Here is a 134,773-nt window from a genome sequence, read left to right on the forward strand (position 1 = left end):
AGGAGGGAGCTGATTACACAGAGATATTTTCACCATTTGTGAAGCTAACCACAATCAGCTGGTTGGTGCTAACTAGAGTGGGGACATATATGGAACCTTTATTGAGAAGTATTACTGAGACCAGTTGATGTTTCAACTTTCAAAGGCTTGCTAATGTCTTTTTCCACTCGATTACCTTTCTGATATAAACCTTAAATGCAAAAACCCAGGATCTAAAACCAAGATGCTCAACCCTAGACCCAATACCAATGTCGTTTTGGACAAGAACACATTCTACATAAATAAAAATAATTATATAAAAAAATATATTAGTAAAATATCCTATTCCATTTTAAGCAATAAAAAAATGTCAACTAAAAAAAAAGGAAACAATTGGTCCTTGCCGAACAGGGCACAAAAATAAGGGCAGCATACAGTACCTCAATAGAATATCAAAGCATGCCGACAATCCGATCACCAAAGGAAAGGAGAGAATTTGATTACTGCAAAAGAATTTTCCCTTGATCCGTTATTGTACATGTACAATGAATTTTGAGTAACAAACTACCAAGTCGCAGAGTAAACCAACCCAAAAAAACAATACCTTAGGATACGCTTCCCTCTACTCGAATGAAAGAAAATTTCACAACTTATTTGAATGATACACTACTTTTCTAAAATGACAATTGAATGATACACTAAATTACAGGTGAACAAAAAAATTGGAACCCTAGAGAATAATTTTATGTATTGAAATCAGTCTTGTTTGTTGTGTTACTGCTTTCGTTTCTAGCTTCTGCTTCTTTACACATACAATCTGGCATGGGAAATGTATATAGTGACGCACTGGGTTTTTTCAGTTCAACACCTTTTTGGTCACTACGGCGAAGCATGTCTTGCATCTGCCATTTGAAATCTTCCCATCTGCAAAATAAGAAATGTCGATGAACAAACATGTAAAGTTGCTTGTCTAAGCTGCTTTATAGTGAAAAATAAGGCTGTGAATGAACAGATCAACAAGAAGTCATTGGAGGTAAAACAAATTGCATACATGTTTGTTTGTTTATGTGCTTAAACTTCCATTATTTGCCCCTTTTATTATCTGCTAGTGTAATCTTTATACAACTAATTTCTCTTATATAATTTGGAATCGACAACCATAACAAACCCATTACAGTGAATCCTGAGGTTCTCAAAGTTAACAAACATCAAACAGATGACAATGCACATTCCTAGCCTACCACAAAACAAAAAGTTGAACGGTAGAACTGTTTAGATGATTTTTGTATTCTCAATCGAATTTTAATATCTGTAATATGCACAAATTTAAAATGTAGAAAGACAAAAAACTGTTATTAGTTACCACTACCCCCATGTTGTAGCTTACATAAATAAAGAACTGTTACTTATTCAACAGATCAATACAAACGTAACTGGACAGTTCAACCACATTATACCTGATACTGGGATTATCAAACAACAGCGCTAATTTTCTTTTATCAGGGTTGATTGTCTTTGAATGTCCACCAAAGAGATACCGCCTGTGACCCATCAAGAAGTGGGGAAAATTTCCACCCTGAGTGGTGACAAATACTTCACTGTGAAGGCAAACCGTGTAATCAAGAGCAGCCAATCTAGATAAGTGGCCCTACATCAGAAATGTTGGCATTGAAAAGATTAACTTGACCCTAACCCAATGGACCTACTGTAGAGATGGTATAATAAATATATCACTAGTTTCAAGCTAATGCTTGCTTTTGTTCTGTGTGTAATTGGATGGAAAATGCAAATAACATGATTCATGTGGTACCTTAAAAGGAGCAAGTTCTTCTGCAGTAGCCAGTGTGTCTTTCATTTCCAAGCGTGGAAACATCTGTTTAAGAGGAGCCATGTACTTCTCTGCTTTATAAATTATTCCTGCTGCTATGTATACTGAGGTGGTATTATCAAATCCCATTCCCCTGAGCATCATTCCTACCTACAGCATAAGATACTTCATTGGTCAGAATTCAAAAAGAACTGCACACTAATCATAGAATGCAAAAGAGATGACAGAAGGAAAACAGAATCTTTCACAGTAATCAGATTTCATTCATATTGGGTATGCCCCATATTTTTAGCTATAAAACCTATTATAGCTCCCTACTCCCTAAATAAAAAAAATTACAAAAGTAAACTAAAAAAATAAACCTGCAATACATTTTATAATTACTGGAAGCTGCATGACGTATCTACTTCAGTTAATTATTACTACTGTTGTTGTTATACTCCAAAGTAGTTGATTGTAGTAGAAGTAGAAATTATCTGTGAAAGACATCTGAACATTGCGTTATAGGCTTGTTCTGTTTAAGGAATTTAATTTAAAGTGTTTTAAGAACAGTTTACCCATGCAACAGAAAAGAAATTAAGAAATTCAAATCAAAAGAAAGAAAGACAGCTTTATACCTCTAACGGGGTTAAAGGGCATTTCCCATCCACACGATTTGCACCTGGCCTTATTACTCTACCCCTTCTCCTGAATTTTCCTCTCCAACCTCTTTCTCGAGCAATATCCATTTCATGTTTCTCTTCCTCGCCACCATCATATTCACAGCATGAAAACGCAACCATGTCCTTTGATAAAGAGAATAGCATTTAGAACTTAAGGAAAAACAGCTACTGAAGAACTCAGAAACTGTTCATTTAAAAGATGAACAAATATACACCTCTTCAAATCGAAGATGTACTGAAACATATTTTCCCCCGCTGTGGGAGCTGCTTTTAATCATTCGATCAACCATTTTATCTGCAAGAATTCTTATAGAATTTGAGAACCTCAGTGCTTCGAAATTGGCTAAGCATCTAAGCCTTTGCACATTTGAAGGAACTGCATGAGCCAATCTGTTGGAAAAAGGTGCAATGCGCACAGCCCTGCAATATGGATTGAGGGAAACTATATATAGCTGTCACATACAATGTAATGCACGCCCATGTACATATATATATATAGTGAGCTTCAATTGAGGGATCCCTCAAATAAGCTTATTTGAGAGACACCCTTGTAGGGCCCACTCCGTATTGTATTTCACTGATTCAAACCGTCTATTTTGTAGATATTCATTCAAAGATCATCTCTACAAAAAATCACTTGAATCCGATATCATTTGACCACTCAATTGAATTATTGAAATTTTAGTACTTTCTTAAAGCACCGTGTTCATTAATTTTGGACACAATTGGATGTCAAAACGGTTTCCGATTTGTCGAATTTTTTGTAAGGATGATCTATGAATGTAGACTTAAAAAATATCGTTTGGATCGTTGAAAAAAAATTTGTAAGGGACCCTAAAGGGTGTCTCTCAAATTATATATATAACAAATTGTAATTATAAATAAAACTACAGGTAAGATGCATACCCCATTTTCTCCAACTTTGGGAGGACCTTTTGAAGATAGTAAGCTGGACTTGACCAACCTTTCACTCTCAAATTCACAATGTTGCTTATATTATTGTCAAACCGCTCAAGTATATCACCTGGGAGCTCCCTGACCACATTCACGTGATTTCTGAGAGCATGAATGAAGAAATCTTCATCAAATATGTTCCCAAAGTGGCTGCAACAAGTTGAAAATAGAGCGGTCAATACCTTGCATTATCAAAACATGAACTTTTCACTATCATAGTGTCACGCTTTACATAATCTCTCAGTAGTGGCCAGCATTTTCCCTTCAAAGTGGTCAAATTTTGAAGCTTAGGACCCGTTAGACAACCATGCACCAATCAAAATGCTGTGAGATCATATTGTATATTGCATCCAATATATATGCAAACCTTTGCATGAACTATTATCTTGGGTTAGCACTTTTTGATGAAGCCTTGCATCATTACAACTACAACCCAGCTTCATTTAGGGAAAAATGTCTTCCCCTTTCCAGAATCAACAATTATTTTGCAATGGAGCTTTAAGTGCAACTCAACTTCATTTAAACCCTTCATAATAAAAGAATAATGGAGTGATTGATTATATGTGACGGTACCAAAGCAGATTTGCAGAGAAAAGTGTTGATGGATGATGTTGATTGCACTGCCAACTACGGAAGATGGTAGGGAAAGGTCTGGATTTTGGGAAATTGAGAAGGCTAGGAAAATTGATTTGTGGACTTGGATCTAATGAGGATGGAGGTGACTTGGTTTTGGGTATTAAGCTAATGAAGAGGGGAAATCAATCTCAGTTGGTTTTTCTCAGAGCATTTTGTTATTTTAGGGAGACTGGGTAATCAGTATAGGTTTTTATTTTGACATTTTCTTTAGTATCTGATTTGGAAAAGGATAAAAGAAACCCAGCCAGAATACATCATTTAGAGTTTTTTTTTTGGGTCGAATCACATCATTTAGAGTTAAGGTTTTTCTTAAAAATGAAAAAAGAAAACCCAAGAGCCGAGTAACTCATAGGTAAAGTCTTATTGCACCTTTGCGCGAGCACCTGTTAAATTAGGTGTACGCCCTTTTGACTTTTTTCCAGAGCAGAGGTGTTTCTCTGCAACCCTTACCCCACATTCCAAAATGACCCCAAGCCCTAATCCTAACCCGCTTTTCTTATGTTAGTCATGGGCGATGGTACCCCCATAGGTATGGAACTATCAGCAGCGCCCCAGCCAACCTTTTTTATTATGGCAGTACCTCAATGGGCTGGACACTGGCATGGCAGCACGCCTCATGTCTGGGCACTGACATGCTGCCCGGCCAAATTTTTTTATTTCTTAATTACTTTTGTCCTTTTTAGGTAATTTGTAAAACTTTATCGACGGGCGAGAGAGAGAGAGGGGGGGATGATCTTTCTAAATTGTTTTGCAGAGTGTATTTTTTATTCTATTTTATATTTCGGGACAAGAGCAAGGAAGTGGGAAATAAGTGCAGTACAATAACCAAGGACGATGCAAGAGCAATCTAGCAATTAAGTTAGCATAGTTATATTGTGCTGAACCAACTATGGCAAACTATTTAGAAAGATAATAGAATACAAAAGTCACCACATAGATGGTAATGCAGCTGATGGTGATTAAGATCATAATCATAATGGTACAATAAATCAAATAATCACCTTGAGTCTCTCCAAACACTATTTAGATGAAAAATTGGGATCAGAAGAGTTGCATTCAAAAGTCCAGCCACAGCAACTGCATCACATATCTATATTGAAGTTGTGAAGATAAATGTCAGAGGAAAAAAAAAAAAAAAAGCCAAGAGGCACAAGACACGGTTGAGACAACTATTTTAGACGCAAGTGTCCAAATCTAGCCTATTCATAAAATGCACGCACAAACTTTTTGTCCAAGTGTAATTAGGTGGAATAAAATGAGAACACAGTCCCATATATATATTCATGTACGTCTGACTAAAACTATACAAAGAAATTTAGCATGAAAGATTGCCAAACTGTCAATCAAATTGTTATGATTGACAGTCCAGCAACATATCACACCAATAGAAATAGAGCATTATATGCATATAGTTTGTCTCTCCTACGTGACAACAATGTGCAACGCTCCTTTTCGTCATTGATTGAGTGTGCATATATATATATATATATGTATATATCAAGCCTCCTCAAAAAGACAAAAGATTCATAACCAAAAGTACAAAAAGACAGTTCCTGGTGTTTCCAAAAAAACACACTTCATCCACATTAAGGAGTATATTTTCACTTTATAACCAAAAAACAAGAATAAAAGAAAACTTTGAAATGAACACTACAAACTCTGTCACTGATTAATTTCTTTACGCAAAGATCCAAACCACAAACATCAAAATAACAATAAATCAAACAAAGGGCTGATTAAGAAAATGAATTTCAGTAAGATACAATCACACCTACCGATAAGCGCTGCTGGTTCAACCCACCATTCGCTTCAATTATAAATAAACCATTTGACTTTGGTAATGCTGTTCCTATATTCCCTCCAAGTATTAAAAAAACAGAAGTTAGTTATTCATTTAGTTTTAACAACCACATAATTATTCATTCTATTTGCCAATTATCAAATAACACAAATTCAAATTCAAATTCCTGCCACGTTAAGTTAAAGATACACGAGCAAATAGAGCAATCTAAACATAATAAGGAATAACATATCACTTAACGAAAACATGTCATATATCTTTCTACAAAACATTTTTCAATAAGTATTTTTCCACACAACAAGTGAAGATGAAGCATGATATCTTGGTAAACATTTGTGCATGTGTGTGTGTGTGTGTGTGTGTACTGGACAGAGACGGAGTGTTTTTCCTTTTGGAATAAACCATGTTTAGTATTTTCTTATGCACCCTCCAACCCTATCGCTCCACCAGTGTACAGCATGCATGTGGTGATATTCTCTTTATCTGGCATTTGAAACCCATATATATTATAAAGCCTCATCTAAAAATGGTTGAGAGTGTAGTGTGGGGCGCATATTGCCAAGAGAGGCTGCAACACCCACTACATGATGAGTTTGATTAAGCAAAATCTGGTAACCAGTAAAATAAATGCATCCATCCGTCAATTAGGTCATTGTCAGTTAACAGTGATCCTCATATGGAAAACTCAAACCTTCTTTTGGTGTATCTTTGCTAATACAAGGCTTCCAAACTTGATGCACTTTTGAATTCCACACTGTCATCAACTGCACGATTTTCATATCAGTATATAGTCAATTCACATAGTTCACATTGGCTGTAAACATCATTAAGAAATTTTTGCAGAAGTGCATAAGAGCATCCACAGTGGGGGGGTGTAAAGCCACTTTTACATCCCCTTTACACCTCCCGGGGGTGTAAATACACTTTTTGCTCCAATGAGAGGGTGTATTTTCGGGGGTGTAAAGCCACTTTTCTCCATTTTCCCTCACCTTTTTGCAGCTGGGTCCCACCTGCAAGAGATGTAAAAAAAGATGTACAATTGCATCTAAATATACATCTCCAAGGTGGTGATGTAATTATACATTCATATACACCCCCCATTGCGGGTGATTCCGATCACAATGGGTGTATATTTAACATACACCCCCTTATACACCCCCCACTGTGGATGCTCTAAGAAAAGATAGTAACCCCACAGAAGAGGTTACTCTAGAGGGCTAGAGATTGCAGTGATTTCGTATAAAGACAGTAAATTTTTGTATCAAAGGTATTTTGATTTGATGACTGCAGTGTTATTTTTGGCTATGCTGATTAAACTAAGTGTCCTTTATACATACCCAAATCAAGAAATCCTAATACGTAATAGAAAGTGGACTACAATGCATATCAAACTGAACAAATAAGCATGCACATTGATTGGTATAATGCTCAAACTCTAAGAACTTACAAACACACAACAAAAAGCTGTATTTTCAATCGCACAGCCAATCCAATACAAACAAAGTTCGGATAAAACAGAAAAAGCACTTACAAAATTGTGAGTGTGATTGCTCTCAGCCTGCATATAAGGCCAAAGCTTCTGAAAAACCTGAGGGCTCCTATACAAGGAGCCCGGCGGCGACCGCTTACTAACAACAACAACAGCGTTTTTCAAACTAACTACATCGAAGCTCACCGACCCCATATACAACAACATCCCCGAAATGTACAACAATGGCGCGAACAAAAGCACGCCTCGGCGCTTAAAAACGACCGAAATTAGCAAAACCAAAACTTTCTCCACAATGCTCTGCTTGGGGCCTCTGCCGCCGGCGTTCTTGTTCCGGCCGTGGCGGCAGCGTGGGGAGGACGGCGGAGAGCCAGCGGCTCGGGGATTGCCGAGCCGGCTGTAGCCGTGCATTGGAGGAGAGAACTAGGGTTCTAGAAATTTCTAGGGAGAGAGGAGAGTCGAGATCTGATTGTGGGAGAGAGGAGATGAGGAGGAGACATTATGTGATAACATGAGAGAAAGAAAGAGAGAGAGAAAGAGAGAGAGAGGTTTTGGGTGGTTTGGGGGAAAGACAAGATAATAAAGGAGAACGCGTGGGGAGGGCGGCTGTCATGAATCACGGGAACTGGAGATGCCAGCTTTGATGAGAGAGTGGTGTGGGTGTGTGGGTTTGTGGGTGTGTGGGTGTGGTTTCCGGTGGCCCCAGACTGGTAAGATAAAAATATTGTTGTTTTATCAAGTGGAAAGCTTATCTTCACTCAATCAAATTGTACAATTTATTTTAGGGAAAATGTTAGGGAGACCAACTTGGATACCAACTCTCTAATAGAGGTGGAGCCCACCAATACAATGGGTCTCACGCTCTATTAGAGAGTTGGTATCCCAAGTTGGTATCCCAAGTTGATCTCCCTAGCATATGTCAAAAAAAAAAAATGACACAATTTATTTTCAACAAAAAAATAAACACAAGGCAACCTCCTAGCAATTTTATTATCTTCACTCTCTAAGTGGTCAATAGCATTCATCATGTATTCAAAGTCTTATGTTTGATTTTTATTTTCCTCAATTTCACTTGCATTAAAACACAATATATATATATATAGTTAGTCTCTTATCCGGATGTCCGCACGTTATTATTGTGCGGATATTATTGTAAATAAACAAGAAAGTAAGGAGGGGTAATACAAAATACATGGCGTTCTCATGATAATAACGTCCGGATGTCTGTATAGGAGAATTTCTATATATATACAATCCACTTTTATTGAGGGACACCTTTTAGGGCCCCATACAAATATTTTTTCAACTATTGAAACTGTCACATCCCAGAGCTTCCATTGAATCTGAAGCCAGTGAGCTCCCAAAAGGCCTCGTGTTAGATGGAAGTGGGCATGTGCGTATCAGGCACATCACCCCCTCTCCGTTGGTCGATGTAAGATGTTACAGAAACCATCTATTTTGTAAGTTTACATTCATAAATCATCCTTGCAAAAAATTAGACAAATCAGAAACCGCTTCGATATCCAATTGTGTCATACAAAATCAATGAACACGGTGCTTCAAGAAAGTACTAAAATGTCAATAATTCGATTGAGTTGTCAAATGATATCGGATTCAAGTGATTTTTTTGTATAGATGATCTTTGAATAAGTATCTACAAAATAGACGGTTTGCATTAGTGAAATACAATATGGAATGGGCCCTACAAGGGACACACACACTCTCTCTCTCTCAATAAGTTTATATAGATCACGTCCTTGGACACAATAATTGAAATAAAGGAAATCTATTAGTTATTCATCAAAGTTTCATTTATTCAATTACTAGAATTAAACGGTGGTATATAGCTCGAAGACGTAGAACAAAAATTCGTCTATTTGCATCAATATTTCAAGGGGCTGTTTAAGACTTACTCGTACTATTACTCAACATAAAATAAGAGCTTTGGTGTCAGCTCATTAGCATAGAAGAAGACAAAAGAGAGAAGCAAAACATGAAATGTGTTCAATAAACCAAGCACAACATAAATAAAATTTATAAAATAATAGAACTAAAACAAATGGTAAGTGCACATGACTCGCCCAAGACAATATTTTAGTATATGCAGTACATGTCCAATGAGATGGAGATTTGCAAAAGAGAGAATCACGACACGAATGTTGTTTAGGGAACTAATTTGACAGAGTAATAATACACGTGTGAATAAAATATTATATGTGCATTGGGCTACATGACCTATTTATGGATAAGAGATGGGATGCATCAATTGTGATTTCTTCTATGTGGGACTAATGACATTACTTTGTGTGAGGGTAGTGTGTGAGCAAATATTTTCGTCTCCAATCAGAGCATGCCACGTGGAAAAGAAGATTATCCTTTAAATTAATTAATTAAACCATTTATTGGGATAATTGACATTAGGGTACTTTGTGTGAGGGTAGTGTGTGAGCAAATATTTTCGTCTCCAATCAGAGCATGCCACGTGGAAAAGAAGATTATCCTTTAAATTAATTAATTAAACCATTTATTGGGATAATTGATTAATCAGGATAATATCTTAACTATATGGTATTATCTCATAATTAATAAAGATAATACCATTAATTGGGATATTATCTTATAATTAATGAGATAATATCAATAATTTGGTTATTATCTTATCAAAGGGATGATATCTTAATTATCGGGTATTATCTTATAATTAAACGAGATAATTCAGATATTATCCGACTCGATCTCTACGAAACCCTAGCCCCGAGGCTCCTATAAATAGATGACTTCATTCATCATTCAAGGTACTTCGAAACCTACATCTAAAACCCGAGAAAATACCCGAAGCTCTCTCTCTCCCTCTCCACTCTCCACTCTCCATAATTTCTCCACACGGCTCCGGCCACCACACACGGCTCCGGCCACCCGGTTCACACCATACATACAAACTCCGTACCCTTTGCTTAGCTATTGTTTTCCTACAAACACTCGAACTAACTTAGGCATCGGAGGGCCTTTGGCCAACACCCCCCGGGTGTGGTCTATTTACTCCAGTCTTTTTTACAGGAATCGAGAAGGAGAGAGAAGGAAGATCGAAGGTTGAAGGATCTAGAAGCGAATATTCTCCCGCGAGATTATTTGCACAAACATTTGGTGCTTTCATTGAGAGCACGAGTTATACTCAACGCGTGCTCAAGGAATCCGTTCCTCCTATTTTCCAATCCACCGAAGCCTTCCAAACAACCATGGTTGGAAGCATGAAGACGAGGGGCAAGACCGCCGCGATGGCAAAATCCGTGACGGCCCAAAGCTACTCCTTCCACGATCCCGCGGTCGACATGGTGGCACCACCACCTTTAGCCGCCATGAACCCGCAACAAACCACCGCGCCACTTGCTGGACCCGCAGCTGGGACCACCGCGCTAGCCGTCGTCATACCATCTCAAGGCCCCGTGGCCGGATCTGGCCACCGTCATAGCACCGCCGCCGAGCATGGGGGAACCTCTCATCAAGGTGGGCTCACTACCACCGCCGACTTTGGCCCAATCTTGGAGCAACTTCATCCATTCCCTCCATTGCCTCCGCGCCCGACGCATGCTCTCGCTCACACCTCTAATGAAGCCCTAGCCCGTGTGCAATTGGGCTCCACGCACTTCTCTCCTCCCGATCCACGAAGTCAAGTAGACCTCAATCTGAGAGTCGACCAGCTAGCTCAGAAAGTTGACCAACTCATCAACCACATAAGCATGGCTCAAAACCTTGGCCTTGGACAACTGGGTGAAGAGAGAAGGATGGACGGACACGCCGACATGTAGTTCGATGGGTACCGAGCAGGTAGAGCAGGGGTAAGCAGACAAGGAGATGGACAACAACGTGGTCAGCTTGTCGACATGTCGCAAGCATCTGCGAGCCACACTCAGAGCAGACGAAGTCTCCCATCTAGATTGAATCTAAGGGCCAATGTGCGTGAAAGGCTAGGCCCACAACCTGGCATCCGAGCTCGCCTGGGCCCGCAGGGAAACGTTCTGGAAAGGCTAGGCTCCCAGAGAGGTCAACCCGACGGCCATCGCAATGAGGATCGTGAAGAAAGGCGCTCCTCTGCTCACTCACAAAGAAATGTTCACGAAGGGCTAGGCTCTCAGGGAGGTCAACTAGATAACCCTCACAATGAGGACCGTGAAGAAAGGCGCTCCGCTGCTCACTCTCGAAGAACCAATTCTCACCGCCAAGCGGAGAATACCTCGCAAGCGCAGTCTACCAACACGCCGCCAAGGCAGCGCAGCCGAGAAGGTCAACCCTCGCGAACCAACGAGGAAGTCAGTCAGCGTCGTCCAAATCGCCGAGGTCGCCCACGTGACCGACTAACCATGCTTGTGGAAGACGTTGAGAAGCTTGTAAATAACCGACTTCGAGACTTAAAGATTGGCGGAAATTTCGAAGATACACTACGCATGGAAGTAGACCGAGCAAATTCCTCACCTTTCACTGCCGAAATCGAGCAGGCTACTCATCCGAAACGATTCTCAACGCCCTCTTTCACCTGCTTCAAAGGGGATTCCGATCCCGAAATCCATCTGAAGCATTTCAAGAGCCTTATGATTCTCTACAAAGCCGAAGACGCCCTAATGTGCAAGGTGTTTGCAATGACTTTGCGAGGAGCAGCTCAGGACTGGTTCCATACTCTGCCCTCCGGGTCGATCAACAGCTTCAAGGAGCTTGCTTATGTCTTCACCAAAGAGTACACTTCTTATCGGACGATCAAGAAGAACCCTGACCACCTGTACAACCTGCGCAAGAAGCCCAATGAATCTCTTCGAGATTACATCAAGAGATTCAAAGCAGAAAAGGCTAACATCGTAGGATGCGATGACCGAATCGCGTCCACTGCATTCACGAAAGGTCTTCCAGCTGAGCACGACTTATACCGCGAGCTGACTGTCACTCCCAGCCAGACTCTGGCAGAGGTCTTCGCGACTGCGGAACGCTACGCGCTCTGGGATGACGATCGAATCGCCGCGAAGAAGTCCACCGAGCGGGAAGATCAGCCGACCAAGCGAGCAAGCTAAAGAAGCGACAGGTTTAGCAGCAGGGAAAAAGACAAATGTAGGTCGCGCCCACAAGGAGACGCTACGACAAAGGAGAACTACACCAAGTTCTTCATCCCTATACATCAAATTTTAGCCCAAGTAAAGGACAAACCTTGGGTAAAAAGACCGCCACCCTTGAAAGGAGATCCGGATAAGAGGGATACCAGAAAGTATTGTGCCTTCCATGCGACGCACGGGCACAATACGAATAATTGCTTTGCTTGGAAAACGCACCTAGAAGAACTCGTGAGAGAAGATCACTGCACGGAGTTCATCGCGAAGCAGGCCATCCAACGAATCGAGGACCGCGATGCCGCCAAGGAGCCACCTCAAAAAGTCATAAGGATTAACACAATCCTGGCTGATTCCGAGGAGTCTGGGCTGACCAGAAAGGAAAAGAAGAGGAAAATCAAACAGGCCACTGTCATCTCCCAGATCTCCACTAGTCTCCCACCGGCAGAAGACGATCCCGTGATCGGCTTCCAAAAGAAAGATCTAGTCGGCCTCGATCTGCCACACAACGACGCTCTTGTCATTAGCATTCAAATTGCTCAGGCCATGGTCGATCGAATCCATGCAGACGAGGGCAGTGCAGCCAATATCCTACAATTGGCAGTCATCCAGCAGATGGGCTTAGAGACAAAAATTAACAAATCAGCTGGGTCACTAACCGGCTTCAATGGCGCAACAACGGTTACTGTAGGCACGATAGATCTCGACATCTACTCCCCACCTGTAATCAGCTCGCAAACATTCATGGTCATTGATGAAGTCTCGCCCTACAATGGCATTCTGGGCAGACCATGGATCAGCAAAATCAACGCCATCACCTCCGCCATACATCAGAAAATCCGCTACCCTATCCCTGGGGACGGTATCGGTCAGATCAACAGTGATCAGGCAATGGCGAGGAAATGCTCAGCTCAAGGGCTGAAGAGAAGCAAGCAAACACAGTTCCTCCCTGTAAATCAGGCAGATATGAAGGGAGTAGAGCAACTAGAGGAGAAGGCAAATCCCGTTCCTGACAGTCGAGCAGACCAGAAAGGAAAGGGAATAGCTACTCCCCAATAGCAATCAAAGAATCAGGACCAAGTCGAGGAAATCCGTCCGGAGGTCTCTCCTGAAGAAGGATGGAAGCCCGAAGAGAACGTCGAGCTAGTACCCCTTGATCCTGACAAGCCAGAGAGAAAAGCGCGGATCGGCTCGCGCCTAAGCCAGGAGGAAAAGGTAGAGCTTGCAACCTTCCTCCAAAACAACAAAGACATATTCGCATGGTCGCCATCCGACATGCCAGGCATTGATCCCCAGATCATCTGCCATCGCCTACATGTCAACCCAGCAATTAAGCATGTAGCGCAGAAGAGACGCAACTTTGCCCCCGAGCGAGTTGCCATCATTGAAGCCGAGATCGACAAGCTCCTAGCTGCTGGTTTCATTGAAGAAGTCTCCTATGCAGAATGGTTGGCGAACGTTGTTCTAGTAGCAAAGAAAGATAAAGGCCTGTGGAGAGTGTGTGTCGACTACACCGACCTCAATAAGGCGTGCCCTAAAGACAACTTTCCACTGCCACGAATTGATCAGCTCGTTGATTCAACTTCCGGCAATCAACTGCTAAGCTTCATGGACGCCTACTCCGGCTACAATCAAATCATGATGCATGAAGACGACAAAGCAAAGACCTCTTTCATCATCGAAAGAGGTACATACTGCTACAAAGTCATGCCCTTCGGGCTGAAGAACGCCGAAGCAACCTACCAAAGGCTGGTAAACAAAATTTTCAAGGAGCAAATCGGTAAAACTATGGAGGTCTACGTAGACGACATGTTAGTCAAAGCTCCCCAGCGAGCAGACCACATCACAAACCTCGCCGAGGCATTCAGCCTGCTCCGAAAATACAACATGAAGTTGAACCCGAGCAAATACACATTCGGAGTATCGTCTGGCCGATTCCTAGGCTACTTAGTCACCCAAAGAGGAATTGAGGCACATCCGAATCAAATCAAGGCTATACTCAACATGAAGTCACCTGCCACAACAAAGGAGATACAAAGTCTAACGGGTAAAGCAGCGGCTCTCAACCGATTCCTCTCGAGATCTACCGACAAGTGCAGGCCATTCTTCAAAGCCTTGAGGAAAGGACACAAGGACAAGTGGGATGACGAGTGCGAAGTAGCTTTTCAAAACTTGAAAACCTATCTCACTACACCTCCCCTACTCTCAAAACCGATACCAGGCGAAGACTTATACATCTACCTGGCAGTGTCCGACTCAGCCGTCAGCTCAGCTCTCGTCCGAGAAGAGCTGGGGCCACAACATCCGGCATTCTACACTTCAAAAGCTCTCCTCGACGCAGAGACTCGCTATCCGAAAATGGAGAAGCTCATTTTTTCGCTTGTAGTTTCCGCAAGAAAGCTAAGGCCCTACTATCAAGCGCACCGGATAATCGTCATGACGGAATTTCCTTTGAGATCGATCCTTCATAGCCACGACGCCTCTCAACGACTCATGAAATGGGCTATCGAACTCAGTCAATACGACCTCCTCTACCGGCCGAAAACCGCTATAAAAGCTCAGGCTTTAGCAGATTTTGTTGTAGAGTTCACTCCAACAGCCGAAAAAGAGAAGCTGGTCACGAAAGTAAAGGAAAAAGCAGACGATACCTCTCCCATCGATTCAAACCTACCTAACGACATGTGACAGTTACATGTAGATGGAGCGTCAAACCACAAAGGAGCAGGGGCAGGCGTCGTCATAATCACCCCAGATGGAACTTTATTGGAACAAGCCATCACACTAGGCTTTCCTGCTTCAAACAACGAGGCAGAGTATGAGGCATTGCTCGCCGGACTACGCCTAGCAAAAGAACTGTCGATCAAGAGATTGGCCATCTACTCAGACTCCCAGCTGATCACGAATCAAGCCTCAGGCGAGTACATGGCAAAACATCCGAGAATGATCCAGTACCTCGACAAAGTCCAAAGACTTTTGAAGGAATTCCCTACTTTCACCATCCAACAAGTTCCACGGGCGGAGAACACCCATGCAGATGCGCTGGCAAGCCTAGGATCAGCGCTGGACACCCAGTTCAAACGCTCCATCCCGGTAGAACACCTTGACCGGCCAAGCATCGAAGAAATAGAGCTAATCGACTCAATGCAGATCGATGAAGACCCCAGCTGGCAAGACCCCATCATCGACTACTTGGTGAATGGAAATCTTCCAACGGATAAGTCCGAAGCTAGGAAGGTCCAACAGAAAGCCACGAGATACTACTACATGCAAGGCGACAAGCTCATTCGTAGATCATACTCCGGCCCTCATCTCACCTGCATAAAATACCCTCAAACACTTGAGGTCCTCTACAAAATTCACGACGGCGAGTGTGGCAACCACTCTGGGGGCAGGTCACTCGCCCAGAAGGCTCTAAACATAGGCTATTTCTGGCCTACCATGCGCCACGACTCGACCGAGTATGTCAAAAGATGTGATCGTTGCCAACGGTACAAACCGGTTCCTAACCTGCCTGCCGAAGTCTACCATCCGCAGAACAGTCTGTGGCCTTTCATGCAATGGGCCATCGACTTAGTGGGCCCCATGCCAACGACACCAGCTAATAAAGAAATGATGATCGTCGCCACTGATTACTTTACTAAATGGATCGAGGCCGAAGCTCTATCCTCTACTAAAGAAGCTGACGTGGAACGATTCATCTGGAGAAACATCATCTGTCGATTTGGCTACCCACAATCACCAGTTACTGACAATGGCTTACTATTCATCGACAAGCATATGACTGAACCCAGCACATTTCTGAAGAAGAGAAACAAACTACTGCAAATTCCAAAATGTGCCACAACAAAAGACAGTTGCCCATAAGCAGCGTCCTTCGGGAGACGCAGGGCGACAACCAGAAGCGTCCTTCGGGAGACGCAGTCCGCAAAGAAGCGTCCTAAGGGAGACGCAGAGTGCGCCAGGAATTTCCTAAGGGAAGTATCCAGGTTCTTATCCGTTTCCTAAGGGAGGCAGGATAAATCATATAGTTGCCCATAAAAAGCGTCCTAAGGGAGACGCAGGGAGACGACCAGAAGCGTCCTTTGGGAGACGCAGCCCGCAAAGCAGCGTCCTAAGGGAGACGCAGGGTGCGCCAGGAATTTCTTAAAAGGAGGTCTCCATGCTTTCTGCGGGAAATATCCAGGTTCCTATCCGTTTCCTAAGGGAGGCAGGATAGCCAAACAGTTGCCCATAAAAAGCGTCCTAAGGGAGACGCAGGGCGACGACCAGAAGCGTCCTTCAGGAGACGTAGCCCGCAAAGCAGCATCCTAAGGGGGCTGCAGGGTGCGCCAGGAATTTCCTAAGGGAGGTATCCAGGTTCCTATCCATTTCCTAAGGAGGGAAGGATAGTCATACAATTGTCCATAAGTAGCGTCCTAAGGGAGACGCAGGGCAACGATCAGAAGCGTCCTTTGGGAGACGCAGCCCACAAAAAAGCGTCCTAAGGGAGACGCAGGGTGCGCCAGGAATTTCCTAAGGGAGATATCCAAGTTCCTATCCGTTTCCTAAGGGAGGCAGGATAGTCATACAGTTGCCCATAAAAAGAGTCCTAAGGGAGACGCAGGGCAACGACCAGAAGCGTCCTAAGCTTTCTCCGGAAAAATGCAAAATACGCCCGGAATCCCTTAAGAGGGACCCTGGCTTTTGCAAAAATCCTAAGGGGAAATGTACAGCCAAGACACTAGCCGGTTACTCAAGTAGTTCACAAGTCAATATGCAAATTGAAGTTGAAAAAATAATAGCTGAAATTTCCATAGCAAAGTGACCAACCAGCCTAGTTCAAACAAAAAAGAAGATAGGTCAAATAAGACCAGTTGTTCTAAACAAAAAGCAGACTACAAAAGCTGAAAAGAAATAAAAAAGTCTTCATCTACTCCGAAGCGCCGGTAGGGGAACCTTGATCTGCAGCCTCTTCGGCGTCCACCTGATCAGCCACGCTCTCAACAGCTTCACATGCCTGATCTATGACGTCTGCCACTGCCTCATCGGCTGCATCCTCTCCTGCTCCATCGACTACTGCCTCTTCAGCCACCTTCTCTTCAACTACTTCCATGTCCACAGCATTAACCTGCTCATGACAAAGCATCTCAATGTCTTCATCTCCAATGGCAAAGAATGGATCTTTTCTATTTATGCAGTCCATGTAGCCCAGCTTGTACGCATCCACGGTAGCTTCAGACCTGGATTCTTCAGCAGACTCATGATAGGCACAAAATCTAGCCAAAAGCTTGTCATAGCTGTGAGAGATGTCGGCATTCTTGCGCTCAAGATGGAAGTAAGCATCTTTCCGACTAGCCAAGTCAGCAGCAGAAGAGTTAAGCTCGGAATCCTTCTCAGCAAGGGAACTCTTCAGCTCGGATATCATCGCCCTCAAGTCAGACGTCTTCTTCTCATAGCGAGCCTGCTCAGCAGACAGCTTGCAAACTAACTCAGCATTCTTCTTCTCCAACTCACTGAGCTGAGCAGAAGAGGGGGCAACAGCAGACGAATTCCGAATGGTCTCAGCAGCAAAAACAACTCCTTTTTGAAGCAGATGAAGTGTGGCTTCCCTTTGTTTTTCCAAGGAAAGACTTGAAAAGGTACCAAGATCACCAGCTTGACGGATTTGATCAACCAGCCCAGCACAAGCGGATGGACTTGATAGAAAATACGTCTTGAGCAGATCAGACACTCCTGCATCCCCTGCAGGGCTGGACTTGCCCACTTGGGGATCGACTGCGGATGTTGCAGAAGAACCTTTCGCCCGAGCAGATGACTTTCTTGCCTTCTTAGCCTCTGCCAACCTCACTTCCAAAGAAATTGGAAACGACGAATCAACTCCACGCTTGACTGCTCGTGACTCAACAGCAGGATCATGGTGGTTGGATGGATGAGCAGACCTCCCAGATCGACCTCCGCTCTTCGACTGGTGCAAACGACCCGAACTTCGGATATGAACATCTGCATCTCTTTGCCTCTCAACAGGTGAACTAGATCGCGCACGGACTATTTCACGGAGCAGATCACGATCTCCACACTCATCAGCAAGAGGCTTAAGGGGGACATCCTTAATGTTGCGCATACCACCAATCCTCTTGCTATCTGCACCAAAAAGATGTTTGACCCTTGCAGATGATGCTAGAGTAGCTCCTACTCGGGTCTTCTCAGCAGAAGGGAGCTTTGACTTCCTACCATCTTCAGAAGACATGATCAACAGACAACTGCAAGAAGAGAAGAAAATTCTACAAGTTAGAATACCAAAGAAAAGAAAAAAGAGGGCTGGCAGCTACAAAAAAAAAAAAAAAACAGAAAAGAAAAGGGCTAGCAGAAAAGAAAAGGAAGTAGCCCAGCATGAACAGCCCAGCTCCATTGCAGCACGAAAGCCCATGACGCGCAGCCCAGCTCCAGTTCCAGTTTGCCTCCTGGCCCAGTTCGCTGTGAAGCCCAGTGCGCATCCAGCTTGGCCCGTTCGCTCCAGCACGCATGGCCCCTCTGCCTGGCCTCCGGCCCACGTCGCTCTAGGCCTGTGCAGCGCACGAGGCCTCTTGCTCCACGTCAGCGCGCGCCTCGTGGTCCAGCCCAGCGCAAGCTTGTGTCGCGCACAAGGCCCAGCGAACAAGGCCTCTGCTTCGAGCCCAACTCCTCTATGCTCTCTCCTTGAGCCCAGCACTTGCACCAGGCCTTATTGCGTTAGCTCCAACCCATGCTGGACCACAACCTTGCTGCCAAAAATCAGAAAAAATATATATAAAATATATATTTGCTTGCTCGACTTACTTTGTGCAAGGCAACTCCTCTCTTCGACAAGCAGTACAAACTCTCCAAGATCTTTCTCAAGCTAGAAGGTAGAGAAGTTAAGTTTGCGATGTGAGAAAGAGTGAAGAGAAGCCCTGTATTTATACAAGCTGGACAACCCGGGTCAAAAAGGAATCGCAAGCTCATTCCTACTGGGAATCCAACTCCAAGAACAGTCAGAAGCGTACTCTAATTGGGAACCTGATCTGCAAAAGGAGTCCAACTCGCAGAAGAAAGCCCAGATACAGTTGGAGAGTTCGAAAAATAATTTCATCTCCTACATGCCACACAAGCGCCATGCAGAAGCTGGGGGGCATTTGTGGGAGCAAATATTTTCGTCTCCAATCAGAGCATGCCACGTGGAAAAGAAGATTATCCTTTAAATTAATTAATTAAACCATTTATTGGGATAATTGATTAATCAGGATAATATCTTAACTATATGGTATTATCTCATAATTAATAAAGATAATACCATTAATTGGGATATTATCATAATAAAGGGATATTATCTTATAATTAATGAGATAATATCAATAATTTGGTTATTATCTTATCAAAGGGATAATATCTTAATTATCGGGTATTATCTTATAATTAAACGAGATAATTCAGATATTATCCGACTCGATCTCTACGAAACCCTAGCCCCGAGGCTCCTATAAATAGATGACTTCATTCATCATTCAAGGTACTTCGAAACCTACATCTAAAACCCGAGAAAATACCCGAAGCTCTCTCTCTCCCTCTTCACTCTCCACTCTCCATATTTTCTCCACACGGCTCCGGCCACCACACACGGCTCCGGCCACCCGGTTCACACCATACATACAAACTCCGTACCCTTTGCTTAGCTATTGTTTTCCTACAAACACTTGAACTAACTTAGGCATCGGAGGGCCTTTGGCCAACACCCCCCGGGTGTGGTCTATTTACTCCAGTCTTTTTTACAGGAATCGAGAAGGAGAGAGAAGGAAGATCGAAGGTTGAAGGATCTAGAAGCGAATATTCTCCCGCGAGATTATTTGCACAAACAGGTAGCATGCCAAGTGACATGGTGAAGGACAACTTTATTCCTTCTTCATGCTGAAGGTGAACACATTCTCCATTTTCGAAGAAGGGTTTGGTGCGGTTACGTGGTTTGGCAAAGGGCAAACTAAGCGATTCTACGCCTAAAGGGACCTTCAGCATGCGTGACATCATCTTACTGTTCGATTCTTTGTCGATATTTATCAGCCATATGTGGTATAAACAATGTACTTTATAAGATTATGGATCAAGTATATCAAGTTATGGTACCCTATTGTAAAAAACAATGTAACTGTAGTCCTTATTGTAGTACATGTGTTTACTTGGAAAAGGACTCGACTTTACCTCTCCAAGGCCCACATTTTCCAATCTATGATAATATAGATCCTTACAACAATAACTAGACAAATACAATATTATGAATAGGCGTTAATTGACATGTTAATGCAAATGCAACAACTACCTCTAACATTAGGATTTTAAAATGTAAGGAAACTAACCTAAGGATTCTTAGCGTCGCCAGCACCACTTGAGGCGGCATCAGCAACGTTATTGAAGGCGCTAGTTTAGCCCTTGTGTTTCGCGTCAACTGTTGTACCTCTCACGACGTAGATGGAGATGACTGTTACTTGACTCTCACCCTATGTTTTGGCGTCAAATGTCATACCTCTCATGGCGCCCATGGTTGGGGGTCGATTGTGTGTCCCCTAACTTGGGCCACACACAAGGTTGGTATTTCACGTCCTAGGCTAGGCATGCCTCATCCCTATTATTGGTGACACTCAAACACAAGGCATCCCTTGCAGAAGACCCCCCACGGGTAGTGGCAGAGCCAGGGATTTAAGTGAGAGGGAGCACATTTAAAAATTCAAAACTCTTTTCACTTTCTCTATTGTTACTTTTTGTATAAATAATCTAACATTCATTCATAATATCAAAATATGTGCAACTCAAAAGAAATTTAGACATGACAATAAAAGAAAAAACAAAGAAAAAGGGGGGAATTTAAGAATTTAAGAGGAATTTCATAATATTTATATAATATTACTATAACTAAATATCCATACAACAATATTTGATGAGGGACACATGCCCTCCCTGGACATGCATTGGCTCTGCCACTGCCCAAGGGCTCACCCAAGTGGAGATGTTCAAGTGCCTTATGTTGTGTAGATACAACTGCACCAAAATGGATTCAGTTGCATCCTCAACTTGTGATACTCGCAAGTGCACGAACCGTTGGTAGTTTAGCGTATGTAAGTGCGAGGTCGATTCCACAGGGATTGGTGATTGAATGATCCAATTTAGTTTCCCTACACAAAACAGAAATGAAAAAGAAAGGAAAAAAACAAGAAGAAAGAATGTACATTACAAGAAAAATAAATTACAACTAAGAAAACATTAAGGAAACTAAGAGAACTTTGAGGAAGAAAGGAAGTGTTTGAGAACTTTGAGGAGGGAGAAGAAAGTGTTTGGGAACTTTAGAGAATTTTGGAAGAACATGTGTTTGAGAGCTTTGAGGATTTTGGAAGGGAATGTGTTTAAGACATGGGGAATTTGGAAGAGAGTGTTTGAGAACTTGGAGGATTTGGAGAAGAAAGTAGAGAGGTATTTTGAGAGCTTTGTGGATTTTGGAAGAGAGTGTTTGAGAACTTGGAGGATGTTTTTGAACTTGGAGAATTTGAGAACTTAGGGAAGGAAGAGAAATGTGTTTGTGAAGTGTTTGAGACATGGAGACTTTTGGAAGAGAAGGGAAGTAGAGAGATGTTTGAGAACTTTGAGGATTTTGGAAGAACATGTGTTTGAAAGCTTTAGAGAATTTGATGAAGGAAATGGGAGAAGTGTTTGGGAAGTGTTTGGAGAAGAGAGTATTTGAAGAATTTAGAAGAAGAGAAAGGAAAAGTGTTTGATATTTAGTACAAATAAAATTTAATAGACTGATCTTATTACAACAATTGAGAACTACAAAGGGAAACTAAGAGAATTTGAGGGAGAGAAGGGAAGGGAGCTCTAGAGAAGTGCTTGAGAGCTCCCCCCCTTGGGGTGTGTTTACAAGCTTAGAGAACTTCCCTATTTATAGGCCTAGGGGAAGTGAAAATCTGAATTCAATATGGCTAATGCATACAACACTTGTTTTATAAAATCTGAAATGGTTGATGCACTTGTATTAGAAAATCTAAATTGGGTGATGCACTTGTATTAGAAAATCTTGAATTGGTTGATGCACTTCACCAATAGATCCCACCAGCAGCCCTAGTTCATCTTCATGTCACCATGACCAAGCTTCCAACCAGAAATGATAGCTCATACCTAGCTCACCATGACCAAGCATCCAACCAGCACATGCTGAGGTCAGCATGACCAGCAACTTCAAGGGCTTACAACTTGGGCTTCTCTTAATCAAATTAGGACTTTAAGCACTCGAAATTGAAGTTCAGAATGTCTTCTTTCCAGCCATATGTTATTTGGGCCAATCCAAGGTCGGAGGAAGAAGTTAAGGCCGAAACAAATTGCTAACTCATTTTCCGCGCTGATAAGATCCATCCTGAGCATGGTTCTGTGTTTGCTAGGTAACGGACTCCAGATTTATCCAATGGGGCTGAATTTTGGATATGTTATAGTACACACCAATTGGAACAACTTTCATGAAGAATGTGGCCTCATTCGAGCTATGTAGGTTGTTGAAACAAAGCTTGCAATATGACCTACGGAACTGGATTGGCAGGGGGCTGTAGCCAAAATGAGTTTGTCTTTAAGTACTTCTTCCCTTTATCCAAATCAGGCTTTAACATGCATGGATTGCATCATTTCCTATCCAAAGCCATCATTGTTACCTAAAGCTGAAAGATAAACACAAAAAGGATTAAAAGCACAAGTTTAACTCAAAAACATAACCAAATCATAAGCTAGAAGGGTACAAAATGATATGTAAATATGCACCGATCACCTTACCACCCTAATACTCTTTCCTTTGTTTTCTCTTTCATTCTCATGTTTAAATTTCTTTTGAGTTGCATATATTTTGTTATTATGAATGAATGTTAGGTTATTTATACAAAAGCTAAAATAGAGAAAGTGATAAAATTAAGGATTTCTAAAAAATTAGGTTGATTTGTTATAAAAAAAAATAGAGTTTGAATTTTTAAATGTGCCCCGCTCACTTAACCTCTCGGCTCCACTACTGTTGGAGAGAGGGTGTCGCACGGATAGAGGCGACTGAGAGAGAACGACACAAATCTTTTTAAGAAAAAGAAAATTAATTGAGACATTAACAGGGCATTGCTGAAAATGAGTTGGGTATTAAAACACGGGCATCTAAACAAAAATGTGAGTCTTGACATATTGGAATAGCATATTTGGAGAGTACTATTACCTATTTTAGTCAATTTCGCTATTATAATTGCTAACGGGTCATCAGGTCATCAATTGACAGCCATTGGATCAATTCAAAACGAATTCAACGGCCAAATTAGGCTATGTATAATGTATTTTGTACTCTCTTTTTTTATTTGTTGTAATGTATTTAGTACTTGTGAGTACCCAAAAAAAATCGTAGCAGGAAAGACTGTCATTAAGGATATAATTGTCACTAATCAGTCAAACGCAGCTCATTAAGGATATAATTGTCAATTCGCATCCAAATTAAGAGGGTAGAATCGGCAATAGAAAGGTATGAAAACCCTAGACTCGCTTCATTGCCTTTCAGAAACCAGTGGGTCTCAAAGTCCAAACGCCGTTGCTTGTTTCGTTGGTGGGCGAGACTTTCAGAGTTGGTGCATTGGCTATGGATAAAGGTCAAGCAGAAATGGAGGGGCCTATTTTCAGGGACATAAGGCGATATTACTGCAAGTATTGTGGAATCTGCAGGTCCAAAAAGTCTCTGATTGCTTCTCACATCCTCTCCCACCACAAGGTTTACTAATTTTTTCTTAATTTTAATGTTGTATGGTCAATTTATGAATTTTTCTGAATTGGGTCTTTGATTATGAGTGGTATGCTGTTGTGGGTTTATTTGGTTTTGTCTTAGAAACGAAATTTGGAACTTGGGTTGTTTTTAGATTGATTGTTGTAATTTTTATTTATTTTATTTATATATTTTTGGGTGTAGGATGAGATGGAAATGTCTAATGTTGATGAAGATCGAGAAGTTGAGCAGAAAAAATCTAATACTTGCCAAGAGTGTGGTGTCACTTTCAGAAAACCTGCACATCTCAAGCAGCATATGCAAAGTCACTCACTTGAGGTATTGTTTATCGTCCATATTCAAAACAAGCTGAGGCCTTGAACAAAAAAAGGACTGATAAATTGTCTTCTAGCCTGAGATTTCTTGAACTAAGCTTACAGTGTTTTGCTTTTATATGGTTTGGACGAGTTGATTCTTCTTGCTGCTTTTAATTTTGAATTGCTGCCTTTTATTAACTGAGTATAACTCTTCAATGTACTAAAATTGATCTGGCTGCAAGGGAATATTTTATGGAATTGTATGTTATTCTCCCATGAGTTGGCAGTAAAACCGGCAGTAGCTTCTAAAGGAGTAATTGACTTTGATGATGTCAGAGCTTATTAGTTTCACAATTTCGGAATATGCATATATGTACTAGATGAAGTTTTGTAACGTTTGCATCAATTGAATCTATTGAATATATAAGTTTTGCAGGAATCAACATATATGAAATATATACAATGGATAGCGTGAAGCATTGGATCCCACACAAAGAACTCCAAAATGCAAGATGGTTCTGACTTGAATGGACTAGTACCAGGTGGGAGACCTCCTGTGAAGCTCCATCAAGTGAACCTCAATCACGCACTGTTTGGTTTGAGGTTTAAGTGACTGTTCAATTTTATTTTTTAATTTATATTTATTAGTTCATCAATTTATGTAGCTTATTCTTTGCAGAGGCCATACTTGTGTTCAGTAGATGATTGTCATTCCAGCTACAGAAGAAAGGACCACTTGAATCGCCATCTCCTTCAGCACCAAGGGAAACTCTTTAAGTGTCCAATTGAGAACTGCAATCGAGAATTTGGTTTCCAAGGTAACATGACGAGGCATGTCAATGAACTTCATAGTGAGGATTGCCCTTCAACTAATGGTGGGGCTCAGAAGCAGCATGTGTGCAAGGAAATTGGTTGCGGAAAGTTGTTTAGATTTGCTTCGAGGCTGCGGAAGCATGAGGATTCCCATGGTAGCTTTTGTTTTTGAATTCTATTTTTCTTTTTAACTTTTATATTATGTTGTCACAATGCAATGAAAAATGCAGATTGACATATAGATGACACATATTTTCCCCTAACGATGAGAAATATGGCGGTCTAATTCTTGGCAATATGATTTTTGCAACCTTTGATGATATCCTTTACTTCTGCAGTTAAGCTAGACACAGTGGAGGCATTCTGCTCTGAACCAGGTTGTATGAAACACTTTACAAATGAGCAATGCCTTCAGGCCCATGTCCATTCCTGCCACCAACATACTACCTGTGAGATTTGTGGGACCAAGCAACTGAGAAACAACATCAAAAGGCATCTTCTCACGCATGAAGATAAACATTCAATAGAGAGGATTAAATGCGATTATAAGGGTTGTCTTCGTACATTTACAACTGTAAGTTGCTGACCTGAAAACAATAGTTGACCCACATTATTAATTATTTTGGGATGTAAAAATTGTTTAGAATTCTGTGTTAAGATTTGGTTTTACACATGCAGAAGTCCAATCTCGCTAAACATGTGAAAGCTGTACACCTAGAACATAAACCTTTTGTCTGTAGCTTTTCGGGTTGTGGCTTGAGGTTTGCATACAAGCATGTGAGAGATAACCATGAGAAAACTGGATGTCATGTCTATACTCAGGTGACTTTTTGATCTTGGATAATTCAATACCCCTGCATGTTGGATGTTTGCATATTCTTTTTGGATAAGCATCTTTTCAGCCAATATCACAATGTGAACTCATACGGGGGAAATCAATGGCTTTGAATTTCAGGGGGACTTTGAAGAGGCTGATGAGCAATTCCGGTCACGTCCAAGGGGTGGGCGTAAAAGGGAGTGCCCCGACATACCCATGCTGGTTCGGAAAAGGGTGACTCCACCAAATCAATTGGGCCAAGAGTCCGAGTACGTCTCCTGGTTACACTCACAAGAGGACAATGACGAGCAGTGAATGTGAATACGAATATGGATATATATAGGTAGTAGGCGAGTAGCTTGGACATTATTCCACCACTTTTATTGCTGCTTGTGAATGTGAATACAAATACGAATACTGATATATATATAGTAGTAGCTTTTGATAGCTTTTAAATCCGTCACAATTGTGGCTATAATTCGTCCTGTACTGCGTTGTATGCTCTTGTTCCTTTCCACGTTATTTTGAAAAGTGGTTTCTATTGCTCGGTTTTTTAATTTTTTGACTCAAGTAAATATTCTAAACTAGTCAAAATACTGGGACGGGATTTCAGTTCGGGCGATGGGCATTCTGTCCTAACCTATGTTGCACGGATACGGGTACGGCGATATGATACGATACGCTGATACGGCAAATCTCCAAAAAATAGGATATGGGTATGGCACCGATACGGCGATTAAAATAATATATATTTAAAAATAATAATAAAAATAATATATATTTAAAAATAATAATATAAATAGAATAATTGATAATTGATATTTCATCCATAATATGTTCAAAACATTAACAAAACAATTCATAGGCAGCTGTTTCCAAAATATTTTAAAGAATATATTATATACCCAACCCATATAATATAGCATATACGTACCTATTATCTTATTAACAACAATTCCAACTTCAAAAACTACCACACAACAATTTTTAAAATTATATACCCAAACCCAACTAACAAAACAGCAAAGCGGCTTATTAAAAGAAAACAGAAAGAAAACCTTGAGCTGTTGCGTAAGAAACCCCAAATGAATCTGAGATGGAGACGGCTATGGGTGCGACGGCCAGGTGCGACGACGCTGGTGAGTTCTCTTCCTTCTTCCTATTTCCTTCTTCCTCCGTCTTCTGTTTTGTTTGCTGTTTGAATGAGACCCAAAAAAACCTAGCCTCTCGACATAGGCAGAGTGTTTGAACTTCTAAGTTTTAATTTTACCCCAAATATTTAATAACCTTCAAAATCACCCCCAAATTTTCCAATTACTTTCAATTTTACCCCCTGACGTATCGAAAACGTATCGCGACCGTATCGTGACCGTATCGCAAAGTCAGTCCACGATACGCCACGTGGCGTATCAAATACGTATCGGGGGCGTATTGGATACGCGCATACCCCAAAAATCCGGCGTATCGGTGCATCCAAGGTCCTAACCAATATTCTAAACTATAAACTAGGGATGGGGAATTGAATTCGGTGCAAGGTGGCCATTGCTCCGGCAAACTGACTCTTTCCACATTTGCATATTACTTTGTTTGAGTTTACTTCTTACACTTACAAGAAAATAAGGAGTTTTTGTTTTTGTTTTTTGGTAGTATTTAAATTCCCTTGTTTGGTTTTGAAACCCTTAATATTTTGAATTTACCCCTTTAATTTTCTCCCGCAAATATTTCACTTTTACCCTCCATGAATTGAAAAATGAAATACCACATAAGGCCCCAATCCTCAATTGACGCTCACTTTTCCAGCCTCCCTCTAAAGCAGATTCCACCGGTGGCGAGGGGTTGTAGGCAGCTTTGGTGCAAACATCAAAGATTAACTGAGTAATTTTGTTAATGCTTAGGTCAAATGTGTTTCTTTTGTAGAACTCTCAATGAATGTTTAGTACCTTTATTTCCTTCATTTCCTAGCCTGTCCAATCGGTTAAAAAGTTCGACTGAATTCGGATGGATTTGGATTACCTCCAAAATATTTTTTATAGGTTTATTATCACAAAACATCCCTAAGGTTTACGAAACTATCAGATTGCATCCTTAATATTTTTTTGTGTCATTTGTGGTCCTCAAGGTTAGTATATGTGATCACAAATGGTTCTTGTCGTTAGATTCTGTCAAAAACTCCGTTAATTTCCTGACGTGGCATATATATATATATCACAAAACATCCCTGAGGTTCACACATTATCACAAATGGTCCCTGCGAAATTTTTTAAATTTAAAATTCATAAATTTTGATTTTGATTTTTATATTATTTAAAAATATATATTGTATTTTAAATACATATGGCACTATATCTTTGAAGATGCGGACCTGATCAAGGTTGATTGCTAGACTTTTGACAATTGGGACAGTTGAACTGATCTTTGTGGTAACGTTTCTTTGCTTAAATCGAATAAGCTTTTGAATTCATTTTTCCACTTATGGAAGATTAGGTCCAACCGACCGAATCAGCTCCTGTAGCACAGTGTTGTAAACGCTAAGGATTGGTTGCATTGCATATACACACCTTAAGAAAATTCATGGAAACAAAAAACACAAGTTATCATAATAAGTTTTTTATATAATTATAATAAGTGTTTCAAGCATGATAATAAGTTCCAATACCTGGTTTGAACTTTGATTGACTATAATAATAATAATAATAATAATTAGTATCTAGTAATTTATTTGAGGATACTACTTGCCTCCCTACCGGTAAGGAGATACTCCTACTTCTTGTGAATCACAATTTGACACATGTCGCACTCCTATTGGTAGGAATGTAGAAACTCCTACTTATCTGATAAGGAGTGAAGTATTTTCTTTTATTTGAACAGGTGAACACAAGTATCTAGAATTTTTCTAACTTTTATTGGAATTTTGGGGGAGTACAAGGGGCTTATGTTTCTCTTTCATGAGTTGTCCCTGAATATTTGACAAGTCCTCAAATTTTTAAATCAATCAATTGGTCCTTAATAATATTTTGGTCCACACATCGATTTGGCCCCTCTCATCTCATTTCGCCAAAATCTTTGTTAAAATTGGTAATCTGGCCTACTTTAAAGAGATAATTCATCAAAATACAACCTATCAACATCTGACACAAAGTAAAGCTAACGTGTTTTGCTCAACGAGGCTCGCCTTGACGGGCCCCAATTGTGAAACTGTAATTGAAAAAAATATGACCGTATTGAGCACAAACATGAATTTTAGGACTAAATTGAGCTATATTTAAATGATAATACCCCTTTAAAGTTGGTTACACGACACACGTGACTAGTTTGACCCCCACTAATGGCATATATTATTAATAGTTTTAATCATAGCTCATGCTCTTTGTTTTACTCACATTATCCTTTTAATTATTCCAACCCTGTAGAAAAAAAAAAGGTTAATTTATTGTTTCAACCCCTAAAACTCGAGCTCACTCTCACTTAACCATATGGAACTCAAATTTCCTAACTTTACTTCTTTTTAAAAAGGTCTTCGCATGTCCTCTTTGTTAGGTCCTTAAATGAGCAGGACTGTAATATCAATTCGATTTGTTTGTTTTTTTGTTAGACCGTGAGAGCTTGAATGACCATCGACTAATTTTCTCCATGTTGAGCGATTTGCTTCGATTTGTCCTCATCTGAAAATCACCCAAAACACAGTCGGTTACAACCACAGCCCAGAAAACGGGATGGAGTTTTGGCAAGTGGGGTGTTGGTCTACTTAAAGCGCACTAACTGTTAACTATTGATATCATTCTCTCATTGTTATCAGTTAGTGAGCTAGGTGTGAGAGGCACGTGAGTTGTTAGTAAGTATGTGAATTAGTTTGACAGCTGTATTGCACGTGAGTTGTAATTGTGTGAATTAGTTAGACAGCTGTATAAAGTGTAATACTGCTGTAGCTTAAAAGATTAAGAAATACAGAAATCAAGATTGCAATTTCTCTCTATTTCTCTTTTCTTCTTCTTCTTCAGGTACTTCTCTGAATATGTTGGTATCAGCGCCCTCAGTGGTTTAAACATAATCAAACGATCCTATCCTCCTTCTCTTTGGTTTTCTTCCCTTGTTCTCTCTGTTTCTTGAAATGGAGTCATCAACTCCCCCTGAAAAATCCCCATTTGTTTCCCAATCATACAAATGAGGATCCGGATTATCCATATTTTCCTTCATGACTTTGTCCCATTCTAGATGAACCCCTGTCTTCTTCACTCTCACTAAATCAACATCATCAGGCCTTACAAGAATGCAGACTCGCTCCCCGCCTTGCAAACGGAGCACATCGTTTGACAATTGTCCCTGCCAAAGATAATCGTCTTCAGGTTCCTCAGGTTCACCGGAATCGTCTTCAGGTTCTTCAGATTCACCGGAATCGTCTTCAGGTTCACTGGAAGATTTTAAGGAGGCAAATGCTATCTTGGTGTGCAAAGCAGTTTGTTTGGTAAGATTTCTAACGATAATGCCAATAGGACCATCTTGAGAATCTTCAAATTCCTGATAATGCCAATGAGACCACCTTCGCCTGCCTGAAGAGTAAACGAAGCATATAGTCAACCCTTTTAAATCACGACCCATGATTCTTTGAGGAACTTCGAAGAAGACGATATTGTCCACATCATTGACGAATTTGAACCACTCAGGAATATCATAATTTCCATTCAAATAAATTCCACCAAATCCGCAAGAAGTCCATCTCTGCACACCAGAAGCAACACATTCTTTCTTATACATGCATGGATATATCATTACATGGGGCAGTCAGATTGTGTGTGTGTGTGTGTGTGTGAGAGAGAGAGAGAGAGAGACCTGTAGGATGTTGTTCCTAAAATCGGCAGTCAGATTGGTGCAGCCTTCCATATGAATCCTTGTCATGGAGTTTAATGACTTATCCAAGCCTGGAACCTCAGTGAGTTTGAACGAATCACTTAGATACAATTCTCTCATATTCCACATTTTTGAAAAATCTGGAATTGTTTCCAATTTTGGGCAGCAAATTGCTTTCAGAACATGCAAATTGGTTGGTAAATCTGGGATTGCAAGAAGTTCTCTGCATGCATTTAAATACAAGACCTTGAGCTTTGAAAGACCAGCGAGACTTGGTAGGCTACAAAAGTAATTGCTTTGAAGACGCAGATGTTCTAAGGAAATTAGGCTACATAGATCCTTAGGGATTGCATCCTCAGTTAACCCCAACCAGCAGCCTGCAAGACATAATAACTCTATTAAAGAGTTTAAGGCATGTAACGAAAGGGGTAAAAGATGGAATTTCAAAATTCTCACCAGATAGAGATAAAATTCTCAACTTCTTCAATTTTACTATGGAAGATGGAATCTGTCTGATGAATGTCTTATCTGCTTCCAAAATTGTCAATGATACCATGTCCCCTAAGCCATCACCCAGCTCTCGAAAACGTGAACAACCATTCAGTATAAGAGTTTCAATAGACTTGGATTTATAGAAATTCAGTGGGAGATCCTCTAGCATGAAGCAGCCTTGAAGATTTACCAAAGAAAGTCCTCCAAGATACCCGATGGATGAGTGAACCTTAATCAACTCCTTACAACCTTTCAATATCAACTTCTTGAGATTTGGGAATTTTGAAAAGTCTGGTGATTTTGTTATGTGATTATCATATTCGACATGAATGATGTCATCATCATTGACCAGATATGGGCGTCGTTCATACGCACAAAGATGGTAATCAATCATATTTTCGTTCATAAATTTGTCCCATACCAGACTAACACCTGTTTTCTTCACCTTCACCCATTTGTCCACTATTATTTCAATCAAGACTTTATCACCGTCTTGCAATTTGAGCTCGTCATTTGATAACTGCCCCTGCCAAAGATAATAACCTCGGTCATGATCGGTTATGATCTTGGCGTCAAGCTCAGTACCCTCGGTCATATTTTTAACGCGAATGCTAGAGCTAGTCGGGCGATTACCGAAGAGTGAGGTTGAAGTGGGGAATGAGTCTGAAGAGTAAACAAAGGACAAAGTTAACCCTTTCAAATTACGACCAACACTTTGAGGCACAGTGAAATACACAATATCATCGTCATGGACACAGTCGAACCAATCAGGAATATCATATGCACTGAGAAAAATGCCACCATATCCGCAAGAAGTCCATCCCTATACCATGTAGAGCCACATTTCTATAAGAAATACATTCTTATGCATGCATGTGTACATGTGCGTTGTATGTGATAGAAAGAGAAAGATGTATGTGCGTGTTTGAGAGAGAGAGAGAAGGATTGACCTGTAGGATGTTCTTCCTAAAATCGGCAGTCAGATTGACGCAGCCTTCCATATGAATCCTTGTCATGGAGTTTAATGACTTATCCAAGCCTGGAACCTCAGTGAGTTTGAACGAATCACTTAGATACAATTCTCTCATATTCCTCATTTTTGAAAAATCTGGAATTGTTTCCAATTTTGGGCAGCAAATTGCTTTCAGAACATGCAAATTGGTTGGTAAATCTGGGATTGCAAGAAGTTCTCTGCATGCATTTAAACACAAGACCTTGAGCTTTGAAAGACCAGCGAGACTTGGTAGGCTACAAAAGATATTGCGTCCAAGAAGCAGATGTTCTAAAGAACTTAGGCTACATAGATCCTTACGGATTGCATCCACAGTTAACTGCCAGCAGCCTGCAAGACATAATAACTCTATTAAAGAGTTTAAGGCATGTAACGAAAGGGGTAAAAGATGGAATTTCAAAATTCTCACCAGATAGAGATAAAATTCTCAACTTCTTCAATTTTACTATGGAAGATGGAATTTCTCTGATGCGCGTGTTATCTGCTTTCAAAATTGTCAATGATACCATGTCCCCTAAGCCATCTGCCAAGTTTTCAACACTCCAACAACCATTAAGTATAAGAGTTTCAATAGACTTGGATTTATAGAAATTCAGTGGGAGATCCTTTAGCATTCCGCAGCCTTCAAGATCTACCGAAGAAAGTCTTCCAAGATCACCGATGTATGAGTGAACCTTATACAAGCTCTTACAACCTTTCAATATCAACTTCTCGAGATTTGGGAATTTTGAAAAGTCTGGTGATTTTGTCATGTCATCATCATCTTCGACATGAATGATGTCATCATCATTGACCAGATTTTGAGATGGGCGTCGTTCATACGCACAAAGATGGTAATCAATCATATTTTCGTTCATAAATTTGTCCCATACCAGACTAACACCTGTTTTCTTCACCTTCACCCATTTGTCCGCTATTATTTCAATCCAGACTTTATCACCGTCTTGCAATTTGAGCTCGTCATTTGATAACTGTCCCTGCCAAAGATAATAACCCTCCATTGTACAATCGGGTATGATACTGGCGTCAAGCTCAGTACCCTCGGTCATGTTTTTAATGCTAATGCTAATGCAAAAATTGGTGAATGAGTCTGAAGAGTAAGAGTAAACGAATGACAAAGTTAACCCTTTCAAATTACGACCAACACTTTGAGGCACAGTGAAATACACAATATCATCGTCATGGACACAGTCGAACCAATCAGGAATATCATTTCCACTGAGAAAAATGCCACCATATCCGCAAGAAGTCCATCCCTATACCATGTACAGCCAAATTTCTATAAGAAATGCATTCTTATGCATGCATGTGTACATATGCGTTGTATGTGATAGAAAGAGAAAGATGTATGTGTGTGTTTGAGAGAGAGAGAGAGAAGGATTGACCTGTAGGATGTTCTTCCTAAAATCGGCAGTGAGATTAGTGCAGTTTACCATATGAATTATTGTCATGGAGTTTAATGACTTATCCAAGCCTGGAATCTCAGTGAGTTTGAATGAATCCTTTAGATACAATTCTCTTATATTCGACATTTCTGAAAAATCTGGCATTTTTTCCAATGCAATGCAGCCATTTGCTCGTAAGACTTTCAATTTTGTTGGTAAATCTGGAATTGCACGAAGATTTTTGCAGTATTGAAGATTTACCAAAGAAAGTCTTCCCAGATCCCCGATGGATGAGTGAACCTCAGACAAACTCTCACAGTATTGCAATATCAATTCCTCGAGATTTGGGAGTTTTGAAAAGTCTGGTGATTTTGTTAGCTGATAGGAACCACTGAGATCAAGGATTTTCAAATTCTGATGCAACTGTTACACAAAAACAAAATTAGAATGGAAATTAAAATCCAAAAGAAGAAATTAAACCAAAATGAAGAGATGGTGAAGTATAATATATGTATAGAACCAGAAGGAAAGAACCAACAACAACTAGGTTGAGATTATTATACCTTGCAATCCTTCCAAACTATTTTGAGTTTACTATACCGCAGCTCTAAACCAACTAGGTTTGGTTGCATAGGAAAGTCATCTGGTATGGACTCTAAAGGGAATCCCTGCCAGCTCAACCACATTAACTTTTTGGGAAAATCTTTGTACTCTCCAGTGAGCTCTACTCTGCTGAGGTGGAGTAACCTCAGTTTTTTCATGTTGGTAAATGCTTGTGCACTGAATCTAGTCAAACCTTCGACCAAAAAGAATCTAGTCAAACCTGGATCAAAATCTCGAAAATGCAAAACTGAAGCCAAACGCTTCCGGACTCGACCACGATTTCGAAGAGCCAGATGTCGATGCCAAGATGGACCCAACTCTAGAGCAACTCCTTCAATTTCTTCAGTTCCCTGTTAACAAAAGATACCGAGTTAGAAAATCCGTGTATGTATTAACCAAAAGGTATAATTAATAGTATTGGACCATGTTACACCTTATAGTTTGTGTTTGCAATCAAAGCTCATATTTTTTGTTGGTTATGCCTAATTGAGCTTTGATCTTAATGGATATAATATAAGAAATGGCAACGGGGTCTAGCAAAGTGAAAAATAGTATAAACTTGCAAACTAAGGTCTCAAGTTTAAATTCATCTGCCTCCATCTCCATCTCCATCTCTTCCTCAAGTTTTACTTTAATTTAGACTATCGCTGGTAATAAACAAAAAAAATAAAGAAATGGAAAAAGACGTTTTAATTTATTATAGAACACGGGATACATATGCTTCTGTTGCATGATGCATTCTAAAACTTAATTGGGAAAGTACTTACAGATTCATCATTCAATACATCTGTTACGTCTTCACGTTTCCACAATCTACTAAATTTTTCAGGGTGACCGTGGGCATTTTTATGAACGATCTCTCTTCCCATGTCTCGAAGCAAATCATGCATCATCAGCCTGTTTTGCTCACTAACAGTTACAAGGCACCGTTCGATGAGGACTCTGATTCCTATCGTTGCATAAAAGCCACATCCATCTAATATTTGGGTTACATAGTCCTTGTCATCTCCAATAAAGAAACAAGATATATCAAGGAATATCTTTCTCATTCTATCATCAGGTAGCCCATCAAAGCTTATTTTGAGTGTTTTTTGAATATCTCCATCAGGACTTATTTTCAATTTCTCCAAATGGTTTTCCCACTCCGCTGTGGTTCTTTTAATCAGAAAAGACCCTACAACTTCAAGTGCTAGTGGCAAGCCTCGACAGTAACGAATTACAAATTTTGAAAGGTCAAGATATTCTTGATTACGATAACCACTTTCGAAGGCATGCCTACTAAAGAGCTCTAGAGCTTCTTTTTCATCCATTTCTTGAGCCATATATGTGCTATCCACTCCAACTTGCTCTAGCAAATGTTTATTTCTTGTTGTTATAACAATTCTACTTCCATGACCAAACCAATCACGAGCTCCAGCTATTGCTTTTAGTTGCTGTAGATCATCTGCATCGTCAATTATGACAAGTGCTCTTTTGCAGCAAAGTCTTGCTCTTATCATATCGATCCCTTTAGCAACACAATCAACCTTTATGGGGTCCTTGCTTTTCAAGATATCATTTAGAAGTTGTTGTTGCAAACCAACCAGACCATTACTGCGTTGGTTTGCAAATACTTCCCTCACGTCTGCAAGGAAACTCCTACCTTCAAAGATACGTTCAAATTTGTTATAAATGGTTTTGGCAAGCGTTGTTTTTCCAATGCCGCCCATCCCCAAAATACCAATCATGCGAACAACATCCTTAGAACCTGAATTTTCAATATCAATCATGCGAACAACATCGTTCAGCCGAGAAGTAATTCCAACAAGGTGTTCGATGTCTAATTGGTAGTTTCTGTTCACCAAGTTATTAACCACCCTAAGAATTTTCTTGATAAACTCTACTTCATTCCTGGCAATTAAACACAGAAGCAGAACAAACTACAAGGTTAAATTGAATCCCTAACTTAATAATTTAGAATTAAGATATAATTAACAATTAAGATTGGGATTTAACATCAAATGTTAAATGGATCTTACATTATCAAGTAAGAAAGAATGCTTAGTTAAAACCAAACCACACAAACAAACACCAAACTTCAAAGTCAAAAACGTAGTTTGAAAAACAAAAAGGACAGGGAACATATGGTTGTCAAGTAAGGAGATGATAATCCAAGGAACAAGAAATTAGTAATTACCCAGCAGCACTTTTAAGATCTTCCCCACACAAATTTGCAGCTTGAGTGAGAGCATTTCTCCACCGCTGTACCTTTTCTTTCTCATGTTTACCTTCACAGATGCCCGCTTCATGTTTCTCAAATGCTTGTGCAAAGCTACCAGTTTGTTTCCGGACATCTGAAGCATCAACATTATAGAACAATGGAATAACCTGTTGCCCCAATTTGTCTCTACACTCCATGATCTTCACCAGCTCGTCAAGACACCAACTGGAATCGGCATAACTCTTGGAGAAGACAATTATGGAGATCATGGACCCGTCGATTGCCTGCTCCAGTTGGGTTTTTATAAATTCCGCTCTTTTTAGCTCGTTGTCGTCAAGAAAGGTGCGGATTCCGGCATTAGATAATGCGGCGTGGAGGTGGCCTGTGAAGCCCTTGCGTGTGTCTTCACCTCTGAAGCTCAAGAACACTTGGTACTCCCAACGTTTTGATGAGGAGGATGGTGAGGATGAGGAGGATGGTGAGGATGAAGAGGAGGCTTTATGGGCTTTCCTGGCATCCATTAATTGATACTGGTTCAGATCAGTCCAACTACAAATTGATACTGCCTTCCGATCCGACTTGAGCAGAAGAAGTTCTTTCATAATTAATTACTTTTTTTCGGGGCAGTGGTTTGGCCTTGAGCAGCAGATGAATATGTTATTGAACTACCCAAAGTCAAGGTCAAGGTCAAGGTCCTCGAACGTTTCAGTCAACAGAAGCAAAAGTCCCACGTTCCTGCCAACACGTCATGGACGCGGAGAGAGGCAGAGAGAGCGTGGAAGAACAGTGTGGACAGACACAGAGGGTAATTTTCTGGAAGCAACCAAAACCAGGGGTCACTTTCTGTGGCTGCTGGCTACACGATCTGCTGGACGGCTAAGATTGAAGGTCAGGAAAATGCAAGGAAGCTTAGTGGAAAGAGGCATGAATAGAGAGGGAAGAGACGAGCTCAATTCCTCTTAGCTGCAAACTTACACTTTACAGTGCTCACTGGGCTCCACATTCATCCTCCTCGCAATAATTTCGACACGTGAGCATCCCAAGTTGCAACAAAGGCTGAGGACCAAAACTACCAGATCTCAAGTGCACCAAATTTCTATGCAACATAAGCTCAACTCAACTTCTAACACCTGTCATGGACAATGGAAGAAAAGAGAAAATTCTACGGTAATATACAAGAAATTATTGAATGGTATTACGAAACTGTTAAGGGATGTTATTATTTGAAGTGTTAATGTATACTCGTGTTATAATATAAATGAATTAGTTATATCATACGCTTAATGAAAAATTACTTAGTTGTATATATCTTTTCTCATATAACATATAACTAAGTTATTTTTGAAGAACGAACATAATTATTGGATTTTTTTTAATCAATAAAGAATGGAAGAATTGAAAGTTCTTAGGAGCCTCTCAATCATTAACTATTGAATACGTATTGTTGTCCCATATGTATATATTAAATACATTATTGATCAAATCATATGTCAGGAGAAAACCTAGCTAAGTCTCATTTTGGTGAGAAATGTAGATATATATGTTAAACATATGCATGTAGCTTTTGTGTTTCCGCTCAATATATACGTCACTTTTGAAATAAACATCCAGAGAAGCTCCATGTATTGGATATTGTGGATCGGAATTCTCAAAACTACTCATAACATATTTTGTTAGAGTACAACATATAAGTGAAACCCACTTGAATTTGTTCATAATATTACTCCAATAATGAAATTGTACAATTGGGATAAAGCTAATTCATAATAAGGGAGCACTTAACGCTGGTGCTCTCTCTCTCTCTCTCTCTCTAATAAAATCTTTTATACCACTACATTATTTGTATCTATATCAACTTTTCAATAGAAATTTAATGCATTATTTTCTCGTTTAGAAAACTAGTGGTAGATAAGGTGATTACAATAAATTTGTAATCTTTATACACACTGTATGTCTCCATTTTGAGTTATTTACACTAATACCTCATGAGGTTTTCGGTTTTTTCACAAAACTCCTTGAGGTTTTTGAAATTACAAGAACACCCCTTGAGGTTTTAAATTGTTTTCCCAAAACTCCTTTTTATTGATTTTTATCCAAAGATTGATGATTTTATACAAAAAAAAATTCTCCAAATGGCAAAGTTGGCCTTTGAGATTAATTTTGTCATTTGCATAAGGTTTTTTTTTTTATATAAATGAAATCATCAATTTTGGTACAAATTTTGTGAAAACAAACTGGAACAAGACTTGTGTTTTTCTTTTTCTTTTTTAATTGGACATTGTGCTCACCTCTTCCCTCTCTATTCATGCCTCTTTCCTCTAAGCTTCCTTGCATTTTCCTGACCTTCAATCTTAGCCGTCCAGTAGATCGTGTAACCAAAAAGATATTATCTTTTCACTGTTCTCCCCACATGGGAACTTTTGCTTTTGTCGGCTGAAACGTTTGAGGACCTTGACTATTTCGAATTTATTAATCTACGCTGCAACACACAAACCACTGCCCAGAAAAAATAATTAATTATGAAATAACTTCTTCTGCTCAAGTCGGATCGGAAGGCCAACTTGTGCATAATTTGTAGCTGGTCTGATCTGAACCGATAGCTCCTCCAGTATCAATGGATGCCAGGAAAGCCTCCTCTTCATCCTCACCATCCTCCTCATCAAAACGTTGGGAGTACCAAGTGTTCTTGAGCTTCAGAGGTGAAGACACACGCAAGGGCTTCACAGGCCACCTCCACGCCGCATTATCTAATGCCGGAATCCGCGCCTTTCTTGACGACAACGAGCTAGAAAGAGCGGAATTTATAAAAACCCAACTGGAGCAGGCAATCGACGGGTCCATGATCTCCATAATTGTCTTCTCCAAGAGTTATGCCGATTCCAGTTGGTGTCTTGACGAGCTGGTGAAGATCATGGAGTGTAGAGAAAGATTGGGGCAACAGGTTATTCCATTGTTCTATAATGTTGATGCTTCAGATGTCCGGAAACAAACTGGTAGTTTTGCACAAGCATTTGAGAAATGAAGCGGGCAAACATGAGAAAGAAAAGCTACAGCGATGGAGAAATGCTCTCACTCAAGCTGCAGATTTGTGTGGGGAAGATCTTAAAAATGCTGATGGGTAATTAGTAATTTCTTGTTCCTTGGATTATCATCTCCTTACTTGACAACCATATGTTTTCTGTCCTTTTTGTTTTTCCAACTATGTTTAAACTATGCATTCTTTCTTTTTGACTTTGAACTTTGGGGTTTGTTTGGTTTGGTTTGGTTTGGTTTGGTTTTAACTATGCATACTTTTTTACTTGATAATGTAAGATCCATTTAACATTTGATGTTAAATCCCAATCTTAATTGTTAAGTTAGGGATTCAATTTAACGTTCGTAGTTCTGCTTCTTTGTTTAATTGCCAGGCATGAAGCAAGGTTTATCAAGAGAATTCTTGGGGAGGTTAATAAGCAGTTGTACAGCAAATATTGAAAATTATGCCAGAGGTAATATTAGTTTAGGATGAGTTAAATTTCTACCAAGTTTTGGGAAAAAAGGAAAAAAGTTTTTTTCTTTCTTTTCTACATTAATAAAATTTGTAGTTTCTTTATGTCATATTAATTCATATATTTATTAACTCTTTTTTCTTTGTGCAGATGTGCTAATTTGATTTGAAGAGTATGAAACTCAGGGAATTTAATTTCTATATGTAATGAAAATTTACTTGTTTTGATTTGGATTTTTTTTTAACTTTACAAATATGCAGATTGTGATTGAGATTACTCTGACAATCTGCTGTGGACTGTAATAATGATTTCCGTGGATTTGGACATGTGCGGTGGATGATGATTATCTTATATTTTTTGAATTTGAATGATTGATAAATTGTAAAATATGCAAAACTACAAAAACTGGAAAAACATACAGAAACCCTAAAATTTGAATGGGCCTAGAAATCTGACAAAGAAAAAAGAATGTCTTGGAAAACTTTTTTTAAAAAAATGCTTTCAATTGTTGCTTTTTTAGGGCCTTGCAGACATCTGAACTGAACCAACCTGACTTGCCAAATTCGGATTTCAAATTAACTCGAAGTTGGGCCTAACAAAAAAGTGAACGGTTCACCATTTGGGCCTACTGACATGACCCAGTTCGACATACGGTTTGAATCCCTCATCCTCTAATTTAAATTATTGGGTTAATCGTTTTATTAGTTCTTAAACTTAAACTCGATTTGCATTTGAGTACTTCAATTTCAAAAATGATTCTCGTGGTCCTTCAACTTCAGTTTCGTTAGGACAAATGGTCCTACTGTTAATTTTGTTAACTTTTCTGTTAAATACAGGGGCAAAATAGTATTTTTGTATCAAAATTGATTAAAATATGAATAAAAAATTAAAAAAATTAAAAAAACTATAAAATTAAAATTAAACACTCTCTCTCTCTCCCCCTCTATCCCAATTTCTACTTTCCCCAGACTTAATTTGTCATTTTTTTTTTAATTTTTTGATTTGATTTTCTTTTATTATTATTTTAAAGATATAATTTTTTTAATTTAATTTTTTTTGTTTTAATATAAAAATACCATTTTACCCCTGCATTTAATAGAAAAAATTAACAAAATTGACCGCATGACCATTTGTCCTAACGAAAGTGAAGTTAAAGGAACACGTGAACCGTTTTGGAAATTGAGGTACTCAAATGCAAATCATGTCTAAATTCAGAGACTAATAAAAGGATTAACCCTTAAATTATTTTAAACATGCCCGATCATTAATATCTGTTTCTTCATTTTTATATAGAAAGTAGCCTTTTTTTGGGGACCCAATACGTTTTTGAACAAACAACTAACGAAACATTAGCCATTAGCCTGCTGCCTGCGACAGTGTTGCGACCTGGTCCCGTCAGAGATGGTGTCAACGATATCTTCTTCTTCAGCTCCATCAAGTTGTTCGCTTCTCTCCTCCGAGTTCTTTCCAACTCGGTCGACTCAGCCATTCAAAGCCGCTTCGCTGTCATGGGTTTCTTCTTTTCCTCTGGTAAACATATCCCTAAGCTCCATTGCAGACCCTCCCACTCCCACTCTCAACAAGGTAATTAATACACACACTCTCCCAATCTCCCAAACCACCCTTTTGACAATTCTCAGAAAAAATGTGTTATCTTTCAAATTCCTTATCTTAGACAAATATGAAGATAACTCTGAATTCTTAATCTGTGAAGCTTAATTGAAGAGGTTGCAGTATCACTGAAATGGGATTTTACTGAAATTGTATGTTGGAGAAGATATTAACACTAGATACAGTCAATTATTTTGGAAACCAGAGCTTTATGAATCTGCCATTAGTGTGCTGGTTTGAATGAATGAGTTTTGTGGGTTATCTGTATTTAATCTTGATTTCTAAATAATACGTGATATTGGGAATTCAAGTCATGTGATGAGTATAGCTTTCTCAGGGTAGCTAAACACTTCATTTTAGGTCACTTAGGCTAAGAAGGATTCACTCTCACAAAAGGGTGAAACTTGAAATTGTGGCTGTATGAGTACTCTTGGGATGCTCAGTAAGGAAATTATTGTAGATGTTGCAACCTATTTGCTTTCTTGTGAAGAAGCATTTTCTTGGTCTATTGTGGACTTATAGTATAAGCTATTGTCTAAATTTGATAAACTCAATTAACACTCTGTTACCAAAAATCCTCCCTCCAGTGGAACCTCTTTGAGGAAGGTCTCCTAGCCAATAGCAGGACCAGGCATTCTTGTTTGGACAGGGGGACATGTTTGGCATGTCCTAGAGCAAATTGCAGGCAGTCCAAAGAGGCTACTTTACCCTCTCTTGACGCCGTGAACATTCTACAACTTAACTGTTTATAAACTGGGGACAAAACCTTTTGATGGTTGTTGTTGTATATGTTTTACATGTGCCAAGTCCTTTCTTACTAGTATATGTATTTCTGTTGTTCTTTGGGGATATGGGATGAGATGAATTGGTGGCCCCAAAAAAATGTAAATAAGTGTGGTTTCACCTTCATACTGTTATGTCATATTGTCCCCTTAAGAACTCTTTGAGGTTCCTAGAAATATGCATTGCATAAAATGAATAACTAGAAATCCTTTTAAAATGTTGAGCTGACACCTGCTGGGCACCATTTTTTTGCCTTTGTAATTACAATATATTTTACTTGTAATTTTAGAATTCTGTTGTTCGAGCTGCATGGACCCGGAGATCTCGAGGAGAAGCTGCAAAGAAGCCTAACAGGAAATCGTGGAAACAGAAGACTGATATGTACATGAGGCCATTCTTACTGAATGTTTTCTTTTCAAAAAAGTTTATCCACGCAAAAGTGATGCATCGGGGAACAAGCAAAGTGATATCAGTCGCTACCACGAATGCCAAGGATGTTCGGAGCAACTTACCCTCACTCACAGATCACAACGCATGCAGAGTTATAGGGAGGCTTATTGCTGAGCGATCAAAGGAAGCTGATGTTTATGCATTGTCTTATGAGCCCAGGAAAGATGAACGGATTGAAGGTAAGCTTGGGATTGTTCTTGATACCATTAAAGAAAACGGGATCATATTTGTTTGAACTAATTAGTGAACTCTTTTAGCCATGTTTGCTGCAACTGAAATTAAAATGTAGAATGTTTATCATTGTTTCACCACCAAATGAATGCCTCACAAATTGGTTGGTTTGAAGACTTCTCTCTCTACTTAGTTCCATGCATGCTTGCTTCACCACCACAGCTAGTGTATCTATCTCATCAAACAACCTATATAAATTTTGTCACATCTGGGGGACGAATCTGATCAAGGTTGATTGCTAGACTTTTGACAATTGGGACAGTTTGAAAATACCTATAGGATGGCTTAAAACACTAAAAGAGTAAAGTCTGCGTTTTGAGTAGTCAAGAGTAATATAGTATTATATAAAAACACGCCAAAGGGATTGATACGATGTATCAATCCTCTACAGTACAGAACGTAAAAACAGAGAAAAACAAAGAAGTTATTTTACGTGGTAAAACCCCACCTTTGGGGAAAATCCACGGGACCTGATAGTCCAAGGCAAATCCACTATAGAACAATGATTACAATAAGTATATAAACTGGTCCTAGACACTCTAGACAATGTACCAACTTCTTCGTAATTCAACTTCTGTCACGAGATGATCTTTCGACACTCCTTATGTTGAACGCAATACTGGTCACGATTGCTTCAAGCTCGCCGAAGTTCTTCCAACTCTCCTTATGTTGAATTCGATACTGGTCACAATCGATTCAAACTCACTGGAGAAAAACCGCCACAATGATCCTGGTGCCCTCAACCGTATGAGTCACCGAACATGCAAATGAATGCAATATGAATATAAAGATAAATCACCAAGATAATCTTACTCTTGATGATTTATCATTATGAAAAATAAAGCACAGCAACTTTCTTTTGTGTATATGAAAACTCAAGAAATACTCTAGTCGTTGAAAGTTGTACAAAGAATGAAAACCAAGCCTTGCTTTTTATAAAGGTTTTCAAAACTGGAAACAAGATCAATTAGTTCCTAATCAACAGATTAATTTTCCAAAATCAGACTAATTGATTTCCAATCAAAGAAGACTTTTAAAGTTCAAAACTGGAAAACAATTTATAAAATAAATTAATCTTTCTTAAAATAAAAAGTCTTCTTAATCAAAATGTTAATCAGATTGTGAGTTTGAAATAATGCTTGAAATACCACAATCATGATGCATAATTGAATGAATAATTTACCTTAGTGATCGTTGGTTGACATATAAGCCTTCAGAGCATATCTTGGAATTTTGACAGCCACCATCACAACTAATTTACAATCTATACTTAGTCTAATTTGTCTCTAGGAAATGCCAATCACAAAATCAATACTAACACAGTTGAACTGATATTTGTGGTAAAGTTTCTTTGCTTAAATCGAATAAGCTTTTGAATTCATTTTCTCACTTATGGAAGATTAGGTCCAACTGACCGAATCAGCTCCTGTAGCACAGTGTTGTAAACGCTAAGGATTGGTTGCATTGCATATACACACCTTAAGAAAATTCATGGAAACCAAAAACACAAGTATCATAACCAGTTTTTTATATAATTATAATAAGTGTTTCAAGCATGATAATAAATTCCAATACCGGGTTTGAACTTTGTTTCCAATAATTTATTTGAGGATACTACTTGCCTTCCTACCGGTAAGGAGATACTCCTACTTCTTGCGAATCACAGTTTGACACATGTCGCACTCTTATTAGTAGGAATGTAGGAACTTCTATTTATCTAGTAAGGAGGGAAGCATTTTCCTTCATTAACAAGTGAACACAAGTATCTAAAATTTTTCTAACTTTTATTGGAATTTTGGGGGAGTACAAGGGGCTTATGTTTCTCTTTCACGAGTTGTCCCTGAATGTTTGACAAGTCCTCAAATTTTTAAATCAATCAATTGGTCCTTAATAATTTTTTGGTCCACACATCGATTTGGCCCATCATCTCATTCCGCCAAAATCTTTGTTAAAATTAGTAATCTGGCCTACTTTAAAGAGATAATTCATCAAAATACAACCAATCAACACATGAGGCAAAATAAAGCTAACGTATTTTGCTCAACAAGGCTCGCCTTGACGGGCCCCTATTGTGAAATTGTAATTGAAAAGAATGACCTTATTGAGCACAAACATGAATTTTAGGACTAAAATGAGCTATATTTAAATGATAATGCTCCTTTAAAGTTGGTTACACCACACACTTGACTAGTTTGACCCTCACTAACAGCATATATTATTAATAGTTTTAATCATCGCTCATGCTCTTTGTTTTACTCACATGATCCTTTTAATTATTCCAACCCGTAAAAAAGAAAAGACTTATTTATTGTTTCATCCCCTGAAACTCAAGCTCGCTCTTACTTAATCATTATGAACTCAAATTTCTTCACTTAAACCCTTTTAAAAAAGGTCTTCGCATGTCCTCATTGTTAAGTCCTTAAATGAACAGGACTGCAATATCAATTCGATTTGTATGTTTTTTTTGTTAGACCGTGAGAGCTTGAATGACCATCGACTAATTTTCTCCATGTTGAGCGATTTGGTTCGATTTGTCCTTATCTGAAAATCACCCAAACCAAAATTAATAATTCCTTTGGGCCAAAATCCAAATTATTTGGTACTATCAACGGCCCAGGGAAAGGTATAAAAAGAGAACCTAAAGAGAAAACTCATCCATCAGTATTCACTGCAACACAGAGAGAGCGCGGGGGTTTTGCTCACCTACAACCACTTGACAAATCAAAAATCTGCAGAAAGTAGCCCGATTTCTTGAAGGCAAGGCCAAATTTTTCTAGCCCCTCAGTCTCTTTCAACCCTAAAGTCTGCTAATAAACAGTAGACCCTCTGTGGGAACCTATAAAACCACGAAAAGCAACGAAAGAAGAAGAAAAATATATATATATATATATATATATACTTTTGTTATATTGAATTTTATGATTTTTAGCTAATGATTTTGAATTCAGTTTTAATAAGTGTTTGAGACGTTTCCTAATTTAGTGTAGTTTTGTGTGCCCAAGTAGAAGAAAATTGTAATGTTAAAAGAGTATAATCCTGTTCTATTGCTTATTATTGTGGCTTTGTTTTTCCTGTTTCGTGATTTTCGAATGCGTGATTTGTGTTTAGTGTAAATCTGCCCCTGCTTTCAACAATCCTTGAGATCCTCGATATGGACCACAGGCGTAAGATGCTGGCAACTGAAAGATTATGAGCAAAGCCACACTCACTTGGTTGATTGAGTTGTGGGATATCATTGATTTATATAATACTGAGTACAACACATACAAACAAACAGAGACAGAGTCCATAATACAAGGAAACAGAGTCCAGGAAACATGAGTCCGGATTATCAGGTCCATCACCTAGGTAACACAACCCTACAGTCTATCACACCCCCGCAAGCTGACAGGGCAAGTAAGCACAGGAAGCTTGGAAACTAAACACAAAAATACAAATAGAAGTAAAGATAAAGATATCAAAGGGTGGAGGATGACACTTGTCTAACACTCCTGGCAAATCCGACGATACACTTGAGTCAAGATTTGAAGAACAAACTGGTAGTCCATAGTAGGAAGGCAACAATCCATCAGCGCTGCGAACACAACATACTGGTGAAGGTGCGCAGCATACGGCTGTGGTAGTGGGGTAAAGAAACCCATCAAGCATAACATGCTGGTGAAGATGGCAGCAAACGGCTGTACCATGAAGAAAAAAAGCCTAAGAGGAGGACAATATATGTGAAAAGCCTCAAAAGGAGGACAACAGCATACGGCTGTACCATGAAGAAAAAAGCCTCAATGGAGGACGATATAGAAGGGGAAGAAACCCAACAGGTCATGAACATGTAGTTAAGCATGGGAAAGAGGATATGCGATTAAGCATGAGGAAGAAAGAGAACATACGATTCAGCATGGGGAAAAGAAAATAAGAGCATGCGATTAAGCATGGAAGAGGCAGCAGGTGTAAAGCAGAAAAAAAATATATATATATATATAACAAAGAGAAGACAAAAGGGCCGTGAGGCAAAGAAGAAAAAAATAGAAAGCGGTTGCGTGCTGTGCAACAACAACATGAAGAGAGAATGTGTAGCTGCCTGTGGGAGGAAGATAATAAAAGAAAGGAAAAAGGGATCAGAAAAGGAGAGTGGTGCCAGAGGAGCACATGAGAAAGATCACAAAGTGGTGAGAAAAGAAATCATAAAATAAAAGAGGGAGTAGGAATAAGAAAAAGGAAGTGGCCAACAGAAGAGAGGATAAGAAAAAAATAATAATTAAGGGGGACAACCATCATGCGGGCTAGGTAGTAAAAGAGAGAAAACAGAAGGAAATGGGCTGAAGCCTGAAGAGACAGCCAAAAAGCTGGCAAAGGCAAAAAGAGAACAGAAAAACCCAGCACGTGGGCAACAGAAGAAAAGAGAGAGCTCAAGAGGTAGACATTGAAAATAGTCAAAGATAAAGAACACGCACGCTGTTAAGCATGGGAAAGGGAGCATGTTGCAAATTTTAAAAAGAAGGGAAGAAAAGAAGTGGCTCCGAAAAAGAAGAATAAAAAGAAGAGTGGTTTTACGGGTGTACAGACTGTCCCATAGAGAGCAAACATGAAAGAAACTCATACACTGGGAAGCTCATACGGGAGCGAAACAAAGAGAGGGGTTGGAAAGAGAGCAAAGAGAGAAACAGAGAGGTTGCTCAAAACGTAGAAATGGAGGGGCTGCTTGGTGTCAGCAGAGATAAGTGGCCAATCGAGCCAAAAGAAGGATAGATGGCGGCTGTGCAAGGCAACAGCAGTGTAGCACGGCAGGACAGAGACAAGGCCGGCTAGGAAAAGGCTCAGCGAGCAGTGACGAGGCTCGCAGAGGAAAGGAAATGGCTCGGTGAGCGATGACGAGGCTCACGGAGGAAAGAGATCATGGTGATCAAGGGACGTACTGCCCATAGGAAACAGATCAGGCCATCATGGCCAAGGGACTTATTGCCCATACAGATAAAAGAGAGGAAATTTAACAGAAACAAGGTAATGACATTTTTTTTGTGTTTTTTTTTTGTTTTTAATACTGGAAGGGAGATAAAAGAAGATGCGTAAACGGCTAAGGTAGAAAGAAAAAAAAATGTTGATTATAGAGGAGAGGAGAAGCAAAAGGATTTACAGAAACAAACACCCATTACGGGTGAGGGAACGCCAACGACTCTCAATATTGGCAGAGAAGGGATTGCTAGTTGGTGTTAGCCAGAGGCTCTGATACCATGAAAGATTATGAGCAAAGCCACACTCACTTGGTTGATTGAGTTGTGGGATATCATTGATTTATATAATACTGAGTACAACACATACAAACAAACAGAGACAGAGTCCATAATACAAGGAAACAGAGTCCAGGAAACATGAGTCCGGATTATCAGGTCCATCACCTAGGTAACACAACCCTACAGTCTATCAGCAACTGCAAGCTCTCAAGCTCAAGGAGCTTGTCCTGAGTTCATTGTTGATAGATTCAGTGATCTTCCAGTTGAAGTTGCTCATCACATTCTTTCCTTCCTCCCCTTCAAAGACATCAGACAGGTGGGCTGTGTGTCCAAAAGATGTCTAGAGCTTTATCTTTCATATCCGTCATTGATTTTTAATCCAAGTCACCACCAAAGAAATAACATGTGGAGACGATTGGAGGCCTTTAACTATTTTGATAAGTTCTTGGCTAATCGTGATAGTAATAAGATAGAGTGCTTTCGTATATCTTGGGACTACCGTCCAGTCCATTTTGCGAGAGAATTTAACGAGTTGCTCAGAATATCCACATGGATCCGTCATGCGGCAAGGTGTAATGTCCAGGTGTTAGATCTTGACTTCAATCCGCGGTGTAAAGCACCATTTGAGTTATTGCCGTCTTCCATCTCTGCTTGTAAATCTTTGAGAACTTTAGTGATAGATTTTCATTGGAACATTCTTAAATGGCCCTCTTCCAATTTTTTGACTAATCTCCAGTGTTTGAAGTTGAAGAGTGTTCAAATAGAAGGTTTGGAGCTTTTTGGCAAATGGATCCCATGCTGTAAATTCCTTAAGCAATTACAGCTTGAATATGTTTCCGGCATAAAACGTATGACCGTTATAAGCTCTTCTTTGGAATCATTTAGTTTTGTGCTTTATGATCGAAATCCACTCTGTTATCTTGGCATATCCGGTGAGAAACTTGAAGATATACATATACAATGGCAATGTGATTCACTTAGCGGAAAATCATTAAATATTTTTGCTCCAAATCTGAAGTATTTGAAATTGGGTGGGAATTTGATGGATCACCAGAAACTGGGGAATTTAACATGTTTAGAAAAAGCTGAGATTTATCTGTATCCGAAGGTTGATGAGTCTGATAAACTATTTGAGGTTCTTGCAGCATAGGGAGGAGTAAAGTTCTTATTCTAAATGAAGAGACCATGAAGGTAAAGCGTGACTACCATCCTTCATACAGTAATCTTCTTTAAACAAGATGTTATGTATGCAGAGCTTATTATATTAACTTTCCACACTTTATCAGTGATAATACACTATACTAGTATCACCAAGAAGGAAAATGAATACTTTTTTCATATAAACAGAAGTAAATTCATAATTATTCTGAAGTTTTTTATTTATTTAATTCATGTATGCAATTTATCTGTCTTTAATGATACTAAATTGAAAATATGTACCAGTTTTTTTTTTATAAAGGAAAATATGTACTAGTTATGAATTACTGATGTCCACAAAACAAAGTTGTTAACGAAAAATGCAACAGATTTGGCAAATGATCATTCATTGCATTTCTCTAGATTTCAGGAAATATATTGGATTTAGTTATACTTTGTTACTTTTTTTTTTTTTTGGAATAAGGGATAGCTTTGTTTCTGTTTTGATTCTTGCGCTTTAGGGCACTTATCTTGTCCTAGTTGAGGTTCAGCCTTTATAACATTGCAAAACATTGCAGGCTCTGTGCAGGAAAAGTCCCATGCCAACATTAGATGGTATTTCATACTTGGGTTTGCATACTAGCAGCTTGAGTGACGAGCTATTCCCAAAAATGGTCTCTCTTCTCAATGGAATGACTACTTTGCGTAAATTGTGCATAACTTCTAATCCATCCTTCATAAGATGGCGGCCATTAGATGCTCCTGATAATGTAAGCAATAGTATTGTATGTTGGCCCTTGCTGTCTCTCACATGCACACAGATATTTCTTGAATGGGATGCATTTGATCTTGGTCGAATAATAAAGTATTTTTCCTTTCCTTATGTTTTTATGAATATGTTTCTAATAAAATTCAATTGATTTGCTTGCAGCCTTTCCAGTCATCCAGGTATAATACGAGCTGCTGTGGATCCCATAACCTTGCTTGTATGCATGAGCTTCAAGAGGTAATAATAGAGCTTTCAAATGGTACTAATGAATGGAAGTTAGCAAAGTATATACTGGAGCATATTCAGAGTTTGAAGAAAATGGTAATTCTTTATTCATCCAAGCAAGAAGAAGATGTAGTACTGAGAAAAAAACCCGAGATGATCTCCGCTGCAACAGTTGTCTTTCAGAAAAAGTAGAGCAGTTGACCAAGAACAAAAAGTGGGGAGAAAGGAACAGGTATAATATCTTTCGGAGGGATTTGTTTTTGCTATAACATTGTAAACTTAGTCTTGGTGTTGATTGGTGGTGCAGTATGATATTTCTTTTGGACAAGACACCCCTAAACTTGATATATTTTAATTTGGAGTATGGTTTTTGAATGGCGTATTGCTCTGTTATTATTGTGTTTGGAATAACGTTCCAGATTCATTAAGTGTAAACTATTGAATCACTCATAATTTAATGAGGTTTTGGAGATTTTGGTTTAGATGGCATTGTAAGTGTACTCTCAGAGTTCTTCTCTCCCCTTGTTGATGGTGACAAGGCGAAGCTAAAAGCAACACTACTTCAGTGTTGGGTTCCTCATCAGCAAACATCTTCTAAGTTTTAATCATAATGTTACCATGTGTCTTTTTATCGGTGCTGTGTTCTATGAAATGGGTATACATAAGTAAAATGTATGGTAAACCATGTAAAACATAACTACAATATACCAATTTTCTATAAGAATAGATTAATGTGCACTTTTCTTGAATAATAATGTGTACTTATATCAGTTACTTTAGCCATAAGCTATGTTTCTAAGCTATTTATCAAGCTATCTAGTAATATGGCTCTTTGAAGAAGATCACAAATATGATACAACAAATAGCAAAAATGATAATGAAAACATCAATGGTGAGAGCAGTCATTGCTTGATCGCCCAGCGCCATGTTCCTTCCACCTAGACGATCAACCATGTCCGGCACAGGTTTGTACTTCTCTACTTCTTTCACATAAGGATCCTCCAACTTCATTCTCATTATTTCTGCTTGGCGGCTTGCAGCCTCTTGAGCAAGTGTCCAGTTGTAAAATCTACGGGTCTCTTCGTTGCTCAACACATTATAAATTTCTCTTAGCCTCACGAACTTGTCGGACGCAGTCTTTAGGGGAAGAGAAGTGGTGTCTGGATGGTACTCTTTGGATAGTCTTCGGTAAGCAGCTTTGATTTCTTCTAGATCAGCCTCTGCTGATACTCCTAAGAACCTGACCAAAATTGATGCCATTTACAATTTACAATGAGTAAGAGTACTATACACATCTAGTGGTTGTACTTCATGCATGTGTCTTAATTACACACATAATAATAATGCATAATTCAGGTTTAATATCCTGCTTTTATGATTTACACTTCACCTATATCTGCCCTGTATAGTAGTAATTACTTTCTTAGCACTACAAGTTAAACCCTGATGAAATTTTAATGAATCAAATCTCTCCGAAATCTTGAAGAATTGCCTCAAATCTCTCTCTGAAATTCGGTATTAGACGGATATGGGAAGAGTTGAGAGTGAATGAGTTCAAAACAAAGGCACGGATATAATGAATCACGCATGAAATTGCAATTCCTTGAACTATTGTATCTCTTCAAAGCTGGGTTTTATTTAATTATTTATCAAGTTGAAACATATAATTGCCAAGTTATATACAGAAAAAAAAATTCAACGTTTAAAATAATAAAAATACTTATTCAACTTGAAAGACTCACTGGTAATGAGAATCAGAAATTGAGTCATTCAGCAAATCAGCAAACTTGTCTTCCAAGAGATTGCTCTGCTGCTCTTGCTCTGCTTGTGCCTGCTGTGCTTTGCTGCTGCTACTTGCACTGCTTCCTCCAATCCAACCTTCATCCTCATTCTCCCAATGGATTCTTGTATCAACTCCTGGTGGGGCCCTCTCAGGCTTGCTTGGCCCTTGTGATGCTGACACGTGTAATCTGACATGGGTTGTTGCTTTTCTAGTTGTTGCTCTTCTTGCTCCTCTTCTTGTTGCTGCTGTTGTTGTTGGGCTCCCAAGTAAGAAAGTGTGTGAAGCCTGAGGAGCGGCTGTGAAAGCCATGGAAAAGGGTGGCTAAGAAGGTGCTGTGTGGTTTTTAACAATTTTTTTTTGGTCATTTTGTTGCTGAGGGGATTGTTTTAGGATTTGGAATTTCATGGCCTCGTTTATGTGGTTCAGAATAAAAATCTAAGCAGGTTCATATATTAATGAATTTTATTTATTTATTTTGTGACAACATGACTTGTCCTCACCTACGACAAGAGGTGTGCTATTATGTGGTCCACATTGAAGAGGATTAAGCAGCTCGATATATCTACAAATTAGCTTTTGTTTAAAATTATAACAATAGCTTAGTCGAAACCACAACCAAATTGAAAAGCGTTTAGTCATCTAACTATAATGATTTTCATAAGAAATTTTCTTTTAAGGACCTAAAAATTAACAATTCTAATTAAGGAATCTCATTAACGACGTATTAATTTATTAATTGTTGGCACTTTAAGTTCTTGTGATAATATGAGAGATCTAGTTTGAGTTTTTTTTTTTCCTTTTTGATAACATAAGTCTCTATAGTATTTATCTTGAAACCATTGTCACAAGAATTTATCTTGGACTATGTTCTTTGAATTTGATTTTTCACTTTTGTCTATGCGGTTTCAATTATAGTAATTGGACTTTCAGTTGGATATTCTTGCAAAAGAACATGTTTAGATTTATGTCCAATTATGTGTGGAAGTAAGTACGTATAGAGAGGTATTTTAGAAGAAATTATAAGTAATTTGACAGAATTTGTTAGGTGTCAATTACGAGAGATTTAAAACTATAAGAAGAAAATCGACATAATTGAAATTACAAAAACAAAATTATAAAGGAGGTAAACAATAGGAACCAAAAATGCCTTTTTGTCAAAAAAAAACGATATTTAAGGAGGGTAGAACAGCCAATTCCCCTAAACTAAACCCAAAAAAGAGAGCGAAAGGCCCCGAAGTGGAAGCTTTCTCCTTCTCTCTTTTCCGATTTTTCTGGTGTTAGTTTCCCGCCAAACTGTAAGTGAAGTCGACCACTTTCTGAGATTTCTGTGCGTTTCTCGCACAACATAGAGATGGGTTCGAAGAGAAAGAGGTCCAAAGAGTTCTGCAGCCATGCAATGGAAGAAACGCCAACTCCCAGTCACATTCCCCCTCTCACCTTCCAAACCCTAATCTCTGCAATTCAAGCCCCTGAGGTACTCCATCTTACTTTGCATTGTCGTTTCCTACTCTTCTTTGGAGTTTTACGGCTCACTTCTCACAAGTTCTTAAGCGTTTTCTTTGGATAGAGTGCCCAGAGTAATGGGTTGTAGGTTTAGAGACCAAATGTGAGAGAATTGAAAAAACAATTGGGAAATTAATCTAACAAGTTTGTTCCTTTTTGGTCGAAACAAGCGGCTTTGTTTTGCTTTGTTGTTGAAACTTCTTGGATATGTGCTGCTTTTGTACGGATATGAACTTATATTTACATAGATAATAATGTGTTAAATTTCAGGGTCCAAAGCTGCCGCTTTTGAAAAGATTGTACTTCCTACTAGTTACACTGTCTTTAAACGAACCGATGCGTTGTTCTAATTTTGAAGGCGCTTTCGATCATTGTGGGGTTGAAGGGAAACTTGAGGATATACATAACTTGATTAATGTTTTGTTTGAAGAGCTTGATAGGAGGTTTAAACTCTTCTTCTCTGCTTTATGTGATGTTTTTGCAAGTAGAGGGCAGGAGCACATAGAATGCGACACAGATATGTTTGCCACTGCTGATGAACTACCTCTGCTTCTAAGATGTTGTATGTTAGTCTTGGCCTTGGCTGACCCTACTATGCTAGTGGAGAAAACCCAATTTCTTCTTTCTGTACTAGGGAGCTTGATTTACTTGGTTACAAATGGAGGAGAGGAGAAAAACTCTGTCAGGTTTCAGAAGTTTGTTTCTTCTAAATTCACGTACACTGATGTTGGTGGTTCTTCTACCACTGTTTCCGAAGAGTTTGTTGCCTCTTTATGTTTCACAGAGCCTTCAGATCCGTGGTGTCCGACTCTATGTGCAGTGCTTGAGGTAAACATTCAAAAAATATCAGCCTATGTTTTTCAAGTTTTTTGTTTTTTATTTAATCTTTTTGTGCGGTGGAAATGTTAGCTATGCTTTCACCCATACAGTGGTTTACTTGCTCATAAATTAGAATTATAAATACAACGTGGTTGAGTTTCCATTTTCATATGACTATGTCGCATACTTACTGGTCTTAAAAGTATACATAGTAACACATTTGAAGTTGTTTGTGATATATGGATTTCTCTGTATCTTCACCTTTCTATTTTGTCTTACTATGATGACATTGGTTGCTACTAATTAGAAAAGTACAATATACAGTTTATCATTGATATAAATTTACAAGATAAGGATATGAATAAATAGATTCATGCTTTGAGGACATTTTTGCACTGGTCAGCTGTATATATTCCTTTTGCAGTTGGAGAAGAATTCCACTTCAAAGATCCTATTCCCATTGAGTGTTTTGTCAGAATTTCAAGTGTCACTCTCCGATGCAGAACAGTTAAGACATTTCAAAACTATCAATACCATGGCATTCCTGGTAGTTGACATGTTCACATAAAATATGTCAAAACGAAAGATGCAAAACAAAAAATATTGAGGAACTAAATCTTTATCGTACGTTTAATGACCTGGTAGGAAAGCTCAGGGCTTGCACAGTTGTATAATTTCACTTTGTTATATGAGGTCTGTCCATGTTTCAAACTTCAGTGAAATTGCTTTTCTACCTATTTTCAAATTGACATTGACCTCCCCTGTTTGCAAATTTTCTTGATAACCTCCAGTTAGTGGTTCATTGTCAAATGGATGTAAACTATTTTTTGGGTGGCATTCTATTGACATAATATAGTATATTGCTTCATTGTTATCCGGATCAAATATTTTCTTGACTAGATTTTCTGTTGCGCAATGATCTTATACTTTGTAGTTTCGTCAAATAATTATTTGAAGCAAGCTTGATCTCTTTCAAATTTTGGTGTCATTCCTCCATCTGAAGTTCTCACGCCATTCTCCAATGTTTAATTACTTTTGTACGAGTTATTGCACCTATTCACAACTGAAGTTTGATAGATTGTCTTTAGATATTTGCAGATGAACTTGTAATGCGTAGATTGCTGAGAGAGTACTTTAGTCTTGTTGATTCTACTTCTCCCACAACTGAAATTCTATTTCAGTGCCACTTTGTTAAAGGTGATATTGGAAGTGTTCTGGAGGTGATTTCTGTTCATTTCATCTCGTCAGTTTATGGCAAGCAAGCAAATGAGAACTTCCTTAAAAGATTGTTCTGTAACTTCGGACAGCATTGTAGAGTTCCTGAACTGAGCCTGACTTCTGCGGTGTCATTGCTTCAAAACCCCATCATGCTTTCAGCACCAAAAATGCTGCGTACACATATGACTTTATTGGTTTCTGAAGCCATTGATGTAGACATGTCTTTGAAGAATGCTAGACCAGATCTTAGACTGATGGAAGGCTACCTAACAGCATTTGAAAGGTCTGTCCATTTGTACACCAGCCACATGTCTGGTTCACTTATGGATTTCCATCCCTTGGGTGTTAAATGTTCTTATGACAGTTCATGCATGCTAGGGAGAAGTTCTCAACCTTCCTTTGAATCTTATATTCAACAAGTCACAAGAGATAAAATTTATGAACTAGTTACCAATTCAGATTCTTTATGGGACTTGTATTTGTGCAATATGTTCCATAGAACAAAAGCTGACCTGATGGCTGCTTCTATTGCATACGTAAATGAGAGCCAACATATTTTTGATGAATCATGTAGAGATCATATATTGTCAGTCTTACATAGCATAATACTTTTAAGTTTTTCTTGTGATGTAAGTGATACAGTGTTGTATAGAAAAGGGGTTACAAGTCCCCAAGATATGTATCTTCTTGCTTCCATATTGAAGTTAATGAGTACTTCCTTGTTGAAAGCTATTTGTTCCCTAAGGCATGGTGGGGATTTGGGTTCTCCAAGAACCTTAAAAGATGTCTCTTCAAAGGAATATGATTTTGTAGTGGATATCATTGGCTGTTTTCACCAGTTCAACGTGTCTCTACCGAATCAAAAGTTCTTATTCGACATGATGAAAACCTGCCCATTGATACATAAGACTTCCAAGTGGATGCTTCTGCATTTTTCAGGCTTGCTGTCCTTATGTTTTGCTAGTGGGATTGATTTCTTAGTTAAGGGCTGCATATCAACAATCATGGCACTATTGCATCTATATGTTTTTGAAGAGAGTGATTTAGTGGCACTCAGCTCATTGCTAGTTTCTGGCTCACAAACCTTTTCATCTGGATTGTCCTCTGACAAGGTTACCGAGGTGAGCTTTGGTTTTCTATATGACTTTTTTGAGTTCGGTTCGTATGTTCATGTTTCATTCTTCAAACTTTTGTAAAACAAGAAAGGAAAAAATGTTTAATTCTTTGAACTGGATGATATAGATTTGAAACAAGTGACATATGATGCAGGCCATGGTGAAAAAGAAATCTGTCAGAAGAGTTGCAATGAAATTTCAGAAAATTCAAACACTTCACTTGAGGTACAAAATACTATTGTGTACTGTATCTGCTGTTCATAGTTCTCTTGCCTACCATGCATTTCTTTCTTGGGAGCTTCTCTTGCGGGGTCATATTTGTCTAGCTTTAAGACTTGCATAAGGTTACTCAGGCCTTATTTGGCAATTTTTGTGTAGTGAAGCTTCCAGATCTGCTTTTTTTTTTTTTTGGGAGGTTGCTTCAAGCCATCATCCACGTTATATTATTGATAATGCCATCAGATGTGTATCTATAATTCCAACAGATACATGGATAATGTGTATCTATAATGCAAAGTCTTGTTCATCATTTGTTCTCCGAATGCATCATATGTGTCTCATTTGGCATTGAATCCGTTGAATGCATATAATGATGCCAAACGAAATTTCTTCTGAGATTGTTATTTAGGACAAAGAGTAGGTTGTTAGAAATTCAAGGAGGTGGCATCGGAGTTGACTCTAAATATGCTTGTTTCTTCTCATTTTAAACCATAAAAAATATAAAGAGATTGTAATGTAGTTGTGATTAGATTTCAGTAGCAGCTAGTTTTCATTAGAAACTTACACTATCAGTCTTCTCAGAGTTGTGGTTTCTGACATGTACTGAACCATGATATTGGTAGTCCTTGGAGTGTAAGAAATTTCGTGCTATAGTTCTCCAGCAAAAGAAAAATCACTGCGCTTAATCATGGAGCACTCTGGTTCGAGAAAGAAGAAAAGGAGGATTCTATAGTTCTAGCTTGAATAAGTAACTTGTTATGATCACTTGAATAAATTCAATTAATCATTCTTGTTTGATGTTGGTCATCTCTTCCTTTGGAACTGTTAGTGCTTGGTTTGTTGAAAGTGAGGATGTCTTTGATATAAGTATTTATTAGAGTCGAATAACAATTGGAAACGGGCATTACTCTTACGTGATGGTACATGCTGCCTTCAAAGCTAAATCAGTTTTTCCCCTTATTATTTTTCAGCAAAGAATCTCAAAGTGAGGTAGCAGAAACTTCAGAAAATGCATGTTTCATGAGGTGTACAAGGGAGTCTATGGATGTCATGGAGGAAACAGAGGAGACCTGCAACGGGGAGGTTTTTCTCAATTGCATACTAGGAAGCTCCCAGAAATCTGACATAGATGATTTAGCAGACTTCATTGTGTGCAACCCAGCGAAAGATTATTCTAGCTGGTGGAAGGATCGAGAAAGGTACCGAGGGATGAAAATTCAAAGAAAGAAACAACTAAGGTGGGAGAAAAGGAAAAATGCTTGGAAATCTATGGTAGGAAAGAAACATAGGTAGTGTTTTTAGCTGCTGCTAATGCATACTTGATTAACAAATGCTTCTAGCTAGGTGGCTTAGATAAATTACAATTCTGAGTATACCAACAGTTTTTGAAGTGTATAAAAGTATTATGACGAATGTGAAAATTGGCTATGGGATGAAGATTCTAGAAGTGTAAATTCATTTCATATGAGGCATACTGGATTTGTTATTTTGATGTTAAATTGTTGTCTACATCTTGGGCGCAAAACATAAGGTACGATCACCACATTGCAACAATTTCGAAAAAGTGTGGGTGCTTAAATGTTAAAATTGAAAACATGGGTACTAACATGTTTTGTTGGTGAAAGGTTAGAGTACTAAACTGAAATTAACCCCAAGTTAGTGAAAGGTCAGAGTACTAAATTGAAGTTAACCATCGAAAATAAAAAGACTACTTATGCAACAAAGAAGTAAAAAATCGAAGAAAAAAATCAATTTATCTCGAATAATTTAAATGATTTTGTAAAAGATTAGAAGAAACATTGTTGCTATGTTTCAAAAAGCATTAACGAAATAAATTTTCTTATTTTTGCTACATATCCCTCTTATGCTAATCTTTTCAACATTCATTTTCTCTCATTTCCCTCTGTTTCTTCCATAAGTCGTAAGAAAAAAGGATTCCTTTCCAATTCAAATCTATTAAACAACCGGAAAACATACAGAGGGATGGTTGAATTATAAAGCATCTCTTCCGAAAATAAAAAGGAATAATGAAGAAAAACCATCAGTACAATATAACCATTTAAAAAAAATGTTTTAAGTGAAGTTAGGACCTCTTCCAAGTCTTAACATTGGGAGGAGACCGCTAGGACCAATAGCTACTTGATTATTAATATTTTTAAAGTATCATCGAAGTGAAACTTACAATTTCATGGTTACCCAGGTGAACAGATCAAGCATTGTAGTCCCCCCCCCTCCTAGTTAGACTCCAATCGACAAACAATTACGTTAATTCCCCGCTTAGTTACAAGTCCATGCTAGTAGGTTTGGCAAAACCAAAATATGATCTCATTGAGGAAGTTAGAGAACTTAAATACATGCACAACACTAAACAGAGTACAAAGAAGTCTATGGATGGAGTACTTTTTCTAACACATATATATAGAGGACATACATGCATATTCTCATGCACCCCATTTCATCCCAATCCTCCAATAAAGTGCCTGAGATTGTAATCTGAAGAGCCACCCTCCTTGACAGCTTCTTTGGCCAAACCTTTCCATTTTTCACAATTCCTTCTTATCTCTTCCCCTCTCTCTCCATCTCCCATCACAATCTCCAGGCACCTCTTAATCTCTGCACCTCCAATCACTCCCTCTTCATTCTCTTTGGCTCTAACTCCAACCCCCCACACTTCCTCCACTAGTTTTGCATTTGTGTTCTGGTCTGAAAATTGAGCACAACCCACCATTGGAACCCCAGCAACCAAGCTCTCCACAGTTGAATTCCACCCACAATGCATCACAAAACACCCCACTGACTTGTGCCCTAAAACCTCCATTTGTGAACACCATGGCACCACTAAACCCTGTTCTTTGATTTTCAGTCTGTTCTTTATCTTCATTATCTGAGCTTCTTGATCTCCTCCCTTCTCTGCACAGCGAATAACCCATAAAACTGGGAGGCCACTCTCAACTAGCCCATTCAACATCTCTTCAATCTGATCTCTCTTTAACACCACCATGCTCCCAAATGACACATAAACAACTGAGCAATCTGGTTTTGAGTCCAGCCATTGAAGGTAATCATCCTCAGATTTGTCAAACAAGTCGCAACGAAACCCGGCATCACTGGATTGGTTTTTACTTTCCTCCCAAAACCCAGTTATAACCAAGGGTCCAATTGGAATCACATTCATGCTTGCTGATCTGAGAGCTTTGATTGCTGCCTCTTCTAAGGCATCAAAAGTGTTGAGTAGCACAAGACTGGAGTTGGGTTTGCCCTGTCCCGAGACTTGGATGTGTTCTTGAAAGGTAGGGATGAATGAAACATGTGGACTGGTTGGTAGGAGAAAGGAAGGTAGCTCTGTGGGAGCAAAAGGAGGCAACCCTTCTATTGTTATAGAATTTGGAAATGGAGGGCAGTTGTGAAAATGGTTGAAGTAATGGTGGCAAAGTGCAAAGGAGGTGGTGGATTGTATGCAGAGAAAAGCAGATGGTATGCCACAATCACTTGCAACTTCAGCAGCCCAAGGGAGGAGGACAGAGTAGATGAGAAAAGTGACAGGGCCTGAGTGATCTTGAGATGTAGAGATTTTCTCAATCAAGGCTTTGAGTGTTTTTGATCCCACAAGCTTAAATTCAGACATGATGAGATTGGGGTCTTGGGTTGGTTTGATTCCATCATCAAAGCCATCTGAGAAAGAAGCATATGACAAGCCTTCAAGAGAAGGGAAGGATTTGATTTGCGTGAGGCCATGGATGGTGGTGGCATAAGTGACATGTGTGCCTCCAATTCCTATGAGGCGCTTGGCAAGTTGGAGAGTAGGGTTTATGTGGCCTTGGGCAGGGCAGGATACGAGAAGGAAGTGATGATGATGATGATGCTCAATGTCCATGACAATTGCTCTCTTGGTTGGATTAATCTTGATCTGGGATAATGGGATTGAAAATTTTGTTCTAAGTAATGAAGGTGGCGTTAAAGCTTCATGATTAACCGTCGTTTTGGACTTTCCACCAAAAAGAAAAAGAAAAAAAAACCCGTCATTTTGGACTTTTGAGTACAAATTAGGTCGATTCCATCTCACACTAACTCAAGTCAAAAGTCATGAAGTGCCACTAGATCAACTAGTCATGAGCGCCGTTGGATTGATACAAAATATTTCTTTCTGGAAACTTCATAAGTATTGTCCAGATTTATGTAAACCACATTTCAAGTAGATTTATATAAACGAAGGTATATAAAAATTATGTTAGATCATCGTGATTAAACTGAACGCTAGTTTCCCTTGAACATACAGGAGTTCATTTTACAGTTTTAGCAACTGGGGTTATTGAATCTGTTAGCCCTCAATAATTTGATTCTGATCTTCGAGTAGATATTTGAGTCCTAGAAGAAAATTTGCTCATTATTTGCCACAAACTTACAAAGACGACAGCCATTGGAGCAACTTCATGATACAATGGCACAAGGAAAGAGCTTTTCTGCTTCAGGATGGTGCGCTAAAAACAAAACTGAGGATGGGGCATTTGAATTCTATAAACTTTAACACGCACCATCCTCTGTTTCGTTTTCAGTATTTTCCTAGAACTTGAATGCGCGTCAAGCTAAATTCGAGTGTGCAGCAACCTATCAAATTGAATTTGAAATTTGTTGAACCCTATAATGCAAATTGCATCTATTGAAACCTAATATGTAACATTTCCCATATGCCGGTTCAATTCAATTTTCTAATTCAAGGTTATGATGGTGGGTTACAATCTTACAGAAAGAGAACATCCCATTCTATACAGCAAAAGAAGTATCAGTCTGGCTCGGGGAAACGTCATGGGCGCCTCTATAAAGTATGCTCGACACTAAGCCGGTCTGTTTGGTTGAGAAGCAGTTCAGAATATGGCCTACTGTGCATATGAACAGACCAAGATGAGTTGGAGAACAAATCAGCTAGCATCTAGCCTTCTTACAACTGTTAAGTACTCTGTGCAGATGGAAAGCTTCACCTTGATCCCCACTCAACAACCTTCTTTCCAAACAGCAAGCAGTGAGTTGCCTGAGTAACCTCTCAAGATATGAATGCAAGCAACTTTGTGAATCTTTCAGGTTTGGATTTGTAGACAAGATCATTGCATTAACTGTGTCTGCGACAACTTCACGCTGTGACTCTTCAAGCAGATATCCAACTGAGGACTCTTGTGGCCGTTCGTATGCCAGCAGAGCAACACAATCCTACAGAGAGAGGTGTTGTAATGATGATGACAAGCTTAAGCTTCAATGAAAAAAATAGAAGCATTCTAGTTCTAATCTATGTCTTGCAAAAGAAGCACCAAAGAAACATGTAGCAACTCAAACCCAACACTACAAGCAGACTAAAAAACATCATCCATATGAAATGTAACTGTTAAACACCATCCACAAACCATCCCCTAAATTCTGAAGATACCAACACCCCAAAGGAAACCCAAAAACTAACTCACATAGTTTTTTTTAATAATAACGAATCTCACATATTATCCAAAGACAAATGCATCGATAAAATAAATATTCCATAGTTCGAAAAAAATTCTGTTATTACCTGAACTAGGTCCTCAAACACCGGCAGGCCAAAGAACTTTGCCAATTCCATTCTTCCATATTTCACAGCCTCCTCAAGTGCTCCGACCTACATGAAAATTTTAAGTATCTCAGGCCATCTGTAATATCTATTAACTTTGTCATTAACATCACCAAAGTTAGCAATCATATGCTCTATAAATAAACAAAGACATGCATATAATAAGCCAGACCTAAAAGATCTCAAGGGGGTAAAGTAGGCAGCAGCTTGTTATTCGTGAACACTAAATCTAATGTGCCAGTTTTTTTCTTTTGGTCAAAATCTAATGTGCCAGTTTGTTAACACTTGAAAGTTGTAGATCTAACTATTTGAAATGAAATTAAGCACACTTCAACCCACGTTCATAATCATCAGTTAATAGTTTCCTTCAACGTTTCAGCACTGAGATGTAACAGGTATGCAAGCCTTTCTCGTATCCATCTAAAATTTCATTTAAATGAATAACTGAAGTGCTTGCCATGACTTTTTTGGAAATATTAAAGTTTTTTTAGCAGCAGCAATACTAAAGCTAATTCTTCTAATAAGGGAAAAACATACCCGGACCAATTCGATAAACTTTTGACAGTGGAGTAGAAAGCAAGTAGCTGATTTATCATCCTGCAGAAGGTAAAACATATGTCAGAACCTTAATAAAATTAAGCATTGATCCTAAGAAGTTTAGGATGATCAACTTTACCAATAATCAAAATTCAAAACAACCACATTAAAACATATGTGAGGACCTTAATACAATTTCTGTTTGAATCCTCTCAAGCAGAAACTTTGCAGAATTTACAGAATGTACCAACAAAATCTTGTCAACGTCAAGAGCAAAGAAATACAGAAAAACAAAGATGCCCACAAAAGAAAAGTGGTCATTCTGAAGCATTAGACAGTCTACCTGAACAATTTGGGGATACCATTCCCGGAGTTTACCAAGTGCAGAGTCGATCTCCCCATTCCTGATAAGCTTCAATAGCAGAGAAAAGTGGTCAGCCAGATACAAATCTTATACTAGAAAAAATTAATATATTTTGGTTATATAGTAACCAATGAAGTGGTACACAAACAATACAAAGGACAGACAAAATTATCCATATATCAAATGGTACACAAACTGATTCTATGATGTTCCCCAAAATCCTAAGCCATGAGAGGATAGTGTACCATTTGACAGTTGAACACTCCCTAAGCCGTGAACAGATTAACTAAATTACATAAATAAACCAAGACATGAGAAGGTAAACATATCTTCAAATTGAATGACAAAAAAGGGATGCATTCATAGGCTGATTTCAAGCAAACTAGACTAAAACATTCACATGTTGCATTAAACTATTGTCAACAGATATTAGACCTGAAAATGTGAGATAAAATGCATATATCATCCATTTCATTATTATTGGTTTCATTGTAAATATATCAATAACAAGAAAAAAAATCTTTTACAACCCAGCAATTTGATGGATATTGCAGCCATTGCTAAGATCTGATTCTACAGAAAAAATTCATATAGATATCAGCCAAGCAGGCATAAATCTTTGCTCATGTCATCAAGTTCTGTGGTTGAACATCGTATTAAATACTGCAGTCCCCAGATTATAGCAGCAACATTTTTTTTTTTCTGGTTTCTTGAAACCTTTCGAGTCAAAAGCCAAAAAATATATATATATATATATTTCATCCCAAACAACTGGGATTTGGAAACTTTCATGCAAATATAAGAGGATCCCAAAAAGGAGATGGTTCAAAACACAAAAAGGAAGCAGAAAACTAACTTAACTTTAAAGACAGATTGTAATTACAATAGAATGATACCTGTCTAAGAGTCTTTCTCTCATTTAGTGCAAACACAACGTCCTGCTCATCAAAACCATTTTCTTGAGCTATATGTACAGGAGGAACAGTAGTTTTACTAGCCAAGTCAAATGAATTGAGCGTATCTTCATAGCCATAATGTAGTAAGTAGGAGCGAACAATTCTGGTTAACAAAGTATAAATGAATTAACAATTGACACATAAAAGCTTTAATAATAAACAAAATTAAACCCAGGTAAAATTCATATTGATATGTTACTAGAAATAAACAAAATTAAACCCAGGTAAAATTGATATTCTCTCTCTCCCAACCAAAACTTACCAGGAATTCAACTGGACTATTGATCAAAATTTATTACTTTAAGGCCCTGTTTGGTGGCTGGCTTGGACTGGTTAGGATGGGCTTTGAAGCATTGGATTGGGCTGGCTTGGACTGGCTAGGTTTTCAGTCCAGTCCTATTCATTTTTGCACCAAACAACAGACTACAAATAACATTTTTTTTAATAAATCAATTTTCTTTTTAAAATCAGATGCAAAATTCACACCGAAGAAAACCCTCTCGACTTTTTGTAAAAAGCCTGGAACCAGATGCAAAACCCAAAATCAAACTTTTCGTTGCCGTTGACTGGTTGTGTAGTCTCACTGTGTTCTTTGGCCTCTCTTTGGTCTATTTATGAAAGTTCATCTTTACCCACACACACACACACACACACACACACACAAAAAAAACTCATATGAAGATTTAAAAAAATAGAAAATCAAATCCAAAATAAAACTCATATCAACATTTAAAAAAAACAGAAAAAAAAAAATCCAAAATCAAACTCATATCAAGATTTTAAAAAATACAGAAAAAAATAGAGAATCAAGATTAACAAAATTGAAAAACAAACTCATATCAAGATTTAAAAAAAACAGAAAAAATAGAAAATCAAATCCAAAAGCAAAGTCATATCAAGATAGAAAATCTAATCTCAGGCAAGGACGTCGTCGAGTTGGAAGTCACAGGAGATCTCGCTTTAACAGTTTGGATCTTTGAGCGACGACATCGTTGAGTTGGTCTCAAAGCACTGGACGGCCGCAGGAGAGAGCTTACCGTCGGAAGCCATGACTCTAGAGAAGGGTCGAAGGCGGTGGAACAGAGAGATGAGCGAGATTGGGCTGATGTGTGTGTGTGTGTGAGAGAGAGAGAGAGAGAGAGAGAGAGAGTAAAAGAAGAAAAAGAGAAGAGGAGAAGACGGGAAGGGAACGGCTTCGAAACCCGTGTCTCACCTTAGGTTTTGATATCCAGCATATGCTGGATTCATATCCTACACAAAAATGTAAGTCCAAGCCAGTGTGTGATGCAATTAAGCCCACCAAACAGGGCCTAAGGAGCCTATTCTAGTTTTGATCCTAGACAGTCTATTGAAACAAAGAGTTCAAATTCCAAAGGTTGTAAGATTTTTTTTCCCTTTTTCTTGATGGGAAGAGTCTGCTACTATAACAAGAAGGAAAACTTGGGAAGATCCCGGCTCACCTGCCCGCCCCCCGTTTTCCCTCTTTTGTTTCAAATTTTCAAGGCTATCAATGCTATTTTTACGCATCTCAACAACCCCCAAACACAGCCAGTACCTACCTCTAACACCCTGAATTTGTCAAAATTCCTACTTGAACCCTGGTTGACAATTCAGTGTCAATATTCATGTAAGTACATAATTCAGACAAGGTTATATAATTTACTAACAAAACTCCAGATTTAAAGAATATTCAAAATTCAAGAAGGAGAATGATGACCAAACTGAAAATATATTGCAAAGATTTGGTTGCGTTAATCCAACTACAACTATCACTAAACTGCATCTAATTCCTCACCCTATAACATTCCTATAACTAGATTAACAAGTTATATAAAAGGCAACCGCAGAAACACAAACTTAAATTACTAAAACCAATCACAGAGCGTCTGTTTAACCACCAACATAAGATCATTTCTCCTTAACATGTATGCCTAAGCCAAAACACATTAGATGCCTTCCTTCAAGATATATAAAAATGTGAACTTACCCATGACTAACAGTTGGCAATGAAATTTTTTCAATCAACCTTTGTTGCTTCATCCTCTCTTGCGCTTCAAATTCCTAATCAGATGTTGTGAAAATTAGTTTCAACAAGACATGATATACAGAACATATAGCAAGTTTTATAACTTCAATCTAATAAAATCTTTTCAAGTCTAACCTGCACAATCCTTTATGAAATAGGACTTCATGAAAAGTTTAGTACAATTTTATTAGGAATTGTACAGAACATATAGCAAGTTTTATAACTTCATCCTCTCTTGCGCTTCAATCTTTTCAAGTCTAATAAAATCAATGCAGAGCAGGAATACTATTCATTCAGCACCCTTTTTCAAAATAAATATTGGGAGTATCTGTTCCTATCTTTAATTTTCTGGGTCAAAGAGTGTTCACCAGAAAGGGACCCCTTTGCTTGTCCTATAGTTTCATAAATTATTTTTCCACCTAGGAATTCAAATGAATAAAAAATGCCACAAATCTTCTCCACTAAACTTATTCAAAGAATCAAATGGTACCTCATATTTCAGACTGTTAAAAATATAGTACAAGATTGTTTCAATACCCTTTTCACTGTCTTTGTCCATTTACTTGATTAAACAATAAAGTTGTTCCAAATTTCAAAATGATGGCCATAATTGAAAAGAAAATGAAGTCAAAAATCAAACATCCACTGCTACAACTTTAAGGCCCTGTCTAATGCGCATAACTGCCTCTTGTGAATCTAAGCCCATTTTGAGGAATAAATATTACAGGAATGTTGGTTGTGTAGTGCAGCTATTTTTTTCTGCTTCTTTGGACATGCTGTGAATTGGAATCATCAAAGTGATTTCATTCTTATCCCCGTTGAGGGTTTGTCCATTACTAGGACTCAAGTGGTATTTATAAGAAGGGATAAAAGTGGCCTGTCCATGTTTGCCTTAGTTAATTGCATGACGGGATACAAGTGGCATTTGTAGTCATTCCAGAAAGTTGAAAACTGTCTGAAGATTCGTTCCTAAGAGAATGAAAACAAGATTACAACCTTCGCTGCATTTACAAAACCCATGCTTTATTCTAAAAGTTGGAAACCTATGGGAAAGAAAATCCCAGGCTTTAATCTAAAAGTTAGAAAGCACTCCATGGGAAAGCTATTCCCTTGCCTCCGCCCATTCCATGACCCAACAAATCCTAACAGTAACATAGTCTATGATCAACAGCCGGAGAGCGCAGGAGGGTTAAATAATTTTTTTTTATGCTTCTTTACTAACACAAAGTTGACTTGATAAACAAAATAATAACCACAAAAATAGTGGTTATCAGTAATCTAAATCAAAATTTTACACTAGAAAGTTTCATAAGAGAAACAGCTACCTATGAATTGCTGAGAATGTGAACACCGATGACACAAGGACAAACTAAAAAGATCATATTTATTGAAATAAGAGAGAAGGAATGATAAGTATATCTTGCCTTAAGATCAAAAGCAAAAGGTTGCTGCCCAAAGTTGACGTGCACCCTGCCAGATCAAAATTAAGCACACATCTCGAGAACATGAGAACATGAATCTGTATTATCTGAAGCTGAGAAGTAAATACACAAGAAATTGCCTAATTACAACAGATGAACATTTGACAAAGCTTAAACATTCGAATAGGATACCACATACTCCTCATTTTGGCTGTGTACAGCAATTGTAGGAAATAAGGGGCCCTTCATATCCTTGGGCACTGTCCCCACTACAGCACCATTTTTACTGGCAAAAACATGAAACAAACAAGATAACCTTAAACACCACTGTTTTCTCAGGAGAAAACACACTAAACAAAGTAGACCACTGTCTTACGTGAAAAAGAACTCCTGTGAAGCATAATTGATACCACCTCCAACTCTATCACCAGAGGTGTAGGTTGGGCCAAAAGCCTCTCCTTTTCCATGTCCACGATAAAGTAGTCCATCATCCCCATGATAGCCACAACTATTTGCCTCCCACCTGCCTCATGGATGATTAGATTAACACAAATAGCATAACTAAAATAACAGAACTTGCCAATTCAAACTAGTACTTTTCAAATCTCACAAACAGTATGAAAAATAATGCTACATGCAGAAAAGGAATGTTTTTTTGCTTTGTTTTTCCTTCTTTTCTTCCCTTGGGAATTGAGAAGCACAAATAAAGACAGAAGATTTAAAATTGACACCAACCCACTAAATCCTATTCATCACAGGTAGTGGCAGGCCACCAGGGGCTGTTGACTGCATAGGAGAAACAAACTCTCCAATTCATAACAAAATTTATGTACATCTCAACGAAGGAAACTTTTTACGGTGCATATGTATCATATGTTTCACCATTATTTCACAGGCCATGCAATTATTAATCCAATTAAGAATACACAGTTCAGACAATTAAAGGTCAGAAAAACCTATGCAACAGAATACTCATCAGCTGATCAGTTATTTGCCAGTAAAGCATATGTCCATTGACCTTCTACGAGTTAACCTAACTAAAAAGAACCGACAAAACCAAAATAAGCTTCTCTCCAATAACATTATACGAAAATATCTAGCTTGCAAAGTCCCCAGTTGCAGATTAAAACACAATCTCACTTTTGTTTCCTATTTCTATTCTTTCTTATCCTATTCGGTTTAACAGACACCATGCAACGCCCCAACTTGAATCCACAACTAAACCCTAATACATCCGTTTAAATTCTTTCATATTTTCCCAAAATTTTCAAATTACCACCCCAAAAAAAAAACCACCAACAACAGTGACAATTATGCTCATTCATTTTCTCCAACAGCAAACAGACCCAATCAAACTAGAAGCCTCACCCGGGCTGCCTCCGCATCTTGAAGCTCTCAGAAGTAAATCCAATGGCAATCTGACCCTTGGTCCCAGCATCCTTGACATAAATCTCGAAGTAGTAGACGAGCCGCTTGACTGGAGCTGGCTTGTTAGCCTGAACTACACCGACGTCGTGTCCATGAAGGTTGACGTTGGTGTACTTGGCCGAGAGCTTATCGGGCGACACCACGAGGAAGCCTCCAGAGCTATTGATGGTGTTGAGCTCTGTAGGAGCCTCCTCGTCCTCGTCCATGTCCGTCGGCACACGAGCCGAGCCGAGCCGCGACTGCTCTAGGAACCACAGGCCGAGATCTCGATCGCTGTGGCCGTTGGTACTGTTTGTGTTGTTGCTCATTGTTTGAATCTGAAACCCTAGAACTCAAGAATCATTTGGTGAAAATCAGAATGGAAAGTCGGAAACCAAAACCCTTCTTCGATTTGGGGACTTGCAGAGTAAGAGAAATGGAAATGATTTGTTACTGCAGATAGAGGGAAAGAATCAAGAATCTTTTATCACTGTGTTTCCTTTGCTTTTTTATTTTTCTTGAAAGTATTTGATGAAATATTTGAGCAACCATGGCAAGTTTCCCAACGGGTTCAACCGAAATGGGTCGGGTATGAATGATATTCATGGGTACTGATTTTTCCCCTTCCTTTTTATTCACTTAAAGCATCTATAATCATGCTCCCTATTTTTTAGTTAAATTTTAGCTAAAAACACATAAAAGTTATTTTAGGAGCTCTCTATAAAATTATCGCTTTAGCAGACAAGAGGTGGATAGGAGCATGGTTGGAGTTGTATTTTTCCAATTCCTCTTTAAAATTTGTCTAATGAGATAGTTTATGGAGCCCATTGTGGATGCTCTTAGATGTCTCCCTATTTTAAGAGGTGGATAGGAAGCCTGGTTGGAGTTGTATTTTTTCAAATCCTCCCTAAAATTTGTCTAAGGATGTGGTTTAGGCAACTCATTGTAAATGCTCTAAGCGATAATCTAAATTAAAAGGGGGTCATATTTCTCACACACAACTAATAGGTGTCATTAGGATTCGAACCCAAGACATCTTGTTTGCAAGTTAAGGCTCTTTCCCACTGGGTTAGACTTCATTGATCGGGTATGAAGGATGTAAATGAGAACGAGTTGGGGAAATTTTCGGGTAAAATGTTAGGGGCAGGGCGGTGATGGTAATCCCCAACTCAAACCCTCATTGTTTTTAGAATATATATGTATGTTATATATTTTTCATATGAATATATTATTAAGTGGCTTCTAAGTGTGTCTCAAAACAGCCACCAAAATATGTATTTCACATATTATATATTAAATTAAATAATACATAAAAAGTGTAGTGTTTTCAGTTAGGCATACACTGGACGCTGTCTATAACAATTATAACGATGTTTGGTGCATGTCTTCCCCAATCTGCATGCAATCTAAGGTATTACCTCACCTTTATTTCTCAAGTTTCTTATCTTTATTCATTGGTTGTTTGTTTGCTAATTAATTGGCTCCAATTTTTAGTTCTACTCATTTGTGTGTTTTTTTTTGGTTTGGTTATATGTATTTGTGTTAGTGTTTGGAAAAAAAAAATTCTAAATTTAACTAGACTATAGGCTTCGTTTGCATTTAGTTCTGCTGTTTTCGGGCTTTAGCTCCCTTACCAAAAAAGAATCTAGACAATTTGAATCATTATATATTATATTATAAAAGAAGCCAAGAAAAAAAAAATTAACCAGGCCCTAAATAAATTATTGATTCCACCATTGTTCATGGAACTCCACAACAAGTAATTCCAAGTTAGTCCACAAACACACAATCATCTGGATCTAGCTACATATCTCCTAATTTATTTAGAAAAGAATGGGAGTTTGAATGCTAGTTGCAATTTCTGTGTTGTTGACAAATAAGTGACATGATTAGTTTGTTTTGGAACGTTTATATCGACATCCTTGGAAATTTATATATAAAAATTCCAAATGCTATATAACTTAAATAACTTATCATAATTATGGAAGAAACTAAATGTCTCTCAAAAGAACTTTGTAAGCTAAGACACGCAACGAAGCAATAACAAACAATCCATATGGAATACTATCCCGATCTGCTAGTTTCAGACCCCTTTATTCCAGGTTCTCTCTCTCTTTGCCTTTCGCATATACACTGTGACTGCATGATAAGACAAGCCGAAAATACAAATTAATTTTAGTTAGCAACTGATTATTAAAAATTTGTAACATGTGAATGCTTGTCATAATTACATAAAATATACATGAATTTTTTAATTGTGTTATAGAATCATGAATGAGGCCATGACATGTCCACATCCTTACTATTACGATTGATCAAATATGTCCATTTTTTTACTGTGGTGTCACCCGTGTGCGTTTGTTTCCATTATTTACCTTAAAAGAAAAATTAGTCATAATATAAGGGTTTTTTTTCAACATTTTTAGCGTGAAATGGGTCTATAATAAAATACCCCCTTGTTAATTAGAATTAACAAATGAGTTGCACAAACCTGCACATGCTTCAAGTTTTCACAGTTGTGACATACTTCATAAGCATGCTGACGATATCCGATCGGACCTTTGAGGATGATTCCTTCAAGTTTTTAATCTTGGCATCAGTTTCCTCCTCAAGCCTTTTTACATTGGAGCCAGAGCTCCCACTTGTCTGAAAAAAATTAAAACCTAATCAAAGAAACGTATGTATATCACAGAATAAGGACTCAAATTACTTTATAGAAGCTCATGTTGTGGTACATCTGAAATCATCTTTTGATACTCAGCCTCCATTTTGGTGCGATAGAGTTGCACTTCCCTCTCAGCTTCGTCTTTAGCTTGCCTCAAGCGCGCCGTCTTCGCTGAAGAATGTAAGATTGTTTTGTTGTCAAGAGTTAAAAGGAAAAAGGACAGAATGATAAGAACACCAAAAAAAAAAAAAAAAAAAAAAAAAAAAAAAAAAAAGAGAGCTTATGCATTTACAGGTTCTAGCACTGTTAACAATGTGTTGAGCATCCTGTTCTGCTGTTAGCAGCATCTGGATGCTGCCTTGTCCTCGAACGGAATCCATGGCAAGTGTGTTACCTGAAAAAGGGAAAGAACTAAGTCTACCTTGAGAAAACCAAGGAACTTTCAAAATATAACACTATATAATTCGTTTTTCTCATCTATACTTTTTACATAAACCCATTCATCTCTACCTTGAGAAATTTTTCTTGGCTGTCATCTTGTTCAATAAGTGAAACCTCATCAGATATTCAATCCAGAAAAGTCCAATCAATTCTAGATGACAGAACAGACATTTCCTATAGATAGAGTAGCATTCGGTAATGACGCTATTGCAACAAATCATATTTTGATTCACCTTTCAAAGATAAGGGTTGTTTGATGCAAACAAAGGCAGAATTATATAATTAAATAATAATAAAATTAATTTGTTCGTGAACTGATACTTGCATATCAGTCCTTCAATAGAAGGGGACTATATATCTATATACACACACGCATATATGGGACAAATGATTCAGAAAGAGAAAGTAAGAAAACTTTAAAACATATGATATCAGAAAATACCTGAATTTCTTCTAAGTTATTGAAGAGAAAAGAAAATAGGTCAAAACCTGAACGAAAATATTTATAGCGCAGAAGGGTTATATCCTCAGAAACGCTCTCAGGAGGAGTAATGAATGAGAGTATAAGTTGTTTGAAGATAAAAAATGTTGGAGAGGAGAAACTCCATAAGTGCCACGTGTAATTAAGTAGTATATTATGTTTAAAAAAAATTACCAGCAGAGACGCGTTCTGTTGAGAAATTACTGGGTCCTCAACCCCAAAAATTTCCATGGTGATGAGTATTGAGCTCTAGATTCTCTTGTTATCATCTTATTATATATCTAAATTGATGAACACATGACTCGTATACAAAGTGAGCTTCAATTGGGATCCCTCAAAGAATGTATATATGTGCAGTGGCGGAGCTAGTAGCTTGTCTTTCGGGGGGCCACTACTATAGTTTCAAGGTTTTATAGCTCTTATATTTCAACTGATATAGCATTAAGTGTTTAAGAGTTATTGACTTTTTCATGGAATTTGAGGGGCCACAGCCACTACAATCTTGTATGTGACTCCAACCCTTAATATGTGTATAGCAGTTCCAAACACACCCATGCTTACTTTTTTCATGTTTAGTTTTTCAACTCTCTTGCAAGACTTGTGTTCATGCTACCAAACATATGTCCTTATAAACTGTTTATCCTAAAACGTCCAAGCCTTAGAGATAGGCATATGAGATTATGTGAATTGCGAGTGTGCAACTATTAGCAGTGAAAAAACCATTAATAAACTTTGATGAAATAAATAACTTGCACTAAGATACTGAATTAATCAAAAGATTGTGAATTGAAATAGTAAACTACTCCAATTGAGATTTTTCCTATGCCTCAAGACAAATTAGGATTTTGTAATTTCTCAAATACAATAAAAAGGAAATAAACGGCAAATCCATGGAAATAGACTCATATAGTTGACCTCAGGCCCTGATCATTCTGACCTTTCTATTTTTCTAATATATCAGCCGATATTGACGATTTTTTCATCACAGTCCATATGTATATGGTTAAAAGTAGTGTAACCCCCAAATTTGAGTACATGTTAGTAATCGAAAAAGAAAATGACAAATAACATAACATCAATATCATGTGACATTTATTTGTTGAAAGGATTCTTGATATTATACAAAACGTCGTTATTTATTTATTTAATAAAGCAAGTGGATTTAGTACAAGATTAAAAAAGTGATGATATACAAGAACAAGGGCAATGAAAAAAAGACCATACAATGGCTCGCCACCCCTGGCTACTAAGTCAACCATCAAAGAAAGCAGCGTTATCCCAACCAAATGAACTACATGGTTGGCAAAGCTTATCAGCCACAGCATGCATTGCCCTCTCTGTCTATATGAGAAACTCTGAAGCTTGATCATGAAACTTATTCTTCGATGAAGACAATGTCTCCGCTGAGGACACAAAGACCAAGGAGCAGAAAGGGGTTTAGGGAAAAAATGTATGACCAACTGAGAATCTGTTTCCAACCATAACGAAACCAGCCCTTCTCCCAAGCTGTGATTATAGCGAACATGAGGACTGTAAGTTTAGTCACATGCGCAGCGGAGATACCGATTGGCTCACAAACAGCACTGACAGCACGACCGGCATGGTTGCGAAAGAGACCACCAAAGCCAGCTTGCCCCAGAAAACCTTTTCTTGGTCCATTTGTAGTAGCCTTAATCAATCTGCATTCATAAATTAATTAGCCTTAATCAATCTGCATTCATAAGTCCTTAACCTAGCTTCCACTCTCTAGCAATACATGATAACTCATAGAATTTGGAAAAGGAAAACTAAAAACCTAATGTACATTACCTGATCGCTGGAACTGGTACATCCAAGATAGACGGTGGCCTTGTTCCCACACTGTTGATATTCCAGCATTTCCCTGCTGACCCATTTGATGTATTAAGGAAATTAATTGTGTCTTCAACAACATCATCATCATCACCATCACCATGGCCATCATAATCATAGTCATAAGCATCATCATCGTCTTCGTCGTCATAATCATCATAAGCATCTGCATTGTCATCATAGAACTCATCCTCCTCGTACTCACTACAGTACTCATCATCATCATCACCACCATCACAAGCAACTGGTGGAAATAAAACGTCGTCGTCAAGCAGGACAAGCTGCAGCCTAAGACGGCCGTTGGATCTGTGTGCCCTAAAGTACTCATGGTGCCTCACCTTCTCCTCAGTCAAAATCAACCGTCCGTCGGTCGTGTAATGCCTCTTCAAAATCCAAGGCATGTGAGAAGGAAGATTCTCCGTTCGCGCCAGCAACGGGATGGGAGGTGGAACCTCCAAATAGTCTTTCATCTTCATCTTCTTGGGTGCCCACCTTAACGACCTTTCCTCTCTCTTGCTAAAACGGTTAGGTTTATCACGGAGGCGACCGAAACCCAATTCTTCGTCGGTCAGAACGTCGACGCAGGACTGCATGCCAATGTAGTCCCCTGACGTTAATAGAGAGGGGGAGGTGGGTGGAGAAAAATCGTCATCGGAGATCGTGATATGATCAGATGGGGTTTGTTGGGGTTCAATAGTGAGGGGCTTGAGATTCAATTCTAGTTCTAGAGGAGGATGGGACCGGATTTGGGATTGGGGATTGGACTGGCATGGATTATTATAAATGGGACTGGTTATCCTTGGATTGGAGATCTGCATAGTGTTAGTGTTGCTTTACATACAAAGACTTTTACAAGTGTATATTATCTGTGACTTGAAGATTGATTGGTTTATTCGGGAATCAGCTGAATCACCTGGACAATTTCAACCAAACAAATCACATTAAGCATGTTGTTAGAGAAAAAAAAAAAATTAAATGTAAAATTTATAATATAAATAAATAAATAATGTTAAAAAAAACATATAACCAATAAAAGACTATATATAGACCATAAAATTGAATCTTGTGCACCGTAAATATGATCCAATTACTTAATGGTCAATGGTCATCATGATCAACGGCCACAACAACTCACAAATGCATGAATTGTCTGGCATCTACGAGGGGTATACTATTTTTGGTTGGTCAAACGAAGGAAAAAAAAAGTATATTGGAAAAAGCACAAAAGAAACGAATACGCGTCCGAAAAGCTCGAGAGTCGAATATGAAAGTGAACAGGTCAGCATGCAAATCTGGAAACTAGAAATCAAAACACCAAGAGAAACCCAGAAACCCTGCTTCTTAATACTGCTAAGCATTGAGCTATAATCTTTTTTGAACTGAAAGAGGATATTGATATTTGATCCAGAAAGCAAATTAGCTAGAAGGTTAATATTTGATCAATTAGTATATATGAAAATGTTTTGAAGACGAAGTATATATGAGTTTAGGATTAGGATAGATTAAACGTCCGATCTCAATCATAGTTGAGACAGAAAAATAAACGAACTTACGGGAGGACAAGAAGGGATGATTGAGGTGTAGGGCGTGTTCTTCGCGCAGTCACAAACACAGGAGGAGCAGGCAAAGGAGAAGATGGCAGCAGCAACAACACAACTCATAATGGATATTCCACGACCACCGTCAACCAGAGAGAGAGAGAAACAGATCTAGCTCGTAATATTGTGTTGGGTTTTTAATAGTTGAATTTGGGAGCCAACATGTCTGCCTTTATTTCATGTAATAAGTGTTTGTTTGTTTGTTTGTTTGGTCGTTCAATGTTTCTGTCTGCGCAGGTAGGACGTATATGATGATGATGCTGTATGCTAATTTTAGCGACGGGGTTTTAGGGATATTAATGTGATAACCGAGTAGGGCTCGGCGCAATATTGCTGGAGATGTCCAGAAATTTTGATATTTTTTTAGGTTATTTTTCGGAATTAAGGTTTCGAATATTGCAATATGTATCTGTCACATGCCAAATATGGAGAGTCCTGAAGATAAGTACAACCTCATCATTGATATGTAGTCTTGTAATGTTTACATTCCTACTCATTAGTGTTTGGAATTTACGGGATTTAGGAGTATGGTTTTTGGTAAATAAAATAGTTTTTTAGAACTCAATAATGTTACGGGTAACAACTCATTTATCAAATTTTAGTAATACTTTATCAATTCATGTGATACATGACATAGCAACTCATAATTTGTTAAGTTTTTATTTTTATTTTTTTTATGTACATATGTAACAAAGTCATCGCGATACCAATCATGCCCGGCAAAACCCACTCACACCGATGCTAATTGATCATGGTGAATCAGTGGTGGGATGGACATGTAGACCACCATAAGGAGTGAATGAAGACTCAGCAGCAGCCAACATCTCTCCAATGAAATTTTTTATTCAATTCTAGGCATCTCCATCAACAACATTATTTTCATTGAGATTTTGAAAGATTTTAAAGAAGTTTTTTAAAGTCCATGTGTATTCAATCATGATTTTTGTAGAAGTCTATAAAATTCTTGGTGTATTCAATCACGATTGTTACAGAAGTATATAAAATTATGGGTGTATTCAATCTAGAATTTTCAAACTCCATCCAAATTTGGATGTATTCAATCATAACTTTAAAAGACTTAAAGTTTGGGTGTATTAAAAAAACTCATTAATTTTAAAAGAAATACAAAAAGTGGTGGATTTTGATTGGTTTTAGACTAATTTTAGACCATGACAAATCTTTGCTTTCATGACCATTTTAAGGGAAAAACAAAAAGTGGTGAATTTCACATCCTCTCATCCATGACTAAGGCTGGGCATGATTCGATTATCATGCCATCGGGGAGTTGCCGACCACTGAACCGGATGTCGTCGTCATTACTTTTTAGTGGACTGCCGCACACCGATAAGATGAGAGACCGACTTCAATTTGCATTCAGAGAAATCGGTGCAGTGTAATTTCAGTAAGCATCAATGGTAGAGGATTGAGACAAAACAGGCTGTGGCTTCGTGACTTGGAGTATAGGGAGGAAGAAGAAGAAGCCAAGGGGAGAGAGAAGTGGAAAAAAAAAAAAAAAAACAAAAAAAGGAGAGTGGTGGGGGTGAGGAGAGAGGTGAAACCCTCCGTTTGGATGAAGAAATTGAAAATGGCAGAGAATTATTAAATGATGAAAATTAGATATCCATCGTTTAAATTTTTGTAAGTTAGTAATTTCAGTGTTTGAATATATGTATATTAAATTTTGTAAATGACAGAAATTACAATAAAAATGAATTTATGCTCAATATAAATTGCAAAATGACAACTCTTTCGGCCGAAATTAAACTCGGGAATCTTGACTCCCAATTTCCACAATTTTCCCGCGCTTCATTTGATAAGTTCCATATTTAAGTTGCGAAACAATGGAATATCAATTTCTCCTCTTCAATTCACGACTTTTAGCTAAATCTCGAGTTATTTTCCTCCCTCCAAACAGAAGGTAACTTTTTTTTTATTCTTTTAGAAAGTAATAAATAGTATGATTATACCCATATTACACAAGAAGAAGAATCAGTCTATTGGTATTTGGGCTTTATTTGAACATGTAGGCTAAGGTTTGAGTCTCCATCGGCATACCAAATTTGTGCATTTTTAGGCAATCACATGGTGGTTGTCCAATTCGGGTTTTTCGTCAGTTTAGGAAAATTTGAATCGGTTCATAGCTGGTTCGGCCAATTTTCCTGTCAATTTCAATGGTATTCATTAAAAAACCAAACTAGCCAGCCAAAATCGGTCCAGTTAATCTAATTTGGTCGGATTTTCGGTATAAAGGTCCAGCCCTATCCATAACCTAGTTGGTCTCTTGTTGTATGACAAAACAAAAAAGTTGGTCTCTTGTTTTTTCTGCCTTTTGTTCTCAATTGCAAATTGACTTAAATGTCAAAATGGTCCTTGTGTTTTATCGTGGTGGCCAATTTAGTCCATGTGTTTTTAATTTGGCCAATTTAATCCCCGTGTTTAGTACCGTTAGCCAATTTGGTCCAATCCGTTATTTTACCGTTAAATTATATTATGAACCTTTTTTTTCTTTTAAAAATCCTAAAAACCTTTTAAAATTAATTATTAAAAAATTGAATTAACTTAAAAATATTAAGACTTCATTAAAACATAGCAAAGGACAAAAAAGACCCTCCATAGCCAATCCCTTCAGGGCATGTTTACGTATCAGTAATGGGTATGGGAGGAAAGGGAATGATTTCCATTCCTGACTTCCCCTGCGTTTACTTGCAATCAGGAATGAAAAAATAAGTGGGCCCCATCTCAAAATCCGTAATCACATCTCCTTAAAACTGGGTATCAGATCACCTAGAGGGGAGTAGTCGATACGATTCTCATTCATGTTTTCTCTTAATAACTTCCAAAAATACATTTAATACTTTACCATAATTCCAAAAAACCCCAAACCCTAAATAAATAAATAAATAACTCACGCCAAGAAGTTCCAAGACGCTCCAACTTATTTTTCACATTATCGTTGCAGACACAAGCTCCCATAAGCAACAGCAACACCTTGTGCTATGTAAATCATTCTATCTATCAACATATTTGTTTGTACCATATCTGACCCTCCACTCGTACAACGACACGTGGATCTCATAAACTCGCCCAAGAATCCCAAGGCCTCGAACAATCGGCATCGTCTACCGATGACATTGTCTCAGAGCTGCAACAACCGATACAGGCCCAGCTCGTCTACAATCGGCACCCCATACCGATTGTACATAATCAGCCTTGAAGCACCCGCCCGAAATATCTAAGGACTCGTGTCAACCTCACAGGGCCCTCCCACGAGTCCCACATCGGAAATGAACACCACAAGCATCCCAAATGCCCTCTATAAATACACCCCTTCACCATCAACAAAGGGGTAAGACTTTTCAGCTTGACTTTTATACTTCTATATAGTCAACAGCAAGAGCTCTTATAAGCAATCTTACTTGAGCATCGGAGGGTCTTAGGCTGGTTCCACACCGGTTCCATAGACCTCACGGGCTTCGCTTATCTTCTATTCAGGATCAGCATCCGAAGACAGGAAGAATCTCCATCTATCACTCAATCGATCACCTTGATCGTCCACATCTCTTGTAAGTTGCACTCATCTCTATCTGTTAAGTTTTAGTGCCAGCAGATTGGCGCCGTCTGTGGGAATCGCTTATCGATCAACCCATATCTCAAACCAAAGAACTTTGAAGACCGAAGAATGAATCCGTCTTCGGCCCTCCCCACCGATGGCCCTGTCCTCGGCCTCGGTGGCGAGCCAAACATGGCTCCCTTGCTTCAGACACCTGCTCGACCGACCACCCTGGAGGCTCGCATGGAGACCCTACAGCAGGATATGGCAAGAATGCAGGAGCACAACAATGTTCTCGCCTCTAAACTGGATGACACCCAGAGGCAGCTGCATCAACAACAAACACTCTCCGCCCAGTTGCAGAACGATCGGGAACCAACCACACAGCTTCGGCAGGAGAAATCGATTAAAAGCGTACGAAGGCCCACTTTCCAGGATAGAGGGCAGCAGGAGGCCGCGAACGGACCGACCGTCTCCCGAAGACTGTTCGTGCCCACTCCGAAGGAGCGCCATCCCGAATATCGCGTTTATTCTGATTGCCGAGAGAGGATCAACGATCGGCGGAGGGAACGGCAGTCCTCGCCCATCCAGGTCCGGGCGAAGCTCGACGATCCGCGCCTGGAGGTACTTGGACCAAGATCCCCGCTGCGCCAGAGGTACAGCGCGATCAGACTGGAAGAAACGGACGAATCAGACTATGTCCCGACATCTCCAGGAACTACAATCTCATCGGCACGGCCCTCTGCACAACGCCACAGCCACCGATCAAACCAGGACAACGCTCGGCGAAAAGGAAATTACGAGAGAAGCCCCAGCCGAACGGCAGATCAAGGAAGGCGAGGTCACAATACTGACCAACGCACAGAGAACCGAACGGTCGAGCCCTTTGGTGACGATCTTCCATCTACCGATCCGACTATTCGTCTCCTCTTACAGAAGATGAATCGCATTGAAAAGAAACAAGACCAGGCTCGGACACCAACATGGGGAACGGTACAGCCAGGGCCATTCACCAATCGAATCCGGACATTCAGACACGAGAAGGAGGTCCAAGCACTCCGCATATCGTTCTATTCGAGGGTGGAAGATCCCGTTACCCATATTCATACCTTCCAATCAGCTTTGGGTTGCAAAGGGCTGACGGACGAAGGCCAATGTTTGCTATTTCCCTCCACCCTGACCGGAGCCGCACTGAATTGGTTCTATCGAATGGAGCCAGATACGGTCGACACCTTTAATCAGTTGAAGCAAACCTTTCTCAACCATTTTATGATTCAGACCGATCGCCTGTATTCCGCCGATGACCTCTATACCGTTCGGCAGCAGGACGATGAGCCATTGAGAGAGTATGCGGCTAGGTTCAGCCACGAGTACTCCAGATGTCCGGAAACTGACGACAGGGCGGCCTTCGGTGCTTTCAAAAGCGGCCTTCGGTCGTCTCAGTTTCGTTATTTGGTCCACAGCAGCAACTGGACCACCTACTCCGAATTAATGAAACAGGCGGCTATCCACGCCAAGGCCGAGCACTTCAACTCCAAGGGATCGGTTTCGACCCCAATAAACAAAACGGCGTCGACCGATCAGCCTCCAACGCAAAACTACGACCGATTCCCGATCGATCGATCGGCAAACCAGGCCCTCTACCGTTCGGCACCCCATGTCCCTGCTTTTTCCACGCAGCGAAATAAGCGGAAGGAAAACTTCCGGGATCGACAGGACAACAACAAGAAGGGCAACCACAAGGGGAATCGGCCAGACGAAATCTTCACCTTGCTCAACACTACCTACGAGCATGTTCTCCTGACCGAAGGGGATATGATACCGAAGCCAAACAATCGAAAACTCCCCCGCCAGAGCGAAAAAGACACCGGTGTCTTCTGTCGGCACCACCAGTACAACGGCCACGATACGGAGTCATGCATCGCGCTTCGCAAAATTGTCGAACGCCTTATCAACGACGGAAAGCTGGACCAGTATTTAAACACCAAGCCAGCGACGGATAAATCACTGAATCGGCAGATCAATATGATCAGTGGAGGAGCGCCCATTGCCGAAGCCAGCAACCGATCCGTAAAAAAATACGTTCGTGCCGTTCGGCATCCACAGATCTTCAGCGTGGCGGGAGGACGCAATGACAAAATTCAACGAAACGGTTGGGAACCTATCACCTTTTCTGAGGAAGAAGAGCGAGGCATCATCTTCCCCCACTCCGATCCGATGATCATACGGGCCGATATCTCAGATTTCGACGTAGGCCGAATCCTCATAGACACCGGCAGTTCGGTCAATGTGCTATTCGCCGACGCTTTCAACGCCCTCGGCGTGGACCCTAGGCATCTGAACAAGGATATCACCCCCCTCCTGAGCTTCTCCGGCGACGTGGTGGAACCGATCGGCAGTGTCCAGCTCCCATTCGCCGTCGGTACCATCCCCAGACGAACGGTCCTCTACACTCATTTTCTAGTGGTCGACTGCCCAACGGCATACAACGCTATCATAGGCAGAACGGCGCTAACGAAAATGAAGGCCATGCTGTCACCACACATGCTCCTTCTCAAGTTCCCCACACACGCCGGCGTCGGCCAAGTGCGAGGGGACCAATTGAGTGCACGGACGTGTTACGTTTCGGCAACCAAGGAATCGGCAAGGGCTGCGCTTCGCGAAACATACTCGGTAGCCACCGGCTTGGGCATACCAAACGGTAGGGGGACGGACAAACCGGATGACCCCCGAGATGAGGCCGTAACCCCACAAGCGCAACCGGCCGAAGATTTAGAATCAGTCACCCTCTCCGAAGCACAACCGGACAGACAAGTTCGAATCGGTATCACCTTGAGTCCGGCACTGAGGGCCGATTTTATCACCTTCCTGCAAACCAATGCAGAAGTCTTCGCCTGGTCATACGACGATATGCCCGGCATCGCCCCGAGCGTCATCAGCCACAAGCTCAGCATCTGCTCCAGTTTCAAACCCATCAGGCAGAAACGGCGGGCCTACGATGCCGAACGGTATGAGGCAATGAGGCTCTAAGTAGACAAACTAAAAACCATCGGCTTCATCCAGGAAGTAACCTACCCAATTTGGCTGGCAAATTCGGTTTTAGTCAAAAAAATCAAACGGCGCCTGGAGAATGTGTCAAGACTATACCGATTTAAACAAGGCTTGCCCAAAGGACAGCTTTCCTCTGCCACGGATCGATCAGATGGTAGATGCCACGGCAGGCCACGAACTTCTCAGCTTCATGGATGCATACTCAGGCTACAACCAGATATTCATGAGCCCTACCGATCGCGAACACACGGCATTCATCACCGACAAAGGACTTTACTGCTACAAAGTCATGCCGTTCGGCCTGAAGAACGCTGGGGCAACATACCAGCGATTGGTCAACAAAATTTTTTCCGACCTCATTGGCACCTCGATGGAAGTCTACGTGGACGACATGCTGGTCAAAAGCAGAACGGCCGATTCTCATCTCCACAACCTCTCGCTCATGTTCGGCGTCTTGAAAAAGTACAAAATGCGCCTCAACCCGAGCAAGTGTGCCTTCGGCGTTTCCTCGGGCAAAATTCTCGGCTTCATGATCAGCCAACGAGGAATCGAGGCCAACCCTGAAAAAATCAAGGCATTACTCGACATGCAAGTCCCGAAGACATAGAAGGATATTCAGAGTCTGACTGGACGGGTCGCCGCTCTGGCCCGATTCATCTCCAAAGCTACCGATCGGTGCGCTCCATTCTTCAAAGCCCTCAAAGGAAGCAAACAGCAGATTGTCTGGACCGCCGAATGCGACCGCGCTTTCCAAGATCTTAAGGCCTACATGAGCAGAGTACCCCTATTATCCACTCCTCTTCCCGGCGAAGAACTCATCCTCTACCTCTCGGTTTCGGCAACGGCACTTAGCTCTGTGCTCATCCGCAAGCCGAACGGCATCGAACTCCCCATTTTCTACACTAGCCATGCCTTGCAAGACGCTGAGATTCGGTACCCCGAGCTAGAAAAGCTCGCCTACGCTCTCGTCCTTTCAGCACGCAAGCTTCGGCCATACTTTCAGGCTCACAGCGTTACCGTCCTCACCAATCAGCCTCTGCGCCAGATACTCCAGAAACCAGAGACATCCGGTCGACTGGTCAAATGGGCCATCGAGCTCGGTGAATTCGACATCCACTACCACCCCCGTCCTGCCGAGAAAGGACAGGCTGTAGCCGACTTCATCGCTGAATTGACCACGTCCAAAGGGCCAGATCCGAAGGACGCCGCCTCCGATTCACCTACGACGGTACCAGTTGCCCACCCGACCGAAGGAATCTTTAATCCGTCGATTCCCCTTTGGACTCTCTACGTGGACGGTTCGTCCAACCGACAGGGCAGCGGAGCCGGCTTGGTACTCAAGGCCCCTGACCAGACAACCATCGAATATGCTATCCGATTCCAATTCCGGACTTCCAACAACGAAGCCGAATATGAAGCCCTGTTGGCGGGCCTTCGGCTCGCTAAAGAAATGGGCGCTCAGCAACTGAGAATCTGTAGCGACTCACAACTTGTCGTCAACCAGATACTAACTGCATTTGAAGCCAAAGACACTTCGATGGTTGCCTACTTGACACACGCTCGCCAATTGCTACACCACTTTACTGCGTACCAAATTCAACAGATCCCCAGATCCGAGAACAGCCACGCCGATGCTCTATCACGTCTTGCATCGGCGATCGACGACAACATAGGGCGCCATGTGCCGATCGAGGTCCTCACTCGGCGCAGTACCACCGACCTCGAAGTACATGCCGTTCGGCAGGATCCAAGTTGGATGGACCCTATCCACGCCTACCTCGCCAACGGCATGTTGCCTGACAACAAATCTGACGCAACGACTATCCGCCGCCGATCGGCACGGTACCTCCTTCTGAATCAGATTCTCTATCGGCGTGGTCACTCCTTACCATTGCTTCGGTGCATGACCCCGCAGCAGGGAAACTACGTCCTACGAGAGATTCACGAGGGAGCCTGTGGGGACCATTCTGGGGCCCGATCATTGGCTTTCAAGACCATTCGGCAAGGGTACTACTGGCCGACTCTACATGCCGATGCCACCACCCTGGTCCAGACGTGCGATCAATGCCAGCGTTTCGGCTCCGTTCCAAAGCTGCCTGCCGAACCACTCTCTCCAATTGTTAGCCCATGGCCCTTTGCTCAATGGGGTTTAGATCTCATCGGCCCTATGCCCCAGGGAAAGGGACAGGTCAAATTCGCCATCGTCGCCGTCGACTACTTTACCAAATGGACCGAAGCCGAAGCTTTGGCAACAATCACTGCAGCCAGGGTCGAACATTTCGTATGGAAGAATATTATTTGTCGATTCGGCCTCCCGAATGCAATAATCACCGACAACGGAAAACAATTTGACTCCTCTCAGTTCCGGCACCTATGCCACCGATTCGGCATCAACCTGTTCTTCGCCTCCCCAGCACATCCACAGTCGAACGGCCAAGTCGAAGCCATCAACAAGATCATCAAGAAGACGCTGAAGAAAAAGCTGGGGACGGCTAAGGGAGCATGGCCCGACCTCCTTCCGGAAGCACTATGGGCCATCAATACCTCCTACCGACGGTCGACTGGCGAGACGCCATTTTCCCTTGCCTTTGGTTCCGAAGCCGTTGTTCCAGTCGAGATCAACGCACCCTCGTGCCGAACGGCATCTTACGAGCCAGAGCAAAACGAGGCCCAGCTCACTCTCAACCTGGACCTCATTGAGGAACACCGTTCCCAGGCTCAGCTTCGGAATGCTGCCTACAAACAAAGGACTTCCCGCTACTACGACTCGCGCGTCAGACGCCGATCGTTTAAAGTAGGAGACTGGGTACTACGTAAAATCTCCCTCGCCACCAAGGACTCCAACGACGGCACCCTCGGTCCATCTTGGGAAGGTCCTTACGAAGTTGTCACCATCTGCCGCCCAGGAACTTACCGTTTACGCGGTACCGATGGTCAAACCCTCGGCCACCCTTGGAATGTAGAACATCTCAAATATTACTACAAGTGAACGCCCCTTCGGTCATCACCTATGTACACAAAGGTCATACCTTCGGTCGTCACCTTCGGTCATCCACTTTTATAATCGGTTTATTTTAGAACTCCCTATTCTATACATACGGCATTATCCTCCAGCAATATTATCTCGAAAATATTCTACATACGGCATGCACACATACAGAATTAAGGGACAGCACATTCACCCGAAACAAACTTAACATTGATAAATAAAAGGCCGCAGAAGGGCCATTTGTCTTTACACACCGCCATTCGGCATGTTCAAAATAATTACACACACTGAGCAGTCTAAGGGGCTGGGGGTTCGGCACTTGCATCCTCGGCATTTGCATCCTCGGCATTGGTCGGCTCACTACTCACGTTTGGCGCTGGGAGGCTCCCTTCCTCCTCACTACTGGATTCGGTGTCGTCGGTTTCCTCGGCCTCGGCATCCTCGCCCTTGTAGGCCTCCACCATCTCTTCGGTCACCCCTTCCGGCAGCGATGGTGGATCCCGGAGGAAGTTCAGGTTCAGCTTCTTGTCAGCATTGTACCGTTTGACTCGATAGAGAAAGTCGTCACATTGCTCCATGACCTCTTTATCCACCAAACGTGTAAACTCCTCCGACGATCGGTAGTCAGCAACGGCCTTCGCCTTCTCCTCTGCCAGCTCCCTGGCATGCAACCGCTAGGCCGCATCCAACGCCACCTCTACCGCCGCCTTAGCCTCATGGGCAGCCACCACGTCCAGCTCGGTCGCCGCCAGCTTCGACGTCAGCTCAGCAATTTTTGCCGCATTTTCCTCGGCACGCTGGTCCGCCTCCTGCAGCATCTTTCCGGCATCAGCGATCTTCGAACGGCCCTCTTCAAATCTCTTTTGGTACCGTTCGGCAGCATTTACAGCTCGCTTCGCGCAGAGCCACATGTCCATATTAGCCTGCCACACCAACGGACACATTAATACATGCCGAATCAAGGTATCCTTGAGAAGCTACAAATCCTACACTTACCGCTGCTTGGAGACGGAAGGCCCGACCGGTTTGTTCACGCAACGTCTTCGTTGACAGTTGCTCCAGCTCAGCCAGCTCCATCTGGGCACCGTCAATCATACAGTTGATGAACGGCACAGCCTTCCGAGGACACGCGATGTTAACCGGTCCCTCCTCCCCCTCCACCTCATCATCGGGGAGCAGCACCGATGTCCCCTCGTTCGGGCCCCTTGGCCGTTTCGGCAACGGCGTCACATCGATGGGACCCTCGATCTGCCGTTTGCCCGTCATTTGGAGGTGGGCCTCCCGAACGACCTCTGCCTCCGCCGCCCTCTTCTCCCGGCGGCGATCAGCCACCGTCTGCTCATCACCCGACGTCCCTCCCGCTGGCCCTGCCGTCCTTCTCTTCTTCGGCCCCACGGACTGAACCTTCTTCGTCTTTGGCGCCCCTTGCCCCTCCAGACGCCTCCTCGTCGCCTCGCTCATAGGCCTCCCTCCTGCCACTGCAAAACAGAAAAAGCACGAAGTCAGAAAGGAAACGGCAGCATAGGGAAATCGAAAACACCGACCCTGCCGAACGGCATCTCTTACTTTGCCTTTTTTCTTCTTCCTCTTCCTCCTTCACCCTCCGATCGTGTTCGGCCCTACCGATCAGGCCTGCCTTGAACAGATTCCGGAAGTAGAGCAGCTCCTTACAAAACCGATCTTCTTCGGCAATCTTCGCTCTCACCCTCTCGATTGCTTCAATCTCTCTGATCGGTGCGGCCGGCCGTTTCAAGGACACTGAAACCAAAATACCAACGGTCAGTACAAAAAAAAAAACAAAAAAAAAAACAAAAAAACAAAAAAAAAACATTAACCCTGCCGAACGGCAGGTTCTACCCTACCGACTGTCTGGAAGGACGTAGGAATCCTCCTCTCAACGATAACTCCGGGTGCCGATTCCCAATCACCGGAGACAATCACTCGACTCTTACGCCACGTCTTTTGAGAGCTCGGTACCCCTACCACAAAGTGTCCACGCTGACCTGCCGATAGACAGTTGGACTGCACCCACCCTCCATTATCGGCACTCTTCGCCCTCGTCACACTGTACAGTTGGGCGAATTGTTCGTAGCTCGGCTCCCCCTCTCCAGCCAAGCTGAACGCTGCGATCGTCCCAAGCAACGTAATCCAAAAGTTTGGATTATACTGCCCTGGTGCATATCCGATCGCAGCCAATATCTTCTGCACCGAATGTTTCAACGGCAGCCGAAGCCCGTGCTTGAAGACTTCAGTGAAGAAGACCACGCCCTCGTCATTATCACTGAGCGACTCCAAGGGCCCCGGAATCCGCATCCCTACCGAGTCCGGAATATTGAACTCCGCCCGAATCTTCGCCAACTCAACCTCGGTCAGCGTGTTCGGCTCTAAATCATCTACTCCGAACAACGGTTCCGTGGGCCTCCCCATCGGAATCCGTTGCCTCCCCCTGACAACCCTCAATACCCCTTCCCCTGGGACGGCAACGGACACGCCACCTCCATCTGCCTCCCGACCCGAAGTCGAAGGCTCCCCATCTTCAGGCACTCCCGTCGAAGTGCCCCCAGCCTCGGCACGCACTCTTGCCCTCTCAACTACTTCACAGCTTGAAGAGCTCCCAGAATCGGCACTCTCACTCCCCTCGGACGAACTCCCCGAGGACGATTCGTCCTCATAAGCCCTCGGACTACGCCTACCCTCGGATTCGGTATCTGACATCTACAAACACAAACGAAGGGAAACTAAGTGCTATGCTAGAATCAAAATCTTGTTCTACCCTCACACTCATGTTCATGCTTGTTCATGATTGTTCATGCTTGTTCATACTTTGTTCAAACAAAAAATCAACGAATTCTACACTTTGATTCATACAAATGCCAAAACACGGCAACATACCTTGTTTGCACGGTGGTTCAAGTTCGCCGGAAATCGCCTCCGCCTTGTTCACACTCACCGGAAATCGCCTGCTCAGCCTTCGCACGGTTGCCGGAAATCGCCTCTCACAAGCTCTCTTCGCTCTCAAATATTCCAAGTATTTGTCCCCTCGTCCCCTCCTCACATTTATAAAGCCGATTTAGCATCGGGAAGCGAAGCGACGCATCGGGAGACGAAACGCCGCGGCTCTTCACAGCCATGCCGACACGTGTCACGCATGCATGGGGGAGACCAAACGTCAGCTGCAACGCCTCCAATCCTCAGAGACGCTTCAACTTCCCGAACGTGGCGGATCTAGCCACCTTCGAGCACAACTCCACTAGCGAACGGCAGGAGCAAATTGTTGAGTTCTCACTCACCTCTCGTGCCGAACGGCAGGCGCACATTGATGAGTTCCCACTCACCTCTCGTGCCGAACGGCAGGCGCACATTGATGAGTTCCCACTCACCTCTCGTGCCGAACGGCAAGAGCAAATTGATGAGTTCCCACTCACCTCTCGTGCCGAACGGCAGGCGCACATTGATGAGTTCCCACTCACCTCTCGTGCCGAACGGCAGGCGCACATTGATGAGTTTTCACTCACCTCTCGTGCCGAACGGCAGCCGCATATTCATGAGTTTTCACTCACCCCTTCCAACAACCGGCACATCATGCCGCCTCCTATCCAAGCTCACTCCCTTGGGCACTTGGGGGACTACATACCACCATCGGCAATTATGGGACCATTGTGTCCGGGTCAGAATGCCGAATACACATTCAAGTCCCCAACCGAGAAGCTTCTCAATCGGCAACTTGGGGGACTACTGTTTGTACCATATCTGACCCTCCACTCGTACAACGACACGTGGATCTCATAAACTCGCCCAAGCACCCAAGGCCTCGAACAATCGGCATCGTCTACCTATGACATTGTCTCAGAGCTGCAACAACCGATACAGGCCCAGCTCGTCTACAATCGGCACCCCATACCGATTGTACATAATCAGCCTTGAAGCACCCGCCCGAAATATCTAAGGACTCGTGTCAACCTCACAGGGCCCTCCCACGAGTCCCACATCGGAAATGAACACCACAAGCATCCCAAATGCCCTCTATAAATACACCCCTTCAACATCAACAAAGGGGTAAGACTTTTCAGCTTGACTTTTATACTTCTATATAGTCAACAACAAGAGCTCTTATAAGCAATCTTACTTGAGCATCGGAGGGTCTTAGGCTGGTTCCACACCGGTTCCATAGACCTCACGGGCTTCGCTTATCTTCTATTCAGGATCAGCATCCGAAGACAGGAAGAATCTCCATCTATCACTCAATCGATCACCTTGATCGTCCACATCTCTTGTAAGTTGCACTCATCTCTATCTGTTAAGTTTTAGTGCCAACAATATTGATTCCTCATGTTTACACCGTCTTACTAGTTTGCTACTAGATTAGTTTGGTCTCCTTAGCCAATTTGAGAATTATATATGTGCTGTGGTGAAAATGTGCAGGGCATTTTAGTAATCAAATTAATTTGGATTCTGATTCATGAAAATTAGTAAACAATAACAATGTGAATCAACCCCATTCCTTTGCTAATTCCATATGTTTAGTAAACAGCTTAATGGGAATGATTCTTCCCATACCGATTCAATAGTTCCCCGATTCCTAAATTATCTGATTCCTTACTTTCTCCATTACTGATACGTAAACAAGCCCCAATCACCAGCTCCAATTCCAGATAAACAAAGACTTTCCAAACCCAATTTTGCATCAGAATCCTCATCTACACAGAACCCATATTATGTACTGTCATAAAAAACTTGTTCAAAACCTTCCCCACAGCAAACCAAGATTGACAATTCTTTCAAAGAAGGTAAATTGAGAATCCACATGAGCAAAAGAGGCCCAGAGAGATTGCTACACAAATAGGTGAGTTGGGTGCATCCTTCAGAGAAAGAAGTACCTCAAATTGTTGAGGGACAAAAGGAAGAGACTAAGAGAAGGAGATGATCCGCAAAAGTGGTTGAATTTGTGGTGATGAACAGGGGGGGCATAGATTTTTTTTGGGGTGTGGGGGCGCAGGGGGAGGTAGCTGAGATTGGATGGTGGTGGCATATACAATTATGTTTTGTGTGTGTTAGCGTTTTGATGGCAGCGGAGGCATGGGCGGGCAAGGGGAGGTGGTTGAGATTGGATGGTGGTGTCTTGTTTTTATTATTATTTTATTTTAATATAATAATTCTTTTTGTATTTTAATCTCTTTTTGTTTTAAAAAAATAATTCAATTCAATTATTATATTAGTTTTTAAAAACTTTTAACGGAAAATTAACAAATTGGATCACATTGGCTAACAGTACTAAACACAAGTATTAAATTTGCCAAATTAAAAATACATGGACCATTTTGACATTTAAGCCTTGCAAATTTGTCTTTATCATGGGTTAGTTTTTGGTTTACATCTCCACCGCACAAGCCATCCAAGGGTTGAAAATAGAAAGCTTTTCTGAATCCGCACCATGTAATTCTGGCTCCGTGCCTGCACATAACCTTCTACCTTTTTGTAGTTTCCACAGCCCACCGTCCATGGCTGCCATATCATTCACACCCCACGTTCAAAGGCCTCCGATACCTTTACTTTCCAAGCCCAGAACCCTTAAAACCAAACCCAGAGTTTCAACTCAAGCTTCTCCAACCTCACAGTTGGCCTTATCAGACCCCTTTGTTCTTCAACTAGCTGAAGCTCTCGAAGACTCGCTACCCTTTTCTTCTTCACCTCCTTTACCTCTCCAAAATCTCAGAGACTCTTCCTCTGAGGCCCTGCTCTCAACCCCATGGCCTTCTCGCAAAGACGAGCCCTTTCGCTTCACAGACACCTCCTTCATCAAGAACTCCGAAATCCAACCAATCTCTCGCCCACCGAGCTTTCCAACCATTTTGGAAGATACCCATTTCCCAACTCTGGTTATAGTTGATGGGTTTGTTGTAAATTTCTCAAATTTGACCGAATTGCCAAATGGGGTTTATGTGGGTAGCTTGCTGGAGCTCTCAGAAGAGACCATTATGAAAAGGGTCTCTGAGTTTGTGTCTAGTAGTTGTGATGGAGACTTGTTTTGGTCCATTAATGGAATTGGGGCTCCCGATTTGACAGTGATTTATGTACCATCCGGGTGCCGGGTGGAGGCTCCAGTTTATCTGCGGTACTTTGCTAATGAGGGCGGAGATGAGGGGTCGAATAAACTCCCGTTATCGAATCCGAGGGTGCTTGTGTTGGTGGAGAAGGGAGGGGAGATTGGTATAATTGAGGAGTTCTTGGGTGGGGATGGTGACAAGTGTTATTGGGCTAATTCTGTTTTTGAGGTAGTGGTTCGAGAAGGAGGAAAAGTTAGGCATTCTTATGTTCAGAATCAATCTTTGAATGCTGCCCACATAAAGTGGACTTGGGTCCGCCAGGTTAGTTCTCGTTCTCTCTCTCTGTTTCTTTGTGTTACATGTTCCATGGCCTTTTACTTTTGTATTGCTGGGATATCTATGAGGAGACTTTAGAAATGATAATTAGGTTCGATTTGTTGTTAGCATGGCATATGGAAGAATGGGCAAGAAACCAATAATTCTACAAATGTATATGTGCATATAATTTAGTAGGTCTTAGCATGATCATTGTAGTATTTTGATAACCTGTGGAATGCACGAGAAACCTTTTAAGAACTGAAGTTAATTAAAAAGAGTTTATAGTGTTATTATTTGAAATAATATATTGCAGCTAGTTCCCTTTATGATTTGGTTTTTATTTATGAGTGACATTTGTTTTAAAATGCTATTTGATAGAATCTTACTTGAAAATTAACTCTCAATTTTGGTAACTGCCCATGATCCCATACCTCATATTTAACTTTTATCCTTCTATGGATCATGCAGTTCCCTTTGCATCAAATTTATGAAGTTGATTGCGTTTCAGGAATCAGCTAGTACATATGAGCTTGTAGAGGTTAGTACTGGTGGAAAATTGAGCAGGCATAATCTCCATGTTCAGCAACTGGGACCAGACACAATCACCGAGTTATCAACATTGCACTTGTCTGTCGGTGATCAGACACAAGATCTACATAGTAGCATAGTCTTGGACCATCCACGGGGTTATTCCAGACAACTTCATAAATGCATTGTGTCTCATTCTCTAGGACAAGCCGTATTTGATGGGAACATAAAGGTCAACAGGTAAATCTCTTTTATGACTGTCCAGGTTATTGTGGGCTTGTTAACCTCACAATACTTTGTACCCCATTTCCTCAACCGATGTGACTTCTTTGTTCTTGGAGATTCTCAGCTTACATATATATGTAGTTCCAAACCAAGGAATTAATTAGATGCCTCTAGTGTAGGGCAATGAAAGCCATGTTATTTTATGGGATTTTCTTAATAAAGTTCCTGACAGCTTCCTAAACTTCTGAGGCCACCTCTTGTATCGTTGACTAGATTCTTCACATTTGCTGCTCACCGATAAGGTTGGACTAGGAACAGTGTATGCCTTTTACAAAATGGGTACTTATATTTTGCAGATATGCTCAGCAAACAGACGGAGGGCAGCTGACAAGAAGTCTTCTTCTTGCACCTCGTGCAACTGTAAATGTCAAACCCAATCTTCAAATTATTGCTGATGATGTCAAGTGTTCGCATGGAGCTGCAATTAGCGACCTAGAAGAAAGCCAACTCTTCTATTTCCAGGCACGTGGCATTGACTTAGAGGCAGCGAGAAAGGCTCTCCTATTTTCCTTTGGTGCAGAGGTGATCGAAAGATTACCTTACGCTTGGATGAAGAAGAACGTAGAAAGTCAAATTAAAGAATTGTTGGATCCTACTAATAAAGGATCATAATCGGAGGTGCTAGCATTGGTCATTAGCTACGGGAATTTTAACTGTCATTGAGAATCAAATAAATTTTGGCCTTGTTTGTAACTATGGAACGCTTCTGCTCCATTTCATTCCCAAGCAAACAGGGACTGGAAATAAATTATTTTGATTTTTAATTTTGCACTGTAAAATGGTTCCGGTTGTGTCTATGTTGTCACATATTAATCATAAACTGAAGATATTACGTCATTTGAGATGCATGGTTGTAACTTGTGTATGTATTGATTCCAGAACTTATTTTTGCTGATTATGCTTTTGAAATTCACATGAAGAATCCCTTATCCAGGGGTACCTCAGAGATTTATACAGAGGTATGCCTTGTCTCTGAGTTTAAAATCCCTCACTCTCTCTCTCTCTCTCTCTCTCTCCCACAGCTGGATATACTGGGTTTTAAATCAATACAATCTTATCATCATTGTTTCTTCATGGAAACACAGATAGTTAAGGGATTGGGAGTGACATTGGTGGGTGCATTACCTGGACGTGCCATGAGCTTCATTACCAAGAGATCCAATCTAGACTCTCCAACTGTAAGACCAACTATTAATTTTATGATATGATAATATTTGCATCAATATTCAGTTATTTTTATGAGATCAATCTCAAAATTGACTCTCATCTTATTGTGGGACAGAAGTTAAACGTGGTAGATTTCGTGAACCTTTACATCTCAGACATGAATCTGACTTTCAGGTTAATGGTTATCCAAGCAAGCCAATATGATTATACAGTAAGCAGTCTATCATATTCAGATCAGACTCAAATGCTGAGGACCTGGAAGGATATGCAGGTGCTGGGTTTTATGACAGGTTTGTGCTGAAGTAGAATTTTTTAGTAAGATGTAAACAAAAAAGAGTAGCGTTTTCATAACATCAGAAAGTCGCCTACTTTTTAGAAATATACAGAGTGTTTGGAAGATTAGAAAATCCTAGGATGTTTCAAAATGGGTATGATGCTTTGCTTCTAGCTATCCAATCTTTCATGTTATTGAAATGGTCAAGTCCATAGTCTAGTCTCCCATTAGGATACTGTTCAGTAGTTCAACAGTCTCTTTGCCATCTCAAATCACACTGGGTCAAGTACAAAACAAAGAGCCAATTTGACCATTTCAGCTTCGGAATTCTTATTTCTTAGCAAAGATGCACTTTTCAATGGAAGAATGTGGTGGAGTTTCCCAACTTTTAGTGTGTTAGTATTTCTTTAGCCCCATGTTCTTAGTCATATAATGTCTCTGAACTTGTTGCAGCTAGTCATGTATAAAGAGGAGAAGAATGCACTCTGACTCTTGTCCTCTCCTCCCTGAATAGAGTAATAATATTGTAGCTAATCCTACTACGAAACCAAGGTATGAATAATTTACTAAAAAATAAATTTTAATTATGAATCTTAAATGGACACAGACAAACTAGTGTGAGGAGCAGGCAAAAGAAAACAGGAACACTTGCGATCAAATCTGGGTACAGGGGCAAACACCCATGAAAAATTCATTTGATTCCAAAATGAAATCCCTTTGGATTCACAGCCATGTGACCGTGAATAACAATTTAGCTCCTCAGAGGCCTTAGTAATTAAGGATCCCATTAGTAAAGATTGGAAGTATGTTGTGATCCATATTGTTTCTAGTAACTACAATTCCTTCAAATGCAATTTTAGTTGCAAAGGAGGGTGGTGAGAAGTGGAAGCCTATGACTGATGTGGTTCTTTTTATTTTTTTCTTTTCTTTTTTGCAACTTCTGTGTATGGGAAACGTAAATAGGAGAAGCTTTATATGGATAAAGCTGCTGACGAAGCCATCAAATGCTTGATTTATATATTTTTATTTTTTCAGAAAAAAGGAAGCACATGTCGAATGTCTTAAAAGAGAAGAAACTTTTCAAGGATACAGCTGCAAAGCTTAAAGCAGATCATGAAAAGGCCTTTGAGAGTGATAATGGTGAAGTTGGAGATAGAGTCACTTAGTCACGGCGGTTTATGTTATTAAATTTTGGCAACATGTAAAACACAATTCATCACAGTGCCCCTCTCGTGTATGTATGGTCTCTTCAATCAGCAAATGTATGATACTTCCTACATGCAGGCTTGACAGATCCAATGCCAAATGGCCAACAAAAGTTTTGAACAAATTGGCGCCAATCCTCTGCAGCAAACAGTTAAGTTGACCCCATCTCACTATTGATAGAGCTATGCAAACATGCAGGGAGTGGGTGGTATTGCAGAGCATGAGATCAGATAACAAACTTAGCCCTATCCTGCATACTGCTGGCTTCTTCTTCTCAAATTGAGATATGAGTCTATAGTTGCCTTCATTTTGTTGACAACAGAATACATTTGCATACGCTCAGTTGGTGATATTGCAGAGCATGAGAGTCCTATTTGCATCACTGAAACCAAGCAATCCTCCAATCTCTTTGTTTGGATAGGACTGCCATCCTGGTAGCTTGTAATTGGTCTTGCTCGCATGTCATTTTGGTATCTTCCATCATCAACATCAGCAACATCTCTTTCAATGAGCAATGAAGGGTCAACTATGTCCATGGCATGGTCAGGTATTGCGATGGCTGTGAATTGTTGAATGCTTAGACCATCTCTGAACATGTCATATGTAGGTCTTCATTGCACTAATCGATATTCAACCATTAATCCCAATTTTTGAAAAACCCTAAACCCAAATGGCCAATTTCAAGCCCTAATATGAAATGGGGAGAGTTTTAGACAAGCTTTTACGCTCAAGAGTTTTGGGTTGACGAAATTACCCCTTGCACCGTCAAAGAAATTGACAAGAATACTTACTTGTCCTTGAATTGCTACAAATACGAAGCTACATAGTCAAAATTGACGGAATTAAAACTATAGAGTCAAAATTGACAGAATTAAAACTACAGAGTCAAAAGTGGTTGAAATGCCAAATTATAAAGACCAAAAGTGGCTTTTAGCCAAATTCTTAACCATCAGGCATCTAGCTTATTTGGGATAAGGTTTTAATTTTATAACTTCTAAGACAAAGCCAAGAAGTGAGATGTCGTTCTCGTAGGTGGCTCCTAGCCTTTCCCTAGGCTATTTTGTGTAGACCACTTGAATCTCATCCAAGAGTATAACACCTTAACAACATCGCACGAAACATTTTTCAACAAAATTGTATATTCCCATTACCTTCCATTTGTTGGTCAACGATCTCTTTTCCAGTCAACCGCTGATAAAAATAACAAGGATCAATAGCTAATTCAAACACTCCCAGATTTTTGACATTACTTGAACCCTTGCTTTTTCAAACTTAGCAACGGTATTGTTTGACCATGATATATTGCAATATCATTGGAATATAGAAATGAAACGTTGACTAACTATGTATTGATGAAGTAGCTCATTTGAATTCAAATGTTCTCCTACATGGTTATTTGAATGTAGCTCATTTGAATTCAAATGACACTGCTGATCCTGTTGGTGTATTCACACGACGAAATGCATGCAGCAGGAGACGTAGAGAGATTGGTCTTCAATTTTTTTATTATTAATAATTAGTATAAGTAGAGCAATCTTCATAGCCTCCAAACTCACAGAAAAGCATGGCTGCAGACAAGAATATTGGAGCAATGGTTCTTCTCCTAGTTTTTGGTATGTGATCTCCCACTCTTCTTCAACTCACCTTGTTATTAAAAGTTTTTGGTGACACGTACGCCTATGTTGTATAACTTGTCCAAATGTTATAACAAATGTGAATATTTATTGTTACCATATCCTAAAAGTGAGAAATATCTTTCGGTCATCCATCTATATCATAACATGTGAACATGTTATATGATGTAGCCGTACTCCAGTACAATAAAATTCTTGTAGTAAACTCCACCTCATCCTCATGACATGTGTGGTGTTTCGGTTATATATACGTAAAAATTTCATTTGTTTTCAATTTTGAATGATGTATTCTTGAGTATATGATGAATCATCCATCTACGTTTAAAAAATTCATGACAGGTTCACTCCTACTACTGGCAATCAATCCAACTGAAGCCAAAGTTTGCAATAAGATTTGTTACGGAGCAGCTGCTTATATGACTTGCCCTTCTTCAGGCAATACGCAGCTTGATCCAGTCTGCAATTGTTGCTTAGCTCCGGCCCTGGGCTGCACCCTTTACGAATCTGATGGAACTCCAATCTGTACCAGCACTTGAATATGCTTGGAAATATATATATATATATATATATATATATATAGGTGTGCCTATAAATAAATAATTATGGTTTCCCTTAGCTAGCATATTAATGCTGCCAGTAATAATAATAATAATAATAAACAGACTTCGATGTCTGAGTTTCATATTTGCTTCCATCAAGGGCATGCTGATAATTCTGACATTTATTCTACGTAGTTCCTTGTGGAAATAGTAAAAGGAATTAAATTATCAATTAATTATATTGATTATAAAGGCTTAAAATTAAGGAGGATCTCCTCTTTACAACCAGTGGGGTTTTGACACTTGTTAAATTCAAGCAACATTGACAAAGTTTCATGAAAAAAGAAAAAAAATATTTAAAAAAAATTAACATATGTCAAAAACACATTGATTAGGAGGAGCTCCTCTTCAATTTTGAAGGAGCCAAGCTTTTTCCTTCTTGCTTGATATATTGCACATGAAATCTAGTCCCTCCCTATTCGTAAAAAATTTACTATTCATTTCCACTCATTCATTTCCACTCGAGAGTCAAAAAATTTAAATGACTCCATGTTTTTTTTTGCGATCAAATTTACTCCATGTTGGTCTTGCACTTGTTGCAATGTGAAAAGAAACTACATAAAATAGTTCATTACAGAATAATTTCAAGACCACTCTGGTGACATCATGTGGAAATCAAAATAAATGTCATGTGGAAATAATTTCAAGACAACTTGTCTCTCATATCTACAGGGAGCAAAATAGAGCAGCTGATCACCTTGCTAACTTGGGGTATCAGTTACCCTTGGGGCTTCATAACTACAAGTCTGCTCCTATCTCCCTCTCAAGCTTGTTGCTGGATGATGATCTAGGAAGAGCCCAAAGTAGGGCTGTGCCTTGTTAGCTTTTTTTTCTTTTCTGGCTACTGCCTGCCTTGTAACCAAAAAAAAAAAAAAAAAAGGGTCAAACTTGTTCTAAGTCACATTAATTATGTTGAATAAATACTCATTTAATTAGCTAATTATTGGGGCTAAAATAAAGCTTATCTCCACAAACTAAGGAAGATTGGTTGCATACAATCTTTCATATTCTCATCCCATCTCCTTTGTCAAAGGGATAATTCCTTCAATAAATAAATTATTCTCCCTTAATAATTCATGAGATGACTACAAGATATTTCGCCTATTTATAGCCAAGCAAAATACACCAAAAAGGTGATCAATTCCAAAATCAACAATTGGTCTCAGGATCAATTCCAATTTCCACCTATTCCTTAATTATGCTTTGAACCAGAATTTATACAAGGTGGTGGCAACTTGTAGTTATGGTCGATCTGTTTACTTGCTTTCACTGTTTTTATTTACTTTTATTGCCTCTTCCATTGTATTAGAGAAATTATAAAGTGCTTATTTGTCTTAAGACATAGAAAAGAATCTCAATTGAATAGTTTATCATTCAGTTTACAATCTTTTAATTAGAATCAGTTTACTTGGTGTGCAAGTCTTTTTATTTATTTATATTTATTTTCATCTATTAGAATTAATTAATTACTAATAGTGGCTCGCTTGCAATACACATTTTTACAAAGTCTGCTCTAGGGCTTTGTTGACATTTTCAGAGTAAACAATTGCTTTGTTAAAAGACAAATAAAAATAGTGATTATCTAATGTGAGTGCGTAATTGATAATCATTCATTTCCCTCCATTGTGGACTTTCTATTCCATCTAGCCATTCAACTGTTTATTAATTCCACCGTTCAACTATAAAGTATATATATTATTGTTAATTCCACCGTTCAACTATAAATTCTCTGACTTTTTGGATATAACTTTGATTAGGCTGATCATATTGGTGTGTTCAGACCAAAATAATTAACTTGATTCCCCGTAGGAGATGGAAGATTCTTGTTTATTTTTTATTTCCAATAACTGGTATAAGTAGGCCAAGGTCTACACCCTCTCCATACTCATAGCAAGGGATGGCTAGAGACAAGAATATTGGTCCAATGGTTCTTCTCCTTGTTTTTGGTATGATCTCACTTCCTTCTTCAACTATTGTTCCTATTCTTCTCCTTATATCCTACCATTTTGTGAGGACTGAAAGGAATAAGTTTTTTTTCATGACTAATTCATCTTCTAATACCTTTAACCTGGACAAAATTTTGAAGTTTGCATCCATCTTTTCCAACATATCTTGAATCTATAGTAAATTATTCAATCCAATCCTAGGCACCAAACGTAGGCTAGGAGTTCATGCATGCCTGCCTTTATCGTATTGAAATATAGAATCACATTTGGGGGGTCATATCGTCCCCGGCGATAACATGTTTCAGGTTTTGTGAAAGTTTTTTCTTGATTATGATGATATTATGCAGGTTCAATCCTACTGGGAATCAATCCAAGCACAGCCAAAATTTGCCCTCAGTATTGTACGGGCCAGGCAGGTTATATGACCTGTCCCTCTTCAGGCAATACGCAGCTTTCACCATCTTGCAATTGTTGCTTAGTTCCGGCAGGCTGCACCCTTTACAGAGCTGACGGAACTTCTATCTGTACTGGTACTTAAAATGAGTGAGCATGGGGCATGCCTTGTATGATATAAATAATTTTGGTTTGCCATGAATGGTTTTTAAGTGGCAATATCCATGCTGCCACTGATGAAGAATAATATGGGATCATAATAAACGGGCTTTCCTTGACGCCTACGCTTCCACTAATATATATTTGCTTCCTCTGAGACTGGGAACAAGTTGTCAAAAACAAAACGTTAGTAACAACTCACTTCTTTTTATTTGTTGGATCTTTTAAAGCACTAACCAAAGCTTTCTCAACCGTGAGATACTCGGCGCTTCACATATGGCATCTCCTCATCCTAACATGTTTTCAATTTATATTAAGTGAGGAGCATGTGTGGCTCTCGAGCCTAACATGTGAATAGGCGCACGATACAAGCCATGAGTGTAAATCTCACATCGTGTCTTGAGATTCTTTCAAATTTCAAAGATTGCAATTAAGATGGAAAAACAATCGCAATGAAAATTGTGTAGTTTTGAGCCGAAAAAATGAAATTCAATAGTTATGTTGGCAATATTCGGAACAAGCATGTGAGGCATGATTTTGACTATATATTTGGTGCATGCAGCATGGAGTCTTTCCTCTTGGTGCATGCTGCATAGACTGCATGAATCTTCTACTTTGATCTGGTTTAGAATTTTACATAATTGTCGACGTTCTCCTATCAGATAATCGTTTAAGAATCAGCTTAATCGGTTAGTCTTGCATCAACAGCATCATATAAAAGTCACGTTTAACTTTGATTCACTAATTGAAGTTTATGAGGAAATATATAGGGCAAAGTACAATTAGTTGTGTAACTTTTTCTTTCCTCAAACTCTTTTTTATCTTTCTCCTCTTTGTTCTGGTGTGAGTCCTCCTTGTCCACAGGTGGGGCAACCCTTTAGTCCGAATCCTTGGCAATCAAAACACCTAAATCCATGTGCATAATAAGCTCATTTATATGAGACAATATAAAAAAGATACAACAAATAAAAATTGTTCTATTCATTAATTTTTTTATATTTTTAGATAAAGAACCAAACTAATTTTTTATATTTTAGAGCCAGAAATAACTTACTTCCAGCGCTCAAAAATATTCCCATTCTTCTTATTTCTTCCCGTTCCCTGAAAAGTGAGTAGGGGTGAGATGATATAGTGGCATTGCGTCCCAAACAAAAATGCTAATAGCAGCCATTAAAACAAAATGAGGGGTACGGATCTTGGATTTCAAAATGAGGTGGTCTAGATTTATCTTAAGGGTGAGTTGTTAATTTTGAACTGGGCTAAACCTTAAACCTTATTCTTTGCCGATCTAGTTGTGACGAAAAAAGAAGAAGATTAAATTAAACAGTTAGTACGAGGAGATGAAAATGAAGTGAAATTAAGAGAGCACCTTGCATCCTAGACATTCAATTGCACCTTTGCCTCCACAGTTTTCACACTTTTTCAAGAACTACATGCGAGAAAAAGAGTACAAGAATTATTGCATAAATATATATGAAATATAACAACAAATCACCTAAGGTATTTAATTCGAAGTTTGCTTTCGATTTTGTTTGTGCGAATAATTTCGAAAATGTTCTTGGTACTCAATTAATTTTCATTTTAAGGCATTATATGTTCATAGTATAATTATACTGTGGATTTAAAACCAATTAATTAATTAAGACAATGAGCCATGAGCTCTAGGTATAGCGTGAGAAAAAAAGAATGAAAAAGATCATACAGAGTTGAGTGAAAATCCTCCAGATTTTGCTGCAAAAACTGCAACTGCTCTGGGCCTCTTCTGCTCGATGCCTGTTATGGTTGAGGTAAGCTGAGGGCTAATTGGTACTGCAGGATGAGGATGAGGAGTCAAACTGTTGCAAGACATGGAAAGTTTGATCATCATATCTTTTCTTTCTTATCAAACCAAGAAGAAATGCATGAGATTTACTCTCCACACTCATAATCTTTAGGCTGTCTCTTCTCCAAAGATATTATTGAGGTGGAATGAGTGGACTAGAAAAATTCTCACCACACCCACAATTTTTTTTTGATGGGTCCACTGTTTGGCCTTCCACAAGACAAGTAGACCATTCAAATAATTACAAGTAATTATATATATACTTGGCAATCTTTGCTGGACATACTTCAATGGATAAGGGTTATTTTTTTATGATTATGTTTTTTTTCTTTTGGGCCTCAGTTTTATAGGCTTAGAAATGAATGTAACAATCAAGAGAGCGCGCCCATTTTTTTTTTTCTTTCTCCCAATTATAAGTACACAACTATTTTCTCTTTCCCAGTTAGGGTGTAAATTGGAGATGTAACATATCTACACCTATGAAATTGTTGTTCTAGTTGATTAAGAGATTGCAAAATCAATATTCTTATAAAAAGTAAGAAATAATCCTAGTCTCTCAAATTTTTTTATAGTTAGTAAAATACGGAACTAGAAAAATATGAATAAAATACGTACGTGTTTTATTTGGCAAGTTACAATTGAAAATTTCGGCCACTATATAATATTTTAATATATATTATTTTCATTCAATAATATGTGAAAATTATGTGTATAATACGTGAGTTTTGTGTGTATTATTGGAAATTTTGTAAAAAACACATATATTAAACATGAAAAATATGTACGTAATGATTACTTTTTTTTTTGTAAACGTGTATTTTACTGAGTCTTTAAGATGTGTAAGAAAAACAAAAGTATTATTGAAAAATACATACGTATGTGTATAATACGAGTATTAAACCAGAAAATGCTAAATTCTTTATATTGGCAATAACTCTAGAAAAGTAAAAAAATTAAAAGGGGACAATAGAGACTTGGGTAATGGCCCAATCGTAATGGATAATGCTCTAAACTATTCTTATCGATAAACAAAAATCAGAGAAAAAAATTATATAAAAAAAAAAGTGTCATAGTATATATTTGAAGCGTATAGCCGCGCGGCTATACTATTTATTAAAAAAAAGTTAAAAAAAGACTCCAGTATAGCCGCTCGGCTATACTCTTTAAATATATTATATTTACAAAGTATAGCCGCGCGGCTATACTACGTATATTATATTTACAGAGAATACCACCACCTCTCTTACTACTATACCAACAAAACTTTGTTTGAAATTGTTGTTCTAGTTGGCAAAGAGATTGTAAAATCAACATCTTGCATTTTTCTTACAACAAGTAAGAAATAATCTTAGCCTCTCAAATTCTTTCATAGTTAGTAAAATACTCTTTAAATTTTATTATATTTTAAAAGTATAGCTTATCGGCTATAGTATTAAAATATTATAATATATTTAACAGACTCCGCAACATACTTCAATGGATTACTATCACAATTGGTATCGGAAAAATAATGAAATAAATATAATTGCAATAAGTTATTAAAAAATAATATTTAATTCACCATCACAATTTTACAAACAATCACACCAATTTATGAAAGATTGTGATAGAATTTTAATTTGTCTGAATATAAATCCAATTAAAATAGGCCAGAGATGCATAAGTTATCTGTGTTTTTTTTTTCCGCCAAATATAAGTTAGCTTTGGATTTTCGTCGAATCCCAAGTATCCCCAATGCCTTGTATCGCTAATTATTATAAAAAATAAAAAATAAAAACAAGGATACAGAAAATAAAAAATCAATAAAAATTACGTTGCAAGTTCAGTTCAACTTGTTCACATTTCAGCTTCCCAATCGAACACTATATATAATCGAAAATCGAAAATTTCTGTTCTTTCGAATTGTCGTCGAACTCTCAACGAAGCTTCATCTACTCTGCAGACATGGCGAAGCCTGAGAATTCGAAGCCCAATATTCCCCACTACGTTCGTTCCTCCGCCAAAGTCCACCCCTCCAACGACTTCGACGCCGACCCCAACTCCTACTCCCCCGAGAAATTCAAGCTTTACGAAACCAGACAGGTGCCCACTCAATCTGTCCCAAATTCTAGGGTTTCCAATTCTTCATTCTTCTGAGACTATTTGATTGTGCATTGTATTAGCGGTTTTACTTGATTGGGAGCGATCGGAACAAGAGGTTCTTCCGGGTGTTGAAGATCGACAGATCGGAGCCCGACGATTTGAACATCAGCGAAGACCCCGTCGTCTACTCGCCGCAGGAGATAAAGAGCCTGCTTCAGAGAATCGCCGAGGGCAACCGTGCCACCGGAGGCCTTACCTTTGTAGCCAAGGTTTTTGGGATCGCCGGTTAGTGTCTTAGAGACCTCATTTTCATGCTTGTATGAATTCAAATTCACGTCCTTGTTCATTCTAAGAAGACCCTTGTGTTATGTTTTTTTTATGGGCTTTTGGTGTTTTCTAGGTTGCATTAAGTTTCTGGAATCTTATTACTTGATTTTGGTCACCAAGCGTCGGCAAATAGGAAGTATATGCGGTCATGCGATTTATAGTATAGACGAGAGCCAATTGATTACTATTCCGCATGTCTCAATGCAAACTGATATCGCTCATTCTAAGACCGAGTTGCGGTAATTTCTTCCCTTATTTTGATGTTTCTCTGTTCTGTGTATATTTAAATAATAGCTTAATGTGCCAGAGGTATATCAAGTTTAAAAGATATTTGGTTGCGTTTACGGTCACTGGGTTATTTAATGGTATAATCAACATGGTCTCTCACCATTTTGCTCATGCATCAGGCTTGTACACTAACAAGAGGGTAAAAAGAATAGGATAGAAAACAAAGCGTTCAAAGTAAAACCTGTTTTGTACGTGTAGCTCAGGGATACTAGGGTGAGGTTTCCCTTGAAGTTTCATGGAGCCACTTAAGTCATTAGCACTGAGACAGCTACCCACAGTACAACAGTGTTAGCACAGGAAAGAAAGAAACCCTGATTTGTATTTGCTAATGTCCAGTAAGAAAAGAGAAAGCTTGATTTAGAGTTTACATATTTGGCTTACCTAGACAAACCAAGTGATGGTTGCACAAATATACTGTCCCCAAATGACCCTGGTAATGATTTCATTTACAATCTACGTAGTGTCTACATGGAAGTTAGATTGGAGAGGGGTTTAGGTGACCTCCAATATCTAGTACATGGAGAATGGTATGAATGGGATGTATATGTTTTAAGATGTTGTAAAGTGACTGGCAAAGAAAATGCCATCTCCTGTGGAGATCGTTGAAGTAAGAACTCTGCACTTAATATATGAGTTGGAAGATACATATATATTTTTTGCTTCATATACCACTTGTGGATGGGATTATAAGAGTGTTCTTTCCATTATTTAATCATTAGGTGGTTTCATATTTAGAAAGGCGAACATATTGTAATGGGACTCTGCAGGCTTCAACTTTCGCAGCTTCATACCTACCAGCTAATATACTTGGCATTTCAACTTTTATAGAATATTACTTATATTTTTATCTCTTAATTGCAGGTACAAGAAGCTTCTTTCCAGTGTTGATTTGACCAAAGATTTTTTCTATAGTTATACATATCCTATAATGCAAAGTTTGCAAAAAAATGTGTTATCAATGGGTGAAGAAGGGATGCCTTATGATAATATATTTGTATGGAATGCCTATCTAACACAAGCTATTCGATCAAGGTGCAATAACACTATCTGGACAATAGCATTAGTGCATGGCCATTTTAAGCAGGTATGCAACTCTCTCTCTGCCCCTCTCCCCCTCTCCTTCTCACTCTCCCTTACGTGTGTGTGTGTATGTGTGTGTGTTAATGTGGTAATGGGATTTTATTTGGTTCAGGGAATCGATGTACTCTACATTTTTTTATCGATATAATTTGGTTATACCTTATGTATTTATTTCTCTTGTGACATATGTATATATATATATCATGTACTAAAGGAGTTCTGAATTTTGGTGTATTTGACTGATGTTTTAGGTGTCTGATTCACTGGTTATTCATGTTTCTTGTATTTCCTTATGTTTTTTCTTGATAAAACTTGTGTTTCCTATGAAAAAAAAAATCTAACTAACTAAAGACTTAAATATATGAATGGAGTTTATTTTTCTTGATGATGGCAGATTAGGCTATCAATCTTTGGGAGGGACTTCAGTGTTTCTCTGGTCTCTAGGCGCTCTCGGCATTTTGCAGGGACACGGTATGTTCTAGTTTTGAATATCACGTTCACACTGTCTTCATTTCTTGTAATTATTCAGAAAGCAGTCCATATGGCATGTAATTTTTTTTTTTTTTTTTTTTGTCTTGTAAGTTTTATGTACGTGGTTCATGGTATTTTGGAATGGGATTTTAATGGTATAGGATTATGCTAGTAGACCTGGGTTAAAAGAGTTACTCAGTTTTTCCTTTTTAGTTCAGTCATCTGATACATTCTTGTTATAATTTAAATATTCGTGTGGAAGGGTTCTTTTGATTGTGTGTAGTCTTTACTAGTATGGTATTGATTAAAATGGTTCATTTTCTTTCGTTAAATATGTGAAGTTCAATTTCTTTAGCTTTCATATTTTGAATTGAATACTTATTTAAACAATGAAGTATGAGCAGCAATAATTGTTTCAAGTGAAATATAATGTTCAGTTAAACATATGTAACATGCAACATGTCTTCAAGACTGAGTCTGATCTAAAAATGATTATATCTCATAAACAGTTCATCTTTTGCTTCTTCCTTGATGGAAATTATGAATTATCCCCTGTGATGTACTCAGGGAAGGACTGAAGGACGAGGAGCAACAAACAAGGTCAGCTTCTCTTTTTGTCACATCGGATTGGATTTCTTTTTCAATGCATTCCTTTGTGACAGAATATAGGAGAAGATTTGTTTTGTTTTGTTCCTCCCCTTAAAAGATTCAACACAAGACCTCTCTCTCTCTCTCTCTCTCTCTCTCTCTCTCTCTCTCTCTCTCTCTCTCTCTCATGCTTTCTTTTACAAGGTCCAGCTAAGTAGTCTCTTTTATTCTGCTTGGTTTTATGGTTATTTAGATTTCTTCTTTCTGCTTCTCTCTCTCACTATATATACACAGATACACATAAGACCTCAACTTCACAGGTTCTATTTTGTGCAAACAAGGAATAATTATGTTTTTAAAATCTGAATCACAGCTTTTATTCCCTAAAAGAACAAACATCTAATTTACATCTAATGAAGGACAATCAACAAACAAAACAAAACTACAAAACTGTACCACAAGAAAACAGCAATAGGAGAATAGCATGAAAGAGACTAATTCCAGAACTCAGAGGCGATCGAAGCCGCCCAGAACTGAGCTCTGTCCCACAAATTATCCACGTCCTCCCCCGTTACAACCTCAACACTCCTATTCCTCTCTATCCAAACCACTCAAAAAATTTCCAACACAGCACTCCTCCCTAGCACTTAACTCCTTTTCCTCCCTCCAAAAACTCAACTTTTCACATAAAAGAGTATCACAAGAAGCTGGAATCATCCAATTCAAAACGGCCTCTCTAGTTGGCCTTATCCAACAAGGAATATGCACTTGGACACTGAAGCAGTAAATGTTTAAAGCATTTGGTGTCTGTTTTGGACACCCCACACCAGTCACCACTAGGAGAAAGACACCACTCAGGTCTCCTTCTTTGCATCATGTCACAAGCATGCACCTTCCGTCAGCAACCCAAGCTAATACTGGCAACTGCACTAATTGTCTCGAGAATGATGTACAAGATAAAACTTCAGATGGCTCCACAATCTAAATTCTTCTTTCCTGCCTAGGAGGAAAAATATTTGCATTTGGGTTTGTTTGTTCTGGTTGAATAAAAGGACCTCTCTCTCTGTGCTCTACTCTCACATGGGGTTTACTATATATGAAAATGTGATACTTATCATTTAGAGTAGTTGTCTGGGGTTTACTATATGTGAGTGTACACAGCTATAGTATCTGGGTAGACAGCAGCTGGTGCAGACGAGAAAACTTTTATTTTATTTTAGCTGGGGGCGGGGTTTCAGGTTAAATTTTACAGGTATCAATTTTAGTTTATGTTTTGGGAGACAGCAAATTCTTATTGTTGCATTGAATTGTAGATGTTTTAACTAGAAACTATTGTAGCTATGGGATGTCAAGATTTAATAATTTTTTTATTGGGTTGCAGTTACTTGAAAAGGGGAGTGAATGATAGGGGAAGGGTTGCAAATGATGTTGAGACAGAGCAGATTATCCTTGATGAGGAAGCTGGATCATGCAAAGGAAAAATGAGTTCTGTTGTCCAGATGCGTGGCTCAATCCCCCTTTTCTGGTCACAGGAAGCTTCAAGATTTAGTCCTAAGCCTGATATAATATGTAAGAACATTATGTGATGCAGTTTGATTTCATTGGTGCTGAATCATATGCTTATTTCACATACACTGTTTACGAGGATTATTTGAATTGATCTTTTTTTGCATGTTTCCATTTTGATTTTAGTACAGAGATATGACCCAACATATCAGGCTACCAAATTACATTTTGAAGACCTCGCCAAGAGATATGGCAACCCAATTATTGTGCTCAATTTGATCAAGGTTTATTTCTGAATGCCTTGTTAACAGCTGTGGGCAATAAAAACATAATCTCAACTTGTTAGTTGTTACGAATACTGCTTATAAATACCCCTATCATTCACTCCCCCTTGGGGCTTACATTATCATGGAGTTGTCTCCTCAATACCTATTTGGGGCTTACATCAGCATGGTGTATTTTCATGGGGCAATGTTGAAAATTAAATGCATCTTTTGTTCATCGCATCTGTCTGGCGATCAATTTAAGTTGAAGATATCTTCTGTCCTTGTGAGGTACTGTGCATATCACTGTGGGTGTGTATGTGTGTGTTTCTGTCATAGGGAAGTTGCTGTTACGAAGATGTTAATCGATAATTATTGAAATTCTTTTACTAAGAATTTTTTGAGTTATAACCTACTCATGATACCTACATGCATGCCAACTCATATTTTGTTGGCATTATGACTTAAGCTATATTTATTCAGTTGCCCATCATGCATTTTCTTTTTTCTTCATATTTTTATTTTCATGTATCTCATACAATTGTAATGTAGACTGTTGAGAAAAGGCCTCGAGAAATGATGCTGAGGCGTGAGTTTGCAAATGCGGTTGGGTATTTGAATCAAATTCTTTCTGAAGAAAACCATCTTAAATTTATCCACTGGGACTTTCACAAGTTTGCGAAAAGGTAACCATCTGAGGTTTCATTTTCCTTGTCCTTTTTTTTTCTTTTTGGTGAAGTGGACACACACACACGTATTTTGCACATATACAGATATAGTACGAGTATGATACAGAAAGTCTACAAAACTAGGATAAGGATTGGCCAAGAAAAATATTGTTATATGATATATATTTACTGTAGTAAGGTAAATGGCATCCATATCTGGTGTTGTGCAGGCTAGTTCTTTGTTTATGGTTTTTTCCTTCTTTTCTATGGTTGTAACCTGAAAAGTATGAATACCCTTGGCCTTATTTTTGTTCAGTAAAACACTAGTAAGAAAAAGAGGTGGAAAGGTCTGGGTTCTCTTTTGAACCCTAAATGTTCTTTATAATACTCTAAATTGACCTCTCATTGTTTTCTAAAATCACAATTGGACCACTCTTTTCTTAAAATTTGCAAAATGGCCCATTCTTTATAATACTCTAAATTGACCTCTCATTGTTTTCTAAAATCACAATTGGACCACTCTTTTCTTGAATATGCGATACACTGCATAACTGCATATGCAAAAGTCAGTTCCAATTTCAACTGATACTCCATTTGGAGTATTGGATATGTATCGGGACCCGATACTACATATCTACAAGGATTGAATTATCCTGCTTCATAGACATATATATACATATTTATTTATTTTTTCATATGTATATATATCATGTGTATCTGTACATAATTTTTTTCCCACTTTGTCATCATGCAAATAATTATACTTATTTTTTTTTTCAATAAATATCTATATACTATGCTTTCGATTTAACCATTCTCTAACCATTTGTGTAATATTTGTTTTCTTTGGTCTTACTGTTCTCTATTTCTTCTGCTTCCAAAGCAAGTCCGCCAATGTTTTAGCAGTTTTGGGTGCTGTGGCAAGTGAAGCACTTGATTTGACTGGTTTTTACTACAGTGGCAAACCTAGCATTGTTAAACGGAGGCTCAATCAAATTAGTCGGACAAGTACTGGAAGGTATGCAATTTCTATGTTGGTTCAGTGATTTCCAAACACTATTCTCAACATTTATCCCTAATCTCAGTTGCACATAGATGGCTATCTTTGAATGAATTTGCATCAGTTAAATGCTAGGAGGCACATGAGTGCCAAATGTCCTATTCAGGAAACTGAATCTTTTTTCCCTTAAAGAATTTTGTAATATAATGTCACTGTGAACTTACTTCTAGGGCTTGTTTGGGAGTCCTGTATAAGTACTGTACTTTTGTTCATAACATTTTAATTAGAAGCATATAAAAAACTTAAAGTGCTTAATGCATATTTACTTGGAAGTACTTCCGTAGAAGACTTATCAAGTTCTTCTCCAAGAAGCACTAAAATGCTTATCTGAACTCAAAAAATGTACTTTTACATATTTAAATCAAACACTACATAAGCACTTTTGGCACTTTTCAAAGCACTCCCAAACATATCCTAGTGTGTTTTCTAGAGTAATATGTCGTTTTCCCCCTGAACTATGTCGATAGTGTCAAGTATGCAATCATGTTATGAACCATATAAATGTTTTTCCTTTTCACTTTTCTTCAGAAGGTATGGATTTTGTTATGTGGTCATTTATGTGGAGAAATGTTATGGGTCAAGGTCTTCTTGATGATGATATTCTGGTATGTCCAGCATATTAAAAAGGTAGCCTTGTACAAGGCACTTAGCCTAGCATTGGTTTTTGAACACTCTAGCACATGGGAGAATTATTTCAAAACGAAACAATTGTTTTATTTACTACCAATTACTCTGGCATAAGAACGTGGAAATGGTATTTCTTTTAAATTAGATTTCCCTTTTTCTTCCAGGGAAGCTTCTCTTAGAGAGCTAAGAGCAAACTCTGGGGACCTTCCAAGATTTGGAAGCAGTAATGAAACTCTAAATTCTGCTGCTAATCGGGATAGGGAGTCTGATCCTAGTCAACACAAGAAAAATGATAATTCTGGCGGTGAACCACCACATTTTCAAAGTGGTGTTCTGCGCACCAACTGCATTGATTGCTTGGACCGTACAAATGTTGCACAGTATGCTTATGGCCTTGCAGCTCTAGGGCGCCAACTTCATGCCATGGGTTTGACGAACCTGCCCAAAGTGGATCCTGACAGCACTATTGCTGCAGCTCTCATGGATATGTACCAGAGCATGGGGGATGCTCTTGCGCAGCAGTATGGTGGCTCTGCAGCTCACAACACTGTATGTTGTTTACTATCTAGATTGAAGTTCTTTTTTTATTTTATGTTTTATTCATAGTTTAGAGTATGCATATTTTCAATTGCTGGAATTCGTAGATCAACCCCTAAAACTTTAACTTGAGGTTTTAAAAAAAGGAAATAGAACTCCAAAACTCTAATCAGATGTCCATTGGGCTTGGGCCCACAAGTGAGGGATCCCTCAACTGAAGCTTTCTGTATATATATTGGAAACCATTTTGTGTTATAATTGTGGTGCAATAAATAGACAAATACAATGCCTCCAATAAACATTGAAATGATCATGATGATACTAAGATGGTTAAATAATTCCCGATTGGGCTGTCATTATGGGAGGATCATCCTTGATTGGGGAACGTGAAAAATAGATGGTTCAGATCATGTGACCACAAAAGCGCATAATACGTATAGTGGACAAGGAGTCCACTCTTAAAACGCAATCTACAACAAACACATAAACTTAGGTCGTTTTTGCGAAGAAAGAAACTTTTATTAAACACAAAAACAAAGAATACATACAGTGGAGAAGGAGTCCACTCCTAAAATACAATCTACAACAAAAAGAACAATACAACCATTAATCAGATCGCCCTCTTTGTAACAAAACTAAGTAACCAATCTTGTGCTCTTAGATGTAATGATTCAAGATTGGTTACTTTCAGCTGCTAATGATTCAATGAGGTATTTTTTATTGATTCACAGTATGCGTATATATATATGTGTGTGTGTGTGTGTGCGCGTGTGTAGGAAGTTTGTTAGCACATGTGTACATAGAGATTGTAGAACTTCCACATTTAGCTTTGTTTCTGCTTCCTGAAACCATTCGTCTGTCATGAATGCCAGGTATTTCCTGAGAGGCAGGGAAAGTGGAAAGCCACTACCCAATCAAGGGAGTTTCTGAAGTCTATCAAGCGATACTACAGCAATGCTTACACTGATGGTGAAAAGCAAGACGCCATAAATTTGTACTTGTTCCTCTCTTGTAGTTCTCATGAATATAAATTTTTATTTTTAAATAGCATCTTCTCTTCCCTGACACAGAAGATAAGACTTATTATTACCTATTACGATCTCCATCATTTCTTATAAAATAAAAATATAAAATTCCATCTCCATCAATAGCATCTCACTTCCGCATTGAGAAATAGATGCATCTATGGATATATGGGAACTCTTTGTGTTGCTGATTTGTATTGTATCTTTGGATATATGGGAACTCTTTGTGTTGCTGATTGCAGTTGTATTGTATTATATTATATAGATTAAAACAATGTTATATTATAGTATGTCATTATGTTGTACTGTATTAAATTTCATTGTATTGTGCATGCCATATGGCACATTGTCGTAATGTGTTTTGCCTTTCTTAAAATATCTTCTAAAGCTTTGATCTTGATGTGGGTTTTACCAGATTTTTGGGTTACTTCAAACCACAGGAAGGGAAACCTGCTCTGTGGGAGCTGGATTCTGATTACTATCTTCATGTATCTGGGATTGATGACCTTTTCCTTGATACGTGGTAAAATCTCTATGCCTCTTTATATGATCTAGACTTAATACTTTGGACAGGTCTATCCAAACGCATACGCATGTACGCATGCATAGATGTGCCTTGTACATTTCCTGTTCCAATCCTTTTTTCTACTTCTTCTGTAAAGTTAATTTTTCAATTTAATCATCCATTGTTTACAATAAGATACTTGATTTTCAACTTTGCAGTTCACAAGAAAATAATACGCACTTGGGAGGATTGGGAAACACTCTTGCCCCAATCCCTGCTTGCAAAGAAGATTTTTTGAGGATGAAGTTGACATCCTTTGATAAATTGATTGAAAGGACGTGTAGTTCAATAAAGAATGTAAGACTTTGCAGTGAACCAGATCTAAGAACAGGTGGTGGTACTGCAAACTCTAGTGTGGCGCCTGATGCAGCGTAATTATATCTCAACCTATGCAGTTCTTACCCCACTATTTAGCATCCTATTTGTGATTTTTAATATTAATCTCTCTACCTCTCTCTTTGGTTATCCTGTCCACTTGGGAACCAAGGAAAATTCTATTAATAGTCACTGAACATTGGAATTATAATTTTCAGTGAAATACAGTTGAAAAGCCCAAATTGGCTTTTTGGCCAGAGAAAATACGAAGAAAGTGGGTCTGCACCAAAAGTTACTTCACATGAAATAAGTAATGGAGGATCCCATAATGAGACAGGGGTTGGTGGCTTTTGTGACTTAAATTGGCTTTCTTCTGATGGCAATGATAATGAGGAGGATATCTTCCAGAGGTATGCTATATGAAAATGCTTTTGGGTTGACATAGGAGAACTCCTTCGATTTGTCTGGTTCATTAGCTTATACATGGTTGTTACGACTGTGACCTCTAATGTAAGTGGGATGCTAAGAAGAAATACTAGAAGTATATATCATATTTATGATAAAACAAACCATAACATAAGAAAGTTAGATAATGGAGTAGTCTAATCTGGGTAATTAAGTTGATTTGGAATTCTATGTTACTACCTTGTTGGCATCAACTGTGTTCAACAAAAGAACTTAATTTTGTTTTTAAAAAGCCTATGATGTATCCTATGGAGTGTATGATTGATCATTTCTTTCTCTGCTGTTATTCCAAGGTACCTTTCAATGACATCAGTGGATGAAGCGAATGGGTGGTACGGTGGGACACTGCTAGGTGATCAAGATGAAAGCAGTGAGATATATAAGCACTATGCTGAGTTATGTCAGGTAGAGTACTTCTAATTTTCCAAACACGGACAAGTCTGGTATTATTTCCTTTAAACATTAGAGTTTGACATAAATTTCTGCAAAATAATGAAAGCACTTTATACTCTTCTTCTTGTTCTCTGACAAAAAAAAAAAAAAAAAAGGGTTTCTCTCAGATTGTCCAGCTGCAAAATATGCGTACATTTCCAATTTCTCCATGCTTCTGCTTTTGTATATATCTTTAAATATAAAGCAAAAGGCAGAGAATTGTGAAACATTCAAAATATCAGAAAATGTCCTTGGTTAATTCAAACATTAAGAATTGAAATTATTATTAAAGGAGGATAATATGGTAAATTCACATTTTTTCATACTAAAAAAAATTAAAATTAAAAACAAAATCAGATAATAGGTCCTACTTTTATGGAACATAACTACCCATGTTATCTTTTCTTAATTCTAAAAATAAAATAAAAAAGAAAAAAGAAAACCAATTGGCAAGGGGCTAGTATATCTTGAAATATCTAAACCAATTGGCAAGGGGCTAGTATATCTTTAAATATCTCCTATTATCAGTGCATGCATAGCAAAATAGAAGAAAGATAATTATAAGTCTTTTTCTCTAGAACATCATTTTAAAATCTGGTTTTCACCCTGACACCACCTTTATCTTCCTCGTTCAAATACAGTATAGAAGTTTTCGTTTCTTGGATGGAATTTTTGTTGGAAGTTTGATGCTCTTGTTCGATTGAGCTTTGATTTACTTATTTGTCCTTTATGACATCTAATTATCACGATTACACAAAACAAAAGACCTGTTTCTTGCCTTTAAATTACGTTGATGTTTAACCAATTATTATAGAGCATTCTTGGCGTTTACAACAAAGTCTATGACAAAATAATCCTCTGCAAGTAAATAAAATGATCAATGTTACTGGTTTGTTGGAAATCCAGTTGATAGACCTGGAGGACATGTTCTTTTTCTCCTACTTCTTGTACGTCTCCATTTCCTTAATATTCTTTGTGAAATGTTTGAAATGCAGGGCCCTGGCATTGAGCCTTTCAAAAATGATCGTGAGATGGAGAAGCACTATGCCGATGCTCTTCATATGGGGACAATCAATATTGTAGATGATGCTGCTGTTGAGGTAGAGATGGAAGCCGCTCTCAAGGAATACGATCAAATTGGCAGTGATCTCGGGAGCATCCCTGCATCATGTAAATCCTTAGCTGAAGATCCGAGCTGGTTGACGAGGTGGATCATTGGGGAAGAGAAGGTGCAAAGGGTTTGAAGAAATATTCAGTTCAGCTTATATTTATGAAATCTGCTCGCAGATATATTATTCTTTTAATTGTTTTTCGACTATCAACTGTAAAGATAAATGAAATTAAGAGGCAAACACTGAGTGAATCATGCTTGTATATATGTCTAGGATGAAACAAAGTAGCTGTACGATAATGCATGTAAATACAATTTGTTCAAATATAGTTCAACCTCCCATTTGCAATTTTGTGTTTGCTGAAATACACTTCGTTAACTTTCCTAGAGACAGCAAAGTCGTTTTCTTGTATTGATGTTCCGTCCCAAAGGTTTTGCAAGAAAAATAAAATGCTCTGCCGTATAACGTATTTTTGCAGTATTGCATATAGTGCCTAATTGCCATATTACGTATTTTCATCACATTGATCACCTGCAACAAATGATTCAATAATTTTTATGTTTTTTTACTTCAAGCGATAGTCTAAACTATAAAGGTGTCATGGGAAGAGGTTTCTCATGATACCAAAGTATCATGGGGAACATGAGACCACTAGTATGCAAATTAAGGTATTCTCTTTCCCACTAGGCTAGACTCTATTTACAAATCAAGATTCTTTTTAACTAGGCTAGACCCCATTGACACAAACGATTCAATTCTAATTCTAACATTCTTACTATCAATTGATAACTTTGTCATACAAGTAATTAGACGTTAAACGTTCTAGACCAAATATAGGCTAGTATTCAAGGTTCTAAAGCCGTACTATGGAAGACGGTATCTTTCTTATGGCCGTATTATTTGCAAAAAGAGTTCACAATGATGCTATCTCTCCCGAGTTTCAATAGATTTCAACTTGTAGAAAATCCATGGGATTTCCTCTGAGCATTTTGCAGTCTTACAAATTTACGAAAGCAAGTTTTTCAAGATGTACAATGGACTGGTGAACCTAGCACAAACTCCCTACATCCCGGAGTATCAATTTCTCAAGATTTGGGATTTTTGAAAAGTTTGGCCATCATGTCAGGCAATGTGAATCAGATTGGGAACCTTCAACTTTTAAAGCACCTGTTGTACAAAACCTAAATAATATGGAAATTAAAATCCAAAATGAAGAGAAACGAAGCATGAGGTTATGTATAACAGCAGAAGGAAAGAGTGAATAATTTGGTTGAGGTTATATTGTATGTACCCCGGAACCCTTCCAAATAGCTTCTCTATAATACATGTTAATGGCAACTAGTGTTGGTAGATTTATTCTATTGCGATCAGATCATCTAGATCACCACTACTTTCTTGCAGAAAGTCATCAACTTTTGATGCCTCCGGAATTTCAAAAGGAAGTACACCAGAACTGGATGCCCAAGCATGTTTCCAAATGGTCGTTGTGTTCATGAACATCCTATCGAGCTTCTCCTCCAATTTAAGACTAATGACCTTATTACGCAATTATTTACCTATAATTTAAGAAGACATTACTGTTATAAGGAGTTTCATGATAATTTAATCAAAATATGACATTGAAAACTAAAAGAAGTTCACGCACCTGAATATTGCACTAGCATTCATCAGAAGCGTCAATTGTACCAAGTTTGGGATTTCACCCCAACGCCAGTTTCCTTCCCAATTAGTTCTTTCCACAATTTCCGTTGCTCTTTGAGAGCATCCCGATTGTTATTCCCTTGTGTTTTATCATACTATTTTCCTGTCTCTGTGGATTTAAGCTTTCATTTTTTCCATCCCACTTTCTTCATACAGTGCCAGGACGATTTCCTGCCTCCACCTCCTTGATACACAGGTTACAGAATATAGCTACACTATGATTATTCCCTGAGCCGCAACTTTTGATCCATTTGCCACATTGTTATTCCTTCCCATTTGGTATATGCTTCTAGATAAATATGACTAAACCCTGAATTCTCTAGAAAGCTTAACCTAAGCATGAAACAGAAACAAAATGTAATATTTGCACGCAAATCAATCAACCCACGTATATGCTTACTTTGCGATGTATAATGTATCAATGTTGTGCAATTTTTTTAAAACAAAAGGTGGTACAGGAAGCCTGGCACATCTAGGAATGACTATTAGCATAACATTGTATAGATTTTGAGAATGTAAAATTTAAGTCTTGCGAGAGAACAACACATAATTCAAACCACTGTTGAGTTATGAATATCAGTATAACAGACTTTTCTGATAGTAACCCTGTACAGCCGTATATCATTTTGAAAACTATAAGAATAACTAGTTGTGCAGAATCAACCACAAAATAATTGCATAATATATGGTAATGCAAATAACTCACTTAATAAATGGAGTGCAGAAAAATTATAATTGAAATTAGGTCCACAAATACATGTGGATGTGCAAGGCACCATCTACATTCACACCATAAAACCTTTTGCCAGAACTAGGCTAAAATTCAATTCCAAAAAATTAAGTCAAACTTGACAACTAGGATATGTGAATCCCACAGGACAATAAAATGATAACCCAAGTAGACTAGAGCAAAGGAGGTGTCATATTCACAAAACCCAAGAGAAATACAGGAAAAGCCACAGAGGTTACAACACTTCACAGACACAAAAGTACATTTTTTTTGTTAATCACATGAAGTTAGCGAACCCGATCTAAATGACAATTAGGATATAAGCACAAACTCAGATGGCACACACAATTGAAATTTAAATCCTTTAATTGAGAGGAAGATGTAATTTATCTAATCATGAAGTAGCCTCCCCCGAATCTCATAGTAAAGACAAAACCCTGATTGGAGAAAAATTGAGAGCTACCATGCCTTTAAAATAAAACTGTAATGAGATTAATAAACTTACTGATGACTTGATGAGTGGGTAGTTGCCGTTAGCAAATAATTTGTCTCTGATGAGCTTAAAGATCTGCAGCAACTATGTGAAGAAGAAGAAGAAGAGTCGTCTGCTAACTAGTGAAAGCTACACCATACCCACAAACAAAGATGACTACTCTAATGTGAGAGAAAGGGGATTTCATTTACCAAACACTGGTATTACCAACACTTTTAAAGTAAGTAAATTATTTCTTCTGAAAACAATCCCAAACGCCCCCTAATAACCAATGCCGAAAATCAAACGCAATGTTCATAATATTGAACACAGCACAACACAACTCACTCTTTGACTTTGTGAAAATTTGATAAACGTCCAATATAGAAATACGAACCATAAACATAACTTGCAAATTAAACTTATAGACAACGTAAATATTTAATATACATGTGAGGTGGTAACAAGACACATTCAGGTGTAAATTCTAGCATACAAGCATTCACATCATATGACCACAATCACAATACTTCAAAAAGTAACGTGAGGTCAGAATGATGAAAGGCATCTGGATTCACTTCCCTCTCAGACTATTTTGTAAATTTCGATCAGCATTCAGGAAGAGATTGGGCCGAAGCAAAAGGAGAAAATGTTGCAGCTGACTCACTACAATGTAGTGGATGATGTTGATGACTGGACGAGCTGATGAAGCTTGGTGACGCATTGCTAGGGCTTGGAATGTGTGCAACAGACAGGTATCTTGAGTTCAGGGGTGAAAAAGATGGGTAACCAAAGGAATTGGGGGAAACAAAATAGGAAGCATGAGATCTTTGGGACGAGGCATTACGGAGGTCCACTGAGCTTCTGCTGACACTAATAGAAGGGGACTGGCGGTACGAGGACCTAAGAGACTGCTGAATGTGAGTTGCGCTAGCATGAGAGTGAGAAAGAGAATATGAAGGAGACTGCGACAATGCTGGTACTATCTGCATGGCTGAAGATGATGCTAGAGATGATCTCATAGACGAAAGTACAGAAGAGGCCACGGATGATGATGGGCTGGATGAAAGCAAAGGTGTGGATTCTGAAGCTGGTGGATCACTCGTGTTAGCTCTTGCATCACGCTTGCAAACTGGGCAAAAGGTTCTCCATGAAGTAAGCCAAGAATCCACACAGAAAGCATGAAATTCTGTCAAAATCCAAGGAAAATTACTGTCAGATATGCACTAAATAATTATTAATGAAAATCTACAGCTGAAGAGAGTTGTTCAATATTCTACAGATTGTATACAAGAACCTTCGACATTGAACAACTTGCATTAATCTAGATTTATATCATAGCAGGTCATCAGAGTGGGAGATTTTAAAAATGTTTTTCCCAACAGCTACTTCACATTTATCACTATTCAATGTTCACCACTAACAACGTTCTCTTTACTGGAAAGGTAGCTGAACTTTCAGCATAAGCAGAAATTTAAATTGCCATTTCAAAAAGTATTATCAAGAGTTTGTACTTTGTAGTAAACTTGTAAACAGAAATTTTCGATCCACTAAACTTTAAATAACTCACATAATTAGACACCAGATAAATCAATAATTTATCACAATTTTCCTAATCAATCTACTTCTGGATAGACTTGTGCAAACAGATACATTGACTGAAAAATTCAAGACAAAGGCTACAGGGCCTCAATATCTTGTCTAGAATCAACTACAGAATCCAGTAAATGAACTCGAGGGTTGGTGCTAGCCTGTATGCAGAAATTGCAAATATGAAAATGATACACAAATGGAAGCCAAATTTGAAAGAGAATAATATACTAATGATATAAAATTTAGGAAGGCTCCCTCCCTTTCAACACTGCTTTAGTGTTGAAACCGTGTCAATAATCCTAATCTTCGAGTGTCAACTTTCTCTAACCATGTTACAAATGCAAAACTATAATGCTTTCTTGGAATCTACAAAGTATGTCCAATAAATTCTGAGCATGCCTAATTAAACATGAATATGCAATACGTAAGTTTCACCAACACTCTGTTGAGGTCTGGATTTGATCCTAAACTTTTCAATGTTTTTGCTAACAATAACTCCCATAGTAAGATTAAACTACCTCCCAGTATCATACAGGACCCAATTTGGACATTTCAGCATACAACTGCATTCAAATAACAAATTAATATTGCCACGATATGTTAACATTAGTTCCTGTGCCACTGTCTAGACCCCTAGTCTACCCTTTATAGTCTCTCTAGGTTTAGGAACCCACTATTCAGTGCTTCAAACAACAATAGATATTTGCCCAAAATTTGTATCAGAATTTCCAGACTTGTAAGACACCAAAATTAGGGTTAGTAGAATGCAGAAAATAAGCTCTTCTTTCCTCAGCTAGATAAATTTCTGAGATCCTATATGTTTTCTTCAAATAGATAAGTGACTTTGAAATCCCATTAAGACCAAGCCCATCAAGACAGACCAGCTGTACCATACAATTGGAGTAGGTCACATATTAACAATTTCGCAACCTTCTGAATAATGATAATTGGGAAACAACGAGCAACCAAATGTGTCCAACCCATAAACATTAGCTATATCATATATGCGCTCAAAATGCTAATGCTAGAAACACCAGGCCACCAAATCAAACAAAAAATGCACTGTAAAGAACAATATTTTGATATGGTATAAGAACAAAAAAAGAAACTTACTATGACGACATGGCAGAATTCTGAGTTTCTCTCCAACACTATAGTCCTCAAGACATATAGCACATGTTCTTGAAGTACAGTTGTCCTCTAAAACAGCGGTAAATATCAAACTTGGCATTGCTTTTACTAAGCGACTGCTCATCCCATGAAATTCTCGGACACGAGAAGCTTGGGGCCTTTCTCGTCTTATTCGATGCCTGCGAACAAAGAAACAAGTAGCCAACACTGCAGACATGGCAAGCAAGGAAATGAAAGAGATTGCCATGATTGACCACGCTGAGTTCTCAAAGCTTGCGATTAGCCACAGCTCCATGTTAGTAAGTCCGGCATACTTTTTCAGTATCTCACCAGAAGCTTTTGAAACGAACACAGCATGTATTTTGATACCAGCTGAATTTCCTGCCACTGTATTTCCACAAAAATGAGAATTAGAGATTCTAGAAAGGGAAAAAGAAAATTACACTTAAACTAAAGAATTTTAAAGTTATACCACTTGGGAGGACAAATAAGGTTATATAGAAATAGACAATAAAGTGCAAACACACAAACATGTGATCACAAATCTAAGAACAAGATGGGGCGTCAGTGTATCTTCTACTGCATATATGTATTCTTAAATTACTCATGGAAGGTTCAACAGCACTACAAAGAGTAGCAGATTGGGTGCTGAACTGCAAAATACCATGCTAGCAGGTCAAGAATAGTATTGCCCTTTAACTCCAGTTCTCCACCCTTCATCACTAAGGCTAAAAGTACAGTTCTGTTCTAGATCAATGGAAATTTCTTTCAGGGATACATCATGCCAGCATTCATAATTTTCCTGGAATGACTTGAAAATTACAAAAAAAAGTCTACAAGGTAACACTTTGTTAAGAAAGAACTATAGTAGTGCCAATGTTTTCAAAGGCAAGGCATTTAACATCTTTCAAGGCGAGGTGTGAGCCTTGAGGCATTGAGACGTGAGCCATTCGGGCATTGAATTATTGTAATGTAAAAATATAATATATTTAACAAAGTGTTAATCTATTATTCAAGCATAAATCATAGAGAGAGAGAGAGAGAGAGAGAGAGAGAGAGAGAGAGAGAGAGAGAGAGAGAGAGAATGGCGTGAACTGGAACTGGTAGGCTAGGATTGTAGGACATCTGAGTCTGCTGGGAAGAGAAATAAGGATAGAAAAAACCAAATTTGGGGCTTGGGTTTTGCAAATTTGGGGTTGGAGGGGAGGAAGAGCTTGGAGGGCCATCGAGTGATAAATGAAGCAAAATGTTATGAATGAAAATAACAATCAGAGCAGCTTTTAAACGACAGTGAATCCCACCAAATGATCCTTTGATGAAGTTTCCCACCCGGAATCCTCCTTTGTCTTGGGAGCAAGACAGTAAATCCCACCAAATGATCCTTTTTGACTTCCCAAATGGCTCTTCAACTTGGAATTCTAAAATTAAAAAAAGTAAATGGTGCAGATGAACTAAACTAATCAGAGGTATGTGTTCTAGGCTCATACTTCATCACTAAATTTAGCATTAGCAGAGATGTTCATCCCACAGACATGCTCACAAACCAACAGAATCTCATTTTTTTCTTCTTTCCCACAATAAGAAGTATGTGAGCCTAGACAGACTAGTGTTTTTTTACATCTTTACTAGCACCTACATTTAATTGATCCGGAACTGTTGAACAAATATTAAACTTTCAAAATTAAAACACTATGCATGAAAATTGTAATAGAAAAAGGTCATTACTTGAAACCAAGACGCCGCCGTCTTCATTGTCATAGACAATTGCAGCTTTGAACCCGGCCTTCTGAGCTCTTCTAACTTTTTCCTCAAAACCACACCCTCCTCTTATGATCAAAACGAAAGGGGAGCTATAATTCGTGCCTTTTTCAACTTTGTTTGTCAATGTCGAGCATGCATCCACAGGCTCTGCCAAATACAATACTCCACATTCCCCAGAACCCTTAATCGCTGGAGCTGAAACAAACATCATTGTCAACCACAAAAATCAAGAAACTCATTATTAGTTTGCCTCCAGCTACTTTTGTTCCTCTTAAAACACATGAAAAGTTAACAAGACGCATGATTTCTATACCCAAAACACCAATTCCCCTTCCTTCCCCACAATTTCTCAGCAAACAAACAGAAATTAAACCAGAAAAGAAAACCCAAAATTAAAAATTAAAAAGAAAACCAAGAACTCACCAAAATTAGCTTCAATGTCGTCGAAAGAGAGAGTGACATTGTTCCCGATCAGCACCACGTTGGCCTTCGTCATAGAAAATTGTCCAAACAGAAACACCACCAAAACCACGACCAGATTCATTGTGATCATCAATCTCGAAACAAAAACCCTAGCAATCCTGATAATTGAACTCTTCAAGTAGTTATACAGAAAAGGACAGAGAAGCAAAATGATGATATATATTAGTGTAGTTGCGATGGATAGAAACATCGGTCTCCATTTTCAGAGCATATAAATCTTCTTATACTCTGATTCCTCTGTCATGCCTGATTTCTACTACTTATAAATAGGAGATAACCAATGAGACCTAAAAGGGATGGTTCAATTTTACAGCAACTCGGTCACTTCATATCCTTTGTCCCAAAAAAAACAAAAAACAAAATAGTCACTTCATATCCATATCACGTGTACTATCATATATAATAATAATAATGCGGTGTTATATATTTTCACAAAAAACAAAAGAAGTGGGTTAATATCTAAATTGTCCTTACCAGCCTTGACCTAATTTGCAATATTTAATCTCTATATATTTTTTTTTTATATGATGTGTTTTTGCTACGAAATCAGTCAACCGTTAAGTGGTCCACTTTGTTTTGACTTGAATTAAGACCAAGAAAGAAACCAAACCAAATAACTATTGGGGGTTGGTGGTTTAAGCATGAGTTCATGAATATTTTGAGGTGGTTAGAAACTAGTGTTTGATTTTCAGAGAGTTTTATAGAGTTTTTGAGAATTTATGTGGATTAATTTGATTTGTGGTTAATTAGAAGTGAAGAAGAAAATATTTAAAATTTTATTGAGGTTAAATGGTGGTTTGGATGTCATAAGTTGAAAGTACACGTGATTACGAGTTTGTAACATTTTTCGGTGAATTTTTCAGAGTCCCAGATGTATTTTTAAGGAATTTCTGAAATTGGTCCATTTGTAGGTGCCACGTGGCAGCTGGTGATTGCCCTACTTGAATAGAATAAAATATATGAGAAGTGGATAATATCCCATAATTGCTGGGTTGCCTTCTTTCTCCTTGGCGCGACCTGAAATGGAAAACCATTCCAGATTCATCAAATCTTGTGTAATTCATAACTTTAGCTGTAGAAGTCAGATTAACGAACCGTTTCGGCCTTCATGATCTTGTTTCGAAATATAATGCAATAATATTACACAACACACACCACCCTTTCAGCCTTGATGCTACACATGTTCATCTATGCTCATTTCAGTATTGGGATCGGACCTCAATCGTTTGGGAGGTCGATCCTCATCAGACGAGCCATGGCTTGGTCCTGCATCGCCATCAGCAAGCGCTCTCTTTGACTTAATGTCTGCCTGAGCATTGTCCTCGCCAAGAACATTAGCATCCTCACTGGAGCCAGAAGCATATTGTATCATCTTATCATTCATAACTTTGTCCCACACTAGACTGACCCCTGTTTTCTTCACACTAAATTGGGGTCCAAAATCTACGATAACCTCAACTTCATCACAGCCCTCCAAATTGAACACATTGTTTGATAGATTTCCCTGCCAAAGATGATCTTCATGAGATGCTACCACGTCTATTGCAACATGCCTTGAGGTACGCATTGTGCCCTTGGTATAGTTTATAATTGAAATGCTAGTAAGATCTTGAGATACTATGTTATCGAGACATGAAGAATAAACAATGCACACAATCAACTCCTTCAAATTACAACCAATATTTTGAGGCACTTCAAAAAAGACTGAGGCGCCCTCATCAACATAGGGGAACCACTCAGGAATATTATTTCCAGGGAGAAAAATGCCTCCAAATCCACTCACAGTCCATCCCTATACAGGCAGAGTAAGATTTGTATGAGCAAAGCATGCATGTTTTTGTGTGAGTGTTATGAGAGAGAGAGAGAGAGAGAGAGAGAGAGAGAGAACCTGTAGGATGTTCTCTTTAAGAGCATCAGTGATATTTCTGCAGCCTTCCATTCGAATGAATCTCAAGGACTTTAACAACTTAACCAAGCCTGGAATCTCAATGAGTTTGCTGCAGTTTGTCAGACTCAAAGTATCCATATTCGAGATTTCTGATAAATTTGGTATTCTTTCCAGTGAAATGCAGTTTCTCGCTTCCAGGGATTTCAAATTGTTTGGTAACTCTGGGATTGCATTAAGGTTTGCACAATAATCCAATATTAGCCTTCGAAGCTTGGAAAGGCCATTGAGGCTCGATGGCAGGCTACGAAAACTATTGCTTTGTAGATTCAATTCTTGTAAAGAAAATAAACTCCCAAGATCCTTAGGAATTGCATCATCAGTTAAATTGCAGTCTTCAAGAGATAATCTTTGTAAAGAGGTTAAGCCTCGTAATGATGGGGGCAATAGATTAGTTGGTTTAGTAATTTTCCTAGGCAATACCCAAGACCAGAAAAGAGAGGGCAATGAGTTAGATGGTGATGCTTTCAAGCCACACAGAGATAAACATTTCAGGTTCGTCAGTCGTAATATTGTAGAAGGTACTTTTCTTATGGCTGTGTTGTCCGCAAGAAGAGTTGTCAATGATACCATCTTCCCTAAATCATCATCCAAGTTCGCAAATTTTGAACAGCCAGAAAGATCAAGAGTTTCAATAGATTTCAACTCATAGAAACTCCTTGGAAGATCCTTGAGCATTTTGCAATCTTTCAAATTTACCAAAACAAGTCTTTCAAGATGTCCAATAGACGGGTGCACCTCGAACAAACTCTTACAGTCTTTGAGCATCAGTTTCTCAAGATTTGGAAGTTTCAAAAAGTCTGGCGAGCGTTGTAGGTAATGAGAGTGACTGAGATTAAGAATCTTCAACTTGTCTAGCAACTGTTAGACAAAAGGGAAGACAGAAATCAAAATTTAAATAGAACATGAAGAAAATGTACAAAACCTAAGCAAATCTTTACTGCTACATACCCCAGGATCCTTCCAAACGTGCGTGAGTTTGCTATAACGCAGGTCTATAGCAACTAGTTTCTGTTGGTTAAAGCTGTTTGGTATGAACTTTAGAGGGAGACCATGCCAACATAGCCATCTTAACTCTTTGGTAAGATATTCGTAGCTTCCAGTGAGTTGTACGTAATTGAGTTGGAGCAGTCTCAGTCTCTGCATATTTGCAAATGCTTTTGTACTGAAACTTACATTATCAGATCTTAGCAAATTCAGTGTTACTCCTTCAATTTCTTCAGTCCCCTGTACATAAAAATAAAAAAGTAAACAAAGGAGTTATTTCCATGTGAAAGATGATTTATATTCATGAATCCATGATCACAATCGCAAGAGCTGAACAAGATTTATATCCTCTGAACATGAAAGCATGTGAAAGATGATGAATTGTTAGACGTGGGAAGCATGTGCTTCTGTTGTATAACGTGCATTTAATTTAGAAAAGAATTTGATTGAGAAAGTTCTTACACAGTGTTTTGCTAATACATCTTTTATGTCTTCTTTATGCCACAATCTACTGCATTTTCCAGGTTCCTTGGGGGATTTTTCACGGACAACTTCTCTTCCCATGTCTCGAAGCAAATCATGCATCATGAGCTTGTTTCTTTCACTAACAGTTACAAGGCATCGTTGAAGGAGAACACTGATTTCTATTTCTGCAAAAAAGCCACACCCATCCAATATTTGTTTGACATAGTTCTTGTCCTTCCCAATAAAGAAACAAGATATATCAAGGAAAATATCCCTCTGTTTATCGTCGCTTAACCCATCAAAGCTTATTCTGAGCTTTTTCTGAATTTGGTCATGAGGAATTCTTTTCAATTTCTCCAATGCGCTTGTCCACTCTGGTATGCTTCTTCCAAATAAAAAAGAGCCTAAAACTTCAAGTGCTAGTGGCAAACCTCCACAGTAAGAAACTACACTTGTTGAGAGATCAAGATATCCTTCATTAGGATAACTATTTCTAAAGGCATGCCAACTAAAGAGCTCGAGAGCTTCTTCTTCATTCATTTCTGGAGCCAGAAACACTGTATCCACTTCAAGTTGCTTTAGCAAATGTTGATCTCTTGTTGTTATAATAATCCGACTTCCTGAACCAAACCAGTCACGCTTTCCAGCTATTGCCCTTAGTTGCTCCATTTGATCTGCATCATCAATTATGACAAGTACCCTTCTACATCCTAGTCTTTCTTTTATGATATTGATCCCTTTATCAACACATCCAACCTTTATCTTCTTGGCTGGTTTCAAAATATCAGATAGGAGTTGTTCTTGCAAACGAACCTGACCATTTGGTTGCTTTGACGTTTCCCTAACATCTGCCACGAAACTTTTACCTTCAAAGCTATGATAAAATTGGTTATAGATGGCTTTGGCAATCGTTGTTTTACCCAGTCCCCCCATCCCCAAAATTCCAACCATGCGAACATCATTCGATCCAACACCTAGGTAAGAACTCATATCTTCCACGCGAGAATTTATTCCAACTGGGTAGACAGCAACGAACAAGTACGCGTTGTTCAGCTGTCTAGTAATCTCGGCAATAATTTTCCTGATAAACCTTGCTTCATGCCTGTTAATGAAACTCAGAAGAACAAACTAAGACTCATTATGAAACTAGAAGATTAAACTGAATCAGTAACTTATTCCTTATGACAATAGATTCTGTCTACTACAAATATCACTCATGTCACAGTTGTTCATCTTATTAGAACATTGAACAATGTTGGCCACAACCTAACAACTTCAGCTTCTAATATATATATTTTTTTGGGTTTAAAATGACATTTTCAAAAATAGAGGCTTCAACAAACTAAAACAGGGTCAGCAAAAAAAAAAAATCAAAGAGAGCAGGAAATGCCCAAGGAAATTAGTGATTTTACCCATCTGCGGTGTTCCGAAGATCCCAGCCAGACAAATTGGCTGCTTCAGTGAGAGCAGACCTCCACCTCAGTACCTTATCAACATCTAACAGGAACCGCTCTTCATGTTTCTCAAATGCCTGCCCAAAACAGCCATTCTGTTTTCTCACATCTGAAGGGTCAACATCATAGAATATTGGCAAAACCATTTGCCTCACTGTTCTTCTACACTCCATGATCTTGACCAGCTCCTCAAGACACCAACCGGAATCCGCGTACCGCCTCGAGAAGACGATCACAGAGATTCTAGACCCTTGGATTGCCTGCACCAGTTCTGCTGTTATATCTTCCCCTCTCCTCAGTTCATTGTCGTCAATGAAGGCATTGATTCCGGCCTCTTTTAATGCCATGTAGAGATGGCCTGTGAAGTTTTTGCGAGTGTCTTCACCTCTGAAGCTCAAAAACACGTCGTAAATCCATTGCTTTGAAGAGAAGGATTCATGGGTTGTGCTGGTACTCATTGGCACTAGGGACTGCAAGTGCTTCCAAGAATTGCAATATGAGTCCGGCTCCTCCCTTAAAGAGAACGCAAGTCAACTTATGTTCCTTGTTTGCAGGGCCAGCAGGGCACAGAGTGGAGGACGGTGCTTGGAATCACGGGCAAAAAACAACCTATATATTGGCCTACTATTATAATGCAGGGCCACCACCAACACGTCTACCAAAGAAAAAACGTGACTTCTTCTTTCTTTTTTCCCTTCCACACCTTCTATGTCCCTCTTATTATTTTTCTTTTCCATACTTTCTGGAAATCACGATTTGATCCATAAATAAAAATAATAAAAAAGTTGATATAGATCCAAATTCCCATTGAGAAGTTAGTTTTAATCCTTGGAGTTGGTGACTTTGATACAAGTCCTTTGACTTTTGTGCCATATAAAATTACATTCCTTTTTAAATATTTTACTAGCCCCTCCTCACGCATGTGCCAACTGGTTTTCTTTTTTATTTTTTATTTTATTTTTAGAATTAAGAAAAGACCCGCCCGACTATAACCTATAAATATCATAATGTGGTTTTCTCCTTTTTAATTACTTTAATTAATAGTTATGTTTTAATTATTATTTACCTAGTGAATAATTAGTATTTAAATATTTATCAAATAAAAAATAAAAAAATAAAAAACTATTTATTAAGTAATATAATTTGTAAAGTTAATTAAAATAATTAATATTAATTATTCACTAAAGAAATAATAATTAAAACATGATTACTAATGAAAGTAATTAAATTAGGCTAAGATATGATTTAATTAAAAAAAAGAAAGTTTTTTTCTAAAAAAAAATCTATTGACCTAAAGATACTAAGTATATTATTTCTTTTTAAAAGAAACCACTTTCGAAGAAATTTTTTTCAGGAGAGTTCTAATCCATGCAAATATAAATTCATATTTTTATTGTTGGTGCAATGTGGAAATATCTTTCAAGTATAGAATATTTCAACACTATAGCCGCTGGGCTATACTCTCTAAATAGAATTTTCACAAGTATAGCCGTTCGGCTATACCCTGTAAATAGAATATTTCAAAAGTACAGCCGTTCGGCGATACTCTCTAAATAGAATTTTCAAAGGTAGAGCCGCGCGGCTATACTCTCTAAATAGAAATTTTCAAAGGTAGAGCCGTCCGGCTATACGTTCTAAATAGAAATTTTCAACTGTATAGCCGCTCGGCAATACTTCAACAGATATGCTTTGCAACTAAAGGCAAGAGAACATAGGAAATAGCCATACTGTAAGATTAGTGCTGATTGCTAACATATGCTTTGCAACTGCATCAGGCTTGAAATTCTCACGCTCAATCATGAGAAAGAGAGAGACGACGGCAGATCTTCAAAACTTACATTTTATCTAGCAAAATCATTGATTAACTACAAAGACATAATAACCCTTCACTCCATCATACCATCTTGATTACTAAATTATTCAATTATAAAATTACTAAGCTATTCCAAATATGATTAATTCCACCCACTCCCAAGCTCATTCACGTTTGTTTAAATTAACCCAAAGTTTATTAAGCAAATCCTGAACTGAAACAACCTGTTCATATACTTGAATAAGTGTCGGCACTGCACTAACCCGAGAGAAGATGAAATCCATTCCCTAAGGGTTCGAGCGTTAATTCAACATAGTTTCAGCTGTTGTAAAGGTCTTCGAAACTACCACAACTGCAAATATCAAAAGAATATGAATGAACGATAAGAAACCCCACATAGAGCTTAGATTACAAAAGTCAATATTTAGTGATATAAATAAACTTAATGCTTATTGAGGGTAGTTTCTGGGTTTAACCCTGCAATATTTCTGGCAACATCAATAGGATCAACGTTTGCAAGACTACACACAGGGGAAAACAAATTATTAGAGTACCCTTAGACCAGAATCATCCATCCTCTGATAAAAATATGCATATAATCCTTTAACCCAACATACCAAGACTAGAACCAAATATTTATACAGAGAATGCATCTAACATAGTCCCTGAATATGGGTTATGTTTCTTTCAAGCACCACAACTACAACCAACACACAGAATACAGATAGCTTTAAAAAATAAACACAAAGAAAATTTGAAAGCATAAGCAAAAGCATGCCATGTCCTAAAATCCTATGTGCTGTATCAAATACAAAATGCTTCTCTACATGTCTTTAACAGATGAATGCATACCTCCTTCAAGAACTATCCCACTAAAATAAACTCATGAACACAAACAATCTCATTGTTCCAATCAGGTAGGTCCTAAAATGAAGGAGCTAAAAGAAAATATTAAAGTTCGAACTTACGCCCTCATCTTGGAAGGACTTGTACCATCAACACCACCCATAATTGAAATGCTATTGATCTTGACATCTGATGTAAATCTATCAGAAATAAATGAACAAACTATAACTTAATCAGAACGTAAAGTAACGACATCAGAGATAACTTGGTCTTAGAATGGTAGGTTTTAATAAAATTTCTCAAGATGCAACACAAATATTTCAGAAATAAGTAAGTTATGTTTAACATCAGATATAGCAGATGAGCACAAGAACAAAAGATAATTATAAATGACACACAAATTAAGTGTTATGTTTTGTAGAAAAGTATTGATTTACACGGATCAAATCTGTTCCTATGATCAAGGAGAATCAATCAAGTATCCTAAACGATATTATCTTCCAATATGTTTGTTTTAGGTGAACCTGGAGATGATACTAAGGTTGAATCCCATACTCGAACTGATACAGATCGGACTATGGAGATCTAACAAGACATGTTAGCATTGAAATTGAATGAAAATATGGAAAAATGGGTACAAGTACTCAACCAATGGATCTCCCTATCCCCATCCATTTCAGGTTCATTCATTCTTTAACTCATGTCCTGAAGATAACACATAAAACAACAAAAGAGGATACTCATGGACTGTAAACAAGTAGCACATGATCACCCTCATTGCTCTCCAAGTGTTCCTGTTGCAGAAAGTAGGATCAGATGAGGCATGCCTAGTAATTGAAACATAAATTAAAACCAAAATATATGCATGGTAAACCTGAACTGAATCTCAACCAATGATTCAGCAATTTCTTGGCCGAAGATGAAGGTTTTTCCACTTCTACAGCAGCTGTATTATCTTGCATCTCTCTGGGAGTTTTAATTTTACTCTTTTTGCCCGTCTTATGGATCCAAAAGTTACATTTTACCTAGATTACATTACTGAGAATTGACAAAAATGTATTTGCAGAAATGCCAGACCCGCAAGGAAAAAAGAAACCTGAAGAAAAAAAAGCCATTCAAGTTTTCGAAAAATCGGCCGCCTAGGCAGGCTAGGCGGTTTTTTTAATAGAAAAATAAATAGTATAGCCGCTCGGCTATACTATTTATTTTCTCTGGATTTTGGTGTTAGCATAAAATGGTATTCATTTTCTCTGTAAATGGCCATAGGACCTTAATTCTAGTTGAGTGCTAAAGAATGACAAGCTTTATAATTCTTTCCTATTAGATATCTCCTCTCTTTCCTTTTGAAATTGAAATCAGAGCGATAGTTGGTCATTTGATTATGATGATATTGATTGAATGCAAGCAACTCCCAAGGTTCACCCTAATTTATGGAAACCAAGGAGTGGCTTAGAGCTGATGAACAATGACCTTCCCAGCACCAACCCTGAAGACTCTATGTCCTACTTTGATTTGTCCAAGAATGAGTCATATCTCATATCAGCAACATGAGGGATGATCTCCATTTTTGACATGACAACATTTAAGGTAAACCCAACACAAATAGTATTCTTGAAATTTTCTTTTCCCAGACAAAACTTCCCAAATATTGTTTGTCAATATGCTTAGGTTCTGTTTGCAAATTTCTCATGATCTAACTCATTGTGCTCATAAAAATCTGTCTCGTAAAAACGCGGACGATGAAGAAAGTCATGCCACCACCACCTGCAGCAACATGTCTTGCTTTTCACCCCCGAGATGACAGTATAGTTGCTATTGGCATGGACAATTCCACCATTGTAATATACAATCTCCACTCAGACGAGGTAGTTTGTTTGTTCTTGTAAAAAAAAAAAAAAAAAATTATGCTCGATGTTGTGATAAAGCAAACCCGAAAACTTTGTCATTGCCTTGATTTATATATTTTGCAGGTTACAAGGAAGCTTGAGGATCACGCCAAAAGAGTCCCTAGCCTTGCCTTCTTGAACACTCTGAATGTACTAGTTTCTTCTGGTGCTGATCCATATTGGAAACTACAATACTACTTTTAGACATGGCTTCTACTCTAATGTGACTTCTGTTATTTAACAATCGATGTCGTTTTGGCCCTGCAGATTTTCGTGTGGGGTGCTACTGGGTGGGAAAAACAGAGAAGCAAATTGCTACAGAGTCCAGATGGGAAGGAGTTGAGATCATTGTCAGATACTTACATCCAAATTCACCAGAATGAGCTGCACCTCCTTGCCATAAACAAGACTCACCATGATTTTTTATTTTATTTTTCCTATAAAGATGTAGTCACCGCCCCTTCACAAGTATATGATACTAACATATACAAATGCTCAAAAAGAGCCTGCAATATTTTACAATTGATGATTTCAAGAAAGATAAGGTTCTTTTTGAAAATTATGCAAGCTAAGTATTCTTCAAGTGGTCACACTATCTCTAGGAGGTTTTTCCCTTAGGAATGACCCTCCGGTAGTTGTGACATCACAAATGTAAAACAGAGATGAGAGGCCTGCCACCTTTTTGGCTTTGACCTGCAATCATCTCCTGATTCACTTTTATATGTGTTGTTGCATAAGGAACCTGTTGTGTCAAACTTTTCACATGGGCACTCTACCATCCTCGCCAAACCAAAACTGAGCATGGCACATCATTGCGCGGTGGTGTTTTTGTATGCCTTGCAAATTCTCCTTTGCATAGAGAAAACGAACCATCAACATAACCAACAGAGGAGATAAAAGATCAAGAGTCCTGAAAATTCCAAGAAACGGATCTCCTTGTAGAAAGGTTCTACTGCTGAAGCTGCAAAATGCATACATCATGCGATTAACTTGCATATCAGATGTAAATATCAAATAATTTAGCATGCAAAGCAAGGAAAAAAGTAAATGAAATCAGCAAAAGACAAGGTCTATGGATGCATCTAACAAAACATTAGCTTATTTGTTTTGGTTGTCAAATGGCTGCAGCATTCCTAAGTTATTACGTACATTTGGCTCTTTACAGATCAGGTCAGTATTAAAATTCCATTACTGATTTCGGTTCATCATCATATCACATTAGTCCCACCAGTTTTAACTCAAAGTTTATTCTCAAGTCTCCATTAAGGTTGCACCAAATTTCAGTTTGTATATTTTTATCCAAAAGGATCCCAAAATCTGCTTCAAATATTTGTTTTGTAGACAAGTTCATATTATTCCAAATGTATATACTTGTATAAAATACCCATGTAATTTGAATATCAACTGTATGCCATACGACTAATTGCATTGAAAAGCCAATCAAAGGATTTAGCAGAAATAACCAGATTCAAAATTAAATCTTGCTAAACCTCAAACAGTATTTCTTTGGCCTATAGGATTAACTTCTCGTAACCGGCATTAGTAAAGCAG

At 38.9% G+C, this 134,773-nt stretch overlaps 17 protein-coding genes and 1 long non-coding RNA gene across 26 annotated transcripts; 7 read left to right on the forward strand and 11 right to left on the reverse strand.

The window, feature by feature from the left end:
- Window positions 1–453: 453 nt before the first annotated feature.
- Window positions 454–8,040, reverse strand: LOC110745397 (O-fucosyltransferase family protein). Of its 3 annotated transcripts, XM_088246977.1 has the most exons (12): window positions 7,392–8,040; window positions 6,552–6,624; window positions 5,835–5,917; window positions 5,061–5,149; window position 4,504; window positions 3,606–3,685; window positions 3,376–3,525; window positions 2,685–2,889; window positions 2,425–2,592; window positions 1,790–1,957; window positions 1,437–1,627; window positions 454–903 (listed from the first exon to the last, which is right to left on the reverse strand). In XM_088246977.1, the coding sequence occupies exons 1-12, from the start codon at window positions 7,758–7,760 to the stop codon at window positions 723–725; spliced, it is 1,758 nt and encodes a 585-aa protein (XP_088103103.1). In that variant the 5' UTR covers window positions 7,761–8,040; the 3' UTR covers window positions 454–722. The 3 variants fall into 3 exon arrangements, with proteins under 3 accessions (XP_088103103.1, XP_021801174.2, XP_021801175.2); XM_021945482.2 differs by lacking the exons at window positions 3,606–3,685; window position 4,504 and having other exon boundaries at window positions 3,376–3,573; window positions 7,392–8,038; XM_021945483.2 differs by lacking the exons at window positions 3,606–3,685; window position 4,504 and having other exon boundaries at window positions 3,376–3,573; window positions 5,835–5,908; window positions 7,392–8,037.
- A 15,930-nt stretch (window positions 8,041–23,970) lies between these two features.
- On the forward strand, window positions 23,971–26,675 carry TFIIIA (transcription factor IIIA). The gene is made up of 6 exons (XM_021945484.2): window positions 23,971–24,194; window positions 24,390–24,524; window positions 25,182–25,470; window positions 25,654–25,889; window positions 25,994–26,137; window positions 26,271–26,675. Exons 1-6 carry the CDS (start codon window positions 24,066–24,068, stop codon window positions 26,445–26,447), a joined length of 1,110 nt encoding a protein of 369 aa, XP_021801176.2. The 5' UTR covers window positions 23,971–24,065; the 3' UTR covers window positions 26,448–26,675.
- Window positions 26,676–30,018: 3,343 nt separating this feature from the next.
- On the reverse strand, window positions 30,019–37,440 carry LOC110745391 (TMV resistance protein N-like). Its single transcript, XM_088253048.1, has 10 exons — window positions 36,646–37,440; window positions 35,237–36,359; window positions 34,783–34,819; window positions 34,430–34,662; window positions 34,098–34,289; window positions 32,856–33,086; window positions 32,420–32,800; window positions 31,434–32,292; window positions 30,960–31,354; window positions 30,019–30,848 (listed from the first exon to the last, which is right to left on the reverse strand). The coding sequence occupies exons 1-10, from the start codon at window positions 37,269–37,271 to the stop codon at window positions 30,171–30,173; spliced, it is 4,755 nt and encodes a 1,584-aa protein (XP_088109174.1). The 5' UTR covers window positions 37,272–37,440; the 3' UTR covers window positions 30,019–30,170.
- Window positions 37,441–39,142: 1,702 nt separating this feature from the next.
- Window positions 39,143–40,493, forward strand: LOC148298099 (uncharacterized). The gene is made up of 3 exons (XR_015835789.1): window positions 39,143–39,787; window positions 40,077–40,157; window positions 40,308–40,493. It is a non-coding gene; the product is annotated as an uncharacterized LOC148298099 (long non-coding RNA).
- A 978-nt stretch (window positions 40,494–41,471) lies between these two features.
- LOC110746223 (uncharacterized) lies at window positions 41,472–43,346 on the forward strand. The gene is made up of 2 exons (XM_021946432.2): window positions 41,472–41,741; window positions 42,841–43,346. The coding sequence occupies exons 1-2, from the start codon at window positions 41,559–41,561 to the stop codon at window positions 43,234–43,236; spliced, it is 579 nt and encodes a 192-aa protein (XP_021802124.1). The 5' UTR covers window positions 41,472–41,558; the 3' UTR covers window positions 43,237–43,346.
- A 4,367-nt stretch (window positions 43,347–47,713) lies between these two features.
- Window positions 47,714–52,624, forward strand: LOC110746227 (uncharacterized). Of its 2 annotated transcripts, XM_088253038.1 has the most exons (4): window positions 47,714–48,227; window positions 49,603–49,648; window positions 50,173–50,364; window positions 50,526–52,624. In XM_088253038.1, exons 2-4 carry the CDS (start codon window positions 49,643–49,645, stop codon window positions 50,778–50,780), a joined length of 453 nt encoding a protein of 150 aa, XP_088109164.1. In that variant the 5' UTR covers window positions 47,714–48,227; window positions 49,603–49,642; the 3' UTR covers window positions 50,781–52,624. The 2 variants fall into 2 exon arrangements, with proteins under 2 accessions (XP_088109164.1, XP_021802127.2); XM_021946435.2 differs by having other exon boundaries at window positions 47,715–49,648.
- On the reverse strand, window positions 51,328–52,751 carry NDHT (Chaperone DnaJ-domain superfamily protein). The gene is made up of 2 exons (XM_021946436.2): window positions 52,331–52,751; window positions 51,328–51,828 (listed from the first exon to the last, which is right to left on the reverse strand). Exons 1-2 carry the CDS (start codon window positions 52,678–52,680, stop codon window positions 51,405–51,407), a joined length of 774 nt encoding a protein of 257 aa, XP_021802128.2. The 5' UTR covers window positions 52,681–52,751; the 3' UTR covers window positions 51,328–51,404.
- A 797-nt stretch (window positions 52,752–53,548) lies between these two features.
- Window positions 53,549–58,744, forward strand: LOC110746222 (2-isopropylmalate synthase). 3 transcript variants are annotated; one of them, XM_021946430.2, is made up of 6 exons: window positions 53,549–53,845; window positions 54,145–54,702; window positions 55,782–55,913; window positions 56,001–57,032; window positions 57,181–57,251; window positions 58,217–58,744. In XM_021946430.2, the coding sequence occupies exons 1-6, from the start codon at window positions 53,723–53,725 to the stop codon at window positions 58,536–58,538; spliced, it is 2,238 nt and encodes a 745-aa protein (XP_021802122.2). In that variant the 5' UTR covers window positions 53,549–53,722; the 3' UTR covers window positions 58,539–58,744. The 3 variants fall into 3 exon arrangements, with proteins under 3 accessions (XP_021802122.2, XP_021802121.2, XP_021802123.2); XM_021946429.2 differs by having other exon boundaries at window positions 55,782–57,032; XM_021946431.2 differs by having other exon boundaries at window positions 54,363–54,702; window positions 55,782–57,032.
- Window positions 58,745–59,565: 821 nt separating this feature from the next.
- On the reverse strand, window positions 59,566–61,231 carry LOC110746226 (phloretin 4'-O-glucosyltransferase). Its single transcript, XM_021946434.2, has one exon. It carries the CDS (start codon window positions 61,117–61,119, stop codon window positions 59,701–59,703), a length of 1,419 nt encoding a protein of 472 aa, XP_021802126.2. The 5' UTR covers window positions 61,120–61,231; the 3' UTR covers window positions 59,566–59,700.
- Window positions 61,232–61,900: 669 nt separating this feature from the next.
- LOC110746225 (ran-binding protein M homolog) lies at window positions 61,901–70,058 on the reverse strand. Its single transcript, XM_021946433.2, has 10 exons — window positions 69,505–70,058; window positions 68,513–68,659; window positions 68,336–68,422; window positions 68,140–68,185; window positions 66,677–66,750; window positions 64,630–64,792; window positions 63,713–63,781; window positions 63,370–63,429; window positions 62,794–62,880; window positions 61,901–62,447 (listed from the first exon to the last, which is right to left on the reverse strand). The coding sequence occupies exons 1-10, from the start codon at window positions 69,870–69,872 to the stop codon at window positions 62,166–62,168; spliced, it is 1,383 nt and encodes a 460-aa protein (XP_021802125.2). The 5' UTR covers window positions 69,873–70,058; the 3' UTR covers window positions 61,901–62,165.
- A 1,982-nt stretch (window positions 70,059–72,040) lies between these two features.
- On the reverse strand, window positions 72,041–72,601 carry LOC110746221 (V-type proton ATPase subunit G1-like). The gene is made up of 3 exons (XM_088253051.1): window positions 72,501–72,601; window positions 72,279–72,379; window positions 72,041–72,189 (listed from the first exon to the last, which is right to left on the reverse strand). Exons 1-3 carry the CDS (start codon window positions 72,586–72,588, stop codon window positions 72,046–72,048), a joined length of 333 nt encoding a protein of 110 aa, XP_088109177.1. The 5' UTR covers window positions 72,589–72,601; the 3' UTR covers window positions 72,041–72,045.
- A 1,904-nt stretch (window positions 72,602–74,505) lies between these two features.
- LOC148298100 (uncharacterized) lies at window positions 74,506–75,879 on the reverse strand. The gene is made up of 2 exons (XM_088249739.1): window positions 74,940–75,879; window positions 74,506–74,809 (listed from the first exon to the last, which is right to left on the reverse strand). The coding sequence occupies exons 1-2, from the start codon at window positions 75,797–75,799 to the stop codon at window positions 74,506–74,508; spliced, it is 1,164 nt and encodes a 387-aa protein (XP_088105865.1). The 5' UTR covers window positions 75,800–75,879.
- A 15,682-nt stretch (window positions 75,880–91,561) lies between these two features.
- On the forward strand, window positions 91,562–94,801 carry ABCI7 (non-intrinsic ABC protein 6). Its single transcript, XM_021957345.2, has 5 exons — window positions 91,562–92,534; window positions 93,040–93,299; window positions 93,641–94,303; window positions 94,430–94,522; window positions 94,686–94,801. Exons 1-3 carry the CDS (start codon window positions 91,668–91,670, stop codon window positions 93,954–93,956), a joined length of 1,443 nt encoding a protein of 480 aa, XP_021813037.2. The 5' UTR covers window positions 91,562–91,667; the 3' UTR covers window positions 93,957–94,303; window positions 94,430–94,522; window positions 94,686–94,801.
- Window positions 94,802–96,236: 1,435 nt separating this feature from the next.
- LOC148298101 (uncharacterized) lies at window positions 96,237–96,587 on the reverse strand. Its single transcript, XM_088249741.1, has one exon. It carries the CDS (start codon window positions 96,585–96,587, stop codon window positions 96,237–96,239), a length of 351 nt encoding a protein of 116 aa, XP_088105867.1.
- Window positions 96,588–101,435: 4,848 nt separating this feature from the next.
- On the reverse strand, window positions 101,436–102,715 carry LOC110750766 (SSUH2-like protein). The gene is made up of 4 exons (XM_021951130.2): window positions 102,425–102,715; window positions 102,092–102,151; window positions 101,777–101,823; window positions 101,436–101,628 (listed from the first exon to the last, which is right to left on the reverse strand). Exons 1-4 carry the CDS (start codon window positions 102,587–102,589, stop codon window positions 101,541–101,543), a joined length of 360 nt encoding a protein of 119 aa, XP_021806822.1. The 5' UTR covers window positions 102,590–102,715; the 3' UTR covers window positions 101,436–101,540.
- A 1,634-nt stretch (window positions 102,716–104,349) lies between these two features.
- On the forward strand, window positions 104,350–116,303 carry ATSAC1 (Phosphoinositide phosphatase family protein). Of its 2 annotated transcripts, XM_021951128.2 has the most exons (17): window positions 104,350–104,626; window positions 104,707–104,911; window positions 105,027–105,192; window positions 106,103–106,325; window positions 106,716–106,792; window positions 107,360–107,392; window positions 108,762–108,949; window positions 109,073–109,170; window positions 109,702–109,835; window positions 110,701–110,835; window positions 111,669–112,053; window positions 112,914–113,035; window positions 113,482–113,589; window positions 113,790–114,002; window positions 114,165–114,356; window positions 114,705–114,816; window positions 115,839–116,303. In XM_021951128.2, the coding sequence occupies exons 1-17, from the start codon at window positions 104,489–104,491 to the stop codon at window positions 116,085–116,087; spliced, it is 2,778 nt and encodes a 925-aa protein (XP_021806820.2). In that variant the 5' UTR covers window positions 104,350–104,488; the 3' UTR covers window positions 116,088–116,303. The 2 variants fall into 2 exon arrangements, with proteins under 2 accessions (XP_021806820.2, XP_021806821.2); XM_021951129.2 differs by lacking the exon at window positions 107,360–107,392.
- A 2,911-nt stretch (window positions 116,304–119,214) lies between these two features.
- LOC110750764 (Protease-associated (PA) RING/U-box zinc finger family protein) lies at window positions 119,215–124,020 on the reverse strand. Its single transcript, XM_021951127.2, has 4 exons — window positions 123,767–124,020; window positions 123,308–123,538; window positions 121,565–121,969; window positions 119,215–120,047 (listed from the first exon to the last, which is right to left on the reverse strand). Exons 1-4 carry the CDS (start codon window positions 124,014–124,016, stop codon window positions 119,467–119,469), a joined length of 1,467 nt encoding a protein of 488 aa, XP_021806819.2. The 5' UTR covers window positions 124,017–124,020; the 3' UTR covers window positions 119,215–119,466.
- On the reverse strand, window positions 123,989–129,246 carry LOC110750735 (TMV resistance protein N-like). Of its 3 annotated transcripts, XR_015835765.1 has the most exons (6): window positions 128,636–129,246; window positions 127,221–128,325; window positions 126,723–126,998; window positions 125,715–126,632; window positions 124,922–125,618; window positions 123,989–124,843 (listed from the first exon to the last, which is right to left on the reverse strand). XR_015835765.1 is itself a non-coding variant. In XM_088252993.1 (5 exons), exons 1-5 carry the CDS (start codon window positions 129,133–129,135, stop codon window positions 125,001–125,003), a joined length of 3,129 nt encoding a protein of 1,042 aa, XP_088109119.1. In that variant the 5' UTR covers window positions 129,136–129,246; the 3' UTR covers window positions 123,989–125,000. The 3 variants fall into 3 exon arrangements, 2 of the variants coding, with proteins under 2 accessions (XP_088109119.1, XP_088109113.1); XM_088252993.1 differs by having other exon boundaries at window positions 123,989–125,330; XM_088252987.1 differs by having other exon boundaries at window positions 123,989–125,618.
- Window positions 129,247–134,773: the final 5,527 nt, after the last annotated feature.

Source organism: Prunus avium, chromosome 1 (genome assembly GCF_965620075.1).
Source record: "Prunus avium chromosome 1, drPruAviu1.hap1.1, whole genome shotgun sequence".
Classification (NCBI taxonomy): Eukaryota; Viridiplantae; Streptophyta; class Magnoliopsida; order Rosales; family Rosaceae; genus Prunus; species Prunus avium.

Excerpts from the sequence above, each read along its gene's own strand:
- LOC110745397 (XM_088246977.1), bottom strand. The coding sequence starts at position 7,760 with ATGCACGGCTACAGCCGGCTCGGCAATCCCCGAGCCGCTGGCTCTCCG. Across the intron at positions 5,918-6,551 it reads CAAAGATACACCAAAAGAAG|GGAATATAGGAACAGCATTA; the intron begins GTTTGAGTTTTC and ends TAATACTTGGAG. Across the intron at positions 904-1,436 it reads TTTGATAATCCCAGTATCAG|ATGGGAAGATTTCAAATGGC; the intron begins GTATAATGTGGT and ends CTTATTTTGCAG.
- TFIIIA (XM_021945484.2), top strand. The coding sequence starts at position 24,066 with ATGGATAAAGGTCAAGCAGAAATGGAGGGGCCTATTTTCAGGGACATA. Across the intron at positions 25,471-25,653 it reads GAAGCATGAGGATTCCCATG|TTAAGCTAGACACAGTGGAG; the intron begins GTAGCTTTTGTT and ends TTACTTCTGCAG. Across the intron at positions 26,138-26,270 it reads GATGTCATGTCTATACTCAG|GGGGACTTTGAAGAGGCTGA; the intron begins GTGACTTTTTGA and ends TTTGAATTTCAG.
- LOC110745391 (XM_088253048.1), bottom strand. The coding sequence starts at position 37,271 with ATGAAAGAACTTCTTCTGCTCAAGTCGGATCGGAAGGCAGTATCAATT. Across the intron at positions 34,290-34,429 it reads TAGTTTGGAAGGATTGCAAG|TTGCATCAGAATTTGAAAAT; the intron begins GTATAATAATCT and ends TTTGTGTAACAG. Across the intron at positions 32,293-32,419 it reads TTAGGAAGAACATCCTACAG|GGATGGACTTCTTGCGGATA; the intron begins GTCAATCCTTCT and ends TACATGGTATAG.
- LOC110746223 (XM_021946432.2), top strand. The coding sequence starts at position 41,559 with ATGGTGTCAACGATATCTTCTTCTTCAGCTCCATCAAGTTGTTCGCTT. Across the intron at positions 41,742-42,840 it reads CCACTCCCACTCTCAACAAG|AATTCTGTTGTTCGAGCTGC; the intron begins GTAATTAATACA and ends TTGTAATTTTAG.
- LOC110746227 (XM_088253038.1), top strand. Across the intron at positions 50,365-50,525 it reads CATTAGATGCTCCTGATAAT|CCTTTCCAGTCATCCAGGTA; the intron begins GTAAGCAATAGT and ends ATTTGCTTGCAG.
- NDHT (XM_021946436.2), bottom strand. The coding sequence starts at position 52,680 with ATGGCTTTCACAGCCGCTCCTCAGGCTTCACACACTTTCTTACTTGGG. Across the intron at positions 51,829-52,330 it reads ATTTCTGATTCTCATTACCA|GTTCTTAGGAGTATCAGCAG; the intron begins GTGAGTCTTTCA and ends AATTTTGGTCAG.
- LOC110746222 (XM_021946429.2), top strand. The coding sequence starts at position 53,723 with ATGGGTTCGAAGAGAAAGAGGTCCAAAGAGTTCTGCAGCCATGCAATG. Across the intron at positions 54,703-55,781 it reads CTCTATGTGCAGTGCTTGAG|ATATTTGCAGATGAACTTGT; the intron begins GTAAACATTCAA and ends GATTGTCTTTAG. Across the intron at positions 57,252-58,216 it reads ATTCAAACACTTCACTTGAG|CAAAGAATCTCAAAGTGAGG; the intron begins GTACAAAATACT and ends ATTATTTTTCAG.
- LOC110746226 (XM_021946434.2), bottom strand. The coding sequence starts at position 61,119 with ATGGACATTGAGCATCATCATCATCATCACTTCCTTCTCGTATCCTGC.
- LOC110746225 (XM_021946433.2), bottom strand. The coding sequence starts at position 69,872 with ATGAGCAACAACACAAACAGTACCAACGGCCACAGCGATCGAGATCTC. Across the intron at positions 68,423-68,512 it reads TCACAGGAGTTCTTTTTCAC|TAAAAATGGTGCTGTAGTGG; the intron begins GTAAGACAGTGG and ends TGTTTTTGCCAG. Across the intron at positions 63,430-63,712 it reads GGTATCCCCAAATTGTTCAG|GATGATAAATCAGCTACTTG; the intron begins GTAGACTGTCTA and ends TACCTTCTGCAG.
- LOC110746221 (XM_088253051.1), bottom strand. The coding sequence starts at position 72,588 with ATGGATTCCGTTCGAGGACAAGGCAGCATCCAGATGCTGCTAACAGCA. Across the intron at positions 72,380-72,500 it reads TGTTAACAGTGCTAGAACCT|CGAAGACGGCGCGCTTGAGG; the intron begins GTAAATGCATAA and ends TACATTCTTCAG. Across the intron at positions 72,190-72,278 it reads ATCAAAAGATGATTTCAGAT|ACAAGTGGGAGCTCTGGCTC; the intron begins GTACCACAACAT and ends AATTTTTTTCAG.
- LOC148298100 (XM_088249739.1), bottom strand. The coding sequence starts at position 75,799 with ATGCAGATCTCCAATCCAAGGATAACCAGTCCCATTTATAATAATCCA. Across the intron at positions 74,810-74,939 it reads GTACCAGTTCCAGCGATCAG|ATTGATTAAGGCTACTACAA; the intron begins GTAATGTACATT and ends TTATGAATGCAG.
- ABCI7 (XM_021957345.2), top strand. The coding sequence starts at position 91,668 with ATGGCTGCCATATCATTCACACCCCACGTTCAAAGGCCTCCGATACCT. Across the intron at positions 92,535-93,039 it reads AGTGGACTTGGGTCCGCCAG|GAATCAGCTAGTACATATGA; the intron begins GTTAGTTCTCGT and ends ATTGCGTTTCAG. Across the intron at positions 93,300-93,640 it reads GGGAACATAAAGGTCAACAG|ATATGCTCAGCAAACAGACG; the intron begins GTAAATCTCTTT and ends TATATTTTGCAG.
- LOC148298101 (XM_088249741.1), bottom strand. The coding sequence starts at position 96,587 with ATGTTCAGAGATGGTCTAAGCATTCAACAATTCACAGCCATCGCAATA.
- LOC110750766 (XM_021951130.2), bottom strand. The coding sequence starts at position 102,589 with ATGATGATCAAACTTTCCATGTCTTGCAACAGTTTGACTCCTCATCCT. Across the intron at positions 101,824-102,091 it reads TTGAATGTCTAGGATGCAAG|GGAACGGGAAGAAATAAGAA; the intron begins GTGCTCTCTTAA and ends CTCACTTTTCAG. Across the intron at positions 101,629-101,776 it reads AATATTTTTGAGCGCTGGAA|GTGTTTTGATTGCCAAGGAT; the intron begins GTAAGTTATTTC and ends ACATGGATTTAG.
- ATSAC1 (XM_021951128.2), top strand. The coding sequence starts at position 104,489 with ATGGCGAAGCCTGAGAATTCGAAGCCCAATATTCCCCACTACGTTCGT. Across the intron at positions 112,054-112,913 it reads GCTCTGCAGCTCACAACACT|GTATTTCCTGAGAGGCAGGG; the intron begins GTATGTTGTTTA and ends CATGAATGCCAG. Across the intron at positions 113,036-113,481 it reads AAGCAAGACGCCATAAATTT|ATTTTTGGGTTACTTCAAAC; the intron begins GTACTTGTTCCT and ends GGGTTTTACCAG.
- LOC110750764 (XM_021951127.2), bottom strand. The coding sequence starts at position 124,016 with ATGTTTCTATCCATCGCAACTACACTAATATATATCATCATTTTGCTT. Across the intron at positions 123,539-123,766 it reads CGACATTGAAGCTAATTTTG|CTCCAGCGATTAAGGGTTCT; the intron begins GTGAGTTCTTGG and ends TGTTTGTTTCAG. Across the intron at positions 121,970-123,307 it reads CGGCGGCGTCTTGGTTTCAA|TGGCAGGAAATTCAGCTGGT; the intron begins GTAATGACCTTT and ends GTGGAAATACAG.
- LOC110750735 (XM_088252987.1), bottom strand. The coding sequence starts at position 129,135 with ATGAGTACCAGCACAACCCATGAATCCTTCTCTTCAAAGCAATGGATT. Across the intron at positions 126,999-127,220 it reads ATGTATTAGCAAAACACTGT|GGGACTGAAGAAATTGAAGG; the intron begins GTAAGAACTTTC and ends TTTTATGTACAG. Across the intron at positions 126,633-126,722 it reads ACGTTTGGAAGGATCCTGGG|TTGCTAGACAAGTTGAAGAT; the intron begins GTATGTAGCAGT and ends TTTGTCTAACAG.